This window comes from Emys orbicularis, chromosome 11 (assembly GCF_028017835.1).
Source record: "Emys orbicularis isolate rEmyOrb1 chromosome 11, rEmyOrb1.hap1, whole genome shotgun sequence".
Classification (NCBI taxonomy): Eukaryota; Metazoa; Chordata; order Testudines; family Emydidae; genus Emys; species Emys orbicularis.
This window is the reverse complement of record NC_088693.1, coordinates 67,487,109-67,631,287: the sequence shown is the minus strand read 5'-3', so window position 1 is coordinate 67,631,287 and position 144,179 is coordinate 67,487,109. Positions and strand designations below refer to the sequence as shown.

General features: G+C 46.2%; 2 protein-coding genes across 2 annotated transcripts in view; both read right to left on the bottom strand.

The window, feature by feature from the left end:
- Positions 1-37,370: 37,370 nt before the first annotated feature.
- Positions 37,371-134,819, bottom strand: VWC2L (von Willebrand factor C domain containing 2 like). Its single transcript, XM_065412871.1, has 3 exons — positions 134,409-134,819; positions 105,605-105,734; positions 37,371-37,519 (listed from the first exon to the last, which is right to left on the bottom strand). The coding sequence occupies exons 1-3, from the start codon at positions 134,817-134,819 to the stop codon at positions 37,371-37,373; spliced, it is 690 nt and encodes a 229-aa protein (XP_065268943.1).
- Positions 134,820-138,319: 3,500 nt separating this feature from the next.
- The window catches only part of SPAG16 (sperm associated antigen 16), a 771,051-nt gene continuing 765,191 nt past the window's right edge, over positions 138,320-144,179 (bottom strand). The window contains exon 16 of the mRNA XM_065413738.1: positions 138,320-138,495. Within this exon, the coding sequence (XP_065269810.1) occupies positions 138,320-138,495 (176 nt within the window). The remainder of the gene's footprint in view (positions 138,496-144,179) is intronic.

Here is a 144,179-nt window from a genome sequence, read left to right as displayed (position 1 = left end):
TGGCCAGATTTTCTAAAGAGCTCAGCACCCAATGTTCTGGGCTCTTTGGAAGATCTGGCCACTTGTTTTGGTGACTCAGTGGGACCTTGAGCTCTTTGGAAAAGTTGCCCCAGTGTTATGGGTATCAAGCACTTGAAAAGTCGGCCCTTAAGGCAAAATCCAGTGCTCAGTGAAGCAAATGGAAAGGCTCCGATTGACAGCAGCAAGTGTTGGATTGCCCCTTTGAAGGTGTTCTTCTAGAATTTTGAGTCTTCTAGTCGTAAATATTAGGAGTGATACTGCAAGGTCCTGAGCATTCTCATCTCCCATTGAAATAGATGGGAGCACCACATGAGAACAGACCCGGTATGCTGATATTTAACTGGTAATTGTTTCATTTCCCCCAACCCCCAATACATTACTCGGGTGCTGAAAGTGTTTTCCAAGTCAAACTTTGCGTTTTACATGAAAATATGGGATTGCAATCCCTGATTCTTCTTCGAGTAGATGCAGCCATGTATTCCACTTAGGTGTGTGCGTGCCCAGCACACCGGAGCAGGAGAATCTTGCATAGTAGTAGTCGTAGATGGGTGGTGGTCATGCTTTGTGGTTATCGGCCCTCCCCGGCTGTATGAGGCAGCGCCGCCCTGACCCCACTCAGTTCCTTCTTACCACCTGTGACTGGAGTCGGGGCTCTTTGTGGACTAATCTCACAATTCTCCATCTCTGTGATTTTTTTCTAGTTGTATATAGTTAGCTCCCTAGTGTTAGTTAGATTTAGGATTAGTTGTGTATTTCCCTGGAGATTCCCTCACCAGGCTGTAAGCATTGTCCTTTGTGTGTGGGGGGGAAGTGATTCCCAGCATTCCCCACATGCGGTGCTTCCTGTGCTTGGGCAAGGCTCATGTCAAAGAGCGGTGTTCGATTTGCACATCGTTCATGAAGCAGACTCAGGTGGTTAGGGACCTTCCCCTAAAGCAGCACCTGCTCCAACAGATCATGCGTCCTGCTTCAGCACCGAGGCCTACGTCAGACCAGAGGTCCCCCTCAGGTTCTGAGAGTACTGCTGTTTTGCACTCTGGACCTGGCACTTCTCCAAAGAGACAGCAGAGCCATTCCCCATCGAGTGCCCCAAGGAAAAGGTTATATAAGACCAACTGTGACCACTCCATGTCTCATGGAGACTCTTCCGCCTCCTCCAGACAGTGTATAGATTGGTGTGGTGGTAATGCTGGCGTACAGGTTGGAGCAGGTCCCTGTAACCATTCCCTGATACCGCGTAGGGAGGTTGGAAACCTCAGACCATTGACTCCGGTTCTGGTTCGCATTAGAGACTAGACAGTTGGACTTGTGGTTTCACTTCTCAGACATGGCTCCTAGACAGAGGAGCCACACCCCAAGAGCATGTCTAGAGACCCCAGCCGGGGGCAGTGCCTGGACTGCGTTCTGACTCAGGAGACTTAAAGGGCACATGGGGCCAAGTGAGGTGGGCTCCAAACCCCACAGCCTGGGGACCGGCCAGCCAGAGGCAGGAGCTCTACCAGAGCATGTGTCTGAGACACAAGTGCTTCCATGGGTCACACTTTCCATGGCACATGTGGCGATAAGGGAGGGGATTGAAAGAGGCACTACATGCTTGAGTCCTTGTCCCATAATATGATAGTGGCTTACCTTTGCATACCTCCTTTCATCCCGAAGGACCCCAAAGCGTGCTGCAAACAGTGGCCCTGGCCTTGCATTGTGCTTCACTCTTGTGCTTTCATGGGGCACCAGTGAAGTCAATGGGGAGCTGAGCGGACCTCCTGGCATGTGGGTCACATTCTGGCTGCTTTGCACCACGCTGGCAAGGCAAACCCGACGTGTAGCTGGCCTGACCAGCCAGTGAAGATGGATTTATGGCTGCCTTGCTAAGCCGTCGGAGTGTATCCGCAAACATGATGGTAGGTCAATGCACTGTATAGAACATATGTAGATCTATCCTGAGCTCTCATTTATACTACGGCTGCTTTGCACTCCTGTGGCAATAGAGGGGCTTTTAAATGGGTCTGAACTACAGTCCCACCACTTTAAGGCCCTTTTCACGTGAAGTGGCCTTAGTGAGTGTGTAATGCCACTGACCTGCATCTGGGGTGGCAGCCAACCAGTGCACAGTGGGGGTGGGGATAGAGAAATTCTGGCCAATTACACTAGCACAAACCCCTGCTCTTCTGAAATATCATCTGATCCAAGCTTTAATGCCCACACACAAGCAGAAGGGGCCTCAACTTTATGATCTCAGCTTGAAGACCCATAAGCGTTACACATGGAACTCGGTTCACGTTGAGCGCTCTAACCCCTCCTCAGCAGCCTTCGTGGGAGGTGGCGAGAGGAGAGGGAGCCGTATTTGATTGAAAGCTATTTGCATTTTGCAAATTGTATCCATTATCGTTGTAATCCACCAAATTACGTGTTTGCGAGCCCATGAAAATCCCATTATTCTTGCTTTTATTTCCTCGTCAGTTTGGCTCAGGGCACCAATTGTGTCAGCACGGAGCCTCATTAGTGCCGCTGATGTTAGAGCCATGAAGCAACTTGGTTCTCAAAGCACCTTTCTGAAAGCGCTGGTTACGGCAAGCTCTCCGTGTAACGGTATGAGCCCGCAGCCCTTCACAGAGCCATTCGTTGGTGCGCGCCTGCGGCAGGGCAGCGAAAGCTGATTTGTGCCTGTCATCCAGCCCCAGGAGCAAGTTGTGCCTGGGTTAACTGTTCTGAAAATATAGCCCAGAATCTCTGCATATAATAAATTGTCAGCTTCAAACAACTCCCAGCTTATCAGGAATCGAAGGTCATGCTACATGTCATTCACAAGGCATATTCCCTAGGATTTGCAGGTCTTCCCTCATGCTTACTCAGGTAACATACCCCTGGTACTCACCCTAAATATGGGCTTTGGGATCAGCCTCTTGGAGTGGAGCTGTAACCTTGGGGGAGCAATAATCTTTTCAGTCTCGATGGGCACCTTCGCTGATGGCGGTGAGTGAATATAAGAGTGAGGCACAAGAGAGAGCAGAAGAAGGAGAGAAGGAAAGAGGGAGCCTCCATGTTTAAATGGATGAACCTCGGGATGGCAGAAGAAGAGTCCATTTCAAATTATTATTATCGTGTTTACTAACATCTCAGTACCCAGGTGCCTGGTACCGCACAAAAGGCCCCAAGATAAAGAAGCTGCAAAGGTGGCATAAAACCTCTTACTGGTGGGCCGACCGCAGCCCCAGCAGCAAACATGTGCAAAGCTCTGTTGTATTTAGAGCCGATGGGGAATTTTTTGACTAAACCTCTTTGCATTTTCCAATGCAAAAAAAAAAAGATGTGTGGAATTCAAAGCTGTTTGCGGGAAAGGGTTTTGACAAAGTTCCTCTATGGGGGCGGGGGGGAAAGGGAAGTGAAAAGTGTCGAAATGGGTGTCTTTGGACATGTTCCCATTTTTCAGTTCCAACCCACTTTTTCCGTCCACAATGAAATGAATATATAACAAACATATTTTAAAAAAAATCAAAAGGTCAAAATGGAAGCGGTTTGAAATGATGGAAACAGAACCTTTTTTACTGATCGGAGCCAAAAAATCTGGGGGGGATTTTTGGTTCACAAAAATGTGGAGATTGCCTCCCGAGTCAGAACAGGAAATATTTTCAAAATCTCAAACATTCTTGCTGGGAATTTCTGCCCAGCTCTAACTGTGCAAAGGGTTGTACGTACACATGGTAGGAGCCCATGCCTGCCCTGAAGATTTCACTGTGTGACTAGACAAGACACAGGTAGCACTGTTCTCCTGATGTTACAGCCAAGGATCTGAGGCACAGAGAGAGTCAGCGAAATGCTCAAGGTCACACCGGCAGGCTGTGGCAGAGCTGGGAATTGAACCTGGATCGCCTGAGTCCAAGCCGAGGGCCTAACTGCACCATCTTTTCTCCCATTCAGTCCTTGGCCCCTCTTCCCCAGTCCTGTGCTCGGACTGGCAAATGCCGTCCTTGGTGTATGGTATTATGAAGAATTAGATTCACAGAGTTCATACTGCGATGTTCCAAATGGATTCCAGATGGCCAATTAAGCTATATTTTGTCCTCGTTTGCCAACAAGCTTCTTCCTAAAACTATCATTACTTATGAGGCTAAATCACAATTTCCTTTCAGTCCTGTGGGGCGATAAATCTTTTTACATTTTTTTTAAATATTTGATCTCTTAAGTGAAATGCATCTGAGCACAGTACGGAAAGCAGTGTATATAATTAGCCCGTAGGATGTGATCCATATTCACAAACTTAAAAGCCGATGATGGGCACTCTGCTTCTCTCACACATGCGCGCGCCTTAACTGATATTAAACTTAGCATGTTAAAAAACTGAATTATAAATAGATCAATGTGAAAGTGATGAAAGATAGTTGACGCAGGACCTTCATGAAGTGATTGTTCTTCACTGAAGGGAATCCTATACAATTCCTACTAGTGGGGGAAAAATACACATGTCTAACTAGTTCACTGTATGGATGAATCCTTTGCAAAGTTAAAGTATTTTAAATATGACATTAAAAAACCCTAAGTTAAATGAACATTAAAGTTGTACAGTCAAGCACTCCAATAATTAGGAAAATGCAAGAGAGGTAAACTATATGGCCATTTATGTGGACTGAACAGACATATTATTTGTGGGGCACGAAATAAGAGTGCCTCTTTTTCAAAATCCTCAGTTCTGAGGGCCTTCCATACAGTAACACTGTTCTGAACTCAACCTGTGTAGATTTTCTTTATTCCACTTTCTCCTCAAAACGCCTTTTCTTGGGGCACCACTTCTGCATCAGACTTTTGCAGGCTAATTCTCAACATTATGATACTTCATCTCCTGATTTCCAGACAATGCCGACTAATGGATTTTTGCATTAGTAGCTCGTATCAGGAAATCTACTACCAAAAGGTTAATGTACATCCATTAGTTCTTTTTTTATTTGTTAGTACAAGACAACCAATTTCTGTAAATTCATGAGGACTGAAGCTCTTGAAATCCTGTATCTGAGATGCGTTTGTGCTATTAATGTTGCTCTGATTAAATATTGTTGATGAAGCTTGATTCATTTACTACACCTTAAGTAGTGTGGTCTCTGCTTTCTGAGACACTAGTCTCAACAATAAAAACCTCTATTGTGTAGCTCTTTGAGATTTCGTGTCTCCCTGGCACAGATCCCACTGGGAATGGCTTTCTGGCTCACATAGGTCCTGGATCACATGAGAAGCAGTGATTTCACCCATTTAAGTGTACTCCAGTTACATTCCCAGTATGTTGAACAGAAGACAACCCAAGAAGAAATAATATAGCTTGTCCCACTCCATTCTATGGCCTATGTTGTACGGAAGGTCAGGCAAAATGATATAATACTGTGGCTCTCAACTTTTCTAGACTACTATGCCCCTTTAGGAGTCTGATTGGTCTTGCGTACCCCCAAGTTTCACCTAATTTAAAAACTACTTGCTTACAAAATCAGATATACCAATATAAAAGTGTCACAGCCCCACTATTACTGAAAATTTCCTTACTTTCTTATTTTTACCATATAACTGTAAAATAAATAAATTGGAATATTAATATTGTACTTACATTTCAGTATATAGAGCAGTATAAACAAATAATTGCATGAAATTTTAGGCTGTACTGACTTTGCTAGTGCTATTTATGTAGCCTGTTGTAAAACTAGGCAAGTATCTAGATGAGTTGATGTATCCCCTGGAAGAGCTCTGCATACCCCCGGGGGTATGCATATCCCTGGCTGAGAACCACTGATATAATGGACTTAAAACTTATTATGTGAATGGCCACAACCACCAAGCCTCCAAGCCAATGCACCAGAACTGTGTATTATTTGATGTGATTATTTGATGGTCTTTTATACATTTCATGAGAAGTTGTTTTCTCTCATCAGTGGCTCACTGTCTTGGGCTTTGTATTTATGATTCACCAAATCTTAGATGTGCCCTAATCCAACTCCCAGACTTCAAACCCACAGAACTGTCAAAGGTCAGGAAATTAAGGCTAGTGTAGCACTATATAGCTTTATCAGTGCTTAAGGCTTGATTCTGGAAGGTGTTGAATACAATGTCCCTGCTGCCCCAATGTTGCTTAACATTAAGCACATGCTTAAGTGCTTTGCCATATTAGGGATGGCATGTTCATGTCAAAAATTCCTTGGTACTTTAATTCTACCTTAATGATTCCTCAATCTATATTTTTCAATTGCCCGTAATCTAACGATGATCTTTAAAATAAAAATATATATATACCTATCTCATAGAACTGGAAGGGACCCCGAAAGGTCATTGAGTCCAGCCCCCTGCCCTCACTAGCAGGACCAAGTACTGATTTTGCCCCAGATCCCTAAGTGGCCCCCTCAAGGATTGAACTCACAACCCTGGGTTTAGCAGGCCAATGCTCTTTGGAGCAGTTTACCAACAAAGAAATCATTTGATAACATTCACATCCTTCCTTATGTCAGGTATCCAAAAGTCAGTAACCCGACAGTTACTGGAGAGCTAAAGTTTGATTTTTTAGCTTCTGGAACTTATTATACTGTAATGATAATTATTTTTCTGCTTGAAAGACGTGTGGCCCATGACCTGGTGAATCCCACAGCATGTTCTTGTATTTCATCCCCACAGCAGCAGATTTCAGAGAAGAAGCACAGTAGCACTTTGTACCTCTGCACAGTTGGCTGTGTAGTATCTCTTTCATCTAGTGACCTGTTCTACGTGCTGGTGATGGAGGAATAAAGTACTCCCAATTGCATGTCATCAGATGGTAATTCCCAGATTCGAGCAATACCACCTATCTGGAATGGTTTGCTCATGAAATGATTGTGTTAATTTATATGGCATTTATTTAGTTCCTGCACATTTTGTGAGTATATTATTTAATATAACATAGGGTAGATGTGGTGGATAAGATAACAAATTTGAAAAACAACCCCAGTGTCATTGAAAAATACTAAAAGACATTGAAAAAGAACTCTATGCTCTCTGCCTATCCTGTCCCTCACTCCTTCTTTTGTATGTCATATTTCTCCTTCCCTTGTCTTTTATCCTTCTCTTCTACTCCTCCGGGTCGTCTCCCATCCTGTTCATATTTCCTTCAGCCTGATAATTTTACTGTATGACCCTCAAAGTGCCTCTCCCACTATTAGGGATGGGGCAGAGAGGAGTAATCTTGCATTTTCCTTTAGAAGAAGGTCACCTTTGGTTTTGATTTCTGATCCCTGAATTAATAAGAGCTGCACACAGCATACTGAAAAGGTCAAGAGCAGTGCCGCATACCTCCATAATACACCCAATGTGCAGTAACAGTAGGAGACATTAACATTCTAACACACCATTCCTATGACCAAAAAACCCCACCGTAAATAAGAATGGAAAATGGCATAAAATGAAGCCAATCTTCATGACAAATGTTGTTCTGAAAATGGAGACATGGAACCAAAGGCGCCCATTCTCATTATAGTGTTCACAGTGCAGTGTGATGCACGCGTTATATTAACAATGCGTTCCATGAAAGAAACAAAAGGCATTTCTCTTTGTCCTCCCCCAGTCATGTAGCCTCTGGATGAGCCTCACTAATGACTAGGAGACACCCTGCAAATGACTGATTTTTTGTGAATTACACCCTGGTCTTGCACTATTACGTCAATGGGAGTTTTACTGATGACTTCAACGGGACCAGGAGCAGACTATGGGTAAAATTCTCACAGTGCAGAGGCCAGCACAAAGTGTATGCACTGCTTAAATCCCATGTAAGGCCTCAAAGTATGTCTTGAGTGGTACTTATGTGATGCAAAGCCCTAGCGCTGGTCCTCTGTCGTGGGTGGTAAATTCTGCCCTACATGATTAGCTAGGGTCTAGTGGGCAGGACATGTCACATGGCTTAAGTTGTATTCCCAACTCTGTCACTGGCCTCTTGTATGACCTTGGGCCTGTCCCTTCGCCTCTGTTTCGCCTGCTAGACTTTGTCTGTTTGTAAACTCTCCAGGGCAGGGATTGTCTCTTTCTATGTGGTCTGACGGTGCTTTTCAGGATGGGCTCCTCCATCTCGGTTAGGGTCACTGTAATTCCCGTAACAATTAAAAAAAGAGTCCAGGCTAATGGACCTCACAATGTATTCTGTTCCTTTGTTTTGACTGTTGCAGCTTAGTGTTAATGATTCATGGTAATACCGCAGGGCATCAGAAAAAAGACAAACAATATTTTATGCAGTCCTAGTCCTAGGACGTTTCACAACAGGATTCAGCTCTGAAAGCTTTAATGAGAAGAGAGGCAAGACTATCAATTCTATGAATTGTAGTAACATAGCACCTAGGAGCTTTAATAGTGGGCCAGGATCCCATTGCTTCTGGCCCCTTTCAAATGTAGAACACAAGCCAGCCCATGCCCCAAACAGCTTTTCAGTTCCACCAGTCACAGTTTGTCCTTTGCACCGTGTTGGTTAGTTACATGAGTCATCCAATCAGATAACAGACATTAAAACCAGGCAACACAGCACAACGTTCGGGGCACATTGCAGACGTTCTCAATGAAGTTTTGTCAGATGAATCCCCTAAGAGGCTTGGGCAAGTGGTATTTAAGTGGGGCATGGTCCTTGTTTTGCCTGAATTTCATCCAAATAATTGCAAAGACTGAATACATTTGATAATTTGGTGACCTGTTTTCAAATGGAAGAATAAAGGCAACATTCCCTGAATAGCTTATTTGTTGCAATTTTCTCAGGCAGCTCTTGAAACCATGGAAGAATGTGACCCTTTACAACAACCCCATGGTTGTCATCGTCTCTATCTTCAATGCACATGACCAAAGTGGGCTCCATAACTCGTTGCTTAATATTTTATATGCTTCAGAAACCTCCCAAGACTGGCACACAAAACATAGGTGAACCAAGACTCTACAGAGGCGAAGGCACTGGGAGAACTTGAATTACAAGTTAGTCACTCTCACTTCCAAATAAATCACTGTGTGAAAGCTTTATGTCTTTGGCGCTTACTGTATTAATTTTATGCATGAGTGCTTTTTTTTTCTTTTTTGCCATGTGAAATATATCACTAGCCTACTAGAGCAGAATATCCTTAGATCTGAAAAGGGATTTGGTCACTTACACATTGTCACCGAGGATCATTGCACATCGATTATGTAGGGCTGTACTGTGCAATTTTTCTTGTGTTTATTAAGTGATTATAAATGTTGAGCAGAATGCCTTAAGGGGACGTTTAACGTCTGTTACTGTAGTGACATTTCGTTTAAAAAATGACCCACCTGGGGCGGGATGTGGCTGCCAGACTTTGCTCAAGGGGATGTTTTGTGAGCAGGCGGCTATAGCCCCTTCTGGCCTGTATAAGCAGATCTACTTCGTGTTCCTGTGTTTTCTCTGTTGTTCTTATGCATGCTTACTGGAACATAACATAAGTGATCGCTCTCCTGCCATCCATCTCCACCGTCTGACAAACAGAGGCTAGGGACACCATTCCTTACCCATCCTGGCTAATAGCCATTAATGGACTTAACCTCCACGCATTTAGCCAGTTTGTTTTTAAATGCTGTTATGGTCCTAGCCTTCACAACCTCCTCAGGTAAGGAGTTCCACAAGTCGATTGTGCGCTGTGTGAAGAAGAACTTCCTTTTATTTGTTTTAACCTGCTGCCCATTAATTTCATTTGGTGGCCCCTAGTTCTTGTATTATGGGAATAAGTAAATAACTTTTCCTTATCTACTTTCTCCACATCACTCATGATTTTATATACCTCTATCATATTCCCCCTTAGTCTCCTCTTTTCCTAGCTGAAAAGTCCTAGCCTCTTTAATCTCTCCTCATATGGGACCCGTTCCAAACCTCTAATCATTTTAGTTCCCCTTCTCTGAACCTTTTCTAGTGCCAGTATATCTTTTTTGAGATGAGGAGACCACATCTGTACGCAGCATTCAAGTTGTGGGCATACCATGGATTTATATAAGGGCAATAATATATTCTCCGTCTTATTCTCTATCCCCTTTTTAATGATTCCTAACATCCTGTTTGCTTTTTTGACCGCCGCTGCACACTGTGTGGACGTCTTCAGAGAACTATCCACGATCACTCCAAGATCTTTTTCCTGATTAGTTGTAGCTAAATTAGCCCCCATCATATTGTATGTATAGTTGGGGTTATTTTTTCCAGTGTGCATTACTTTACATTTACCCACATTAAATTTCATTTGCCATTTTGTTGCCCAATCACTGTTTGGTGAGAAATCACTTAGTTTTGTGAGAAGGTGGCACAGTCTAGTTTTTAGAGACCAGAACTAGACATGAGGGCATCTGGGTGGGTCTTGGCTACTTCACAGAGTTCCTGTGTGACTTTGGCTAAGTCACTTAGGTTTTTATCAAAGGGTCCTTTGGTTTTGGGAGTCTCCCTTTTTGGATGTCCATCTAGACTTGATTTTCCGACTTGCTGAGCACCCAGAGCTTCTGTTGGTTTCAGTGGGTACCAGGGTACAAGGATGGGCCAGAAAAGTGCTATATAAATATGAAGTAATAGTATTTCCCTTGGAGTATTCACCCTAGTATATGTACTTGCACCCAAGGAGGAGGAAAAGAGTATTTACACAGTGTGTGTGCTTTTGCCTGGTGTGCAGCTATCTTCTGCCGACCATCTACTCCTCTCTCTGTGGGAGTCAGCAGGGACCTTTCGTTGGGACTCTCCCCATCCATGATACCCCCCCAGCCCAAAACAGGTGTTGCTCTCATGTAAGCTGCTTTCTCTTAAGGAAGATGGCTCCACTCCCAACAACCAGGGTTAGATTCCTGTATCAAAGAGAAGAAATGGAGGTTTCTCACAGCCCAACCCTTCCCTCCCACGCTGAAGAGGGCTGGCCTATTCCTCCCCACCTCGTGATGAGGAGAAGGAGAAGAAGGGATGGCCTCTTGTCTTCTGAACCTTTTCCTCCACAACGTTTGCAGGTGAGGACAGTGCTTTCTTCCCTGATCTTTGTGCCCCCAGCATTGGCTGCTCTAGTGCTGCCCACAAAGTGACTGGCAATAAGGTCAGGGTAACTTTCCTTGTACAATTTGCTGGTGGTTGTGAACGGAGACAGTATTGATATCCCGGACAAGATATGAGTCACAGCCATGCTCCTACTTCTGGCTGAGGAGTCTAGTAGTAGCAACGGGGGCTGGGGAGTGGGACATTTACTAAGTTCTTTGTTCCCTAAAAGTCAGCAGGAACTAGAAGTGCTCTGAAGACAGCAGCTGTCATGAAGCCCTTGTTCAGACTGAGAAGGACCAATGTCTAGACAGAAGCTTGCTGGGAAATGGGGCCTTTGACGGCCCATGAAGTTAAGTAAAAAAGGCAAAATGGAGGAATCTTAGATATCAACACCCTGCTCTCCCCTTTCCCCCCCAAAACCCCAAAACAATGAGTATCTTAACTGTTTGATTCCAACCTTCACAGTACATTCCATAGCTCACCTGAGTACACAATAGGCATCATAATACTGTGCACTTCTTTGACCTCTTCTCAGCCAAGGATCTTACAAACATTAACTAAGCTCTGTAAGTTTGGTAAGGTGGCTAGTTGACAGCAGCTGGGAGGTTACCGTAACTTGCCCATGATCACACGGTATCACTTAGTATCTGAACTTGGACGGGAACCCAGGAGTCCTGTTTCCTACTGCTCTGATCTCATACTGAATAACATTCTTTTCCCTGGGCTCGGGGAGGAAAAGCAAGGATGACTATTAGGCCTTGGCTACACTTGCGAGTTACAGCGCTGTAAAGGCTCCCGCAGCACTGTAACTCACTCCCCGTCCACACTGGCAAGGCATTTGCAGCACTGCATGTACTCCACCTCCCCGAGAGGAATAGCAAGTATTGCGCTGCCGCTGCAGCGCTGCGGCGCCAGTGTGAGTGAATGCACTGTGAATGGCCTCCAGAATTATTCGGCAGTATCCCACAATGCCTGTTCTAGCCACTCTGATCATCAGTTCAAACTCTACTGCCCTGGCCTCAGGTAACCAACCATGTGACCCCACCCTTTACATTCCCCGGGAATTTTAAAAATCCCCTTCCTGTTTGCTCAGCCCGGCGTGGCGTGGAGTGCTGTCAGCGAATCTTTCCAGGTAACCATGCCTCCACGCGCCAAGCGAGCCCCAGCATGGAGCAATGGCGAGTTGCTGGACCTCATCAGTGTTTGGGGGGAGGAAGCTGTACAGTCCCAGCTGCGCTCCAGCCGTAGGAATTACGATACCTTCGGGAAGGTATCAAAGGACATGATGGAAAGGGGCCATGACCGGGACGCCCTGCAGTGCAGGATTAAAGTGAAGGAGCTGCGGAGTGCCTACCGCAAAGCCCGCGACGCAAACGGCCGCTCGGGTGCTCCCCCCGCGACCTGCCGATTCTACAAAGAGCTGGATGCGATACTTCGGGTTAACCCCACCTCCACTCCGAGCACCACCATGGACACTTCAGAGCTGGTACGGGGGGAAGAGGAGGAGGAGGAGGAGGAGGAGGAGGAGGAGGAAAACGGGAGTGATGGTGGTGGGCCGGATGGAGACACCCCGGAATCCCTGGAGCCATGCAGCCAGGAGCTCTTCTCGAGCCAGGAGGAAGGTAGCCAGTCGCAGCGGCCGGCACTTGGTGGAGGACAAACAGAAGAGCAGGTTCCCGGTAAGCGTTTTTTTTTTTTCCCGGGAAAGAATTTTTTCGGTGCGGGCTCTTTGGGAGAGGAGGGTTAGGCATGCATGCCTAGATGCGGAATAGTGCATTGATGTGGTTTATCACATCACGGTAATCGGCCTCGGTAATCTCCTCGAATGTCTCATCCAGAACGTGTGCAATGCGCTTGCGCAGGTTTATCGGGAAAGCCACCGTGGTCCTTGTCCCAGCCAGGCTAACATGTCCGTGCCACTGTGCTGCGAGAGGCAGGGGGACCATTGCTGCACACAGGCAAGCTGCATATGGGGCAGGGCGGAAGCCGCATTGCAGTAGAAGACCCTCCCTTGCTTCCCAGGTCACCCGCAGCAGCGAGATATCGTCCAGGATGAACTCCTGTGGAAAATGTTGGGACAGTGTTCAGTGTAGGTGCCCCCTGAAGCTGTTGGCTCTCCCCAAGGCACAGAAACCCAGAGGACAGTGCAGCCCTGAAACAATCAGTCCCCCTTACTCACCATTTTGAGGCTCCCATGGGATATGTGTGCTCTGTTTCGGACGGGAAAATTATGCTATTGTGTAGACCCTGTGTGTTTTCTATTCCTTAAGTGCGGGGGGAATCATTACTCTGTCTGGTATAAACAATGCTGCCTCTGTTAAATGTTGCATTTTGCCTATACAGCTGCATCAACCTTGAGACCTCAGCCGTCCCTCTTATCGCCTGCTCAGAGACTGCAAAGACTCAGGAAGAGACCGCGAAAAAGCAAAGAAGACATGCTGCAAGAAGTGATGCGGCAATCTATTAAAGAGAACGAGAAAGCACAGAACTGGAGGGAGAGAGAAAGCAGGATCCGCCAGGAAAACGCAGCACACCGGCGGCAAAGCACTGATAGGCTCATAAGCATCCTGGAGTGCCAAGCAGACGCTATCCAGGAGCTGGTAGCCATGCAGAAAGAGGAGCAGTACCGCATACGCAAACGCCACCCCCCCTACAGCCCTTGTCCCAAAACTCTTTCCGTTGTGCCCCACTGTCACCTCCAACCCACTTTCCCCAACTTCCGTGTTCTTCACGCCACCCGCTGCCTCCAACACCAGTATCTTCACCACCCAGCCCTGAAAACCACGACCCTTACCCTCTGCACTCAACCCCCATCACCATGCAGTATAGCTGTCTTGAAGTGCAGCACTCACTGCACGGCACACCAAACAGGACATACGCGAATCTGTGATTGTACCGTTCCCCACTCCACCCCCTTGTTTCTTTTCAATAAATAATTTTTTTTTCTTTTCAATAAATGGATTCTTTGGCTTTGAAAACATTCTTTATTATTGCATAAAGTAAAAGACTCCTTAGCCCAGGAAATAAACAGGCACTGCAAGTCTGCTTGTCTGCTTAGCAGACACTGATTCCTAAAGATTGGAACTATTGCACTTCACTCCCGTGCAGGGCACCAGATATCACTGCTGGTTTTCAGCCTCAAATTGCTCCCTCAAGGCATCCCTAATCCTTGCAGCCCCGCGCTGGGCCCCTGTAATAGCCCTGCTCTCTGGCTGTGCAAATTCAGCCTCCAGGTGTTGAACCTCGGAGGTCCATGCCTGAGTGAAGCTTTCACCCTTCCCATCACAAATATTATGGAGGGCACAGCACGCGGATATAACCGCGGGGATGCTGTTTTCGGCCAAGTCCAGCTTCCCATACAGAGATTGCCAGCAGCCCTTTAAACAGCCAAAGGCACACTCCACAGTCATTCAGCACCGGCTCAGCCTGTAGTTGAACCGTTCCTTGCTGCTGTCAAGGCTCCCTGTGTAGGGTTTCATGAGCCACGGCATTAACGGGTAAGCGGGATCTCCAAGGATCACAATGGGCATTTCAACTTCCCCTACCGTGATCTTCCGCTCTGGGAAAAAAGTCCTGGCCTGCATCTTCCTGAACAGCCAAGTGTTCCGAAAGATGCGTGCGTCATGCACCTTTCCGGGCCAGCCTGTGTTAATGTCAATGAAACGCCCATGGTGATCCACAAGCGTCTGGAGAACCATAGAGAAATACCCCTTCCGATTAACATACTCGGATCCTAGGTGGGGTGGTGCCAGAATAGGAATGTGCGTCCCATCTATCGCCCCGCCACAGTTAGGGAACCCCATTTGTGCAAAGCCATCCACTATTTCCTGCACGTTACCCAGAGTCACGGTTCTTCTGAGTAGGATGTGATTAATGGCCCTGCAAACTTGCATCAACACGATTCTAACGGTTGACTTCCTCACTCCAAACTGGTTTGCGACCGACCGGTAGCTGTCTGGAGTTGCCAGCTTCCAGATTGCAATAGCCACCCGCTTCTCCACCGGCAGGGCAGCTCTCAATCTCGTGTCCTTGCGCCGCAGGGTGGGGGCGAGCTCCTCACACAGTCCCATGAAAGTGGCTTTTCTCATCCGAAAGTTCTGCAGCCAATGCTCGTCATCCCAGACTTCCATGACGATGTGATCCCACCACTCGGTGCTTGTTTCCCGAGCCCAAAAGCGGCGTTCCACGGTGCTGAGCATGTCCGTGAATGCCACAAGCAATTTCGTGTCATACGCGTTACGCGGCTCGATAGCATCGTCGGACTCCTCACCCTCACTCTCACTGTCACTTTGGATCTTAAGGAATAGTTCGACAGCCAAACGTGACGTGCTGGCGAGACTCGTCAGCATATGCCTCAGCAGTTCGGACTCCATTTCCCGCAGACAGATCGCGCTGCACAGAAACCGTTGAAAGATGGCGCCAAAGGTGGACGGAAACAAAGGGATTTCTGGGGTGCGAAGCGATGCATCACAGGGCATTGGGACAGGACCCAGAATCCCCCCGCACCCACGCCCCCTTCCCACAACCCACGGTGCCAGAATGGGAAAAGGTGATCTGTGGGATAGCTGCCCATAATGCACCGCTCCCAATAGCGCTGCAACTGCCGCAAATGTGGCCACGACAGTGCACTGGGCAGCTGTCAGTGTGGACAGATTGCAGCACTTTCCCTACTCAGCTGCACGAAGTCAGGTTTAACTCACAGCGCTGTACATCTGCAAGTGTAGCCAAGGCCTAGGATGTGTCAAAGAGAATTGCTCCTAAAAGGCACTACTCTCAGAATGGTTCGCCTTGTTGCTTCTACTCTTTGAACAAAGGAAGCTACTGTATCCTACTCTACCAGATGATGAGTCAGAAGATGTGATCTCCCCCAGCTTTGCTACAAATTGCTGTTGTGATCTTTGGCAAATCAGTTAAACTCTCTCAGCCAGATTTGCAAAAGAGCTCAGCTCCTATTTTGGTGCCCAAATCAGTAATCAGTTTTTCAGAAAAGGTCTTCAGCTCTTTTGAAAAACTGGTCATGTCTCCCTGGGAGTTGTTTGGCACTGCGCTCTTTGGAAAAGCTGGCCCCAAACTGTGCATGCTCAGCACTTGAAAATCTGGCGTTTTGTTCCTCAATATCCCCATCTGTAAAATGGAATAAAAACAGTTGTCCACATTTGTAAAATGCTTTGAGATCCAGGGATTTTAAAAAAAATACTATTTAGCAGTTCAAAAGTGATTTATTAAGCAAAAAGACTGCAGAGAAGGGAAAATATATAACGTGTTATTTGTAGAAAGTAAACAATCTGAATAAACTACCTGCCAGAAGAAACCAAGTAATATAAAGATATAATGTTGTTGTGAGATGGTTTATAATATATGCACCATGAACCATGGGAAATGAAGCACAAGTGATTTGTTACCAAGCTTGTAAAAAAAAAAAAAATTTCCCTGTATTACATGGTTGCATATTTGTTACTTTTATTAGTTTTATAATATATGGCCGGACCATTTTGCTTGCAAATCACTTGTGTTTAACACTGCATTTTCCTCCCCAAAGTGAGCTTTTCCTATCAGTTATATGAAACACAGTTTCCTGCAAATGGCTAATCCTTGAACTTTATTAATGCCTCTTGTTCTTGTAAATGATCTGCATTAGCCCAGATAATAAAGCTCTTGTTTTGCTATTATGTATCCACCTTATCTCATGGGCTTTCCATAGCAGAGGAAGGATGAAAAATCTGTTAATAAAAATAATAATAATCCAAACCATAATATGTTGCATCAATAGTAATGTGATTTTTATACCAGCTGCTGCTCTTCGGGAATTTTCAGAGGCCACATACTAATTTAATAATAATCTAACTCAGTCCATATTTTGATGTGATCTATCATATCAATATTGAATTTTCAGCCCTAATCATTTTGATATACATGATGCACCAAAATAACAATAGTCTACAGAAGAGGACTAGGTTTACATCCGCACCCTAGCATTTTGATCAGGACACAGGTTTTTTGAGGTTTGTGTCTCAGCTTGACATATGTTATTTATCACCAATGTATATAAGAAATTAAGCATTAGGATACTGTAACATTTCTGCTTGTAAGTAATTCAATTGTAGAAAATGGGCTATTAACATATGACCTGTAGAAACAGGTTCTTCATGTGAAGATTCTTAGCATTGCTTCTATTGAGTTTAAGAGTCCACGCCCGCCCCCCCTGAAATCAATGCCAGATCTGGCCCTAAAAATCTGATTTTATCCGAGGTAACTGTGAGCCTCATTAACTTTCGTGCCGTCACATCTGTTCCCCTGTTTGGGGGGGAGGGATAGCTCAGTGGTTTGAGCATTGGCCTGCTAAACCCAGGGTTGTGAGTTCAATCCTTGAGGGGGCCACTTAGGGATCTGGGGCAAAATTAGTACTTGGTCCTGCTAGTGAAGGCAGGGGGCTGGACTCGATGACCTTTCAAGGTCCCTTCCAGTTCTAGGAGATAGGATATCTCCATTTATTTAGGTCTTGTAGCCATATGAAAGAACATTTTAATACTTCCTTGTTTTCTAAAATGCTCAATTTCTTTTCTCTCCCTGAACCCAGCTCCCAAGTGTTAGCTTCTTCATAACAGAGCCTTTAGTAGCTTTTAATGATAAGAGAGAGGCTGTGACAGCTCCAGCGTCTGCTACAGCAGCGCTCCAGAATTGCTGACCATTGAGCCCACTGTATGCATTGGCTCGAGAGTGAAAGTAATTTCCTCCTTTTGATGTCCTTGGGCCTCATAGAGATGGAAAAGCTGTGCCGATGTATTATAGTCCAATGCCTGTTTTTATTCCAGCTCGGAAAACGTGACACGGAGTACTAAACAGCCCCAGTTATACGGTGAACCTGCTTAAATGAACAGGTGAGTAATAAAACATGTAACGAATGAACCTGCTGCACACATCAATTCCGATAAATCCTGTTACACAACAGAAAATGTATCAAATAACGAAAAAGGATAATCTGACCCTGATAAATGCCTGTCGTGTAATAATTGGTGCCAAGGCTATGCATGCAGTGAAACTCTTACACATTTAATTCCAGGTGAAAGAATTGAGTTCACATAGGAATGTGTTCTCTGTACCCCCAGCAATGTATTCAATCATTTTCTCTTGTATAAGGAGATTTAAACAAATCATCTTTGTTTGTTCTAGCAGGCAAGGAACCAATGTGTACTAAATAGACTGACAGTAAGCACCTGTTTAACTTTTAGAGTGTCACTCCTCCCACTGGAATGTATAAAATTAAGCAAGAGCTCGATTCTGGATGCTGAGTGTTCTGGCCTGCTCCAGTGAAGCACTTAAGTTTGTGACCAGCTATAAGCATGCAAGTAGCCCCATTAGCTTTCATGGGATTACTCATGCGTTTAAAGTTAAGTGTGTGCTTCAGTGCTTTGCTGGATAGGGCCAGAATGGCCAGCACCTCGCAGGATGCCAGCCCCAGAGTTTGCAGGATGGGTGCTGAAGTCAGTAAGGCCCAGATTTTTAAAGGTATTTAGACACCTACTTCCCTTTGATTTCTAGTGACTTAGATGGCTAAGTGCCATTTTCAAAAGTGATAGGCACTTAGGATCCTAAGTCCCATTGGCTTTCAGTGTCTGGCCCTGCCACAGCTGTGCAAGGAAATACTACCCCACCTTGGGATGCAGGCATAGTGCACATTTACAAAACAACCTAGAACAGGCTGGGTGACTCTCAGCACTGGGCACATCTGGTCATCACCGGGATATAAAGGGTCACATTTTCAATAGTGGCTACTGCCATGGGATGGCTCAGGGGTTGGAAGCTCAGTTTGTGACACTCTGGGCCTGGCTCCCAGAGTCACTCAACCCTGGAAGGTCCAGCAAGTGAGCACTCAGCAGGTGCCATTGCAACCATACTCACTCAAGTGTAACATGTCGCCCCGAAGTACTGCATCACCTCAGGAGCAACCCAACGGTGTTCCTATCTGAATGCTTCGCCAGCTCAGCCATTTTACAATGGCCAAATTTGGCTTGCTCAACGTGGCTCATGTTAGGAGACTACAGCTACTAACCTCAGACAGTGTCTATTTCCCAATAAGCCACCTTACTGCTCACTTGTCTCAACATGTTTGAGCCCTTTCCTATGCCTGTGGGAGGAACCTAGTGTGAGAGACTTCCTGTTGCTCTAGCAAGAAGAGCCATCAAAACTCAAGCCAACTGTTAAAGCCAAGATTTTCAAAAGCAACTAGGGACTTCGGGTGCCTCAATTTTGGGGTGTCCAACGTAAGATGCCATAAAGAGGCCTGATGTTCAGAAAGTTCTGAGCATACACCCTTTTTTGCCACCCCTCCGCCTACAGCCTCTACTCTAGCCTGTAGGCTGGAGCACTGGTCACAGCTGTTTGCCTGACTCGTGTGTGGTGGAAAGTTTGGGTTCCATATCAACCTGGTTACCTTGACTTGTCCCTGGTTGACCCACATTATGCCCTCTCTGATGGTCTCTATGAACCCACCCCTCATCCATGAGTGGCCATTCCACCTACAGTTCCACTAAAGTGATGCTGAGCTCCTTGCCCTTCCACTTTGCAAAACCTTGGTTTATATCTAAGATGGCGCAACGCTGATGCCATTTTTTTGTCTGAATTAGAGACTGCCATTTTTCTTGTGAACAATGCTGGCTGAACACTGGCTATAAAACCCATTTGTAAATGTTGTTACCTTCTTATCAAGGCATCCAGCCCTCCTTTAATATATTGTTGTCAACATTACCAGTATAAGTAGCGTGTTTCAGGATAGATTTGTGATGCTGTGTGGGCCGAGCTACTCTGTGGGGCTTCACACCCTGATGGTAAATGTGCTTCTTTTTCAAAGGAAAAGGGGAGGGAAGGAAATCAATCATGCACTGTGTTATTTGGCTAGCTATAAAATTAGCAAATGTCTACAGAACTTTAATAGTCCAGCACAGTAACCTTGAATCCAGTGGAAGTTAGGGGAAATTTAAAGACAAGAATTATACATCTGCAACTGAAATAGGTCCCAGTGCACCCTTTTTGCTCTCAAATTCCTCTCATGCCAATAAAATACCAGAAGATGCAAAACAATGGAAAATTGGTTCTTTGGGTATTATAGCATCTTGACTTAGAAGTGCTTTAACCTTGGCCTCATGCTTCCTGTGGGGCCTGTTGTCTTTGCTACATAAATACCGGCACTAGCAAGGAGCATGTTGAATTTCATCTCAGTAAAATTAAAAATGAAACCTTCATGATCCCATTGATTCTGGACATGTGCTATATACATTAAATTGAACTTAATGGACTGAAAAACGAGCATTTCACCACATATGGGGAAGAATTATTTGTTGCGCACATATTTATATTGGTCCCTTCCCCTCTCCTTCAAAATACATGTATACAGCTATGTGGGCAGACAAGACAGAAACCATTCTATTAGCCTGCTACAATTCTGTGCCAACTCCATTTCAGATATTTTTTTGTGCGACTGATGAGAAATTCTCCTGGGAAGTTCTTTGTCTCAAAAAGCTTCAATGGTAAAAAAAAAAATGCAGTGGCAATACAGAAACAGAGTTGACATCCAGGGACCCCAGCAGGATTGTTATTATGAAGCGAGCAGATGACGTTTGAATCCATCAAGCCATCTACACAGTAATAATAACACGTTATTAAGACCAAGTTATTAATTATTAATTAATTAATGGTCCACTCTTAAAAACATTATTATTATTTTGCTTTGGAAGGGCTATAATTTATCATGTTTCAGTCAACCTCTAACTAATAAGGTTTAGGGAGAAATTTTCCACTGTTCAGGTTATCATATACCTCCATACTACTAGGTTTCTTTCACCTTCTGAATCAGCCAGTGATGACTACAGTAGGACATGCAGTCTGGAATTTCCTACGTTCTTAACGTGAACCTCACAGTAGGTGATTATTATTATAATCCAGTTCTATCATACTACTCTAATGTCATAGCCTAGTATCTCTTAGGTGAAGCGTACCAACTTTTTAAATTCAAACTATTTAATCTTTCTATTGTACACGTTCTTTATAGGAACACTGTCAAGCCCCAGATTTGACCTACGTTGTTTCCCCCCCCCCCCCCACCCGTTTGCCAAAATCTATATAATTCTGTGACAAGGCTGCTTTTCAAAGCACACATAAGTCACTGCCAGGAAGCCCAGTCCTGGACAACCCTGAAATAATACTATGTGTCAGCACAACTAAGGAATGGATGACATCAGTATCAATCAGATACCATTCAAGCTTTCAGGGGGGGCATAAACAGAGAAGCAGTGTGTAACATTTTTTTTAAATTATGAAAAATCCCTTGATAGTGGCCTTTTAAATACCAGATTCCACATAGTTGAGGCGCTTTTAATTAACTAAACATTTTCTATTATTGAGCTACCAGGCTATATTATTGAAACAAATCTAAAGGCCAGACCCCCTCCCCACCGGCCCACAGCTCTCTTTTCAGTGCATCCCTATGAAGCAGTAAGGCGACATTTTGATGGCAGGTTGAGATATTTAAATGGCAGCTGTTTGAAGTGTCTCAGAGATCCTAGCAGAGATGGGTCAGTGAGCAGAGTGCAGGGGAAATGAGAAAAGGTGTATTATAAAAGCAATTAAGCACCTGCTTCGCATTGTAATCCTGGTGTGACAGGACACGAATGCAGCCCTCATCACCTTACAAGCATCAGGGTTAGGAGAGTTTATACTGGGTTAGGAAAGTGTGCCATGAATCCAGTGGCTAAAGTCCTCTTGCGCCCACCGCCTTTCTTTTAAGAAAAGTCACATGCAATTAAAACAAAAGATCAACGAACCAACCACCATAAATGACTAGCGCAAAAATAAATAACCCACATAGACTCATGTGAGGTGGATGTGTTGGATGGGGGGTCAGGGAAGATGACATGACTTTTTCATGGCACATAGGCGTTTTCCTGTTTTTTGTTGACCATTTATCAGTAACTATCGCTGACCCTAGATAGCTTCATGGTCACATGCAGCTCAAGCTTTGTAAACCAGTCCCATCTGCAGCGGCCTGGTCTGAAGTGGTTCCATCATCTGGAACCTGTATTTTCAGCTCCCTGGTGTTTATCATTGTCAGTCACTGGCTGGGCACATGTTACTTCAGTCAGCCCACAAGCATTGTCAGCAGCATTCTTTGTGTCCTCAAGAAACAGGCAGCCAATGTCCTCTTTGGGTTTGTTTAGATGGTTGCTGTTCCTCAGGAGTGATAATGTTGTATGACTATGTTTGGCAGAATTCAATGTTTTTTTATAATTTCGATGTAGAATATCTATTCTTTTAGGCCTTTTTTATTTTTACCAATTTAAATGTTCACATTTGTGCAATATTATGGCCATTATTTCAATTTGTATTGATTTAAATGGTCACAGCTCTGGGGTATCAGACAATAATTATTTAATGACAGGAGACACTGAAATTCCAAAAGTTAAAGCTTTATAACCATCAAAACAGAAATGGTCAACATCACATGCCAAAATATACAAAGACCATAGCCATAAATCAAACGCTCATAAGTTCTCAAGCAGTTTTCTTACTTTGCTTAGCTGTAAACTTTGATTATTAGCGATGGAAATATTTTTTCATCTGTTTGTGTGTGTACCGTGAAAGCGATGTTTACTGACATTTACCAATAAAAATCTAATCCTTCCAAGCCTAAGTATGACCTTGGTGACGCCAGCATAGCTACTATCATCACAACCACATATGTTGCTACCCCTTTTTACTTGAAATCGAAGTCTCTCTTACTTGCATTGAAGGTATAAGTGTGGCACTCATAGTATTTTTCCTGTTCTACTTTCCTACTATATAGAGTCTTTTGTAATTTTTCCAGGGTTGATTGACTTTGGGTCCAGACGCTTGTTAGAGCCTGGCACTAATTTTTGTTTTCTATCCACCCATTAGTCTGTAGACTGGTGAGCCTAATAAAGCACCATGACATGTGCTGCAATAGTCTAATCACTGCATAGAGGGGCCCAAATTGTATTGTTTCGCATACCACTTTCTTTAAAGAATTTATGTTAGAAATAACATGTGCAAATTTCTTCTTTTATGCAAATTTATTTTAGGCCTTCATAGGACAACATAAGTAATTCCAGATGCCCCTTTGTTTGTATGTCACACTGAACCCTAGACTATCTGTTGAGTCGTTGTGAAGCGATGGAAACAGCTACAAATATGGTTCAGAGCTCTTTTTGATTATCACTGGGTTCAATCATAACTGGGATTCACAATCTGCTATCTTCCAGTTTTTAAGTTCTCAGCCATTTTGACATTACGAACTACACCTGTGCCATGTAAAGCTACAGTAAGGCATATATCGATGCCAAGGCAAGAGTCCTAGACCTTTGTGATAGCAGCGAGAACTCAACCAATCAGCACCCTTAGTCTACAGGGAATTTGCATACCACAATTTCATTGGTTGTATGAGGGAGAGGGCCCAGATGGTAGTCCCATCTGCCAGACACATGCGCTAGCATGGGCTTTCAGCTACTAATAGTAAATAAATGCCTCAGGAAGGCTAAAATGTTCCACTATAACATTAAACCGCGCAGGTATTTAGACAGTGCATCAAAAAGAAACACAATGAAGCAGCCATTATTATTACTTGGCTTTCCTGAAACACAAATTACCAGGAACAATTCACTATGTCGCACAATGACATTAATACGTTTGGGTGCCTGTCGATGAACTACATTCTGCCGCTTTTAAACATGTCTAATGAAAGTGTGCAGCTCCTGCTTATTCTGAGCTGGCTCTTTGTTGAACACTGATGAGCCACAGTTCACTTAGCTTCCCTTTTATCAAATTTCAATTAAGGAAAATACGAAGTGTTTTGAGTAGCTGATGGGGAAAACAAAATGTAGAGTTAATGAGAAGGGAACACGTGTGTGACAGGGCAGGAGGGTGGGGTTCTGGTGGAGGGCTGTGTTTATATAAAAGGCAGGGGTTTAAGAACATAAGAACGGCCGTACTGGGTCAGACCAAAGATCCATCCAGCCCAGTATCCTGTCTACCAACAGGGGCCAATGCCAGGTGCCCCAGAGGGAGTGAACCTAACAGGCAATGATCAAGTGATCTCTCTCCTGCCATCCATCTCCACCCTCTGACATACAGAGGCTAGGGACACCATTCCTTACCCATCCTGGCTAATAGCCATTAATGGACTTAACCTCCATGCATTTATCCAGTTCTCTTTTAAACGCTGTTATAGTTCTAGCCTTCACAACCTCCTCACAACCTTCTGGTAGGGGATGTGCATGTATATCAGGGCAGGGGGCTTAGAGAAGGGTGGAGGTGGGAAAGACTTGGCTGGGTGTCTGGCAGCATGTTACGCCTCAGCGGCTCCCTTCCAAGCAGGGCTGTCTGCAATGCTGGGTGAACTGCTCCCTCTGCTAGGAGCAGGCTCAAATTGCATCCAGCAGCTGAAAAGTCAGGCGACTCTCCTGAGCCTAGGCTTTTTATGCACCTGAGCAAGCATCACCACCCCTCAACTTTCCTGCAGCGACAGGAGGGAATTCTTCCCCATGCGTCCCCTGCAGCAGCTTCCTGTGTGGGGACTCTCTGAGCTCAGGGCTCCATGTGGCTGCTCAGAGACAGCCCTGTTCTGGACGAGAGGAGAGCTGGGCGTGTTTTGCCCGTTCACCTCAGTAGCTCGAACTGAGTAAGGCTGGGCCTAGCAGAAAGCCACCCAGCTGCGTGCCCGAGGTGAGTACAGCATCCGTCTGTGCAGCCACTGTGCAGAGCACACCACTAAGTACCACTGCTCTGTCAGCATGGTCAGCGGCTGATATGGCTGAAAGCAATCAGGAGACTGCATTGTGGGTCATGGGCCTTTCTAGTGTGCTGCAGTGTGTGTGACAACTGGACAGGGTGTGGGTTATTTTTAAAAAGAGTTTTTAGTGTCCCACTTCCAACAAGCTCATGTACAACCGGTTGTATGCGCACCACAAATTGGGAACCTCCACATTTTCCCCTTTATTTACCTGTTTGATATTGGTTCTGTCTTGTCTGCTAACCCATCTGTGTGTAGTCAGGGATCGGCAGGCTGTGGCTGAACTGACCTATGAAAGAGCAGTGCCAAAATGAGCCTCTCGTGAACTGAGGGCCATTATGTGTTATTAACGCCTCAGGAATCCACTGGGGAGCAAGCAGAGATGGCAAGAGTGAGTATACGCTGACTCCAGCAACTACTGTGCCACTCACCGCTAGCCATAGGACACTGATAAGCAGTGGTGGCAGACGGCATGAACTGCATTATTTTTTGGTGCTGCAATTTTGGGATGCCTTTAAAGGAGCCTGATTTTTGGCAAGCACCGAACACCTACCCTCAGGGTTTTTTGAGTCCCAGACTAGACTCTTTTAGGGTTTTTGTTATCTATCTATCTATCTATCTATCTATCTATCTATCTATCTATCTATCTATCTATCTATCTATCCCCATCCACCCCCTCTATCTATCTATCTATCTATCTATCTATCTATCTATCTATCCCCATCCACCCCCTCTATCTATCTATCTATCTATCTATCTATCTATCTATCTATCCCTATCCACCCCCTCTATCTATCTATCTATCTATCTATCTATCTATCTATCCCCATCCACCCCATCTATCTATCTATCTATCTATCTATCTATCTATCTATCTATCTATCTATCCCCATCCACCCCATCTATCTATCTATCTATCTATCTATCTATCTATCTATCTATTCCCATCCACCCCCTCTATCTATCTATCTATCTATCTATCTATCTATCTATCTATCTATCTATCCCCATCCACCCCATCTATCTATCTATCTATCCCCATCCACCCCATCTATCTATCTATCTATCTATCTAATCTGATAAATGGATGAATATGCTGTAGCTTTTAAACAAGACACTATAGGCACTTAGCTTCATGACATCAGAATGGTGATATACTGTATCTCCTTGGGGGGTTTTGGGGGAGGGGGGACAGGGGAGTGCTAGCCTTCAGTGCCTTGCAAGGCAGGCTGGTTTAACTGAGTATGACTGTAGTATGTAGGATTGTTGTAGCCACGTTGGTCCCAGGATATTAGAGAGACAAGGTGGGTGAAGTAATATTTTTGATTGGACCAACGTCTGTTGGTGAGCTCAAAAGCTTGTCTCTCTCTCACCAACAGACGTTGGTCCAATAAAAGATATTATCTCCCCCACCTTGTCTCCTTGATTGTATGTATTTTTGTCTTTTCCCTTTAACGAGCAGTAAATGGAACTATAGTCTTTCATGCTATCTGGTGGATGGAAGGTACATAGTGAGACTTCGCTCTTTGTGCGCATACATGTTGCTTTATTATGTTTTTCAGACGCATCGCTGAATAGCTTTCACTGCAGTGGCTCTGGCCTCCCTGCTGATTGGGCCGACAGCTCGATCCTCAAGAAGGTCAAGTAAAATGGAACTCAAGTCATTATGTGCCATTGAAGCAATTACACGCTGCTGACTCAGGGGCATTGATAATCAGCAGTCTGGGTGCTGATAGCAGTTGGTGGTGGCTGAGGGAAGGATGGAGGGAGTTGCAACTCCAATTTGTTCCAGTCTTAGCCTGTTTCAATAAGTGCCTCTCTAATGCTGTTATACGAGGATGAAATATGCCTCATAATGCTTTGCAGGTGATACAAAGCAGAGATGGATTTCCACAGGAGTGTGGGGAAAATAATCTCAAATTCTAGATAACCACATGTTAATAAGGCTCTGAAAACAGACAATACTGTGAGGCAAAGCTCCTGGGACTGAAGGAGATGCGAGGTGTTCTCATTAAAGAGGCGACAGCAGACGTATGCACACACCAATTCGGGGGACAGGAAACCGGAGCCCGTTACAGCTAGAAAAGTTTGAATAAAGCAAACTGTATTTAAATTAAGAAAGCAATAACTGACCGGCTCCCTGTGGGGTTTCCCCATCGCTCTTCCTATCACCTAGGTCCCTGTGTGACTTTGCTGCAATTTCTCAGTGGTCATGTTTTCCCTCAGACTCATTTTCTCTACTTATCAACCTTATGAAAAAATCATTTTTTTCCTGTAAAAATCCTACTTATCTCCCACACACCCTCCCCCACCGTCTGTCTGTCTCTCTCTCTCACAACCCCCCCTCCTTTGTTAATCTCTCCTTTCTCTGTCCTCAGCTCCATTTTTACCACCTTTGTCTCTCTTTCCATTTTCCCAAGCAATGTCCTATGCTCTCCACCAACTCCCCCCACTTCCCTCTATCCCCTCAGCTCACCCTGTGCTCCCTTCTCTCTCCACTCAGCTCCTTCCTACCTCTCTCCCCTCTGCACTCCCCGTGTGTCCCCTCAACACCCCCATGCTTCCCTTCCATCCCCTCAGCCCCTGGTGTTCCCCCTCTATCCCCTCAACTGTTCCCAGAGCAGTTATGAGCCCGACGCTGTAACAGGCACTAAGAGGAGTTGATCCCTTGCTGCCTGTTCTGAACCTGGCTCGCTGCCATCTTTTAATCATGAGCCTGGCTGCTCTGCCATGCAGGGGAGGGAGATGTCTGAACCCCCTGGCCCCACTGCATGGGGCTGGTCACAGCCCTGGATCCACAGGGCCGAGAGGCGGGCTTCGCACAAGTGGAAGAGGGGTGGGCAGAGCGCTGGCTCCATTAGCCTGCACACTGGAGCCCGTTCAGAAAGGGCAGTAATCGGTGACAATAAGAGGGCAGGCAAGTGCTGCCCCCTGGAGCAAGGGGGAACCAGAGACCAGACTGAGAGTGAGACTCGAGTTCCTGCACTGGCCCTTGGGCGTGCTGTATCTTAGGGCTACAATCCAGCCTCTCCACAGCTGCTAGATGGATCTGAGCAGCATCTGCTGACTATGCCAGCTCCTAAAGGGCTGTCCAGATCCCTAGACCTCCCACTGGAACATCCCTGCATTCACATTAGAGATACCTCTCCCCCTTGGGTTTATGGACATACACAGCTCATAGCAAGGCACAAGTGCAGGTGCAGAAAACTCACTGAAAATCAGGCACTAAGAAATTGAGCCATGCGTGTCAGCTTTAGAGGAGGAGAAAGACTGGGCTGTGCTCCTGGATCTAATAACATATGTCTCAGACACCTTGCTCTTGAGATGGCAGATTCTGGGAGCCCCACATGAATCTTTCAACAAGATTGAAGAGATGCTATTAATTGCTATCGATCATGGGTCAAGAAATTAAATTGCATCTGCCACTATATCTCTGAAAGGCCTAAGAGTAGTTAATGGGTCTGCCTGGCCCAGGGCTGTGATTAATTAAAAGGGGAAGAGAACCACAAAATATTAAAATAAATAAATACATTGAGACCTGTGTGCTTATCTTGGGAAATATACAAATGGAGAGACTAGACAGCTCACTGGAAGGTAAAAATCACAGTTTAACTCTTTCTGTCCTGGAAAATTGTTAATAAAACTCACTGTGGACTACATTATTATTAGCATTTATTATGGGGGAGGACTCAATGGCGTTTGTGCTCCTAAAACCCTTAGGTGGTTCTGAAAATCTCCCCCTATTTGTATTACGCGAGCGTCTAACCCAGAGCAAGGTGCTGTACAAACACATACTGAGACAGTCCCTGCCTTAAAGAGCTTGCAATCTAGGCCCCGATTCAGGAGCGCATCCCTAGTCAAGACTGTATTTTAAACATGCGCTTAACTTTAATCATGTGCTCAAGTGTGTTCCTGAACTGGGGCCTGGGTAGCTGAGCCAGACAATGGAGGGGTGGGAACACAGAGGTATGACCCGGTGACTTGCCCAAGGTGACTCAGTAGGTCATTATGCAGTGTGGGTGTAGCCATGTCGGTCCCAGGATAGTAGAGTGACAAGGTGGGGGAAGTAATAAAGCTTGTCTCTCTCTCACAAACAGAAGTTGGTCCACTCACCTTGTCTCAGTAGTTCATTAGCAGCGCTGGGCCCAGAATCCAGGCCTTATGACTAGCCTATCCGTTAGGCTGCACTGCCTTCTCTGAAGGTACTGGAATACGCTCCTTTTCCATGGCTATTCAAACATTTAGCTGGACAGGGATGTTAACATGAGCTGGTCACGCTCTGCTTTGCTGAGATGACTGCAGGTGTATCCTTTTGTGCCGTGCCGCTATAGTATTGAAACTGCTCAGAGAAAAGAGCGGCAGATAGACTACTGTACAATACTGTGCAAAATACCTACTGACTAGTGATGAAGGATTTTGTGGCTAATCAGCTAGGGACAGCTTGTGACCAGATCCTGAGATCCTCCCCAGCGTGTATCCCCTCAAGCACTGCTCCCTGTTCACTCAAAAAGGGGGGGCAAGAGGCAGGCCCATGGCCACCTCACTATGCAGCTCCATATGGGAGCAGACACTTAGCCTGGGATTTTCGAATGAGTGTAAGGGAATTAACCACACAATGCCCACCGGCTTTCCATGGGTCCTCTTTGAATCCAAGACTTAAGGGCTGTCAGTGACTGCACCCTCTTGCTGATGAGGAAGTCTGAGGAACAATGGCACAGTTCCTTAAAGGTATTTAGGTGCCTGGAGTTAGGCACCTAAATACCTTTTGAGGCTCTGGGCCAATGTCTCACTGTGGTGGTGAGGTTCTCCACACGTGACAAGAGTTCTACATTGGTGCAAACCTACCCGCAGCTACTGTCTGTGACCTGCAGTGTGAGAACGCACGCAGTCATTCCATTCACCTGTATTTCATAATAGATAGGGCTCCCATTTACTGAGCATGACCCTGCCTTTGGACTCCCAATACCAGCCGACATGGGGGCGTTCTGAAAGGGGAGCTAGGTAAAAGCTGTTGAGCGCTAGCAGCAAGTCAATATCTTTCTTATTCGGCGTTGGAGATATCTGGGCTTTGGAGGATCCAAGCAAGAAACAATTGGATGATAATCCCTTTTCACAGAAACTCCTAAGCAATGCCAAAGTGAAGCGGTGGCAGTCCATGGTGCAAGTTAATGCCAGCCAGCAGGGCTGAATGTCTATGGCTGTTGTAACAGATGACTGCCTAAGTATGTGTCAACTAATCATTCAGCCATGTTATTGGGCATGTCCCTTAAGTGAGATGAGCCTGACCACGAGACACATTAGAAGGATTTTTAGTCTATGTGGTGATACATGCGCTGTATTGCGTGACACAGAGAATTTGTATCGCTACAGCAAATGCCCATGTCCATTGAATAACAGGAATAACGCACAACTGTGTCCACAAAGGGCTAGATGGTGCCTTTAGAGACAGCCCTGAGCAAAAGGTGTTGCCTTAGGCTGCACCAGGACTCAAAGATAACCTTATTTTTATAGGGACAATTTTATAGGGACAGTCCCGATTTTGGGTTTTTTTTTCTTATATAGGCTCCTATTACCCCCCGCCCCCTGTCCTGATTTTTTACACTTGCTGTCTGGTCACCCTAGATACCCCGCTAAGGTACAATTCCTCCCCGCGCCTGTCCTCATACCAATAGTCATTACAACAGCCCCAGGATGACTCTGCTGCGTTGGGCCGTGCATTGGATGGGCAGGGCCAAGGTTCTGCCCACCCACTCCCTGCGCATTATCCCATCTCAGAGTGGCGTAAATGAGCCCATGGCACCGGCTTACTCCTGTGCCAGTGTGTAAAGGGAGGTCGTACTAGCTTATGAAGGCCTGTAGTGCAAGACACACTCTAGTCCCAAATGAGATGGGAGGGACCAAGAAGACTATTTCTTAGAATGCACCATTTGCCTCTTGTTTGTTTTTAAACTGGAGAAACAACCCACAACTCAAAGCACCTTGTATTTTTACATATGTAAAGGCCCTGGACCATGGATCTCCCTGCTACTACAGATGGGCACAAGCCCAAAGCCTTTAGATGTAGGCACCAGCTCTTGGCGCAGCCCTTCCCACACTAACAATGGCAGAAGAACAACTGGGCACTGTAGAACAACAGGAATAATCCAGAAAGGGGAAAAAATAACCCACCAACAACATAAAATGATGGATGGATGAAAAATACCATCCTTCCGACAGAATTGGGCCTGATTGTGTTATGTCAGTGCCCATCTAGCATGGGTATAATCACTTCAGACATGTATAAGTGAAGGACTGGTTCTTATTTACACTTGTGCTCCTTTACACCATGAAAAGGGGCCGCAGTGTAAACGCGACTCAGGTTCAGCCTATGTACAAGGCTCTTTCTTGCCAGTCCATTATGTAACTTAACAATCGCGCCACAGAAATCCTTTCAATTCTGTTCTGTGGAACAAAAGCCCTAATTTCACCCAGGATATTGTCATCTGTTTTTCTGATCCCAGTATCCTAATATGAAACCAGTGTTACCTCTCTGCTGAGCAGTGACAGATGTCCAGGGCCTTGCAGGTCAGCTTCGCTCAGGAGGAGAACTCAGAGATGTGGGGTCTGGATATGTTCTAGGTGTAACTGGCTTTCTTTACACTCTCCACCAGTCCTGGAATGAGGTGGTCAAATAGCATGCAAGCAATCCCACCTTCCAAGCATCTCAGGCCAACAACAATGCCTGGTTCCCATGGAGCAACCCTGTCTCAAATATTGACTCTAATCAGAACCAAGGTATAACGCAAACTCTCCTGCTGTTCCCATACTTTCCTCTTAACCGTGTACCCCAAACTAACACATCACGCCTTCCCAAGAGGCAAAACTTGCTCTCACACTAAGAACACTAACCTGGAAGACTTGGTGTAACACCAACAACTGGTGCCACCTGTGATAACAATATCAGTGGCACTGGGCTTTAAGCTAGCTCTTTGTTTCCATGCTACCAAACCGGAACAGCGCTGGGCACGTTGGCTTTGTCCGCTGCTTCAAAGTCCATTGCTGGGTAAACCAAAGTACAATAAAGCTGTTTTGCCCACAAAGTCTACATAGTCTCAATTAGCCTACCTCAAGTGTCTCTGCTGCTTAACATGTCCTGTCTCTGCCTGGCCCTGGGTTACCTCCCCTGCTATTTCCCTGTCAGTCTCACTGGCCTTGTATTACTTTATTCTGCCTCCCAAATCCAAAACTTCCCCTTGGGCACTTTCTCAGTGCCTTCCTGGTTAATTGATGGCTTTTCCATGCAGCAGCTGGGCAGTTTTGGGTTAGGGTGGCTATTGAGCAGGCATAGAGCACACAACTGCAGCCTCTGGAGTGGGCCATGTGTTAGCAGCAATATGCTGCCCACAGCCCTGCTTTTCACAGGGGCCCATATCTTCAAAGGTATTTAGCCTTGTACATACCTATCTCCTAGAGCTGCAAGGGACCTTGAAAGGTCATCAAGTCCAGTCCCCTGTCTTCACAGCAGGACCAAGTACAGTCCCTGACAGATTTTTGCCCCAGATCCCTAAATGGCCCCCTCAAGGATTGAACTCACAACCCTGGGTTTAGCAGGCTAATGCACAAACTACTGAGCTATCCCTCCCAGGTAGCCTAGTATAGGAGAGTAGCTCACTGGCAGGTCTTGAGGGTGACTGCCTCTTGGAAGTGATCAGAAGCATGGATGGGTTTCACTGTATCTCCCTGCAGCAATATCCATTTTTTCATAACCTATGAGCACGGCTTGACTGCTAAATTCAGCAGCTTGTTAATTTCCTCCTTTTAAAGTGCAACACCATTTTTTCCCCAATACCTGGTCTCTCTGCCAAATGATTTTCCAAAAATCTAAGTTAAAAGTCCCTGTATTGTTTATCAATCCACATCTAAACTGGCTGGGGACGAGAGACAGGGTCAGTTCCTTCAGCCCTTTTTCACACCCAGAAGCTCTTTACTGTGCGAGGTGTCCCACTGAAATCAATAGCACTGCTCACGGAACAAGGGATGATTCAATGCAAGTAGTAGTATGAGAGTCTGGCCTTTAGAAAACACTTAACCAGCATAGCCTGGGATATAGATATGTCTAGTTTAATTAATAATATTTTGTATGTGTAGTGCTGTACATGTTCCAAGCACTGTACAAACATTAACTACAGTGATTAATCTGTAATTAATTAGAGTAACTACTAATTAGGGTAAATAACAGTGAATCTCCCTCTGTAGGTATCAAATTGATTTTGTGAACTGAAAGCAAATTATTACGCTGATTAGATGGCATCAAGTTTAAAGTGGTACCACAAGGGCAGTGATAGCAGTGGGGTTAAAGGAAAGGACCAGGGGTCAGGACAGTGGTGTTCACAGCACTACTGTAACTTTTCAGTGTGACCTTCGGCAGTCATGTGGCCCCCTCTGTGCCTCAGTTTCCCCATCTGTAAAATGGGGATCATGGTATTGACCTCCTTTGAAAGCACTTTAAGAGCTGGGTATTTTATTATTTTCCATTAATGTCTGATAAGGGGCTCCGAGATCCTTGGCTGGTAGTCGCTAGCGAAGTGCCAAGGACTATTACCATTTTGGGACCAGTCAAGCTCTCGCTATCACAGTACAAGACCTCTGGAGCAAAGCTAGTGTCTTGTGTAACTCGCCGTCCTATTGTTAGAGTTACTGGGCTTTCAATGCACTGATCCAGATACTAACTTTGCTGCACCTGGGGACATAAGTGTGTAGGCTAGAGTTGGGCAAAGGCACAACAGCTCATACAAGTTCAGGAGCCATCTTGTAACAAATAAATGAATGTTCAAGAAAAGGCTGCGGGAAAGTGCCGCAGCTGGTATAAATCAATGTCACTCCATTAACATCAGTGCCAGTTTACACCAGCTGAGGATCTGGTGGTTTAACCTACTCTGCCAGAATCCAGGATCTCCTCAGCTATTTACGGCCACCAGGCGAGCGCCTGCACTCTCGTCTGCACATCTTTACTCCAGCAAAAAACCCCTGGAGATCCCTGAGACTGGGCTGTCCTGTTTCATTTGGAACTGGAGGAGAGTGATGAGCTGACATGTACTTTGGGGGACGAGTGGCAGAGTAAAATACACCAAAAACATTTTTTTTGCAGGTTAACACACTTTATATTTAACAAAATAATTTTTAATAATATATTTTTTACACATCAAATATTGTTGCTAGAACCCCATATTTTTACAGTCAAGTTTGCGGGGTTTGTCCCATTCGTTTTTTCAGGCACACTGTTGTTCAGAGCTTTCTGAAATTGGCTAGTCATTGACAGCTAGCTGGTTACAAGTAAATATGATGGTCCCTTATTTAACAGTAGCAGTGTACACGGGCCACATTCTCAGCGGGTGTAAATCGTAGCTGACTTCAACAGCGCCATGCTGAATTCCGGCAGCTGCGAATCTGGCCCCAATAAAACTCAAATGGGGAGGAAATACGAATACAGAGGCAACAGGCTGGTTGCAAACAAAGGATCTGATTCTCCTACCATTGACGCCGCAGCGAGCCAGAGCCGCAGCTGGTTTACGTCAACATGGCTCCAGTGATTTCAGCGGAACTGTGCTAATTTAAAGCCGCCGAGGAGCCATCCCCAAGAGTTTGCCATGGACTCTAATAAGAGCAGCTTTGGGGTCCAAAGTCTTAACAAAAAATCATAAATAAAAAAGCAACCAATGGTTCAAAAGCCGTGACCTGGTTATAACAGAACTGTAAAGTGGTATCACTGCTTTGAGGAGGTCTGTCACAGTATTGGGTTACATCTTCAGGAAGATAAACAAACAGGTGTCAGGGCTACGAAGCCTGAAAGTAAATAGCTTGCAGTGAGACGCCAGGAAAAGACTCTCTCTGGCTGCTAACAAAGACCACGGAGCTGCCCTCCTCCAGCAGTGTTGGTAGCTGCTTTCTGAAGATGGCGTCTCAGTGTATACACCCTTTGCCCTAGTAAGTCCTTGCCAGAGCTCTTGGTGTGCTTATCCTTTGATGCAGAATTATTACATCTTGGTGTCCCAGTTGCATGTTCGCTTTTCGTTCCCCCAAGAAGGACACTGTAGCTTCTTAATAATGGATACATCATGGCTCTACTAAAGGTTTTCTTTGTGTTTCCACCCCAGCCACATCATTTATTTTTTATTCCCATGAATGTGAATTTCAAAGCTGGCACTAGGCTACCTTACTGCAAAGGAAACCATGTCTCTCCGTGCATAGAAAGCCTGGACTGCCTCTACTTTGTGTGGGCATGAATAAATCACGCAAGGATGCTCGTGAATGATTCAACAGTGCATATTATCTATGAATGGTTGCCACAGCAAAGTTCCAACCTTGGTGCAGACCGGTGCTCTGCAGAAGGGGCTCTTGCTGGTCAGCAGGATGGCAAAGCTATTTGTACTGCAAGGAAACCAGTTTACTCAAGGAGTTAAGGGGCCAACTCCTCACCACGTTCATTTTAGGAATGGCTCTTCTTGGAACTAACTGCTATTAGGAGGGAAGACTTGTAATGTCTGGGGGAGATGTTCTGAGCCTCTGTCTCATGCTGAGTAGCACCTTACTTCGTGAGTGGACCCATTGGCTTCAATTGAGCTACACCAGGAGGAAGGTATGACTCCGCATGGAGAGGAGGTTAATAGTCTGGCCTTGTATGACAAGTGCTATTGTAAATCGTGGGAACTATGTCTTTGCAGGCCTAGTTCACTGGTAGCCCACCACTGAAGTCAGTGGGAAAAGTCCCAGGATGATCTCCATGTAGGGATCAGACATTTAAACTTGATCATTTGCTCTTGGGCTGCTAGGGCTAGGAGGGTCAGAGGTGCGAGGAGCATGCTCATCTCCTGGGAGTGGGGTTTACAGATGGGTTCCTTAGCCATCATGGTCACAAGCCTTGGGGGATGGTGAGAAAGTGAGGGGCTCATTAGGAGTGTTCTCAGGAAACAAGATCTTGTCCACTGTCCATAGGACAGGAGAACACGCTCTGCCACAGCTCACACCATGTATGTTAATAAGGGCACAGGTTTAGCTTGCTCTGTGAACAACCAGTTGTCCATGTCACTATTTCTGCTGGTGCTCCAGGGCAGTTTTGTGATTTTAACAGTTTTTAATCACATCCCATATTTTAATTCATAAAAAAAATCTCCAGAAAACAGCTGCAGAAATCTTTAATTAATTAATTAATTAATGGAGATATCCTATCTCCTAGAACTGGAAGGGACCTTGAAAGGTCATCGAGTCCAGCCCCCTGCCTTCACTAGCAGGATCAAGTACTGATTTTGCCCCAGATCCCTAAGTGGCCCCCTCAAGGATTGAACTCACAACCCTGGGTTTAGCAGGCCAATGCTCAAACCACTGAACTATGACAACTCTATGCATCTGAATGCATCTCACTGGGGGCTGGTCAGAGATGCATTCAGATCTGCACTTGCAATAGCAACAGTGGGCCAAAGCTTTGGTCTCACTGAGGTCAAGTGAAATTTCGCCACTGACTTCAGTGAGACGAGGGTTTGGCGCAGAGTGGTGATGGCACAGTGATAAGGTAAATGCAGACGTAGCTCAGGGAAGCTGCATGTTGAAACCAAATCAGAGGGCTAGTGTCAGTGCTGATCATATTCACAGTGGGTCTGCGCCTGTTGACCCAACAGTTTATGCTAGCAGAAGCCACAAAGGGCCAAACTAATCGCTGGTGTAAGGCAGCACAGGTACACCAGGAATGTACGTGTATCCAAAGTGATTACAAACAGTCCAAAGCAAAGAACTTGATCGATGCTGGTGACAAAGGGGGCATATTTTCAACCTCGGCTGCAAACCTAGTGTGTGTCATTTTCCAAATTATTTTGGTTCGTGTTTCCCCATCGTGTTCATCGGTATCAAGGAAGTTGCATCCACCTACTGCTGTTATCCGGCATCATTTAGTGATTTGATTGACAGCTTTAATGTATCAGTCATGATTATTGTGTAGATTTCTTCAACTTGATTGTCCCCACTTGGTGGAGAAAGCATAACACAGACAGAGCATTCCTAGCGGGTGGCCGATCCCTCTTTATCTGTGCATCTGGTCCGACCTTTCTGCAGTTTACAGTCCAGGTTGATTTCTTCCATCTATCCATCCCTCCACCTCCCATCTCTTTTTTAGCATCATTAAACATTTAAAAAGTACTCATTCTTGTTTAACCCATAACCTTATGACCCAGAAGACCCTGGCTGTGAGAAAGTTTAGGAAGATGCTAAAAAAAAATCACAACAGCAAAAAATGCAATTCACACTGTAGGAAGTGATAGATAAGCTACAAGTATGAGTGGAGGAACCTGTGCAGGTATTTTCCCTTCCAAAACCTCAGCTACTGAGTCCCCATCAAGCAAAAGCAGATTAGATATCTAGCTACGGGATATATATTCTGTATATGGTGTGTGAGAGAACTTTCCTGTTAGCAAAATATTCACTTTTGTTAACCCTAAAAGGTTTTGCTGGTGACCCTATTGCAGCTGGCAGGAGGTTTAACATGTGCAGTGTAGAAGCCATTACATTTGTCTTTTAATAGACTTGTCATTGGTCTGGATTTTGCCTCTACAGAGTCTGCTTGCCGTGGCATTCGCGTTTTGAACACTGAGCAGGCTTCCACCAGTCCCCGTTGTGACAGTGACAGATGTTACACGCATCCACTTTCACTTCCATGCCAGCCGGAATTATGGTGGTTCCTGCAAAGCAGTTTGGACCTGGAAACACACATACAAAATAAATAAATAAATTAAAATGGGGGCTGGGTGTGTATGGAAGGAGAGCAGGGGGGCGGGACACATGGTGGATTTGAGAGTTAGACCACATGATAATCGGTTACGAGCAGGGAGTCTGATGAAGTCATCCCAAAGTACAACCCCTCCCCATCCCTTCAAATCACCAGGCAGTCCCACATCACCATAGTCTATTAGCACCAGGCAGGAAATCCTGGCCCCATTGAAATCAATGGCAAAACCCTCATTCACTTCAATGGGGCGAGGATTGTGCCCATTGTGCAGTTAAATAACATTTTTGTAGATGCCATGAGAGTGCTGAATTGGTTTCCAAGCATAAAACAAAGCTTCAAACATTTAGCTTCCTTCACGACCCTCCAAGACTTCCCCTGAGCAGCTGATTGGTAATGCAGTGTCCCCTTCCTCCTAGACCGGCTGCAAGACCGCAGAAAAACATTGGGACTAAATCTTCAGCTGGTGTAAATTGGCAGCGCTCCAGTGAAGTGAATGGAGCGCTGCCAATTTATACCCGCGGCTGCTATAACTCCCTCCAGCTCCTTAAAATCAGTCCCTGGGATCCTGAGCTGGTTCCCTGATAACAATGAATAATTCACGGCATCCATAATTGATTTGTCTCCCAAACAAGCTTGGTTATAGATTTTATTTTGTAAAGGGGATTCCTTTAATCTGCTGATCTTGGACTTAAAAAAGAAAAAATCTTTATTAGACAATTTCAAACCCAAGTTGCTTCTGAAGTCAGCAGGATTTTTGTTTTCTCATGCTCATAAAGGCCCAGCAAATAAAACATGGCCCGGCTGGTTATGTACATGCAATGCTTCTCCCCCCATACACACCCACTAGCGTTATACTGTGAAATACGGAGCCTCAGATCTCAATAAAATCAATTCTGAAAAGTCAGAGATGTGAGGGGCTGTAGAGGGTTAGCCTCTTTGAGGACTGTTGGCTGCATTATCCCAATCACCAGGTGAGCTGATTGTAGAAGTTAAATTAGCTAAACCAAACTGATCTGGGAAATGTGATTGTCACATGTATTCAGTATTGCCCAAAACTATGGTCAAGTGTAACATCAACTGTCTTCTAGTCACATTTTTTTGCATCTGTTTTCCTACTACCTGGAGTGAATTTGCAATAATATTTTAACATCAAAGCACATGAATCACAGGCTGGCTCTAGAGCAGATCTCGAAACTAAACTTAGCACTGTTTTAAGGGAAAGCAGCTCTTTCCAATATGTATTTGTTTCTCTCTCTCGTAGTGCATTTTAAATCTACATTTCAAGAAAAAAATGCATATCTGCAAACATGTGTATATAAGTGACTATGAAAGGGGGAGGCTCAATTGCATTCCAGGCTTTTAGTATTAACTAACAGTTGGAGCTGGTTAGGCATTGGCCATTGGAGTGATTTTTCTAATGGAAAATGTGGTTTCTGCCAAATTATTATTTTTAACCTGAAATACTGATTTTGCCCAAAAAAAATTGATTTTCCATCAGGGCAAGCCAAAGTGAAATATTTTATTTTGGGTTGGTTCAACCCAAATTAGAATATTTCATTGTCAGAAATGACCCCAAATGTTTCCTTTTGAATCAATTCAACCAAACATTAAACTGCATTTTCTTATTGTGGTTCTATTGCCTTACAGGAGTTACAGTTCTGGCACCGATTCAAGCTCCCAAGAGAGCAACATCTCCCGTATCAGGACAAAAACCAAATGTTTAAGTGTCAGAATTTCTCACAGGACAGAATTTCAAAACTGCACTCAAGTCTACCTACCATACCAATGTTAAGAGTCCATTGAAAGTTTATTTCATGCCATTGGCTTGGTGTATGTGGAAATGTTAATATAGTCATTGTTCTCAAGCTGTCATCACCAGTAGCTCTTTCCCATTCAACACAACTCCCAAATTGACATTGACTAGCTGCTTTTAGGGTGACCAGACAGCACGTGTGAAAGATTGGGACAGGGGGTAGGGGTGGGGGTAATAGGAGCCTATATAAGAAAAAGACCCCAAAATCAGGACTGTCCCTATAAAAATCGGGTCATCTGGTCACCCTAGCTGCTTTATTGGGGCTCCACTGTGGTAGGTGCTATTCACACACATTAGTAAGAAAAAGGCCCTGTCCAAAACAAGCGTACAGGCTAAACAGACAAGCCAGATGATGGATGGGGAGGGAAATGACTTGCCCAAGGTCACAATAAATCAGTGGCAGAGCCGGGTCCAACACCCAGGCTTCCTGACTCCTCGAACAGTATCTCATCCACTGGATCACCTGCCTTTCTCGGCCAAACCTTTGGAAACCGAAGGAAGTTTTAAGTGTACATGTACACAGACAGACCCAAGTACACACTGGAAATGCTCTTCAAGTTTCTTGCGTTTTGAAAGATTAGCCGTTTGCACGACATTCCCTAGACTTAAAAATGGGGACTATTGGTGGAACTGGTAATCTGTCCCCAAACCTAAGTGTATAAACACTGCATGTATTGCAGTGGTCAGCTACTTGAAAGGTTCCCTCCATTCTACGGACAACAGAAATATTTCCATACGTATGAATTCAATAAAATAACCTTTCAAGTGACTTCCAGTTAGGCCCTGTGCTTTAACCTCACTACATAGGCAGAAATACAGTTCAAAACTTTCTTCTCCCCCTCCCTTCACAAATCCATTTGCAGGGATAACATTTGTGGCATCGCATTAAACAAAGGGCGGGTGGTGAACTTCACACATTTATCTTAACATTTGCCCAGGAGTTTCGCCTGAAAACTGGAGCTATTATGGGCAAAGCAAGATGCCTGGGCACTCTAAATTATAGATGAGTCTAAATCAGCGGGGCAATCCATTTAATGGGAAGGAGGTGAAATGCACTATGTAGCTTGGTAGGACTTACTGGTCCGTGCCTGTCACAGGCATGACTGGGAATGGGGTGGTCTGGCGCCATACCAAAGATGTTTGCATTTTTACAGCATCAGAAAACTATTTCTTTCCTCTCATTAGCTTTATTAGTACCAGGACTTGATAGTATGCTTCTCAGGGTACGTCTTCACTACCCGCCGGATCGGCGGGTAGTAATTGACTTATCGTGTCTCGTCTAGACGCGATAAATCGATCCCCGAACGCGCTCCCCGTCGACTCCGGAACTCCACCAGAGCGAGAGGCGGAAGCGGAGTCGATGGGGGAGCCGCGGCCGTCGATCCCATGCCGTGAGGACCCGAGGTAAATCAATCTAAGATACGTCAACTTCAGCTACGCTATTCTCGTAGCTGAAGTTGCGTATCTTAGATCGATCCCCCCCCCCGCCCCCCCAGTGTAGACCAGCCCTCAGAGCTCACAGGTTTAAATACAACTGGCCACAGGTTTGACATTGCTGGTCTTAACTACCCAGAAGTAATTTAGATAGTTGTCAAGCAGAATAATTGGTGTTTCTTGGCTATTATTCACATTTAAGTCATCCTCCCTTTAATAAGTGCTGCTATAAATTTAGATCAGCTTTGTCTCCGCTTCGACTGTCCACGCTAATAGAGTCACAATAAAAGCATATAAGTGAGACACCTCTGATGACTTTCGCGCTAGCATGTACAGCCATTATATACACCCTGTATCTGCTACTTTACTACCATCCACTTTCATACGAATAGGAACCACGTCCTTGTAATCTATAGGTTAGTGCATTTGTCTCTGTTCCCCAATTGCCTGGCAGACTGTGGTGTGCTAAGGTGCTCAAAAGTAACACACCCCATGTTGGGAGAGGAAGGAAGCTCTTGTGGTTAAGGCATAGGGCTGGGACTCAGGAGATCTGCATTCAGTTTTTGGTTCTTGTAGATATACCTATCTCATAGAACTGGAAGGGACCCCAAAGGGTCATTGAGTCCAGCCCCCTGCCTTCACTAGCAGGACCAAGTACTGATTTTTGCCCCAGATCCCTAAGTGGTCCCCTCAAGGATTGAACTCCCAACCCTGGGTTTAGCAGGCCAATGCAGGGTGGTTACCCTGCTCCTGCCCTGAAGGGCTTAAAACAGCCCTGGGGGAAGATGGTGGCTGGGAGCTCTAAAAGCTGGGCTGACTGGGGAAGCGGCCGCAGCTGGGCCACACCCCAGTCAGGCCACAGCTGGCCTGTATAAGAGGCTGGGAGCCAGGAGCCTAGACAGACTTCCTCTAGCTTCTGAGAGGGATATGGACCTGAGCAGAGTACCTGAGTGGAGCAGGGCTGGGGAAAGGCAGAGGAGCTGGGGAGGCTCCAGCCTGGAAAGCCCCAGGCTGCGGCCTAGCAGAAGGCCAAGGGGTACTGGGGGTTACAGAGGGCAGCCCAGGGGTAGGCAAAGGCAGCAGGTCCAAACCCAACCTAGCCGGTGATGAGTAGGCTGATACTGCAGTCTGCCCCAGGGCGTGGGGCTAGACGATGACTGGCAGTGGCCTTATACTGAGGCGAGGTGGGGATAGTGGGTGGGGGTTCCCTGGGGAGGGGAGACCCTGAGACAAAGGGGTTACTGCCAAGGGGCACTACCCCAGATAACAGGGCACCGGGTCCGGGAGGGACACGGGGGCCAAGCGACAGCAGGACACTGGCCTGCAGAGGGCGCTCCAGATGCTGGAAGAGCAGGAGGCACTGCAGCGGTGAGTCCGCGCACTGCTACAGCTCTGTCGCTGACTCTGGGCAGGCCATTTCATCTCTGTCCCGCAGGTCTCCATCTGCAAAATGGGAATAATCATTCCTGTCCTGTGTATTTAGACTATCAGCTTCTCAGGGCAAAAGTGTCTCTTACTAGGTGTTTGTCCAGCGCCCTGCCCACTGCATTCCCAATCTTAGCTGGAACCTCTGGGTGATCATACAAATAATGGATAATAAAAATAACCATGTCGTTACCAGGTGGTGCTAACATTGTAGCAAACAACTTTGATCTTTCAATGGCCATCCAGGATCTCCTCACTAGTCCTTTTAAAGGAGTGCTGTGCCTGTACTGCAGCTTTAAAGAACAAGGCAGAGAAACGTGAGTGCAGTAGCACGAGAAGCGTATCGCCTCGGAGTAATTCCGTAAGGCGGAGTCAAGCATCGGCTGCGTGGGCCCTGGTTGACTAAAGGGTACAGCCAGGCCTCCAGAAAGACCCACGAGAGCAAGGGAGGGGCTTCATGTGATCTCAGGCGTGTTTGAAAAGAGCAGGTCTGGCCCTTCTGCAAGAAGGTGGGGCAGGGCCAAATCCATGTGATTCCGGCCAAGATGAATGCCTAGAAAAAGGAACAAGCTGAAATTGAGGCACCTGCAGTGGGACTCCAGCAGATACTAGCACAGGTTTGGGGGCCTGTGTCTTTGGAGAACACTGGTGCTTGTGGGATATATTAATGACCAAGGGCCTGATCCAAAGACCATTGAAGTCATTGGGCATCTTTCCATTGAGTTCCGGGGACTTTGGATCAGGCCCCAATAGGTTGGAGTTAAGGCTGAGAGTGCATGTCAGCAATTTACAGTAAAATATGGTACATAGATATTGAAAATATCCCCAAACCAAGTGTGACCACCCCAGGAAATTCAGAGCCAAGGTTAAACTTAAAAGAAATCCAGACATGTTAAGGTAACACGCAGTTAGGGCACCCAAACAAGCTAAACTCTGCCCCCTAGGAATGCCATGCAATACCCACAGGATTATGATTAATGCATTTTAATGTTTGTAATCCAAGATTAGAGTGTTGTTCCCCCCCCCCCCCCCGCCCCATGGTGTCACTACAGGAAAAAGAGTTAAGGTTGTTTGAATGCCTTAACTGAGCATTTCCATTACTCCAAAGGGGCCTCTTTGAAGCACACGGCATTTCTATGGCTGTGTATGTGTTTGGTCCGTATAGCTCTTTGTCCCCATCTAGTGGCTGGAACATGTAAAACATTTATGAGTCTGCTGCTGCCATCCACTAACAAACTTTAGTTCCAGACACTCATGCTTTTAAGATCCAGAGGTTCTGGGTTTAATCTGCATACCCGACCCAGGGCAGTGTTATAATTGATGTAGGTAGGTCTCTCTCTCTCTCTTTCTTCCCCTCCTTCCTGATAAACCAGAAAAGACATTAACAAAAGAAAACAACGACATCCGGATTCCCTTTTAACGACCACAATGACGCTGCACTGTCTAGACAATGCTAATTGCAATTTGCATTCTGCTGTTTTCATTCCTTTCATTTTCATTCTTTATAAAATAAGGGCTTTGCTCTCCAGAAGCAGGACCAAATGGCACACTCACTCTCTCTCTCTCTCACCCACACACACCCTTGCTTCTTGATTTTAATGGGAGTTGTACACACAGGACTTGGCTCTCTTCTCACTCTCAGTGATTATGGACTCCAGCAGTGTCACCTCTGATTTACACCACATTGAGCAGAGAATCAGGCCTGGTCTGAGAGGACAGACTTTGGCATGCAATTTTGCTTTAAAAAAAAAAATCACTCAGTATCAGCAAACCTATTGTATGTAACGTACTGCTGTAGGTTGGCTTAAACCTTGTTTAAACTGTGGAGTGTGTCCTTCACTCCTCATTGAAAACAGCTGTAAGAGACAGCTGGCACCTGAGACAAAGAGGGTGCGGGAGCCCACCCAGAAATCTGAACTGTGTATGTGAGGGAGGCAGGGAGATAGATAGCTTGAGAAGGGTCAGAAGATGCACAGCGTAGAGATGCTGGCTAAAAGAAAGTTGGGGCTGTAAGCAAAAAAAAATCTCCTCTTTTTGGTTCCTCCTGTGTTCAGGGAAATAGGACTTTGTATATTCTTTGTTGACAAACAACAGTGCACCACACTCTGTCATCACTTTCTCCACCCAACTGGAAATATCGACAAGATCTCAAATTCTGGCTAGCCGCTCATGGTAACAACAACACATATAATGAATAACAGCATGGTACATAAAAGTACAATGCAAAAGGCAAGATTGTGGCAAAAACTACCCCAATAAGTCTCCTCCCTAGTACATGAATGTCACTCATCCAACACTGAATATTGAAAACATAGTTTTGAACACTATTTTAAATGTATTTTATCAATTTCAACTCAGGTGATTTACATGCTAATAAATCTGATCCTAAATGAGTACATTTGGTGTTCATGAAAAGATCACTTTTTCATTCACCTCTGCTTGATAGAGTCTGAGAACCATTTTTGTACCGGGCCTTTTTGAAAGCTCTAGTAAATGAGTTTTGCCACAGCACAAACAGGGCAGATTATAAACCCAATGTCTATATTTCTTCCCCAGCCTGTTGAAGTAATTGTTTCTTCACACAGTAGGCTTACAGACTTCCGCGTGCGACTGAACCAAACTGCAGTCTGTGGTGTTCATAACAGATTTTAATTCTCTGCTTCATGAAATCTGAGACATGTAGTTATGTTATGAGACCGAGAACAGACTTTTCCATCAGGTAGACTCATTTGCTTCTGTTTAAAGTCCCAGGTCAAACACACTTGAAATGCCAATAATTGCAGCTAGCTGCATTTAAAGTTGAACTAAGCACCTGTGCCTCTTAAGAACAACAGTCTGTTTGCCTGCCAGACTCCTAACAACAAACAGATTCCAAAACAGTCACCAGTTCGAGGCAAGGGTTATCCGCCCCCCGGAATACAGAGAAAAGCCCTTTTCATTAAAATTTAAACAAAAAGCTTCCTCTGGAGCTGAGGGTGGCAAGGAAGGGGGAAGAACGTTTTCTCGATTGCTGCCCTAAGGCTGCCTGTTAATCATTTTATTTGAAAATTCAATACTGCCACAACTCCCACACACAGGAGAGACGGAGGGATTGCCTGGCACTTAAGGATGTAAGATTTATAGCACCAGGCTCCAATTAACTCTGCTGAATGCGTGAGGAGGAATGCAGCCAAGCTGTGCTGGGGGCGGGGGAGGGAGCTGGGATCTTTTAGCGCTAAGGGGTTTGACAGGCTGAGGGAATCCTCTACCTGTCAGCCGCTAGCACAGACTGCATCCGCTGACACTGCTTGTCTGTCTCTAGCAGAGCCCAGGTTGGGAATTCTGTGCCTTCCTGCAATGGATTTTGGCTGGGTCTGTGGCACTAACACACAGCAGGGCCAGATGACACCATCAAAGAGCTGCCAAGCTGCAGAACCACGTTGGAAGGAGAGATGCATTCAGCGCTGGAGGGGGATTCTTCAAGGCCAGAGGGAGGGCTGGATTAGGTCTCCTGCTTTGCTCCCTCCTTCCACACTGTCCTGCCTGTCTGCCCCATTCCCTGCCCCACCACTCTGCTGCTGCTGGGAGAGAGCTGCCCACCTCTGGCCAGTGCTCCTCTCTGCTTGGTAGGCAGGGCCAGAGCCAGAGCAGCGGCTCTCTGTGTTCCACACAGCAGCCCTCGTGCCAGCACTTGGCTTGGCTTCCCGCCCGGGTCCCACATTTCCGGGAGCAAAGCAGGGAGAGCTGATGGGGGCAGCGACCACCCGAGGGGAGCAGACTGGGCATGTGTAGCAGGGCCGCCCAGAGGATTCAGGGGGCCTGGGGCAAAGCAATTTCGAGGGCTCCTTCCATAAAAAAAAAAAGAGTTGCAATACTATAGAATACTATATTCTTGTGGGGGCCCCTGCGGGGCCCGGGGCCTGGGGCAAATTGGCCCACTTGCCCCCCACTCTGGGCGGCCCTGGTGTGTAGACCATCTAGGCTGCCAGCAAGCTAGGGGAGCCCCCTGGATCAGTTGTTTCTTACCCCTCTCCCTTTAGTCTGGTCTATTTTACCTCTCCCCCACCCTCCACGTACCCGCTGTTGCTTCCATGCTCCTCTCCCGCCTTCCTCTGGTGCCTCTTCCCTCATCTCCCTCCTCCCACCACTTGTTCCCTCTTCTCCCTGCCCATCTGCTCCCCTCCCACTGTGCTCTTCACAGAGCAGGACTTTGCAGTGACATTGACTAATGGTTAGTTTCATTCTGCCTGTGAGTCAGCGTTGGCTACAGCTGGGTTGTGCTTCTCTCCCCTGGGCTACGAGGGCTGGCTGGCTTCCAGGCCGTCAAGCGAACTGCTGGACCATTCCACCCCTCAGTCCCTCTGCACAGAGCCTGCAGCAGCCAGGGGGGAATGGCAGGGGAGGAGTAGCTCCTGGAGGGAAACAGATAGGAGGAAGGTGCGAGCTGGGCAGGCTCCGAATGGGAGAGGGGGAGGGGAGAGGTGGGGGAAGGGAATTGGGAGCACAGGGTCCCCACTGGGAAGGAGAGACAAGGCAGGTGGGCCATATGTCAGGTGTGCGATGTGCTTGGACCCGCCTTGCACAATAGCAGCCCCACTTGGGTAAGGCCTCGAGACACTACCGCAATAGAAATGTGAATTAAATAGTAATAACCCTACCAAGCGCTGAGATTTATTGATCCATTAAGGACCTGACAACTGCCTCTGCATCTAACAGGAACACTGCCACACTTCCAAAAGGGCAGATCTCCTCCTTTGTGCTGTAATGTGTCCAAAGGAGGGTCCAATCAGCAGCAAAGCGCACCGTTCCAATGACAACCTGCCTGGAATAAGTGGCTTTCTCCAGCACTGGAAGCCGGGTAGTCACTGGGGAGCTTTCTAGCTACCTGTGCGTTTACACATCTGACAGCTAATCCAGCCATACAAAGGCAGAATCTCGCACTAGGGAGCAGTAGGTGGATTTGTGATAGTCCCTAGAGGAATGTCAGCCTGCAAATCAATGAACGGATTACAAGGCAAAACTAAAGTATTTTGATCTGTGGCAGATCTAATCTAGCTCCAAGACTCTTCCCGTCGTGCGCCCTTTATCCTCACCCGATAAGCGCCACCAATAAGCACGAACGTATACCGCCCAGGACCAGATTTGGCCACCTCTATTAAGCTGAGGCTCTAAGGAAAACACTAAACTATCGCAAACCTAGCAATAAAAAGCACAAGCAGTGGCAAAACGGCATTTCCCACCGATACTTCTTACAGATCTTCTGTCACAAGGCAACTGAAACAGGACGCTGGACGAGGGTGCAAAGAGCCACAGACCTATGGGCCGGTGCCAGCAAACCCTTGCTACCATTCGGGCGTAATACTAAGCACTCCCCTCAGCAGCAAGGATCGGGCCCTGCATCGCTAAGGGCAAGGCAGTGGGAACTCAGAGGGACGAACCCTCCCTGGATCCTACAGGTGGCCATGGGGCTGCGAACGCTGTGCCGAGCTTCAGGAACATGGGCTGCTTGCACCAGAGGTGCTGGGCTCTTCTCTGCCTGCCCTGCTCGCTCTGGAGTGATACGTTCCCCTTCGGGGGGGATGCACTGATAGACTCAGCACTCAGAGGAGTCGAGCGACTGCACCAATTTTAGGAATTAGGATGAGACCTTCATGGATGGGGGGGGGGCAGGTTATTCCATTACTGCCTATTTCTTGAACCTTCCTCGGAAGCAGCCAGCACTGGCCACTGCCAGAGACAGGATTTTGGACTGGATGGACCTTGGGTCCAGCTGGCGATTCCTATGTGCTTATGTTGTATGCAATGGGCAGATGGTTCCTCCCCCTGTGGTCATGCGTAAGGGCCCATTGTAATCCAGCTCTTAGCGAGGCATTTAAACCCACAGAGAAGGGGGGGGGCAGGGAAGCGGGAGCAATCAAAGGTCCAAAACGTGTTGGGTCAGACCCTCAGCTGGTGTCAATTGCCAGGTTTATACCAGCTGTGGCTCTTCCCCATTAACAATAACGTAGATTAATGAATGCTAATGACATGGGGCGCTCAGGCAGACAGAGTTTTATGCTCCTGGTTTAACACTGAAATGAGTTAAAAAACAGTCATGAGTTTTTGTTTGATTGCCAAGCTAACATTTTGAATGTGCCATAATCCAAGCCTTATGCTTCTTCTTTATGATCCTGGATGAGCACCTGTGTTGAAAACAAATGCCAGAGAAGCATCCAACCCAACTGCTGTTGAGCCACTTTTAGAGTAAATTATGACTTTGTCCTACTCCCTGCTACGGCATTATTGAGATGTGGAATAAAACATTAGAATTCAATAGCATCGTGCAAGGATTGACTGAAAGCAAACAAGTAGCAGGGAGCATGTGGTTTAATTTTCTTTCAGACGCTGAGCATATGGCATCATGCCGACGTTTTGTACATCTTAGCAGTTCAGTGCCAAATGCCACAGCGATTCCTAAGCACTGGGGGCTACATTCTGCTCTCCGTCACATCTCAGGCAAGCCAATTGAAATCAATGGCTTTGCCGGGGGGCCTACATCCGTGGAGAACTGAGCCATGTACGTGTGAACAAATGCTGCAATAAATGATTAAACACTGTGAGTGAGCAGGAATTACTTAGGGCAGATGGTGACACACTGAATAGTACCCTACACTACGAGAGATCCCATTGAGTTAATAAATAATAATAATAAGGTTCCAGTAAATAAAGTACTTTTTTGGTGAGTAAAGATATCACAATATGGCCTTAAATATTTCCCAGCGAGGCTAGTCTTTTCACCCAGCTGTATTGCCCCCCCGCCCCCTCCCGAATATGGCTAATATCTCCAAAATAATTCAGATAATTGGTTAATCCAAGGGGTATATATTGTTTTAGGAAGAGGAGAACAGACACTTTCTGATCTATCTCATGTTGGTTAATTCTGGCCAATTACCTGACATACAGTAAGTACATTTAGACATATTTCCTCTGTCTCCCAAACAATGTGGCACATTCCCAAGGAGCGGAAGTTACATTGTGTAACCAGGAGAGAGTGTTGGCTTGTTTTTTGCTAGAGGTAATAATCCTCCCCTTGGCTCCATAACATTCAGAGCTGGGTAGATACTGCAAACATTCCCATGAATATTCATTCAAATGTCTTAATGAATTTGCTGTCAAGAGTTTGCGGTCCATGAATATTCTAGCAGAAATGTTTGCTGAAATTGAAAGAGTTTCTAGCAAGTATGGCAGAACCTTCTCAGAAAGCGAATGCCGATTTCCTAGCCACGAATATTCACACCAGAAACCTCGTTCTGAGTTATGACCATCCAATCAGGGAACCAAAACAATAGCATCTGGCCTGCATGTCCAGTCCAAACACCTCGTATTCCCAACACTGATTATTCACAAAATACTGACCACACACAAGCTACAGAGCAGAAATTATACATAAAAATAAATGGGGGGGGGGGAAGGAGGAATCAATCTGCTTGCAGCCAATCCACAAAGCGAGAAAGAGGTGAAATTTGTAAAATAAGTTATTCATTACAAATTATTCCCCCAGCTCTATTAATATTTATGCATTCACAGTAAGTCTGCTTAATTTCTCACGAGGGTGCCTGAAATAATGACTGTGGCTCATGTAGGAGTGTATCCAGGGGGTAAAGGGAAGAACTGGAAGTAGGACTAAGCCCGGATTCTATTCTGGATTCTGCCACTATAATCTTGTATGTATTACTTTGTTTTCGTAATGTATAAAAGAGGTTATTTATTTACCACTCCAGCCCCTTGTGTCAACATTTCATAATACCCAACTCAACCCCCCCCGCCCCCAAACCAAATGCTTGAGAAAACTGGTGGGCCTTGCAAGACAATGGACAAGTTCCAAACCCTGGGTGCCTCAGTTTATCCATTTATGGAATGATTATAACAAGGCCTCACAACACTGGGATATTTTGAAATACCTTGTGCCTGATTCCCAAGGCCTTGCACCTGGCTTAGCCATTTACATTGACACTTGTCCTAAATCACTGCACTATTCTGAGCTGGTAAAATGGCCCAGCCACGTCGCACAACTGCACAAGTCGCATGGCGCTGGAGCCCCTTTGAGGTCTCTCAATGAAAGGAGGTTAGAACAGAGCTTCCCTACCTATCCTTGAACGCATGGTGACAAGTTGCTGCAAGTGCTATAACAAGTACCAATGAACATATCCCAACACACTCTGTTACTGTCCAACCTTAATACTCGTGCATCACACAGCTTGGCTATAGAATCAATCAATGCTCTTAAATGCACCAGAATCCAGCCAAATAATGCTATACAATAAAGAGCAAAGCAATTGGGCCGGTGCATATTCTCACTGAATTTCCATTTTTTGTTCTTTTCTATTGCTATCATTGTTTTTGGAGGACACCCTCACCCACAGTTATTTTTCCCAAAGCTTTTCCCCCCTATCCATTGTCAGACAAGTCAGGAACTGTGTGTTCAACCTGTTTGGGGGGTTTTGTTGTTTCAGGAGGCGTTGTCTAATCACATGGATCAGCTATTTCACACACCTTACAGGCTGGAGACATTTCAAATTCCCTGCTCTGCCCACCTGGATGTATCATGAGACAGGTTCTGATGCCTTGACTCACACTGGATAGGATGTTATGGCACAAGCAGGTCCCTGGATGCCAAGGGCACTACTCACAGAGTGAGTTACTACTCAGTGTGACTATGGATATCCGAAGAAGAACATAAGAGCGGCCATACTGGGTCAGACCAAAGGTCCGTCTAGCCCAGTATCCTGTCTTCCGACAGTGGCCAATGCCAGGTGCCCCAGAGAGAATGAACAGAACAGGTAATCATCAAGTCATCCATCCCCTGTCGCCCATTCCCAGCTTCTGGAAAACAGAGGCTAGGGACACCATCCCTGCCCATCCTGGCTAATAGCCATTGATGGACCTATCCTCCATGAACTTCATAGAATATCAGGGTTGGAAGGGACCTCAGGAGGTCATCTAGTCCAACCCCCTGCTCAAAGCAGGACCAATTCCCAACTAAATCATCCCAGCCAGGGCTTTGTCAAGCCTGACCTTAAAAACCTCTAAGGAAGGAGATTCCACCACTTCCCTAGGTAACCCATTCCAGTGCTTCACCACCCTCCTAGTGAAAAAGTTTTTCCTAATATCCAACCTAAACCTCCTCCACTGCAACTTGAGACCATTGCTCCTTGTTCTGTCATCTGCCACCGCTGAGAACAGCCGAGCTCCATCCTCTTTGGAACCCCCTTTCAGGTAGTTGAAAGCAGCTATCAAATCCCTCCTCATTCTTCTCTTCTGCAGACCAAACAATCCCAGTTCCCTCAGCCTCTCCTCTTAAGTCATGTGCTCCAGCCCCCTAATCATTTTTGTTGCCCTCCGCTGGACTCTTTCCAATTTTTCCACATCCTTCTTGTAGTGTGGGGCCCAAAACTGGACACGAATAGAGGGAAATGATCATGTCCCTTGATCTGCTGGCAATGCCCCTACTTATACAGCCCAAAATGCCGTTAGTCTTCTTGGCAACAAGGGCACACTGCCGACTCATATCCAGCTTCTCGTCCACTGTAACCCCTAGGTCCTTTTCTGCAGAACTGCTGCCTAGCCATTCGGTCCCTAGTCTGTAGCAGTGCATGGGATTCTTCTGTCCTAAGTGAAGAACGCTGCACTTGTCCTTGTTGAACCTCATCAACCTTATCTAGTTCTTTTTTGGATCTGGTTCTTAATGCTTCTAATGGACCCCATTTCTGTATGATAATGCCATTTAGATACGCTGATCTTGCAGAAGCTTTTCAGATGTTAATTCCTTTCTCTCAACGCTATTTATACAGCACTCCAAACAACTATTTATAGGCAGTTCAGAGTGTAAGAAAAGATCTCAACTTGTGTCCTTGATTAACTTGTCAAAACAGTGAGGCAGGTTTGGCTTCCCCCCAAGATACCAAAACTTAAAGATAAACTCTTCTTTGGGGCCAAAATGAGGAATTCAGAAGTCAGCTGATTAAGATGAGGTTTGCCTGTCTACAGGGGTAGATTTTAAAATAATACTCCAGGATTCTACAGTGCTGGTCAAAAATAAAAATAAAAATAAATAAAAATAAAAAATCCACAGCAGCAACTCTTGTAATATATTGGATAGTGACAACTCTATAGTATTGCTTTTATTAGGCCAGTAACAATACCGTGTTATATGTGTAATGTTTATTAATTTTTCCAAATACAACAAATATACCAAAATACCAGATTCGTCATCATACATAAAGTAAAGAGGGGTAAGTTAAAGGGAGAAGAGGGGAAGCAACATATCTATCTTCAGGGTCTACATCAGGGGTGGGCAAACTTTTTGGCCCGAGGGCCACATCAGGGTTGCAAAACTATATGGAGGGCCAGGTAGGGAAGGCTGAGCCTCCCCAAACAGCCTGGCGCCCGCCCCCATCCCACTTCCCGCCCCTTGACTGCCCCCCTCAGAACCCCCAACCCATCCAACCCCCCCTGCTCCTTGACCCCTGACTGCCCCCTCCCGGGACCCCACCCCTAACCACTCCCCCGGGAACCCCCCCCCCCGCTACCTGTCCCCTGACCCCTGTCCACACCCTCGCCCCCTGACAGGTCCTCCGGGACTCCCACGCCTATCCAAGCCCCCTGCTCCCCATCCCCTGACCCCCCACCAGAACCTCCACCCCATCCAACCTCCCCCTGCTCCCTGTCCCCTGTCCCCTATTTACACTCCCGCCCCTAACTGCCCCCCGGGACCCCAACCCCTATCCAACACCCCCGCTCCCTGTCCCCTGACTGCCCTGACCCCTATCCACACTCCCGGCCCCCAGGACTCCCGCACCTATCCAAGCCCCCCGCTCCCTGTCCTGACCCTCCGCCAGAACCTCCACCCCATCCAACCGGCCCCTGCTCCCCCCCCCCCTTGGAACCCCTTGCTCCTTATCCAACCTCAGGGGCTGGGCAGGATGGTCTCACGGGCCGGATATGTCCTGCGGGCCATAGTTTGCCCACCTCTGGTCTACATTAATCTTAGACCTCTAAACAGTCAGCCCTAATTGCTTTGAATTGTTCAGGGATTCCCCTTCTGCAGAATGCCAGGTGTTTGTTAGCTATGAGCCAGGCATCAATGTTTGGCGAGGATGGAATTTTCCATTTTGTCAGGATTAAATTTTTAGTGACCAAAGCTGCACGTTGGACCTACGCTGCTTTGTTACCAGGTAACCTGCAGGTATCTGGAGTATCTCCAAGAAGGGAACCTAAGGGGATGGCTCTAACTTAGCATCCAGTATCATATTGCCCCACTGACCCATCTCATACCAGAAATTCTTGATCAAGGGGCACTCCAAAACACGAGCGCTAATGTAGTGCCAAGGGATTTATAAATATTGGAATGGGAGGGCCTTTATCATTAGCTAGCGAACAGGAGCAGCAAATAGAGGAGTTTTGGGAGGGACTTCTCCAGGTGAAGGAGGAGTGCCTCCGTGACCTTTGGGGTGAGTTCGTTGTCTGTGACCCTGAGTGCTTGCTTGCCTGCCATGTGCCTGCTTGATGGAAGGTTACAGTGTGGTCTGTTTGGGGTGGGGGGGCTATGAGCTGAGCTTAGCAGCCTGCTAGGCAAGGCTGAGAGCTTCCTAACGAGGCTCTAGCCTGCCATCCTTTGATCCCTAATCCCTCTTAAGATCCTGTGGCAAGGGAGCGGGGCTAACTCAGGGAGAACAGGGGTTTAAAAAGCCAGCTCCTAAGCGACCAGAGGAGCTAGTGAACAGACGAGTTTCGTGAGGGAGTGAGAGAGCCAGGTACACCTAACAAACACTCAAAATGTAGGCCAATAACCACTTCCCCTACTCCCCCCCCCCCAAAAAAAACCAACCCCACAACTACAAAACAAAAACAAAAACACCCTGCAAGATTCAAAACAATGCAGGCAGAAGTCCAGCAGCAGAGTCGGGGCTATGCAGTGTATTGCACTGGATGCACCCTGCCTTGTGGGTGGATGGCATGTGTGTGTACTCAGTGCAAGGAGCTCATGGTCCACAGAGACCAAGTATGGGCTCTGGAGAGCTGAGTGGCTGAGCTGGAGGAGCTAAGGGAGACAGAGAGGAACATAGCTGAGACTTTTGGGGACACAGTAGAATGGTCCCACACCAAATTTGACAGCCTCTGTGCTGTTGAGGAGAATCGAAGTCTCAGGGAAGGAGAACATCAAAGCAGAGCATAGGGAAACTATCTCACAGTTGGGAACCTCCTTCCGGATGATGTCATGCTATCCTCTCACACTGAGGACACCTCGGAGAGACGGGGCCAGTTATTAGGAAGAGACAGGTAATAGTAATGGGGAATTCAATTAGAAATATAGACAGCTGGGTTTGCAATGATTGGGAGAATTGCATGGTGAATTGCCTGCAGGGTGTGAAGTTTATGGATCTCTCGAGACACCTAGACTGGCTTATGTGCAGTGCTGGGGAGGAGCCGGTGGTCATGGTATATGTAGGTACCAATGACACAGGGAAAGGTACGCGAGAGTTTCTGGAGGGCAAATTTAGGCTGCTGGGTTAGAGATTAAAGCCCAGGACCTCTGTAGTAGCATTCTCTGAAATGCTTCGAATGCCACACACTGGGCTAGTTGGACAGGCAGAACTGCGGGGTCTCAATGCCTGGATGTGATGATGGTGTTTGGAGGAGGGATTTAGATTTATTAGGAACTGGGAAAGGAGGTGCCTATACAGGCAGGATGGGCTCCGTCTAAACCAAAACACCCAGATTGCTGGCATATAAAATTAAAAAGGTTGTAGAGGAGTTTTTAAACTAAGGGCTGGGGGAAAACTGCTAGGTTTGGCGGAGTACACGGGTCTGACAGAGGCATCCCGTAAGAGCGGATTTATTAAAGGGGATATTCTAGATCCTAGTAAAGAGGAGAGAATAGAACTTGACGAAGTACAGGTAGGAACAGAAGAGAAACTGTGAAATGAAAAAGAGTCTGATTCAATTACATCACACGAAGGCAGACAACTAAATATTGACAGATCTTTTAAGTGCTTGTATACAAATGCAAGATGTCTAAATACTAAGATGGGTGGCTGGTATTAACTGGTATTAACTGAGGATATTGCTACAATAGGCATCATTCCACCGAGTTTCTTTGATGCTAATCAATGGGACACAGTAATACCAGGGTACAAAACACATAGGAATGACACAGTAGCTTGCACTGGTGGGGGAGTGACACTCTATGTGAAAGAAAGCATAGAGTCAAATAAAGTAAAACTCTTAAATGAATCAAGCTGTACAACAGAATCTCTATGGATAGAAATTCCATGCTTGAACGATAAGCCCATAGCAACAGGATGGTCACTAAAAGAACAGGAGTACTTGTGGCACCTTAGAGACTAACAAATTTATTAGAGCATAAGCTTTCGTGGGCTACAACCCACTTCTTCGGATGCATATCAAATGGATGATCACTGTGATAGTAAAATGTTCAGGGAGATTAGAGGGAAACAAGAAGAGAAAACCCAATAATAATGGGAGATTTCAACTATCCCTACATTATTAAGCGTACAAGGGTAATACCTGGAGATACTAACTGAAATCAGGGCCCCATTCTGTATATACACATAGCAAGAGACAGTTGCTTCTCTAGACGCAGAAAGGGAAACAGGGACTTACCCAAGGCCAGTGACAGAGGTAGGAAGAGAACACAGGCCTCCTGCCTCCCAGGCCAATGGCCTACCTACTAGTCTCTCTCTCTCTACTCAGGTGTCCATTGCCTTCCTCTCCCTGCCACCAATAAAATAACTTCACCAGGCAGCAGAACTGTCTCTGAACTGTGACAGCTCCTCAGAGGCGAAATGTGCAACATTCTTATCAATGGTCTGTATTCGGCAGTTATTCAGGGTGGGGCGGAGGTGTAGAACGTGACTAAAATTCAGGTTTAAAAATCCACCAAACTGCATCAATCTTAATGCTTCAAATTAAACCCCTCCTCCCCCATGGCAGGGAGCAGGGTGTTGTGGTTGGTGTAAATCTCTGATGCTGTAGGCAACAGCTTTGCCAACCCATCTGCCACCACAAATGCTAGTCCTCAAAACCCCACAGTTTATAAGCCGTGTGTGCTGTGTGGAAATATTTTCAGCGTAGGCGGGTGAATCCTGCTTGCTAGCGTAAACAATAAATCCTCTGTTATAGACCCCGAGATGCAGACCTGATTGATTGCAGTCTTGCTCTTCACGTCTAGCTTCCACCAATAGAAGTCCCTGGTAGGAATGCAGACGTGCCATCTGGGATCCAAGGAAGTGAGAGCCTTTTGTGTTGAGAGTGGTATGGGTGAGAAACCTGGGAAGCGAAGCAAAGCTGAGCTGTTCTGGCAAGTGTCCCCGTGAGAAAGAGGATGCTTGCTTCTATATCTCTGACAGAATGGATTAAATCATTACAAATCCTTCCAAGTTTTTTCCTCCAGAGTGTTTGCATTAGAATATTGAGGCAAGAACACTTCCTCCTGGATGAAAACCTTCCACTTTTGTGGGAAAGTCACCAATCAGGAGACGCAGTTGTTCCTCATCCAGCCTCCATCTAAATCTTTGTTCCGTGATTAGTGGTTTTTAAAAGACAAACAGTGCTCTTGAATAGAGCTGGGTGAGATTTTTAATTCAAAAGTTATTTTTCAGCAAAAAAATGCAGATATGGGTGAACTGAACTGAACTATTTCACCAATTTGCATCAATTTCAGTAAATTGTTTCAATTCAAAAAAACCTAAAAAAAATCCTGAAAGTTTAAGCATTCTATTTTGTGATTTTTGAAATGTTTCAACTTTTTAATTCAAAATGACTTTTTGTTTCAAAGTTACTTTAATTTTATTTTATTTTAAATGGAAAAGAAGCTTGAAATATAAAAAAAATCATTTTGCTTCAAACAAAATGCTTAATTCAAACCAGAATATTGGTTTTTGTTTACTTTTCACCAAAATTTTTAATAAATTTTGTTTTTGGGTGAGCCCAAAATGATTTTTTAAAAATTTTGGGGATTTTTCAGAGAACTTGAATAACGAGCGATTGACAGCCCTACAGGCTTACACAGAGTTGGTTGAAAGTTTCTTACTGAAAGATTTTTTTCTGACAAATAATAAAATAATGACAAAATAAAAATTTTTGCAAAAAAAATTCCATTTCTGTGGCAATTTCTCAAAATTTCTCAAAAAAAAAAAAAAAAAATCCCAAAACGCCACGATTGTTTCAAGTAACTGAAATGATTGCTGTTTTGACAAGAACCCGAACAATTTTGAGGACTTTTTTTTTTTTTTTTGCAGGAAGGGAAGGGGAAAAATAAATTCCCAACCACCTCAAGTCCCAATTCTCTCTTTATTCATGGAACAGGAAGAGCACAGACAAGTTTTGGAAGCCAAGTCAACATTTCCTGACTTGCTGGAAGCCCCCTAGAAGCTCAATTTCCATGCCCGTTCGATCCTTGGCCTCTCTGCTGAAAGTGCTAATAAAAGATGCTAACTAAAGACAAACATGATGATGGTTTTTGTTCTGTGACCCCCTCTTCCCTAACAACTGAGATTTCCAACACGTGTTGAATAGGCCATCACATGGTAATGGATTTTAGCTACTCCTAATTTGGGTCACATTCATCCTAATGACCTCGAGGTGAAAGACTTAGCATCCCATTACCAATCTCCTGTCCCATCCAATCCATCATAAAGATTTAAGGCCTGCTATACCATTGCCCCACACCTTGTGTGATCAGTGCAAGTTGGGGGTCAAATGTCTGTTTTATACCGATTTTGTGCCTGTGTACATAAGCAGCAGGTGCAGAATAGTGGGCAGTCAGGCCTTCAGTTTTATCTTTGTTATGTTCCTTTCTGGACACAACAAAATAGGCCTAATCTAAAGCTCACTGAAATCAGTAGGGTTCTTTCCCCTTGACTTCAATGGGCTTTGAACTTTCCCTTGACACACAACGGGCCCAGTGTTCCAGGTAAGAAACTAATTGAGGATATTGGCATAAGTGGAACTAAATACACCTCTACCCCGATATAACGCGACCCGATATAACACGAATTCGGATATAACGCGGTAAAGCAGCGCTCCTGGGGGGCGGGGCTGCGCACTCCGGTGGTTCAAAGCAAGTTTGATATAACGCGGTTTCACCTATAACGCGGTAAGATTTTTTGGCTCCCGAGGACAGCGTTATATCGGGGTAGAGGCGTAAATCTCCACAAACTAATCTTAAATTGTTTTCCATCTTCTCTAGTAATTCTACTTCTGAGAAGATGATTTTAACCGCATTTCTGAAGCTCTCTCTATTTACTTGTGAGGTTTTCTAGCTATCATTTATTTTGCAGGGCAACTGAAGAAGCTGCTACTAAGAGTTACTATATGTAAGTAAAAGAATTATTTGCAGTTTCCTTATCTATTTGAAATCCAAGTTGTTTACTCAAATTAAGCAGTAAATCATTAAGAGGAAGCTCAATCCAATTCCCATTCAAATCTAAGGGAGTCTTTCCATTGACTTAAGTGGGAGCTGGATCATGTCCAGCAAAGCAACACCACGACCTTGTAGTTTGAGGACAGCTAACAAACGCAATGGTCCCAATTCTCATTTACTCTAAGGCCTCTTTGTACTACTCAGGCAGTGTAAAGGAGCTTTAAAGTCATGAGATAAGAGGGAAGGTTCTGTCATGGATCAATATTTGGTTAAAAGATAGGAAACAAAGGGTAGGAATAAATGGTCAGTTTTCATAGTAGGGAGGGGTAAATAGCAGGGTCCCCCGAGGATCTATACTGGGAAAAGTGCTGTTCGACATATTCATAAATGATCTGGAAAAGGGGATAAACAGTGAGATGTACATTTGTATTAAGTCCAAAGCTGACTGTGAAGAGTCTCAAAGGGATCTCATAAAATTGGGTCACTGGGCAACAAAATGGCAGATGAAATTCAGTGTTGATAAAGGTAAAGTAATGCGCTTTGAAAAGCAATCCCAACGGTATATACAAAATGATTGGGTTTATATTAGCGGTTACCATTTAAAGATCTTGGAGTCATCATGGATAGTTCTCTGAAAACATCTGCTCAATGTGCAGCAGCCACCAAAAAAAAAAAAAAAAAAAAAGCAAACAGAATGTTAGGAACCATGAGGTAAGGGATAGATAAGCCAGAAAATATCATAATGCCACTATATAAATCCATGGCACTCCCACACCTTGAATACTGGGTGCAGCTCTGGTTGTCCCATCTCAAAAAGGCATATTAGAATTGGAGAAAGTACAGAGAAAGGCAACAAAAACTATTAGGGACATGGAACAGTTTCCACATGAGGGGAGGTTAAAAATACTAGGACTGTTGATCTTGGCCTATGTCTACACTAAAGAGCTTACAGTGGCACCACTGAATATTCACACCCCTGAGCAACATAAGTGGGAGTGTAGACATAGTCTTAGAAAAGAGAGGACTAAGGGGGGGGGGGGGAAGGATATGATAGAAGTCTATAAAATCAGGAATGGTGAGATGAAAGTGAATCAGGAACACAAGAACCAGAGGTAACCCGATGAAATTAATAGGCAGCAGATTTAAAACAAACAAAAGGAAGTACTTCTTCATATAATGCACAGTCAACCTGTGGAATTCATTGCCAGGGGATGTTGTGAAGGCCAAAAGTATAACTGGGTTCAAAAAAAGAATTAGTTAAGTTCATGGAGGACAGGTATGTCAATGGCTATTAGCCAAGATTGTCAGGGACGCAACCCCATGGCTGCAGGTGTCCCTAAACCTATGAGTGCCAGAAGCTAGGACTGGATGATGGGATGAATCATTTGATAAATGCCCTTCTCTGTTCATTTCTTCTGAAGCATCTGGCACTGGCCACTGTTGGAAGACAGGATACTGGGCTAGATGGACCATTGGCCTGACCCAGTATGGCCATTCTTATGAGAATCAGGCTCAATAAGCCAAATTCTGCTCTCAGTTACACCAAAGCAACCCACAATGGAACCAATGATCTGGTGCCTGTATGGCTAGTATAAGAACAGCAAATTAATTAGAAGGCTCTGAGGTCATAGATTCTATGCAGGGTGATGAGTCAGAAGCAGATGTCTATTAACCAAGCTTTCATTTAGCTGGAACACTGTTATTATCTCAAATCCCATCTTCCCTATCTTTGTAATTACTAACACACACATGTATGAAGCCCAGCCCTGAATGGCATCAGTTTTAATAGGCTATTCCTCTGCTACATGGCTTTCACAGAGATATTCTGATGAAGAAAAGTTTATGAAACAGACGCTAGACCAAGGCACGTCAATGGTGATTTGCCCAGGCAGCCTCAACAGTCCACTGCATTTCAGTCTAATAAATATAGGGGATAAGCTTGCATTTCCTAAGTGATGATCTGCCTTCCACTGACACAGATTGATTTAATCTTAGCTGCTTTGCATCAAACTTAGATTACCAATAGCTTGTTATCATTCTTAATCAAGTGCAATAGTCCCCAAACAAATCAGGGACGGGAAGGCATCCTAAGGGAATACACTGCATTACTCCTTTTTATTGATGGCACAGTTACTTAATTTGATGAGGAGACATAAATGCAGGCAGCACTAGATACCGAACCAGAAATGTTTTGGTACAAAGAAGATCTATAGATGCAATTTGAAAGCACTCTGCTTAGGAAGGATGGCTTCTACCAGTGGAAATTTTGAGATGAGATGTGCACACAGAATACAGATTACGACTCTAACAGGAAGTTAAATACAGACTGCTGCTTTTAGCATTTAAAACAGATCAGCTGAAAGTTGCATCTCCAAGTTCCTTTCCCCAGGCAATTCCTGAGCATCTTGTCTGAGGTAACATGGCAAAGGCATGTCACCCATCCGAGCCCAAACGAAGCTGCTCGTGTATTCGGATGTTTCCCACAGGTGTATTACTGTATGATCATCCCAGTATAGCTGTCCCTCCAGATTGCTCAGTTCTAATTAGTGACCCTTATTATGTTCCTGATTGGTAGTAAATGCACTATACTTGGAAACCATGCATTGGGGTTTCCATTTTTGGAAAATATATATTTGGTGAAGTCATAGAATCTAGAACTGGAAGGGACCTTGAAAGGTCATAGAGTCCAATCCCCTGCCTTACCAGGAGGACCAAATACCATCCCTGACAGATTTTTGCCCCAGTTCCCTAAAAGGCCCCTCTAAGGATTGAACTCACAACCCTGGGTTTAGCAGGCCAATGCTCGAAGCACTGAGCTATCCCTCCCCCCTGTGTGTATATGTATATGTATATGTATGTATATATATATATATATATATATGTGAGTGTATGCAAAATAGAGTTGTGTGAACTCTGGAAACCTTCCTCTTCATTGCAGGGTAGCCTTTCACGCTGGCAGAATCCTTTCCCTACCAAGTAATGGCACAGACACAAGCTGCTCCATGGCTCCCGAGCAGCACATATAACTCAAAGAGGGATGTATTTGCCACTGTTTGCTAGCAAGTGTTGTGGAGTTATCCACCACTGCTGTAGAGAAAGGCAGGAAGAAAGTTGCCTATACATGCGAGCTATTAATTAGGGCCACAATTCAGGAAAGCACTAAACCATGTGCTTGAATCCATCTCTGTGCAAGACAGTATTTAAGCACATGCTTAATTTAAATCATGTGCTTATGTTCAATCTTGAATAGGACTACTTTCCTGACTAGGAGTCTAAGGCTGTGCAAATTTGCAAAAAGAGCTCAACAAAAACGCCAGAGAAATTTCCTTCAAATTCATTTGCCCACGTTCACTCCCCCAAATGTCTGCATTTTCCTAAAATTTCACAAAAATGGTAATTCAGTCACAAAAACACGCAAAACCGTGACATTTGGCTGTGGAAACAACCCCATTCAAAGCTGATGTGGATCTTTAAAGGAAGTGCCAGCAATTCTGACTTTATTTGCGTTCTGTTTCATTCTCACATTTTGAATTTCACTGCAAATATTTTGCCCACCTTCACAACCAGCATTCCTTCTCTGTTATGAGCAGTAATGGGGCTTGATTCAGAGAGCTAACGGTGGCAGCATGACCCTCTGAAGTAGATTTGCTGGATCTCACAGATGAGTTTAAGGCCCAGCTTGGAGTTGTGTGATTTCCTTTGTTTTGTTCTGAGCACGAAGGAGGAATTCATGTTTGGGTCCTAAGAGCCAATCCTCCAAGAAGCTGAGTACTCTCACTCATCAGCTTGTCGGAGATACTCAACTCCTTGTTAGCTCAGGCCTTACATTCATATTATCCTCTTGACTGGTTATTGAGATTTAATTGATGTAAATGCACACATCCCTGCTTTACCCTGGTGTGAGATCAGAATCATCCACCCTGTTTGGCTCTGACAATTCCCACAATAGGGTAGACAATGTTCAGCTTTAAACCAAGAAAAAACTTCTGATTTTGTTTAATTAGAGCAACACCACATCTTGACCACAGACGTCCCATGGGCCACATATGTGGATCCAACACCAGTTTTGGCCCTTAGTATTAGATATGGCTTGGCATGTCAGGCCCGAGCTCAGGCAACTCCCACCAACGTCCAGGGGAACTGTATGGGCAAGGTTGGCCTTTTAATCCAACGGGTCCTGTAGATCTCAACAAGCAACTGGTTCGTGGCATTAATTTAAAGAGAGCCTTTCACAACGAGGCAAACCGGAGAAAAATAGAGTAATGGGACGTCATTCCTCATTAGCTAGACGGCAGGGGTGCGCAGTTTGAGAAAAAGGCTGGGAGAATAGAAACGGACCCGAAGGATATGTCTACACTGCAGCTGAGAGCGTGTTTCCCAGTACTGGTAGCCAGACGTGCGCTGACACTGCTTGAGCTAGTGCACTAAAAATAGCAGTCTAGCCATGGGCAAGTCGGCTGAGTACAAACCCACCCAGACCCCAGGGCATGTACCTGGACTACTAGCCCAAGCCACTATCCGTGTTACCCTGCTATTTTTAGCATGCTAGGTCAAGCAGACCTAGTGCATCTTCTACTCAGGCTGGGAAGCACCCTTCCAAATGCAGTGTCGGCTACCCAAACTGCTCTTGGGCTGGGTAGTGCAGCCTGTCACCAGCTCTAGAAGAGGCAGGCGTGGCTACGTTAGGGCTAAAGTTGGTTGGATTTTAGACAGTGTGGTCCCACCTCATTCCTTTGTATACCCTGATGCTACAAATATATGTATCCCAAATGCAATACTCTGTGACGATAGTTTTCTGCTTTCCCTTTAGGCCTGACCCAGCTCCCAATGGAGAGATTCTCATCCACTTCCGTGGGAGCCAATCAGGCTCATGGTTATTCAATGGAAACTTTATCTGGGGGAAAAAAACGATGTTTCCTCTCCCAAATTCAGTTCCTAATTGAGTTTGATTCCACAGTGAAGTCACCTTGGTGTTATCAATGCAATACAATTGTACTGATAACATTACACCATGCTGTCATGGTAATGATTGTGCTGTCAGCAATACTGCATCATGACTTCATGGTAGGATGGGTGGCAAAACGCACCGCCAAAATCATCACTGGAAAAAAAACCCCCAACATTTACTGTGCCATGGGAATAAAATTTATCATGGCATCTCTGGAGTTCCCTCTCCTCAGAGCAGGAAACACTGCAGTGCAGTAAAGCCTCTCTAAGAAGCTACTGCGATTGTTCTGATTTTCACATTTTCTCCTGCTTCTCCAGCTAGAGCTGGAAGAAACTGCAGAGGCAGGACGTTCAGAAGGGCTGTGATGTTGGACCCCACAGGACCCAACTGATTCTGCTGAGTTGCTGTTGCTTTGTTATAACTCCACTCCGGAGACTCTTGCTGTCTCATTATGGGGAGGAAGAGGAAATATGATGATAAACTATCAAAAAAACAGAACACTGGGAATGAATCTTTTTAACCATCAAAGACCACTGCAGATTATGCCATAAAATTAAACTGATCTGGCCATATCAAAGAAGACATAGCTACACCTACCAGTGCATTCCCCGCGCTCTGGTTAAGGGCAGATGCCTGAAATAACAATGTTACCTGAGTCTGGGAGCACTTGGAGCTGAAGTGAATATTTGCACTAGATGAAATTTTCAGTGATTTTAGCTTCTTTTTCTTCTGGGGCCTGATCCAAAGTCCATTGAAAGCAATGAAAAGATTCATGCTTGCTTAAGTGGGTTTTGGATGAGGCAAAGTATTTGCAAACAAACTGATTGCAATGAGTTTCTAACGCAGAGGTGACGGCTGCCCTACGTCCGTACACTGTGTATAACCAAGGTGCAGAGTGTCTGACACAGGGACGACATGAGGGGGCGGGTCTGGCTTTATGAAAGTAATAACTGCAGGTGCTTCTTTCTCAAGGGTTAAACAACAGATTTCTTCCTCCTTCCCCAAGCTGGCAAAGGATGTGCACAAAACATTCCAAACACAAAAACCTGGGGCTAGATCCCCAATGGGATGTAGGCCCCTAGCTCCCACTTTAGGTGCCCAATCCAAAGTTTAGATCCTCAAAACCCCTTCTCTGCTGCTGCCTAAATTCCCTAGGCACCTAAGTACCTAAATGTCTTCCAGTGGGCATATGCAAATCCCCCTAAGCTGCTTGGTGCCTCAGGTCTGGTGGGATCCACAAAAAAGGCACCCCTCCACCTGTCTTGTTTGCGGGACCCAATCTGGTAAACTCCCAGAGACTGACTGCCTCACACAAAACCCAGCTGAGGAGGAGAGTGGGGATTTGAACCCACACCCTGGCTGAGGGCTCTAACCACTGAGATATAGTGGGGGGAAGACCACAAAAATCACCAGCACGGGTTCTTTTGGCAAGAAAGAGCTGATCTGGTTTAGGCATTTAACTCCTGGAGAGGATTCACAGCTGGGAGTCCCAAGCAGAGGGAAGCATCTCCCCCCATCTCAGGGTTAGGTACCTAAGTCCTTTTGAGGGGCAGGGGGCCTTAAGCCACATCCCTCTCCTCAGCTTTTCCTATGGCTAGTTTAGGCAGCTCCAGCTCAGGATGCTGGCTTCCGTGAATCCCATTTTTAGGCACCTAACTTTTCTGAGCACCTAACTCTGGGCTGTGGATTCCACTAGGCACTGCACCACTGAGTAAGCCCCCTTTGTGGATCTAGCCCCCCAAAATCAAAATTCAGGTTTACCAGCCAGGGGTTTCAGCCTGCAGTCCTCCAATGACCAGCCCCAGCATTCAGGTTCAGACTACCTGCAGCTTCCAGCCTTTAAACTGCCACATTTAAACTCAGGAGAGCTGTTTTTATCTGGTTCTTCTCCTGTCTGGATTGGCCCCAGACTCTGCCTTCCTTAACAAGCCTCACTTGGCCTTTTAGGATTAAACCTGAGCTAGGGTTACCATATTTCAGCAAGCAAAAAAGAGGACGGGAGGAGCCCTGCCCTAGCCCCGCCCCCATCCTGCCCTAGCCCCGCCCTGCCCCTCCCACTTCCCGCCCCCCTCAGAACCCCCAACCCTCCCCCTGCTCCTTGTCCCCTGACTGCCCCCTCCTGGCACCCCTGCCCCTAACTGCCCCCCAGGACTCCACCCCCTACCTAAGCCTCCCTGCCTCTTGTCTCCTGACTGCCCCCTCCTGAGACCCTCCCCCCATCCTAACTGGCCCCCTAGGACCCTACCCCATACCTGTACCCTGACTGCCCCAACCCTTATCCACACCCCCACCCCCAGACAGACCCCTGGGACTCCCACGCCCCATTCAACCACTCCCCACCCCCTAACAGCCCCCCCACCCAGAACTCCCAACCCATCTAAACCCCTCTGCTCCCTGTCCCCTGACTGCTCCGATCCCTCTCCCCACTCCTGCCCCCTGACAGCCCCACCCCCAGAACTCCCAACCCCCCCCCGCTCCTTGTCCCCTGACTGCCCCCTCCTGGGACCCCCCCCAGGACCCTACCCCCTACCTGTACCCTGACTGCCCAAAACCTTATCCACCCCTCCCCGAACTCCCGACCCCCCCGTCTCTTGACTGCCCCCTCCAAAACCTCCCTGCCCCTTCTCCGACCCCCTGACCCCCTTGTTGTTGGCCTTCGCCTAATGTCTCTGTGAACTTGCTCAGGAACGGCTGGAGCCGTTCGTCCCGGCACGCTCGTCCCCGCACGCTGGGCAGCAGGGGAGGAGGAGCGGGGGAGGAGCTCCAGACTGCCGGAGGCGATCTGCGAATGCAGGGAGGGAGGGAGTGATCTCTGCTGCAGGGGAAGCGGAGGAGGGGCTCTCTCTGGCTGTCAGAGCCCCATCCGGCCGGCTGCCCTGTTAGCCGCGCGCGCTCTGCGGGGGGGGAAGTCCGGACATTTACAAATTCCCCCCGGACGCTATTTTTAGCTCAAAAAGCCGGACATGTCCGGGGGAATCCGGACGACTGGTAACCCTAACCTGAGCTATTAGTCCCTGTGTTTTCTCACTAATAGTTCCAGCAATCCAACTGATTCCCAGGTGCCAGCACTATCTGGGCTCATTTGACTCCCAAAAGAAAGCGGGACAGGAGCTAGAGCAGAAAAATAGACACAAAACCAAGGGGCAGGGGAGATAAGACAATCTTTCATAGTCATGCATCTGCACTCATGCAACATAAGAATTTTGGGGCTAGATTCACAATGGGATTTAGGTGCCTATCTGCATGAGTGCAGATGCATGACTATGAAAGATTGTCTTATCTCCCCTGCCCCTTGGTTTTGTGTCTATTTTTTGTGTCTAAGTCCAAAAAATTTGATCCTCAAAACTCCTGATCAGCTTCTGCTTAACCCTGTAGGTGCAAAAATCCCCTAGGTACCCAAGTTTCCTCTGGTAAAGTCCCCTCCCTGCCTAACTTTCTGCTGCTGGCCATGTGCAAAGCTGCCAAAATCCTGACATGGGGAAGCTGCTCAGTGCCTATTCCCTCACTGGATCCTCACCCACCTTCCTCATCTGTGGGGCCTAATCTGGTAGGCTCTTAGAGGCTGCTTTAGAGCACCCCTGCTGGATTGGGGCCTGCAAAACATACCTGAGGAGGAGCCCCCCACCCCTTATAGCTCAGTGCTTAGAATACTTACCTGGGATGCAGGAGATTTGCACCACGGCTTGAATTTGGGAATCTCCCACTTCCCCGGTGAGTGCTCTAACCCAACTGACCTATAGGGGAGGCAGCACCACTCTGCCTTCCCCTCCTGATTGTTTTTTTTTCAACAAAGGGCTGACCTGGTTTAGGTCAGTTCCCAGCTGTGAATTCTGAGTGTAGACAGGCACCGTCCTCCGGCCCAGAGTTAGATGCTTAACTTCCTTTGGGGGGGTGGAGCCTAATTCCCACCCCTCTCCTCAGCATATTCTATTGGCTAGCTCAGGCAGCTCCCTGCTCAGCATGTTGGCTACTGCAAAGTCACTGTGCTCTCTCCAGGCCTTGTAAAGGGAGCCTGGGGCCTACCTCAGGGCTGAGGGTTCCACTGGGCAGCAGGGTACCTAAGTGGGGCCATTGTAATGCAGCCCTGAGTTCCTTTCGGGGATCTGGCCCTTGTGAACTACAGAGACATCTCTGAAAAGGAGGAAGAACCCTCCCCTGGTGTACATAACCCCCCAAAGCACCAGACCATCCTCTCACGCTTTCTCACCTCTCAATAGGGTTGTGAGGGTTAATCCGGGTTTGCACACTCAGATCCTCAGGTGAAAGGGGCTACATAAGTAAAGAGCAGTATTAATAGAATAGCAACACTACGCAGACTGTAAAATCTTCAGGGCAGGGACTGTCTTTTTGTTCTCTTTGTACAGCGCCTAGCACAATGGGTCCTGGTCCATGTCTGCAGCTCCTAAGCATTACTTCAATACGACTAAATAATGACATATTAATATTCCCTTACTTAAGCTACATACTTCTGGTGGCTGAGCAATGTACTTCACTTAATCATGGCATTCCAGTGCTGAGCTCTAACAACTCACATCAAAACTGTGGGAGATCAAGGCCTATCTGCGCAACGGTACAGAGGCACCTAACTCCCACTGGTTAAAATGGGATTTAGACAATTCATTGCCTTTGAAGATCTGGGCGATGGGAGTTAGGCACCTAAATACCTTTGAAGATCTGGGCCCAAGGGCCCAGCACTTCTCAGGATCAGGCCCCAAATGGTAGATGAATCAATCTATTGTTTTTATATAAAATGCAGGCTGACATTTCCAAAGTCCCCTAGGGGATTTGCATACCAACTTCCTATTCATTCTAATGGGAATAGGGTGCTCAAATACTTTAGACAGCTTTAAAATGTTAATCTTTATTAAGAAATATACAAGTAGCCAAGATACTTCCGTTTGAAAAGCAGCTAGTTTGCATGTAGGGCAGCAGCGTTACTTTTTAATTCAGACGGTTACTATGCACACTTAAAAAGATATATTTACACGGCAAACTATCACTATTCCAAGGCAGTAACATACCATATAGCAATCTATTGGTTAAACAACGTGTATTTCAAAATGCACCTGGACACATAAGTAAGAGTATGTAATAAGATCCCTTTGCAGATGGCACGACATTTTAGGTGAATAATATTCATTTTAAGACTTATTGGCAGATTTTAGCAGCAGGCTATAACAGCTACTTCTGGGCCATTATAACCTTGAAGGTAAATAATATGCTTTAAAAAACTTGTCTACATAGCTCTAGCCCCAAATGAACTCTAATAACACGGACGGTGCTGATCAAATAGGGCAGAGATTTTCTTTTCTTTTTGACTTCATGTGAAGTAAAATAATTAGAAATAAACGAATAAAGTTAACAGTAACAATACAAAGTGAGGCAAAATGAACAACATTAAGAGTAACATGTATAGCCAAGGAAAGGAAATATAAATAAAAAAGATTAAACTCTTGGTCCTACTCCTTCAAACATATACATGTATGGAATCCTGATTTAGGCTAGTATTCCCATTGGCATCAATGGAATTACACACGTGAGTAAGGATTACTTGTCTGAGTAATATTATGCCAGATAAGGCCATATATCCTTAATATACAGCACTGTGTCAATCTATTAGTATTCATTATGGGCCAGATTCTGCTACCCTTTGTCATTCGGGATAGACTCATAGACCTGAAGGGCTGGAAGGAACCTCAAGCGGTCTTCTAGTCCAGTCCCCTGCACTCAAGGCAAGACTAAGTATTATCTAGAGTCTAGACCATCCCTGACAGGTGTTTATCTAACCTGTTTGTGAAAAGCTACACAACCTCCCTAGGCAATTTGTTTGAGTGCTTAACTACCCTCATAGGAAGTTTTTCCTGAAGTCTAACTAACCTAAACCTCCTTTGCTGCAATTTAAGCCTATTGCTTCTTGTTCTGTTCTCAGAGGCTAACGAGAATATTTTTTCTCCCTCCTCTTCGTAACAACCTTTTATGTACTTGAAAACGGCTATCATGTCCCCTCTCAGTTGTCTCTTCTCCAGACTAAACAAACTCATTTTTCCCTCCAATTTTTCCTCATAGGTCATGTTTTCTAGAGCTTTAATCATTTTTCTTGCTCTCCTGGGGACTTTCTCCATTTTGTCCACATCTTTCCTGAGATGTGGCACCCAGAACTGGACACAATATTCCAGCTGATGCCTTATCAGTGCAGAGTAGAGTAGAAGAATGACTACTCGTGTCTTGCTTACAACAGTCCTACTAATCCATCCCAGAATGATGTTTGCTTTTTTTGCAACAGTGTTACACTGTTGACTCATATTTAGCTTTCAGTGGCATTCCTTGCACAGCAAGGTACTACTCAGAATGAATAAAGGGAACAGAATCTGGCCCTGTTTTATAATGCCTCATATCAGTGTGGCTGTCCCATTGGTGGCTATATACCAGATCCACAGCTGTGGTCACATCCTCAGCTTGTATAAATTGTCAGCTCAGGAGAAAGCTAAAAAAGTGATGTCTTAAACAGAGAACTCTGGGCTCATTTATTCCATCAAAGTCAAAACACCACCAGCTGAGGATCTGTCCCTTGGTTTCTAATATTGCTGTTTTAAATGAAGTCCAGAAAGACAATAGTTCACATGTACAATAGCTGATCCACCTAGCTGTCTGCTGGGGTTTTTATACCATGCTCATTATTGTGGTGTCCGTTCACCCTAATATTGCAGCACGATGGCTCTTGGAAACCATCCATTGCTATTACAAGGCAGGGCCTGCCACTCTTATACAAATGTAGCTCTGACTGAAGTCAATAGCAGTTCCATGTCTGTAAAAATACAAGGTGAAAACCTCACCCATTGAGGTCAATGGCAAATTCCCACTGATTTCAAGAGGGGGCGGGATTTTGCTCGCAAGATCAATATTACACATAAAGGAGCAGGTTAATAACAGAGTTAAAGCATTAACTGCGAATTTTCTGGTTCTTTCCAGTTTTAGCCAACTCCTTAGCATCATAGTAATGCATTACTTGAAAATTTAATGATTTTAATGTCTGTTTTAACACTTTTATATCTTTTAACAAAATAATTATAAATTCAGTAGAAGAATTAAAGCTGTGTTTCCTCCTTTAAAGGCAATCATAGATGATGTATGTAAGAGTATTGGCTGCAAGTCAAGTCAGCAGAAAGCCAAAATTGAATCGAACTCCACCGCTACAGCTGTGTACAATGGTTTATGCATTTTTTTTATATTGGTTATAAATGAGGCGGAAACTGTGATTGTGCCAATTTTGGAACACCACAGTTCTTCTAAACCACCAAAAATAAATAAATTAATTTAAAAAATAGTGCCACTAGCAGAATTCAAACATATTTATGTGAGTGACTTCTACATTCCAGCGTGTATACCAAAGGAAACCGTGCAAACCTTACTTGCTAATGGAACTACAGCTAGTTAACATATTTTTGCTATATGAAGCTGCCCTAGTACAAAAGTCAGCGCAGTGATTGATTATTGGTATAATGTGAACCTTAAGTAATTGCCCATAAAGCGTGTAGATCTATGCGAAGGAATGAAAGATCCCTCTTTCCATTTGGAACCTAAACACAACAGCGATAAGTAGAGCTGGGTGAAAATTTTCTAAACAAAACATTTTTCCATTGGAACATGCCAATTCGTTGAAATCAAAATGTGTCAGTTGTGAGAAAATATTGTTAAAGAAAAGAAAAGAAACTAACCACTTGGATCAGTTGAATGGAGCATACCATTTAAGCCTTATGGGACCATTTCAATTTTTCCTTTCAAAATGACTTTTCATTTCAAAATGTATTTTAGCTTACATTATAAATTACACCATAATATAGCATTAAAAATTTGGAACTGAAACAAAATGTTTCAATTGACCCCAAACTCATTTTTTTTCAAAATGTTTGTTTCATGGGAAATTTTAGAAATTCTCTGGTTTCATTTCAGTTTGGAATGAAAACACATTTTTCGGAAATGTGGCAATTCCCACATAGCTCTAATGATAAGTGTTGCTGTGCCCCAAACCCACAGTCTAGGAAAGACTGGCCACAAACCTAGATGGGGCAAGATGTGAGTGATACGTAAATTTAATTGGCAACTGCAATTTAACTCTTTTCTCCACAATCTTTCAATGCATGCATTTGCAGCCCTGCTCCCCCAGAGAGCCCTGTTGGAGTCAATGCAGCTCACGTGCAGAGGTCTGCTCACACACATCACTTCTCAGACTCGGGGCCTTAGCGTCTGAATCAAAGCCCATTGAAGTTACTGGAAAGACGCCCACTGATGGGCTTTGGATGGGGTCTTAATAAAGCAAACCCCCCTCTACCTCTGCAGGTCTCCCAGGATAGTAGACTTTCACTGATTTGCACTAATGACTGGGGCTCAGATCCTCAAAGATGTTTAGATGCCAAACGCTCATTGATTTTAGTAAAATCAATGGGATTTAGGTGCCTAAGGCCTGGGCTACACTAGCGGGGGGGTGTGTGTGGGGGGGTTCGAACTAAGATACGCAACTTCAGCTACGCAATATCTTAGTTCTACTTACCTGGCCATCCTCACAGCGGCGAGTCGACTGCCACGGCTCCCCCGTCGACTCCTCTTGCTCCTCCTGCCGAGGTGGAGTACGGGCGTCGATTAGTGGATCGATTTATCACGTCCAGACGAGACGCGATAAATCAATCCTCGATACATCGAACACTACCCGCAGATCCGGGGGGTAGTATAGATGTACCCTAAGTGTGTTTGAGGAGACCCGTTATAAATGACTGATTCTGGAGAAGTAGCGAGGAAGTGAATAAACACAACGAAAGAAATGTACTTTCTTAATTTATGTTGGGACTCTCAATTTCTGACAGTGATGCCCTAGGAGGGAAAACAAATTCAGGGAAATGAATACATAATAACCCTTCTACTATGAGAAGTACATGGATTTCCTCAATATTTACATTCTTCAGAATATGCATCACTGTGTTAGTTAAAATGTTAGACAGTCCAGAATTCTAGGGTAATTCTTAGAGATGACCAGCTCCAGATCCAAACGTCTACCGAACTCTGGAAAAAGTTCTGTTCCGCCTCTGAAACCATCTGCAACATTTCGCAGCTGGGGCGCTTCTCTCGTCAGTACGGATAGCGGGAGCTTGGGGATCACACAGTAACATGTACTGCATGGGAATGCAAAAGAGCACAATGTGTGCTGATTAACACGTCTTCTGGCGTGCAGGCCACTTCAGAGAAACACACGCTAGCTTGAAATGAATGAGTGCCTCTCTTCAGGCTGCCTTCCTATCACCTGTCATTCAGCTGGCTCCCTGAGCTCTGACCACTCTAGAATTGACTCATTTCCACTGTGGAATGAGAGGGAGGCAGGATGCTGTGAACCAATGCAGAAGTCTGCCCTCTTGTGCAATTTGGAGAGACAGAAGGGTCAGGCCAGGAATGATGGCTACCCAGTTCCAGTGGCCAAACATGTCATGGAGGGGTGCACCTGGGCTGATGATACTAACGCAGTATCTACTGCAGGGCTGATACAGAGGCCTGGACGTGGCACTTTGTGGTCTGAGGGTGGAAGAACCCATGCGCCACAATCACAACAGGACTCCCCCGCCCCCCCCCCCCACGTGCCAAGTCCTTTTAGTCAGGCTGGTGGTGGGTTTGGCTCCAAGGTCCTGAGCCAAAGCCCTTTGAGATCAGTGGAAAGATGCCTATTGACGTCAATGAGACGCAAATAGTTAGGTACCCCAAGTGAATAGGTTCAGGGTCCATTTTGCCTCAGGCTGGAGAATGTAGCTAACAGACATCAGTAAGGCTGCAAATCAATTTTTTCCCCAGTTTTTCCACCACAAGGCCTTGTCATTTAAATGCAATTAATGAGATTTATGACCTTCGTATATTGCTGGATTGCAATGCCGTGCAGCGAGTCAGGTTGCTGATCAAATAAAATGAGCATATGCCACTTTTGGGGGGAAGTAGTTGCATTTAATTAAATCACCAACTGGAAACTGGGCATACCTCTGTGTGCCAGTCATTTTGGGCACCACTACAGTGCAAAAGGGCTGATTCTTCAATGTGTAGGCATCTGTACCTGGGCAGAATGGGTGACCAGTGATCCCATTCTGAGCTGGTGGGCTTTATACCCAGTTTGCACTGTAATGAATGATTACCCAAGTTGCAATGCAGTGGAGAATCAGGCTCCCCCTATGAAGTTTCTTTTATAGATTTCAGATTATTATTAGAATCCTTCAAGATCTTTTTCTTGCTTGAGAAATTATTCTTGGATCAACCACATTAACCAATTCAAATCTTTCTGTGGCATTCATACAGCCTCCATTACCACAGTAATTTCTTTATCCTCACCGCACTCCTGTGAGGTAGGGCAGTGCTATTATCCCCATTGTACAGATGGGGAACTGAGGCACAGAGAGACCCAGATCCTCAAAGTTATTTAGGCACCTAACGTCCATTTAACTCAAAGGTGTCTAAATACCTTTGAGGATCTGGGCCTATGTGACTTGTCCAAGGAAACCTTTTGCAGAGCAGGGAATTGAAACCAATTCTTCTGCGTCTAAGGGCAGCACCCCAGTCACTGGACCAGCTTGATTTTTAGCCAAACTTTTGATGCTTTGTCAGTGGTGAGGAATGAAGGGCCATGAAGCCAGATTGTGGCTGTGCAGGGAAGTAAGAGGGTAAACATGTCCCCTTGTTTCTTTGGGGTTCCTACCCAAACCATGGGTAGTGGTGCAAAAGCCCCTGGTGGGTGAAAGGTGTAATTGCAGCGCCTCCGCAGAAGACGCTATTATTTTGCAGGGGGAAAAATCTGTGGGGGACATGAATTCTGCTCTTGTGTTTCTTTTGTTAAAAAAATGGGGGGGGCATGACCCTGTGGCCCCCATGGTTCTGGCACCAGTGTGTAGTGGGCCCTCCATGGGCCCACTACATTGCCCACCCTACATAGGTGGGGGGGAGACACCAAAAATGGCCTTGGCTCCATCCCCTCGATGTGCAAGCCAGTACAGATGCACCAGCATGTATACTGCACTAGGTACTGGCCCAGGGGATGAGGCGGGAACAATCTGCATCTTGGGCTGCTCCTGCAACATCAAGATACCCCTTGCACAGGGCTTGTGGTAAAGTCCCGAGTGACCCCATCGATACTCTGAAATGACCGTGCCATTGCAAACAACAAAATCCACCCAAGCTGTGAGGAGTGTCACTCTCCTTATTACAAATTATCTTGTTTTTCTTAGATACTAAGTTAATGCTCTAACAAAATGGTTAAAAATGTGTCACTTTAAAAGACTGATGTTTCCTATTGTATTTTTTCAATGCCAATTAATTACTTAATTTGTTAGCAGTGGAACACAAGAATAGGCATTGAAAAGCCTGTGCTTTGTGTAGATGCCTTTAATTATGGCTAATTAAATACTGTGGAAGGACCTGATTATACCTCTGAGCATTTCCTAAGCTGGAGAAAGAAACAGGGTCTTGTAGTCTTGCATGCATGTAACAAAAGCAGAACTCAACAACTACATGGCTGTAAAAAGAAAGAAGGGTACAAATTATCAAGAAACACTGGAGGAAGCATTCCGTCCTCAGGACGCGGCTGCCTCCTCCATGGAGAATTATAGACGTTACCACTGTTTGTTTTGGCTATTAGCAGAATCTGGAGTAAACTAGAGTAGGAAGCAGCGCATGCAGCCACTGAAAAGAAACAGCAGTGCCAGTGAGTAAACACAGTCTCAAGGCAAATTGATGTAATGCTCACTAAAGTGAGGAGCAGATTTCCAGATGGCCATTCTACATATGGTTAGGGCTACTGCTCTAGCCAAAACTGCAAAAGAGAGCAGAACACTTTCCAAATGAAATCAGCAGTGACCTTGGAAGATGAAAACTTGCCAGCTCCAGACGTTGCTCTGGTTGTTCGGTTTCTTTCTTTTTTTTCTTCTCCTCTTTATTCCTCGCCAGTGATTGCACCAAAGAACAGAATCCAAAGAGTTGTAACCCAAAACATCTCCCGTCTAAAGAAGGATCGCCACTGTCTGAACCGGTGAAACGTTTCTTTTGAAAGACGTGTCATGCTACCACTTTAAGGAAAGCCTTCCTTGAGATCTTGCAGTTGGCCATGCTGGCAAGCAGATTTATTTTTGGAACCCAACGTGCTGATTGAAGCAGCTTGGTGGTGGTGGTGGTGGTGATGGTCGTGGTGGGGGAATAACAATTAAACACAGTCTATCCATACTGGGACACCACAGCCATGGTGTCTCCTCTATATATTTCATTTTCAGTTCTTATTTATATCAAGGGTGATTCTTCTCTGCATTCATGTCACTCTTTTGCTGGTAACAAGCCCTTTTGAAAGCTATTTTGTTCTGCCTTAATTAAAAGGAGCTGACTAGAGCTGGGTGATGAAACTATGCCATGGGCTTTTGTTTGCTATTGGCCACTCTTGCCTAGCCATTTGGAAGCTGACTTTTGCTGCTGGGCAGCCTGATTGAACTTCTTAATAAATGGCAGGTTCTCAAAGTGTCAGTTACATATATTACAGAACGGGATTGTTAACCCCTGTATCACAAGTGAGCAATCAGGCAGCGAGACTAAATACTTCCGTGGAGTGTTGTCTATCCCTGCCGGGCTGTGCAATTCATTCTAATGATCTTGGGGGCTATACTGGGCTAGCTTCAATGTCAAGCTTTCTAATCTAGAATCTCATTTTGCCATCTTCCTCCTTGTGACATGCAACTGTAAAACATGGTCCACAATACAAGACACACTTGACTACGTTTAAAAGCTAAAGTATCAATGGCACGGTCACTTCTGTTGATGCTGCAGATGTTTTTTGTTTTGCTTTGTTTTTTCTGTCCCAAAAGACTCTCCGGCAGAATGTGCGACATAAATCCTCAATTGCTCCTGCAGTTTTAATCTGGGGAAAGTATGAAAACCAGGGACTTCTGGGTGAAATGCACAACTGCAAAATATGACATGTTGGACAAGTGATTGAGATGGCTTCGGAACATGAAGCATAGCGTCATTCATCAAGTCCAAGTAGCTCATGTTGCAAGAAGCTGTCTACAAAGGATAAGGGGCCAGATTCATTGTAGCCTTACCCCTTATGGATCCGTTTATATATGTGCAAAATGGTACCTTTCTGATTTGGTAACATTCTCCACCCACTCTGCATGGTCTCCGTGGCCAGTGTAAGTGACCGGACAAGGTGCAGACCCTAAGTGAATTGTGCCCCTGATGGAACTCAATGCAGACAGACCTTCTTGGGTTTAGTCAGCTGTTCGCTACCATTGTATTGGAAGGAAATGGCATGGAGATCTTTTTAGCCCTAAGGTGTCATCAAGCTCCAATAGATCAATGTTTCCCAACATTTGCAGGTTGGTGACCCTCAAAGTTGAACATTTCATGGCCCCCGGCGCCCCCGCCATTCACTATAAGAGTAAAGAATATCTCAATGACAATGACAATACTGTATAATTTCTCTCTCTGTGGGTATGTCACCACTGCGATAGAAATTCCTTGGCACCGAGCCTCAGAGCCCAGATCAGCTGACTCGGGCTTGCAGGGTTTTGGCTGCAGGGCTAAACATTGCAGTGTAGACGTTTGGGTTCAGGCTTGAGCCTGGACTCTGAGACCGCGCCCCCTTCACAGGATCTCAGCCCATGGGCTCCAGCCTGAGCCAGGCGAGCCTGAGTCAGCTGACCCAGGACAATCACAGCCCTGCCACGGGTCTTTTATTGCAGTGTAGATGTACACTAAGTGTTTCAAGAGGTTGACACAGAATACTTGACCGTGATGGGTAAGGATGTGCAGGGAGTCATGGAGCGAGCTGGTCGGAAACAATTGCCTCCATACACATGAAAGGGGCGGAGTTACTCAGTTACTAAGAGTTGACCTCACAAACTTTGAAGGCTTTGGCCATCCCCAAAGAGGTTCTGGATATTTTCTTTGCTTTGCTTTAGAAATTGAATATTAGAATATCGTGATTTTTCCCCAATAGCCTTTCATGACCCCTTTGTGGGTTGAAACCCATCAGTTGAGAAACACTGCAGTAGATCAGTATGGTGCTATTCTAACTTTGCAATGTATTCCCCAGTGTCACCCGCACCGCTTCCCCAATTAAAAATATTGTTGGCAAAAAAATACAAAGCTGCAGTCAAATCAGCACGTACAACTGCCGGTTTGCTATAAACTCTCCTGTGTAACTATACCGTTCAGTAAGTATGTCCCAGGGCAATCCACATAGCCTTAAACAGTGCAAGCCAGTGTGCCAATGGAGACACACTGATTTACACCACCTGAGGATTTGGCCCATGGTTATACAGGAACACATTTAGCCAGGGCTCTATCATTAACAAACCTAAGAAGTTGTCCTTGAAAATATACAGTGGCCCTGATTCTCATTTATGCTAAGTCGCCTTTATACTGCCAGAGCAGTATAAAGCGACCATGAATGTAAATGAGAATTAGGCTGCAGTGCCTCACTATTACTCTACACTTCAGTATCCTCCATGCAAAAGGTGTGATGCCTTCAAGCACTATTGCTTTAAATAAGGCACATTTGAGGTTGAGAGACGACTGCCTGTTTGCTGAGTGCAGTGTCTGATCCAGTCTGCTGTTGCATATCTGGAAGTCGAATAGCATCACACTTGGACCTGCCAAGCCTGGTTACTGTTAGTGCTTCCAATTACCAGCCGTCTACTCCAATCTCATTTTTGGCTTCACAATCAGACTGATGATTTATTTAACCTGAATTTAGAAGCGGCGCTTTTGTTTGATCCAACGTGAGCTTGGTGCTGGGGTAGAATGCCAGGAGCAGGCAACCTTTCCTAGATCACACTAAGTGCAAATAACAGTGCCTACACGCATTCAGAAAACTGCTGCTGTGCGTAACGGAGAACGGCTGGGTTGGGAAAGCACCATCTGTCATTGGGAACTTCAGGGATTTTGTTAATATTCAGTGTGCAGAGTCCTAACGAGGCACTGCACATTTTTCAAAGGTCACTGCTCTGTTGTGAAGACTCTGTTGCACTAGAGCAGTGGGACTCAACCTTTTCCATGCCGTGACACCAGGTCACGGCAGAGAAATGGTGCGAGACTCCTTGCCCATAATTTCAGGCGGCCCCCTCTTAGCTAGCCTTAAAGAACCTGGGAGGTTAGATTGCAACCCTTCTGGAGTTGTTTGCAGGGCCGATGATACCATTAAGGCAAACTAGGCGGTTGCCTAGGGCGCCAAGATTTGGGGGCGCCAAAAAGCGGTGCCCCCCATTTTTTTATAGCGTTCCTGGGCTGGGCTGCCAGCGGCCCGCTGACACGTGTGGCTCAGACTCCCTCTCCCAGCGCAGCGGCCGCTCCATGCAATTATTGTCATTGCTGGCGGGGGCGGCGTGCTTGGGGAGGGGGTGTAGCAGAGGTGAGCTGGGGTGGGGAGCCCTGCGGCACCCCTCCTCCCGTGGCAGCTCCCCACCCCCCCGGCCCGGGGAGCCATGCGGCAGCTCCCCACCCCAGCTCATCTCTGCTACGCCCCCTCCCCGAGCACGCGGTCGCCGCTCCACTTCTCCCGCCTCCCAGGCTTGTGGCACCAAACAGCTGATTGGCGCCGCAAGCCTGGGAGGGGAGGAGAATTAGAGCGGGGGCGGCATGCTCGGGGAGGAGGCCAGGGCCGGCTCTAGGAATTTGGCCGCCGCAAGCAGCCAAACAAAAACAAACAAACAAACAAAAAAGCCGCGATCGCGATCTGCGGTGGCAATTCGGCGGAAGGTCCTTCGCTCCGAGCAGGAGTGAGGGACCGTCCGCCGAATTACCGCCGAACAGCTGGACGTGCCGCCCCTCTCCGGAGTGGCCGCCCCAAGCACCTGCTTGGTAAGCTGGTGCCTGGAGCCGGCCCTGGAGGAGGCGGAGCAGAGGTGAGCTGGGGTGGGGAGCCGCATGGCTCCCCGGGGGGGGGAGCTGCCGCGGGGGGGGGGGAGCTGCCACAGGGCTGGGGGGGGGGGCGCAAGGTGGAAGTTTCGCCTAGGGCGCGAAACTTCCTTGCACCAGCCCTGGTTGTTTGGGACCCGCAGGTTGAGAAACCAGGCCCTACAGCAAGTACCTGGATGTACCACCGCCCTCTACTGGATGGAATTAGAGCTGCTTCTCTGTTTGCAGCAGGTCTTAGTAGTCTAAGCAGCATCCCTTTTCACTCAAATAGGAACGTCCTGGGCTTTCAAAACAGGATGCTCTGACTTGTATCCCTGCTGCCACTGTGAAGTTCTGAGTGGCATTTAGGGTGATTTAGATGCCCATTATTTGGTAGCATCTAGAGGTTCCAGTCAGGGATCAAGCCCCACTGTGCTAGGGACTGTACATGTACATACAAAAAAGAGACAGTCCCAGCCCCAAAGAGCTGGTTTGTTACTCTGTTAAGTAGGTATAGACTGCTTTAACTAACATAAAGAAAAAGCCAGGGGTGAGGACTGATGCTGTAGTCACTTATTTCTAGAAATCCAGTGCACCTCAAGGCAAACCAAGGTATAGTGGAAATACTGGTGAAGCAGAGAATACATAGGTCCCTGCTAAATAGCCATTGCACTTTACACCAAAATAAAGAAATTGAGGTTTGCTGTTATAAGGTTGCATTTCCAGACTCCTGTGAATTCCCTCTCCAGAATGGGTTGCAAAACCAAGAGCTTTTGACATTAAAATGCAATTTCTGCCGACGCCATCGGGTGCTGCATTATGTAGGTCATGAAATGGTAGGGTATTCCCATTTTCCCACCTGTCTTATCCTTTCTTATCTCCACCACGCAGGGCTACTGCTTCACCTCCCCCTGCTATTCGCTGGTGGTATTAGGACTGGACGTATCCTACAGCTCCAGCAGGAAAAAAAGAACAGCTTATTTTTTCCCCTGCAGTGGATCTGGCTTCTCCAGAGCATAAAGAGAAAAGCCTTTGGGTGTCGTGCTGAAATTCTGTCTTGCAGCCTTTAGGTGTATTAATCAACACAGCGTTCCTCTGGTCTGAGGAGGCAGCCCCTTGGTCCCAGCTATCCTGAATGGTAGGGGAGCTAAACACTAGGGGCCCACCCTGCAGCTGGTATAAATTGGCTGACTCTGCTGATTTCCCCCAGCTGAGGACCTGGCCCTGGAAATTCAGCTTTTCCTCTTTAATTTCAAAGCTATTATAAAATCAGACACAGGGCTGGGTCCTCAGGTGGTGTAAACTGGTGTATTTGCACTGGAGTTAATAGAACTATGCTAGTGTACACCAGCTCAGACAAAATACAGTTGAAAAAGGTGGTTTCTGTGCTGCATGTAGTGACTAAAAGTAATTGCCGGTATAACAGAAAGGTTTCTGTTTTTAATCACAGTTTTTTCCTAGTCCTTTATAATTACTGCTCCTCATTTCCTGTAACGCATTTCTTGTTTGTGTGACACTGCTTGAAAAGTAACCAAAAATTATCTCTCGAACCTTCGCTTGCAGCATTATCAGGGCATGAGAGCCCTATGCAAATCAACGGCGGGGTGTCAAAGAAAGGCAAACTAAATCCTTTCATTAATTTTTGGCATCTGATGACCTGATCTGTAACCCAATGAGTATATCTGCAATTACTATGCTGTACTGAAATTGGTATTTTGACCCCACTGCCAGCATGCATTCTACTTCTCACTTACTGGGGATTAACAATGAGGCATCAGATCCTGCAGCCCTTACTCCTGCCAGCAATCCTTACTCCTGGGAGGATCCCACTGACTTCAAAGAGTCTGCTCCAATGTGGAACAGCTACCTGTGAGAGTATGATGTTGCAGGATTGGGCCCTCTAAGAACTAGCAGCCAGGGCTTACAGGGGAAGAATCTGTATAATCAAACCCATTGATTTAAAAGATTCATTGTGCTCCTCCTGCACTTGAAAGACTGCAAATTGACTGCAGTAGATTTGCTCCACTCTACTCCGCTACAGAATGAGGACTCAATCAGGGGGATTGCTTGCTCCCAGTTTCTGAGGCTAAGAGATGAGAGGGGGAAGGAGGGTCATTGCTTTATTCTGCATCACAAGTGAGAAACTAGAAACCTGGTAAATGCCGTGACTTTGGCTATTAAGATTCAGAAATACAGAGGCAATATTAAACCGGGATTCTGAAACCTACATCTCCTGTCATTTTTCATGTGTTTTAATTGGGCAAGATGTAATTAAAGGCACAGTTGCCGTGGCACATAATAAAAACTCTTTTCCTACATACATTCTGAGGGTCCAATCCAGTAAAATGCCCAATTCTGCAAGTACCCTCAGCTCCCACCAGCTGTAATGGAAAGGGAGGAGGCCTGGCATCTGGCAGGATGGGGCTAGTTAGATAGAAAGTATCAGAGGGGTAGCCGTGTTAGTCTTTGTTGCTTTTTGGATAGAAAGGATATTTTTGCTCCTGCTGAGCCTAGCTGAGTTATGAGGTGCAAAACTATCTAGGTAAAACTGAGAGCTGAGTGGGAAAAGATTTTCCCATCTTGGAAGGATTTTTAAGACTTTGAACAAATTTTCTGCCCTGAATCAGGAAGAAAAGTTGAAATCTCGTCAGTTGTTCTGACTTGAAAATCCATAACAAACAAACAAAAATCAGAACATGTTGTTTTGATTTCAATCTTTATTATTCTTTACACCTTTACTGTAATTTAACATCCAGTTTGAAATGAAAAGTCATCCCACCCCCCCAAAACTCAACTTTTTCATTTACAAAATGTCTAAACGTGACGTTTTGACAATTTCAAAACTTATTTCCCAAAATGTTGCAAAACGGGAAATTTGTCAAAACCGATCCGTCAAAGAATCGGCATGTTCTGACCAAAACAAAGAAACAAACAAATGAAAACCTTTCCTTGAAAAATTCCCAACTGCTGCTAGTACATACACCTGATTTTCAACATTTCCAGACAACTTTTTGTGTTTGCATTCATGTCCCTTTACTGATTTGCACACAGTAAATTCCCTCCTATAGATGCCTTTATCTTCACTATGTAAATAGATCTACAGAACCTCTTCCCCTTATTCAAACAAACAACAGGTCCTCTACCAAAACAAAACTAATGAGCAATAAAACTTTTTTAATTGATGCTGACCTGGGACAAAAATGTTGCTTATTTTGAATATAATGATGAGCTAGATCCTCAGGTGGTGTAAATCAGAGTTATGCCAATCTACACCAGTTGAGGATCGGGCCCATATATACATATTTTCCAAATCTTCATTGCATTCCTCATAGATAATTACAATTTAAGAAATATATACCTCTGTGCACAATATATAGGATCAAAACATGACAGCATTGTGATTTGTGTAGGCAGATTTGACAGTCTTTCCATATTTACTTGGATGGTGAGATGACATATAATTTACATTCAGGGCCTTCTTGGTAAGAGTGAGAATGAGTTATTTGTTTGCTGAACGCATATCTGTTGGTGGATTGGCCATGGATAAGCTGTATTTATTATGACTATATTTGTTAGGCAGGGGCGGCTCTAGGCACCAGCAAAGCAAGCAGGTGCTTGGGGCAGCCCATTTGCAGGGGCGGCAGGGATCCAGCCTGGGAGCTGAGAACCAACAGAGGGCCCTGGGAGCTGTAGTTCCTTGGTTAGCTCCCTGCCTATACAGCCAGCCCTGGAGCAGGGAAAGAACTACCTTTCCCAGCATTCCCTTGGCCATTACCAACAGGAAAGGGAGGTGGAGGGAGTGAGGTAGCTGAAACCTCATGCTGCAGCTTGCTGTGAATGGAGAGCTCACTGCTAGAGCGGGGTGGCACTGTGAACGGGGAACAAGTGTGCCCAAGGAGTAGAAGGCTTTGGCCCAGATACCCCCTTCAGAAGACATCCCCAGACTGGATTAGGGATACTGGTGTGGCCTCACCTTGCAGCCCCCAAAGAAAGAATTGGGTGGACTAAATGGACAGTGCCCCTCTCTATCTGAAGCCTAAGCAAGGGAGGTACGTGGATCCCACTAGAATTTAAAATGAAAAGTAAGGGAGGGGAGGCTCTACTGGACCTGGGCAGCTTTAGATACAGAACCAGGCACATAGGAGGATTTCCACGTCTGAGCCATGGAAGCATAAAATGATTTTTCCTTTCCAGATTTAGCTAATATTCAGAAAGGGAATCTAGCACCTGCCTTCCAGATTTGAACACCTCAACATTCAGGAGTGCTCAAGCTCAGTTTGGGCCCCTTTGTGTGTGTGGGGGGGTAGAGCCCAGGGCTGGGGCGGCAGGGGGTGCGGGTGGGGAGAGCCCAGGGCTGGGGCGGCAGGGGGGTGGGGGGAGGCCCAGAGCTGGGGTGGCAGGGGGATGCGGGGGGTAGCCCAGGACTGGGGTGGAGGGCAGCCAAACATTATAAGAAGCAGTCTTATAATATGCTTCCAGATATCCTCCAATCACACAAGCTGAAAATTGTTCCACTTTACTAGAGTTCTGTAACCATATGGGAACCAATCCTGTCTGTGTTCTGTGCACATCTAAAATTCCTGCTCAATGACCTGCCCTGGGAGCGAGTTACCAGTGACCCAGGGCTGCGGCGGAAGGAGGGTACAGTTGACAGGGGAGAGCCCAGAGCTGGGGCGGCAGGGGGTGCAGGTGGAAGGGGGAGAGCCCAGGGCTGGCGCAGCAGGAGGTGTGTGGGTGGGGGGCACTGGTGGGGGGAAAGGGGGGAGCCCAGAGCTGGGGCAGCAGGAGGTGCGGGTGGGGGGAGAGTCTAGGGCTGGGGCGGCAGGAGGTTTGTGGGGGGGGGCACTGGTGGGGGGGAAGGGAGAAGCCCAGAGCTGGGGCGGCAGGGGGTGTGTGTGGGGGGGGTAGAGCCCAGGGCTGGGGCGGCAGGGGGTGCGGGTGAGGAGAGCCCAGGGCTGGGGCGGCAGGGGGGTGGGGGGAGGCCCAGAGCTGGGGCGGCAGGGGGATGCGGGGGGTACCCCAGGACTGGGGTGGGGGGCAGCCAAACATTTTTTTGCTTCGGGCGGCAAAAAACCTAGAGCCGGTCCTGCTGTTAGGTATGATGTGCATTGCTTAATATTATCTCTTGCTGCTTCGGTGTTCCAGTCTTTGTGTGTCTGTTTTGTGTGGGTTCTGAATTTTAGGGCCATCTTTTTAACTTTCTAAAACTTGAATGCAAAATTAAATGACAAGAATATAAAGAGAAAATTTTTTAAATGATTTTAAAAATCCATTAGGTCCTTTGGTAATTTATGTTGGAGCCTATGTTGAAGGTAGGGGCTATACCAGAGGTGGGCAAACTACGGCCCGCGGGACACATCCGGCCCGCGGGACCATCTTGCCCAGCCCTTGAGCTCCCAGCCAGGGAGGCTAGCCCCTGGCCCCGCCGGCCCCCCTCCCTGCAGCCTCACGTCGGGGGGGTGGAGGTTGGATAAGGGGCAGGAGGTCCCGGGGGACAGTCAGGGGACAGGGGGCGGTTGGATGGGGCAGAGGTTCGGGGGGGGGGGCGGTCAGGGGACAGGGAGCGGGGGGGTTGGATAGGGGGTGGGGACCTGGGGGGCAGTTAGGGGCAGGGGTGTGGATAGGGGTTGGGGCAGTCAGGGGACAGGGAGCAGGGTGGGTTGGATAGGGGGTGGAGTCCCAGGGGGTGGTTGGGGCGGGGGTCCCGGGAGGGGGCGGTCAGGGGACAGGGAGCAGGGGGGGTTGGATAGGGGGTGGGGACCTGGGGGGCAGTTAGGGGCAGGGGTGTGGATAGGGGTTGGGGCAGTCAGGGGACAGGGAGCAGGGGGGTTGGATAGGGGGTGGAGTCCCAGGGGGTGGTTGGGGCGGGGGTCCCGGGAGGGGGCGGTCAGGGGACAAGGAGCAGGGGGGGTTGGATGGGGCAGAGGTTCGGGGGGGGCGGTCAGGGGACAGGGAGCAGGGGGGGTTGGATAGGGGGTGGGGACCTGGGGGGCAGTTAGGGGCAGGGGTGTGGATAGGGGTTGGGGCAGTCAGGGGACAGGGAGCAGGGTGGGTTGGATAGGGGGTGGAGTCCCAGGGGGTGGTTGGGGCGGGGGTCCCGGGAGGGGGCGGTCAGGGGACAAGGAGCAGGGGGGGTTGGATGGGTTGAGGGTTCTGAGGGGGGCAGTCGGGGTGAGAAGTGGGAGGGAGCGGATAGGGTGCGGGGGCCAGGCTGTTTGGGGAGGCACAGCCTTCCCTACCCGGCCCTCCATACAGTTTTGCAACCCAGCTGTGGCCCTCGGGCCAAAAAGTTTGCCCACCCTTGGGTTATACTGAGAAATGCTCATGCAATATTGCTATGATTAACCTTGTTCTGTTATGAGGTTCATCAGCTACCCACACCTACATAGGGCCAAATCCTGAAGTCCTGGCTCAGTCTTTTCTCCCGTAGAGAAGCAGCTTGTTCCAGTAGATAGACTACACTGGGTTCTATTCCTATCTCTGCCACTGACCTACTCTGTAACCACGGGCAAGTCATTTCTCATCTCTGCATCTGTTTCTTCTGCCTATCTTTGCCCATTTAAACTGTAAGCTCTTCAGGGCCGGGAATGTCTCTCACTCTGTGCATGCACAGCACCAAGGACAAAGGGAGCTTTATCTCAGTTGGGGTCTCTGGATGCTATCTGTTATGTTTCATGGCATATACAGAAGTTAGATAAGAACCTAAATTGCTCTTGCTGGAAGGTTCAGAATGATAAAACAGGCAGTATGCCTCTGCTGCAGCTGGGAACGTGCTTCCCGGCTCGAGTAGACAGATTGGCCCTAGCTCTGCTCAAACTCGTGCTAAAAATAGCAGTGTAGCAGTAGTGGCCTGGACAGCAGCTGGTACTAGCACCCGAGTACAAACCTGCCCAGACCCCCTAGATAGGTACTCAGGTGGTTAGCCTGAGCTATTGCACGTACTTCCTTGGAGTGCACTGAGCTAGTGCGTCTGGCTACTTGAACTGGGAAGCACACTCCCAGCTCCAGTGGAGACATACCCAGAGAGAACCAAAGCAGGCTGCATCCTAAAACAGAGAGGTAAAACTCACCCTGCCTTACTCTCCGTTGGCCAGCTGCTGGCTGACTGCTGAGACCGAGAATTGCTGGCTTCCCTACAGAGCCCCCTAGCCTGCAAACAGGACCAGGAATCCCCCCTGCCCCGCCACACACACTCACACTCTGAAAGTGATAGCTTGCAATTCCAACACAGTCCTCAATCCACCAGCCTCCCGTGGTCACATCATCATAAAAGTTACCACTCCCTATGACATCAGTGAGAGCTTTTCCCATGCAAGGACTTGGGGAGGCCTGCGGGAAGACTCTGCAGGCTCCTGGGGAACTGTACATTCCTCCAAGGGAAGCCCAAATGAAAACAACATTCCCTCTTCTTTACCCCATGTTTTTATACGCACATTAGGATGACCAAGCCCAGGCATCTGAATCTTGCCCAGCTTTGCTTGGCATAAGCCTGGAGGAATTCAATTCAGTGAAACAGAGGCCCCTCAGCATTCCATTCCACCAATGACACCTTGACATCAACCAATTATTGCAGCACGGAGCGGATGAAAACCCCCACAGGGAGCGGAGGAGGATGTGAGCTAACCCAAAGGGCGAGGGGTTGGGCCAACGCGCTGGAGTGAAATCGATGACGATGATTCATTGCAACTGGCATGCCTTTGAGCAGCAAGGGAGTGGCGTTCCCCATGTTGCCATGCTGCAACTGTCTCTGTTTCCCACCCCAATGTCTTTGTGTGCTTTATTTTCATGTTTTCAGCCTCTCAGCGCTTCAATAACTGGCCGGTGTCCAGGTGTCGGTTTTGGAACGGAATGCTGAGGGGCCTCTCTTTCACTTAATTAATTTCCTGCAGCAAAAAGTGCAACTCGCTTGGCACGTTACGAGCTGATGAAAAGAAAAAAATTAAGAGGAAAATTGTCACTTGCATATACTTGCACATATATGTAGTACAAAGTTAACCACATTCATTCACCTGCAGCAAAGGAGCATCCCCTCCATAACTTACTTGCCAAGCTTTTCCCTGGGCAGGAAGAAGTGCTGTTACAAATTGCGAGTCCCTCTGGAAAACCAGTTCCACAAAGCTCACAAGCTTTCTGCTCTACTTGGGAGATGTCCTGTCTGGGAGACTATGCTCTTCCTCTGTGAGCACGTCAGGGTTTGGGATGAAAGACGCACCTTAAAAACATGTTTAAACTCCCACTAACCAAGCCAGTGGGAGTTCTGCAAGGTTAAGAACCAAGGAAGCTGCTTAAACGTATGATAATGTCCAGAACAAGATTACTGGAATGATCTCATTCTAAATGGTGTGTGGGCGGACGAGTGAGAATAAGACAGAAGCCCAGGTCTGAAATTAGTGACTGTACCAGGGACTCAGAGAGGATGGAGAGAAAACTTCTAAGTGCGTTTTTCATTCTAATTTCTCCCAAACTCACTTAGCTCTAATCTTTAATTCATATTTTTATTCTATTCTCTTTGTGCCAGAAACTCCCTATTTCATGTAAAGGGAGCACCTCAGACATCAATTATTCGACATCTCAATCCCTTTTACGTTCTCTGTTCTACATATAAGTAGGCACCAATAAGAGGCATTAAACATTCATTAAATTAGAAATACATGAAACCCGCCTCTGCAGCTCTTTTCATACAGCTATGACTAATAATCCAAACCCGGTGGAGGAGCCAAGTAAACCCTTCTGTAATTCTTTCAGAAAGCTTGACCACTAGAGCATCTTTCATAGTTTGTCTCTCAGTCATAGACATTAGATTCAATGGCCAGATCCGTAGCTATTGTAAATCAGTGTAGGTCTATTAGCTTCAATGGGGCTGCACTGATTTTCACCAGCTGAGGATCTGGCCCTAGGTCTCTAAGGCAGCCAAATGGTTTGCAGTAGCATAATTGGATACAAACATCGTTCATACTCTTCTAAATTACACTGATGATTTGATTGCCCTGGGAATAATAATGACACGCCTGCTTTCATTTTAGTCCCTTCTGAACTGCTCCTGTTCTGTCAGTGTACCTGTGCTCCCAACCTGAGCTTGATGTACATGGTTCAGAAGTACTGCCCTGGAGATCGGGAGATGGTGGAATCTGAAGACTCTTCTCAGTGTGAAGGATTAACAGTGATTCCCAAGTTTTTACACAAAGTTTCAACAAAGTTGTCCCATGGGCTTTTTTCAACCTGTATTTCTTACCACAGCAAGGAATCCTAGCATATACTGCATATTTCCCAGATCCTCAGCCTCTCTTTTCTGGATCAGTTCTTTGCCTACCACACTAATCCACACACTTTTGGTTAAAGCAGTTCAATAGGCCAAATCCTTAGCTGTTGTAAATTAAAGTGGCTCCATTGACTGCAATTCACACCAGATGAGGATCTGGCCCAGTTTTTCTTTGGGGGTTTACCTGTTCATTGCTAACAACAATTATGACTTGCATACATATAAATGGTTGTTTTCTTCTATGGCTTTAAGTGTATGCAAATATGCTTCCAGAGTGACTGAAGATTCTACCATCCCAGCTAGCACCTTGGATTCAAACACCATAGGAGAGACAGGGGATACCAATAAGTAAAGGACATTCTCTATCTGTTCCTTTTAGTCTTGCCACAGCCCTAGTGAAAAATTAATTGGCCACCAACTACCTAGCCTTTTAAATGGCATTGCCTTGCTATCTACAGCAGGGAAAATTCTTGCGCGTATCCTCTTAAACCAATTATTTCCCCTTGCTGAGGAAATATTGCCGGAATCTCAGTGTGGTTTTAGACCATACCGGGGGATAACTGACATGATCTTCGTTGCACGCCAAATCCAGGAAAAATCTCGGGAGCAAAATCAGGACCTGTATCTGGCTTTCATCGATTTAACAAAGGTCTTTGACTCTGTCAATCCCGAAGCCCTGTGGAAGGTGCTGGCCAGATTTGGCTGCCCTCCACAATTTATTAAGGTCCTAAGGCTTCTCCATGATCAGATGACTGCCACAGTTCTCTGTAATGGCCTTGAGATGGAACCTTTGGTCATCAAAACTGGGGTTAAGTAAGGATGCATTGTTGCCCCAACCCTGTCTTCCATCTCTTTAGCAGTCATTTTGGTCCTCGTTAAAGATCACCTCCCCAATGGAGTTGACATTCAATATAGAATGGATGGGCAGCTCTTTAATCTTTGACATCTCCGCTCAAAGTCTAAAGTCTTCAGGGCGTCCATTACTGATCTTCAGTACGCTGATGATTGTGTCATCTTCGCGCACACTGAAAATGATCTTCAGTCCATACTGGATTTTCTTGCAAAAGCTTACTGAAGCCTAGGACTCTCACTCAATATTGAGAAGACTAAAGTGCTCTATCAACCCGCTTCAGGCCTTGCACATGACCCACCACAAATCACCATCGAGGGTCAGACTTTGGACACAGTTGAGCACTTTTGCTACTTCGGTAGCCAACTTTCTCAAAATGCAAAAATCAACTGGTCTACACTACGAGTTTAGGTCGACTTTAGCAGCGTTAAATCGAATTAAGCCTGGACACGTTCACACGACGAAGCCCTTTCTTTCGACTTAAAGGGCCCTTTAAACCGGTTTCTTTACTCCACCTCCGACGAGGGGATTAGCGATAAAATCGGCCTTAGCGGGTCGGAACTGGGGTAGTGTGGACGGAATTCGACGTTATTGGCCTCCGGGAGCTATCCCACAGTGCTTCATTGTGACCGCTCTGGACAGCACTCTCAACTCAGATGCACTGACCAGGTAGACAGGAAAAGGCCCGCGAACGTTTGAATTTCATTTCCTGTTTGCTCAGCATGGAGAGCACAGGTGACCATGCAGAGCTCATCAGCACAGGTAACCGTGATGGAGTCCCAGGATCGCAAAAGAGCTCCAGCATGGACAGAACGGGAGGTACGGGATCTGCTCGCCATATGGGGAGATGAATCAGTGCTAGCTGAACTCCGAAGCAGTAAACGAAATGGCAAAATATTAGAAAAGGTCTCCAAGGCCATGAAGGACAGAGGCCATAACAGGGACGCACAGCAGTGCCGCGTGAAAATTAAGGAGCTACGGCAAGCCTACCACAAAGCCAGAGAAGCAAACGGAAGGTCCGGGGCAGAGCCGCAAACATGCCGCTTCTACGCGGAGCTGCATGCCATTCTAGGGGGTGCAGCCACCACTACCCCAACCGTGTGCTATGACTCCCTCATTGGACAAACACACAGGGAAGCGGGTTCGGGGTACGAGGAAGATGAGGATGGAGATAATGTAGATAGCTCACAGCAGCAAGGTAGCGGAGAAACCGGTTTCCCCAACAGCCAGGATATGTTTATCACCCTGGACCTGGAACCAGTAACCCCCGAACTCACCCAAGGCGTGCTCCCAGACCCTGAGGGCACACAGGGGACCTCTGGTGAGTGTACCTTTGTAAATATTACACATGGTTTAAAAGCAAGCGTGTTTAATGATTTATGATTAATTTGTCCTGGCAATCGCGGCCAGTACAGCTACTGGAAAAGTCTGTTAACGTGCATGGGGATGGAGCGGAAATCCTCCAGGGACATCTCCAGAAAGCTCTCCTTCATGTACTCCCAAAGCCTTTGCAAAAGGTTTCTGGGGAGGGCTGCCTTATCCCGTCCGCCATGGTAGGACACTTTACCATGCCAGGCCAGTAGCACGTAGTCTGGAATCATTGCATAACAAAGCATGGCAGCGTATGGTCCCGGTGTTTGCTGGCATGCAGACAACATCCATTCCTTATCGCTCTTTGTTATCCTCAGGAGAGTGATATCATTCACGGTCACCTGGTTGAAATGGGGCGATTTTATTAAGGGGACATTCAGAGGTGCCCGTTCCTGCTCTGCTGAACAGAAATGTTCCCCGCTGTTAGCCACGCGGTGGGGGGGAGGGGTGAAGTGATCATCCCAGAGAATTGGGTGTGGGGGGGGGGGTTAGTTGGGTTTGTGCTGCATGTTAACCCGGAAACCGCAGCCCCTCCTTTTACATTGCAAACCCATTTTAAATGGCCAATCCAATGGGTGCTTGATATGGGAAATGAGGGCGCTGCTGTTTGAAACCATTCCCACATGTTAAGAAGGTTAAAAAAGCCAAAAGACTGTGGCTTACCATGGCTGCCTGCAAGCCGAAATCTGTTGCCTGGCACTGCGTGAGTGATCTCTCACACCAAACCGGCAGGCCCTCAATATAAGAGGAAAAATGTGACCTTGTAACGAAAGCACATGTGCTGTGTAATGTGAACAGCAAAATTTAACGTGAAAGAGTGTACCCATTGTTCTCTAAAATGTGTCTTTTTTAACCACCTCTCCCTTCTCCTCCACCAGCTGCAAATGTTTCTCCTTCACAGAGGCTAGTGAAGATTAGAAAGAGAAAACGGAGGACGCAGGACGATATGTTCATGAAGCTCCAGATGTCCTCCCACGCTGAAAGAGCACAGCAGAATGCGTGGAGGCAGTCAATGTCAGACTACAGAAAAGCACAATATGAACGAGAGGAGAGGTGGCGGGCTGAATCGCGGGATGAACAGAGCAAGTTGCGGGCTGAAGATGATAGGTGGCGTCAGCTTGCAGACAGAAGGCAAGAGTCGATGCTCCGGCTGCTGGAGCATCAAACTGATATGCTCCAGCGTATGGTTGAGCTGCAGGAAAGGCAGCAGGAGCAGAGACCACCGCTACAGCCCCTGTGTAACCAACAGCCCTCCTCCCCAAGTTCCATAGCCTCCTCACCCAGACGCCCAAGAACACGGTTGGGGGGCCTCCGGCCACCCAGTCACTCCACCCCAGATGATTGCCCGAGCATCAGAAGGCTGGCCTTCAATAAGAGTTAAAGTTTTAAACTGCAGTGTGTCCTTTTCCTTCCCTCCTCCCCCACCCATCCCGGGCTACCTTGGCAATTATCCCCCTAGTTGTGTGATGAATTAATAAAGAATGCATGAATGTGAAGTAACAATGACTTTATTGCCTCTGCAAGCGGTGCTCGAAGGGGGGAGGGGAGGGTGGGGTGGTTGGTTTACAGGGAAGTAGAGTGAACCGGGTGGGGGGGGGCGGAGGGTTCATCAAGGAGAAACAAACAGAAGTTTCACACCGTAGCCTGGCCAGTCACAAAACTCGTTTTCAAAGCTTCTCTGATGCGCACCGCGCCCTGCTGTGCTCCTCTAACCGCCCTGGTGTCTGGCTGCGCGTAATCAGCGGCCAGGCGATTTGCCTCAACCTCCCACCCCGCCATAAATGTCTCCCCCTTACTCTCACAGATATTGTGGAGTGCACAGCAAGCAGCAATAACAATGGGGATATTCTTTTCGCTGAGGTCTGAGCGAGTCAGTAAGCTGCGCCAGCGCGCTTTTAAACGTCCAAATGCACATTCCACCACCATTCGGCACTTGCTCAGCCTGTAGTTGAACAGGTCCTGACTCCTGTCCAGGCTGCCTGTGTACGGCTTCATGAGCCATGGCATTAAGGGGTAGGCTGGGTCCCCAAGGATCACGATAGGCATTTCAACATCCCCAACGGTTACTTTCTGGTCCGGGAAGAAAGTACCTTCCTCCAGCTTTCGAAACAGAGCAGAGTGCCTGAAGACGCGAGCATCATGTACCTTTCCCGGCCATCCCACGTTGATGTTGGTGAAACGTCTCTTGTGATCCACCAGGGCTTGCAGCAGCATTGAAAAGTACCCCTTGCGGTTTATGTACTCGGTGGCTTGGTGCTCCGGTGCCAAGATAGGGATATGGGTTCTGTCTATGGCCCCACCACAGTTTGGGAATCCCATTGCAGCAAAGCCATCCACTATGGCCTGCACGTTTCCCAGAGTCACTACCCTTGATATCACCAGGTCTTTCATTGCCCTGGCAACTTGGATCACAGCAGCCCCCACAGTAGATTTGCCCATTCCAAATTGATTCCCGACTGACCGGTAGCTGTCTGGCGTTGCAAGCTTCCACAGGGCTATCGCCACTCGCTTCTCAACTGTGAGGGCTGCTCTCATCCTGGTATTCTGGCGCTTCAGGGCAGGGGAAAGCAAGTCACAAAGTTCCATGAAAGTGCCCTTACACATGCGAAAGTTTCACAGCCACTGGGAATCGTCCCACACCTGCAACACGATGCGGTCCCACCAGTCTGTGCTTGTTTCCCGGGCCCAGAATCGGCGTTCCACGGCATGAACCTGCCCCAGTAACACCATGATTTCCACATTGCTGGGGCCTGTGCCTTGTGAGAGGTCTATGTCCATGTCAATTTCCTCATCACTCTCGTCGCCGCGCTGCAATCGCCTCCTCGGCTGGTCCTGGTTTTGCTTTGGCATGTCCTGGCTCTGCATATACTCCAGGACAATGCGCGTGGTGTTCATAGTGCTCATAACTGCCGCGGTGATCTGAGCGGGCTCCATGATCCCAGTGCTAGCTATGGCGCCTGGTCTGAAAAAAGGCGGGAAACTAGTATCTGACGGACCAGGGGAAGGAGGGAGGGAGGGAGGGGCGAGTGACGACATGGCGTACAGGTACAGGGAATTAAAATCAACAAAGGTGGCTGTGCATCAGGGAGAAACACAAACAACTGTCACACAGAATGGCCCCCCCCAAAGATTGAACTCAAAACCCTGGGTTTAGCAGGCCGTTGATTTCACGGAGGGAGGGGGAAGCTAATGAATACAGAACAAATCTATTTTTTACATCTTAAGCTGGCAGCCGACGGTGCAGCATGACTGATAGCCACTGCAGTACGATGACGACGGATACCAGTCGTAATATACCATCTTCTACCAAAAGGTAAGGGGCTGCTGCTGTGTAGCAATGCAGCCCCACGTCTGCCAGCCCCATGTCTGCCAGCACCCAGATCGCCCTCGGCCTTTTCTGGGTGCTTAGCAGAAAATACTGGGCGCTTGGCAGAAAATAGCATACTACGACTGATAGCCATCATCGTCAAGACAGTTCAATAGGACTGAGCATGTCTGCCCAGGTGCCTCTGATCGAACCGCAATATGACGACGATGGATACCAGTCGTAATATACCATCTACTGCCAAAAGGCAAAAGGCAAGGGGCTGGTGCAATGCAGCCCTACGGCTGCCAGCCCCACAGCTACCAGTCATGCTGCACCGTCTACCGCCAAAAGGCAGTTAGCTGCTGCTGCTGTGTAGCAATGCAGTACCACATCTGCCGGCACCCAGATGACATATGGTGACGGTGAGCTGAGCTGAGCGGGCTCCATGCTTCCCATGGTATGTTGTCTGCACAGGTAACCCAGGTAAAAAGGCGCGAATCTATTGTCTGCCGTTGCTCTGACGGAGGGGGAGGGGCCTGACGACATGTACCCAGAACCCCCCGCTACACTGTTTTGCATCATTCAGGCATTGGGATCTCAACCCAGAATTCCAATGGGTGGCAGAGACTGCGGGAACTGTGGGATAGCTACCCATAGTGCAATGCTCCGGAAGTCGACGCTAGCCTCGGTACTGTGGACGCGGTCCGCCGACTAGAGCACTTAGAGCATTTTATGTGGGGACACACACAATCGGCTGTATACAATTAGGGTGACCAAAGAGCAAATGTGAAAAATCGGGATGGAGGTGGGCGGTAATAGGCGCCTATATAAATTTTCTCAATTCTTTCTTGGTTTTCAACTGCTATCAATGTCAGGAGCAGTGACATTTCTCATTAAACAATGGTACGAGTCAACGATCCAAACATTGGGAACTCCCTGACAGATCCCCTTACTCAAGAGAGCTGAGCACCTGCGGTTCCCCCGATGTCTGTGGGAACTCCAGGGTTCTCAGTACTTCTGAAACTCAGGTCAATTTATTTTGAATGCTGGGCCAGGACTGAGCCTGCAAAGGCAGGTCCATATACACTCCTCAATCCACAGCCGATCTCCCATCAATAACAATACAAGCAACCAGGAGAATGATGAGTGGCAGTTGGCCCAATGCTGGGAGTGGGGAGGATATGGCCCTAACGTGGTCACTAAACTTCTACCTAGTAAAGTTACTGGTGCATCTGCTGTCATTCAGTGGGAGAACAAAAATCTCTTGGGTGCTGCAGCCTGCCCAGGGTTCAGCTGCACTTAACCTGAGTTGCTCGCACACTTGCAGTGGTTGTGCACCACGCAACTGGTCACCCATGTTACATGAAAATCTGGCTCTGAAGGTGTCGTAATTAGACTTAACAGTTACTGCCACATTTCCTAGAGCTGTTGTCCCAGGCTGGCTGCAGACTCAGGCAGACAGAACTGTGTCGGCTAGACGCCCATCACCTTTGGAAGATTTTCCTTGTAGCCATAAGGGCTCGAGACAGCCGTGTTTCTTCACTGAAAACTTGCAGTGAGCTGCCCCTGAATCCCAGATTAATACCTTGTGTGGCAGGTGCAGAGCTCAGGGCTTGAAGGCCTCTGGTCTAATGGTCTGAGCCAGGGCAGAACTAGGAGCCTCGATCTCCTGTGTTCAAAGCAGGACTCCGACAATGACTCCCCGGGTGATCTTGGGCAAGTCACATCTCTGTTCTCTGCCTCAGTTTCCCCTCAAATGGGGCTCTATTTACCTGCCCCACAGGACTGCAGGGATGGATGGGGATGAAGCCTTGGAAGGTGGCACGTGCTGAGGACGGTTATACTTTTGCAGCTCTTTAACCCTGTATCCTCTGGCAGGGCCATGATCCACCCCCGCAGGTGGACCGGTGGCCACGGTCTCCTCTTCCTTTCCCCCATCCCCGCCCCCCCTCCTGCCACTGCATTGCTGTCAATAGGGCCAGCTGCAGGCGGGCTGATGTCACCCGCTCCGATCTGTAGCCGGCAGCCCTTGGGCAGCAGCCGCTGCTGCGGCAGGGGGTCCGGGACAGTCACAGCCAGAGGGAGCGGCCTAGGGAGCGATGCAGCAGCCCGGGGGCTCAGGGAGGAGGCGGCTCCGGGCTGGCACTGGGGGCGTGGGCGGGCAGTGATGTGGGGCGCGGCGGAGGGAGGTGGCGGGGCCCGCGGTTGCAGAGGACGCCCGCAGAGGTAGGTGCTAACGCGGCTGCGAGCGGTCCGTCCCCCTGCCAGGAGCAACAGTGTAAAAAAAAAAAATTGGGGCATCACTTTTTGGAACCCCCAAATCTTGGCGCCCTAGGCGGCCGCCTAGTTCGCCTAGTGGTTACACCGAACCTGAGTCTAGGAGGATCTGTCAGGGAGTTCCCAATGTTCATGGAAGGTGAGCACTTCGAAGTAGTGTAAATGGGGTCCCCACTTCTGTCTTTTGCTTGGTGGCCCTTCCAAACAATGTCCCACCCACTCCTGGTTGGGAGAGGTATTGGTATGGCAGTCTGGCCCTGGCTGCACCCTGTGACGTTATCTACTCACATTTAGAAGTGTGAACACTTATAAAAACCGAAGGGGGAGCTTTTCAAAGGTGCAAAGGGCAGCTAGGCATCACCAGGAGTTGGGCTCTTCTCTGTACTTGAGGCCTTTGAAAAACTTCCCTTCAGAAAAGAAGTTTAATGTAAATAAACTACTGCAAAATGTTTACTAGAAAAAGACTGTCCCGGAAGAGCAAAAATCCCTCCCCTGTTCTTTTAATGTAGCTGAATGTAGAATTCACTTAGGGCCGGGACCAAAGCTTATTGCTGTCAAAGGAAAGATTCCTATTAATTTAAATGGGCTTTGGATCAGGTCCGTGGGGATGTTCTGTACAAAATACACTATGTCACAAAGAAACTGATTGGCTCACAGAACGTTATTTGCTTGATGTCTAGTTGGCAGCCGGTATCAAGCAGAGTGCCCCAGGGGTCAGTCCTGGGCTAAGTTCCCTCTAAGCTGCGCAGCCGCGCACCTGCCTATTAAGCGCCACACAGGGGCTCAGGCCTGCGGCGGGGAGCGATGCCCCTCCCTGCTGGCCCCAGCACGGACTTGCCCCAGACTTGCCGCGGCCGGGGGAGAAGAGCCCCTTCCTCAGCCCGGCCCAACCCCGCTGGAGCTGCTGCAGCCAGGGAGAGGCACCTCTCCCCCGGCCCCGAGCTGCTGCAGCGAGAGAGGGCTGGGGGGAGTCCTCTTTCCCCACCGCAATCCCAGGGCAGCCTGCACCTCAAACCCCTCATCCCCGGACCCACCCCTTAGCCCGCACCCCCCCCTGCACCCCAACCCTCTGCCCCAGCCCTGAGTCCCCTCCTCAACCCCAAACCCCTTATCCCCAGCCCCACCCCAGAGCCCACAGCCCCCCCACACCCCAACCCTCTGCCCCAGCCCTGAGTCCCCTCCTCAACCCCAAACCCCTTATCCCCGGCCCCACACACACCCCAACCCTCTGCCCCAACCCTGAGCCCCCTCCCACACCCAATCCCCTCATCCCAGGCCCCACCCCAGAGCTCACCCCCCAGCACCCCAAACCTTTGCCCCAACCCTGAGCCGCCTCCTGCACCCTGAACCCCTCATCCTCAGCCCCACCCTAGAGCCCGCACCCCCACCCAGAGCCCTCATCCCCCCACATCCCAACCCTCTGCACCAGTCCTGAGCCCCCTCCCACACTCCGAACCCCTTGGCCCCACCCCACCACATGAATTTTGTTATGTGCACCAATATGAAGGTGATGTGTCACACATTACCTCCATATTGGTGCACATAACAAAATTCATTCCGCACATGGACGTAAAAGATTAGAGAGAACCCTGGTCCTGCGGCCGGTTTAGTTCAACATCTTCATTAATGATGTGGATGATGCCATGGATTGCACCCTCAGCAAGTTCGCAGATGACACTAAGCTGGGGGGAGAGGTAGATATGCTGGAGGGTAGGGATAGGATACAGAGTGACCTAAACAAGTTGGAGGATTGGCCAAAAGAAATCTGATGAGGTTCAACAAGGACATGTGCAGAGTCCTGCACTTAGGACGAAGAATCCCATGCACTGCTACAGGCTGGGGACCGACTGGCTAAGCAGCACTTCTGCAGAAAAAGACCTGGGATTACAGTGGACGAGAAGCTGGATATGAGTCAGCAGTTTGCCCTTGTTGCCAAGAAGGCTAACGGCATATTGGGCTGTGTTAGTAGGAGCATTGCCAGCAGATGGAAGGAAGTGATTATTCCCCTCTATTTGGCACTGGTGAGGCCACATCTGGAGTATTGCATCCAGTTTTGGGCCCCCCACTACAGAAGAGAGAGTCCAGTGGAGGGCAACGAAAATGATTAGGAGCTGGGGCACATGACTTATGAGCAGAGGCTGAGGGAACTGGGCTTATTTAGTCTGCAGAAGAGAAGAGTGAGGGGGAATTTGATAGCAGCCTTCAACTACCTAAAGGGGGTTCCAAAGAGGATGGAGCTCGGCTGTTCTCAGTGGTGGCAGACGACAGAACGAGGAGCAATGGTCTCAAGTTGCAGTGGGGGAGGTTTAGGTTGGATATTAGGAAAAACTATTTCACTAGGAGGGTGTTGAAGCACTGGAATGAGTTACCTAGGGAGGTGGTGAAATCTCCATCCGTAGAGGTTTTTAAGGCCCGCCTTCACAAAGCCCTGGCTGGGATGATTTAGCTGGTGTTGGTCCTGCTTTGAGCAGGGGGTTGGACTAGATGACCTCCTGAGGGCTCTTCCAACCCTAATCTTCTATGATTCTATGATAAATTAACTCAAACTCCAAAATAATCAGTAGTGAGTTTATATTCTAAGTAAATTAAGAAAGCTTAGGTGAAATGTGGATTTCTATGCAAGGAAATAAATTGTTATTTACATTAATTTGTGCCCAGGCCCTCAAAGATGAGGATATTTGTAGGGAATTATTAATATTTATAGCCTATTAAAATAAATGTACATAATAACTGTGCCCGATCCTGGCCTCTTTACCCAGGTAAAACTCCAGCTGAATCAATGGGACTCTTCCCCGAATACAGAGGAAAGGATCAGACTTTGTATTTTAAAATCTGTAACAACCGTGATAATTTAAAACTTTAATTACAGACGCGGTGACAGATTATCTATGGAACATCTTTCTCCTATCCAGTATTTCATCATGAACCTCGCCAGTAGTCTATGCAGCTAGTGAATAAGTACAGTTGCCAGAAAGTATTTCATTGTCTATGTGTTAGGTTTCATCTGTTTTATTGTGTGTAACTAATTACCTTCTTGAGGGTTAGTGGCAACAAAAATTAAATTCAAGTGAAAGCCAGAGCCCAAATCAGAAACGTATAAGGCTTATCTTGCTCATCCCTCCTGAAAATGAAAGTGCCAGGGCACAGTCTAATATTTTAGCAACTGCATTAATGTGCATGTAAGTGGATGAGAAAGCTTTTGCTCTGAAAAGAATTTCACACTTTAGTGGAGAAAAATGTTAACTAATCTAGGGCTGCATTTATTGGATTTTTAAATTAATTTCTGTGACATAGGCATGCCACAAAAGCCCCAATGATGAATTCTTGCTAATGTCAACATTATTTTGGGAAAGAATTTTAAAATAGTGCCTATAATTCATGAGAATAGAGACCTCTGGGAATTTACCGCATCATCTTATTTTGCCCTTTCCTTGTTTTCACTCACAACTGCACTTCCCAAACCAGTCTAGTTTCTTTTAATTTTAAAATGCATCTGGATTTTTCTTCAGCAGAGCAGTGAATGGGAAGTGGGATGCAAACCTGACATGGAACTGTATCAAACAGAGCCAATTTAGAGCAGTGGGTAAAGATCAGACTGTAACTAACTCAAAACAGACATGCATCCGACGAAGTGGGCATTCACCCACGAAAGCTTATGCTCCAATACATCTGTTAGTCTTAAAGGTGCCACAGGACTCTCTGTTGCTTTTAACTCAAAACAGCATAGGAAAAAAACAACCTATCTTGTCTTCCCAGAGGACTATGGTCTATAGCCGAGCTGTTCTCCTTGTTTAACATTAAAACGTAAGAGCCAAATCCTCAAGTCCTAATGCAGAACTTGGTCCTAGGCAAACAATCCTGTGCATGGGGAAGTTTCTCTCACCTTGTGCATTTTTTTCCCATGATCCAAAGACGATAACTGTTAAGGGCCAGAGACAAAAGCGAGAAGAACCCATTTAACTTGGACAGCAGCTTAAATCAGATTAAAAGAACTGGAAGATCATAAACTTAAAAAAAAAACAGGCTGTACTAGAGTGTATTCAAGAGGATTCAAGGCATCATAAAGAGCAACCTCCCAATTATCCTTAGGAAAGAGCTTTAAAGTATGTCCAACCACTGATCCTGAGCTCTGGCTCTGAGACTGGGTCCCTCACTCACAAATCCAAGCACCACTCGCCAACTTCAAGAAAGGCCTTTGGTGAGAGTAAAAATGGATGTTGTGTTAGGTGATAAGAAGCAAACAAGGGGACAGACCAATCTGACAGTATGACCTGGCTGATTGGGAGACAATCGGTTGGATGCTCAGTGGTATCCAAGGGTGTGGCTCCACCGATTTCAGCTGAATGACACTAGCTGCAATTCTGACCCTTAATTAGCAACAAGAAGTGGTGAAAAAGGTGGATAGAGTCTCATGCTGGACGTTGGAGACGGAAGGGTCCAACAGCGCGTGACAAAATACAAGATGAGAAATAACAATGCACTCGCATGTTCAAAAGACCTAGGCGAAAAAGCTCAGGGGACATCTTAGTGGGAATTTACTTACATAGGCTGCTGCTCTTGCTTCAGTGTGAAATGAGTGGATAGTTTTCTTGTTGAAATAAAGTAAAGCCCATGGGGCAGGAGGGACATCACAGACCATGGCGGTCATGAGCTTGATTTAAATAATAACAGGCAAGTTTAAGATCATGTAGAGACGAAAGTTAACAATAGTTGACAGACTTTTATCTGGAAAAGTCAAAATGACCATAAAGAACAACTTGGGGCAATAATTTTGTATTCTGTCACTCCTGGAGAACTTGAAATCCAGTAACCTTTCATCTTAAGTCAAAAACCCTGTACAGTACCTGGAGCCATCACCCTCAAAATTTACTGTGACAATTTGGACGATGGGACGTGAACGAAGAAATGTTTCCTCCCAAATTTTAGCCTTGCAGTGAACTCTACCTACTGTATGTGCAACTTGATTAAGCTGCCTGATACAACAAGCTTTGCAGTCACTTCACTGAATTTTTCAAAGCACAGGAGAACGGTTCCATTTCTTTTGACAATTAGGAGTAAATCTCCAGACCCGCTTGTTCAGGATGCAGGGGAAAGGAATTGATATTGGCTGCTTATGAATCTTCAGCTCAGGTATGGTCGAGTCAACACATTTCTGCATTAACCTTACTTCTGCACAGCGCGTCTGGCCTTGGCAACACATAATTAAGACAGGCATGAAAATCATTCTCAATGTATCAAAAGGAAATTATTCTCCAGTTAATGACAGCAACAGTTACCCATACAAGCAAGCTACACTGCTTACAAAAGGAAGGACATGGGGCTCTATCTTAACCAACAATAATGGCTTTTCCAGCTAAATTCATAAGGAATAACTTTTCAAATGAGAATCTGCATTGCACACTGCTCTGCAGATATAATCATATCCACAAATCTCCTTCATTTGCCTTTATAAGACAATAACCAGACAAGCAGTAAGACTGAGCTGAAATCTTTTGATCACAACATATCTTTCCACTGAAATATTTTTTTTAAATGGAAAACAAAAGCCGTAGAGTGGGGGGAAAAAATTGTATCACTCTGTTAAGTGAGACTGTCAAACAGAATTATCCATGAGCGCATTTGTGAAACTTATCTTTAATTGACTGTGTGCAGTGGAGTTTTCAGAAATAAAAGCTTGGGCTGAACATGGCTAGCTGGCTTCTTCCTGAAAGTGATGCAAAACCTCATTTTAGCATATGTCAGAGGGATTCGGAGGGTGAGGTGACATATTTGATATCTTTCCACGCTTTTGCGATCAAGGTACCAAGGATTTCATAGATTCCAAGGTCAGAAGGGATCATTGTGATCATCTAACCTGATCTCCTCTAGATCACAGACCATAGAAGTTCCCCAAAATTATTCCTAGAGCAGATCTCTTAGAAAAACATCCAGTCTTGATTTTAAAATGGTCAGCGATGGAGAATCCACCTTGATCCTTGGTAAACTGTTCCCATGGTTAATTACATGTTACACCTTTCTCTGCTAGATTTACTTATGGACTGGAATCAGGTCACCCCTGAACATTTCTGTTAAGCTAAATAGACTGAGCTCCTTGAGTCAGTCACTGTAAGGCAGGTTTTCTAATCCTTTAATCAATCTCATGGCTTTTCTCCGAACCCTCCCCAATTTATCAACATCCTTCTTGAATGGTGGGCACCAGAACTGGACACAGGATTCCAGCAGCCATCACTCCAGTGCCAAATACAGAAGTAAAATAAGTTCTCTGCTCACACTTGAGAGTCCCCTGTTTATGCACCCAAGGATTACATTAGCCCTTTCGGCACAACATTGCACGGGGAGCTCATGTTCAGCTGATTATCCGTCCCAACCACCAAACCTTTTCAGAGTCCCTGGTTCCCAGGATACAGTTCCCCAAGATGAGAGGTCATCTATCGAGATGGCCAAGAGAAACAACAATGCCAAAGAGGAATGACTGAGTCTGCTCATCATGTTTCCTATAATAACAAAGAGGTGACATGGACAGACAGATAACCAGTGAGCCTTAATCTCCCATATTTCTTCCCCACCATCCTCCCTTGCCTCAGAAACCCACCGTCCTTAATAGACCTGGGCTCTTGATCTTAAATGGCTTGGGGTGAGTATAATAATTGGACTTAGCTCTAACAAAGCACTTTTCACCAGTAGATCTCAAAGCGCTTTGCAAAGGAGGTCAGGATCATTATCCCCATTCCACACAGGGGGAAGCTGAAGCATAGGGAGATGAAGTGATTTGCCCAAGGTCACCCAGCAGACCAGTAGCAGAGATGGCTCTTCAGGGTACAGCCTGCAGGCTGACTCCTCTAACTTGTTTCTTGAAGATCCCTCTGCTGGGGAGGGATGATCAGCCTGCAGCCTGCATTCTGAGGGCAACCGATGAGCAGGAAGTGGAAGGTCACTGGGCTTCCACAGTAGACCAGGTGCAGAGACGAACTTGGGCCTGCTGCGGGGACAGAGTCGCTCTGGGGAGGGATCGGGTGGGGAAGCTGACTGGTCTCATTTTGATGCTGATCTCTTTCACTGGGTTTGTTTGAAGATCACTTGAACTTTCATTTCTGGGAAGCTTAAACCTGGAAGCGAACACCCATCTGGAGTAAACCACAGAAAGGAACCTGAGTGCTGAAACCAATAGATGAGGTACAGGTCTAGTCAGAGCTTATTGGAGTACAAGGATTCATCCTTGGACAGTAAACGCTTCAGGGACTCCACAGGCCAAATATAGAGGTGATGTATACGATGAGGCAAACTACATTGTGATCGCGTGTGTAAGTGATTCTCACTGGACCTAAGGGAGCCTAAATTACACTCACACACACATTGAGAACTCAGAAGGTTAAAGTTACATTTTCCACGTAGCTTTGTTTTCTGCTACAGCCTTCTCTTAGACTCCTTGGTACGTGAGCTATGAGCACAAAACACAGACTTCACAGACTTAGTGGGTCACATTCAGAGATGCTGTCTCAAACTGATTAAAAACATAGTAATTATTTTTCTGGGAAATATAAACAAATGTTATCTTTGTCAAAATTTCCCCTAAAAATTCTTTTTTTTTTTTTTTTTTTTTTACGAAAAACGGAAACTACCGGTAATTTTTTTTGTTTTTCAACAACAATTTTGGTTAAAAAAAAGGGGGGGGGGTTGGTAAAAAGTTTTGCGTTTCCAAATTCCATTTTTGGTAAACATTTTCAGGTTTTGGTGAAAAAAATCTACCAAAACCTTTTACCAAAAATATATATATATATATTTTTTTTAGTTTCGGAGGCGGGGTTTGGAGGGGGAGGTGTCAAAAGACGAGAACTTTTTATTGACAGTGACGTTTTTGTGCAAACATTTTCATTTTTGACCAAAAGCCACAATGAAAACATTTCAGACAACTCGAAAGGGAGTGGAAGTTACACATTGATAAGAAGATATGGACACGAGCAGCAGGGAGTCTGATAGTATTACTGGGTCTATGATCTTACTGACTATAAGCTGGTGTAACTCCAAGGTGAAGTGAGCTGGAAGACAGTGTAAGTTACACCTGCTTAGACTCACCTCTGAATTTCTCTCAATGTGTGACTAAAGAGAATGTCTCAAGGGGTGAGATATGGCCAGGATAGACTGAGTGCCACTGGAAATGCTACTTAGGTAAGTACTAGCAGAAACAAATGGAGACAAATAATACTACAGAAAGGACCTGAATTACACTTAGCCGAAGGTTAAGGCTCCGTTCCCTTCCATTCTCCAGTGAACGCATACAGCTACAAAGTGGGCTTTACAAAATGAGGATCTGATTGGCTGATTCTGACTCTATGGTGTAATGCCACCCTAAAAATGCCCATAGGCAGAACTCACTGAATGAAGTCATAATGACGGTCATGTTACCGCAGTGGTTAAAGATGTTTTGTATCCTGACACAGGCTCCCCGCTTTGTGTGCTATTGTTATTGCAGTGGTGATATTATGGCACAAGTGGTGCACTGGGCATCTGTCAATGGAAAATAAATGCTTGCACTACAAAAGCTGACCAGTGGCAAATAATAACTTACATCACCCAGGGCCCAACCCTGCTTTCACCAAAACCAATGGGAGTTCTGCTACTGACTTCAATGAGAGCAAGAGCAGCCTATTGACCTTAGACAAACATTGACCCCTGTCATCTCAATCTAGAGCCAAATGCTGCTCCCCTTACTCATGCAAATAGTGCAACTGACTTCAAGTGGGACTAAGTGTGGGAGCAAGGTAAGCAGGAATTAGCCCTTGGAGAGCTGGAATTCTCACCTTGACTGATCCTCACTAGTTTTAGGGCCCATCCTACAAACCCTTGCTCGGGTGAACAGTCCCATTGACTTCAATGAGATGACTCATGTGAGTAAGAGTGTCCTTGAGTTGCATTGATGGAAGTTGCTAACTAAAGCACACACACAATGAGAAGGAACAAACATCGACCTTTGCCAGGCACGGTAGTTTCTGGGCTGCGTGTAGGTAATAAAAAAATCTTTACAGTATTTTGCTGTTATCCCTTCTTTAAAGCTAATACAGCGCATTCTTACCATTTTTGCAGACAGGACAACACTGTTCTGGTTCATAGACTGGGTTGACACATTCAGGAACTGCGCAGTCTGCTACAACACAGTGAACTTCATTGCTGGGCTCACAGCGACACCATTCACATGGAGAGGGCTAGGAACAAATCTAAAATTAGCCCATTTCCTCTTGCAGCTCAAACGTTTGTAACATTTATATGTTGCCATAAGACAAAACATCTGCGTTTAATACGACTTCAGTGCATTCATTCATCATGTGCAACACAAATTAGCCTGTAGGACAAAATTGTAAAGTCTGAAATATTTGTAAAAATGCTAAAGAGAATGCTCAGATATATATCTGTTTTAAGGACCATGCTTGTACTTTGTCCATTGTCACACTTACCTCTGTATTATAAAAGGACCCAGAGCAGGCCAGTAGTACTAAAACAAGTCATAGAATCATAGACTTTAAGGTCAGAAGGGACCATTATGATCATCTAGTCTGACCTCCTGCACAACGCAGGCCACAGAATCTCACCCACGCACTCCTGTATCAAACCTGTGTCTGAGCCATTGAAGTCCTCAAATCATGGTTTAAAGACTTCAAGGTGCAGAGAATCTTCTAGCAAGTGACCCATGCCCTACGCTGCAGAGGAAGGCGAAACCCCCCCACGGCTTCTGCCAATCTGCCCTGGAGGAAAATTCCTTCCTGACTAAATATGGCGATCAGCTAAACCCTGAGCATGTGAGCAAGACTCACCAGCCAGACATCCAGGAAAGAATTCTCTGTCACCAGTCTGGCTTTGGTTTGAAGGCACATGAGTGCATGTCACAGATCGTGTTCCTTTGCTCATCTGTTGTCTTCTTGTGAGCATGTCTGGTGTTAAGAGTTATAAGAGCAGGGTTCTAGTAAACCTCAGCCTCGTGGCTGCTCTCGGGAAGGGGGCAGAGGGACTGCATGATGTTCAAATGCACATTCATGTCATGTGCAAACTCATGGCTGCAAGCCAGCCCAATGCCCTGCGTGTGTTGCTGCCGGATCAGCTGGCTCAGAAGCTGGACTCTTCACAGTGTTGCAGCCTCAGGTTAGAGCAGATACGTTTTTTAGAATCAACAAGAATTTCTGTTGCTTTTCTTGTGGGTCAGGGATTGTATTTTTGTTCTGTGTTTGCCCAGTGCCTAGCACAAGAGGGCCCTGATTGGGCCCCCCAAAGCACCACCACAATATAAATAATAAATAATAATAAATAATTAATTTTCTAGCCCCACCCTCAAGAAGGTATTTAAGCATATGCCCAAGAAGAAGCTCTGAGTAATCCCACTGAAGTCAGTGAGTTATGTAGGAACCAACTGAACTGGTTACATTTTAAGACTGTCAGTCTAAAGGGTGTGCCTTGAACATGGAAGAGAGAGTTGTCTTCATCTCACTTGTCTTCCCTTTTAATGGGGAGCTGAAACATTTAAAAAAAAAATAGAAAAGTCACTGTTTTGGGTCTCTAAAACAACAAGTGTGTGCACGCCTGTGAGACAGACACAAACACACATACAGAAAAGGAGGACAATTGGAGAATTAGTGTGTGGCAGGCTGGTGTGTGAAATCTCCAGCAATCTAGCGGTGCTGCGCACCAAGTGTACGTGTGGAGCATTCTGCTGCACACTCAGAAATCCATAATGCACTTTGATCTACTCTAGTTTGAAACTTCCAGTGTGCGGGAGCAGGGGCCACACAACCAGTTCGTGTGCCGCACACTTGAGTGCTGTTGTTACACCCCAGCATGCCACGCACTATGTGCTCCATCCAGCTATGCCCTTAGATAGACTGGAGAGAGGGAGTGGGACGAACGGTGGGGAAGAGAAATAAAAGTGACTGATCAGCGCATGTGAAAACCAAATCACTAGGAAATCATTTTATCCGGTTACCTGTCAGACACTGAATTCAGGCCTCTTCTGAAACAGCTGATCCCCTCACTAGCAGCTAAACTAATGGGTGGAGGGTACTGGCGCAAACTCTTCCTTCCATCACATAAGGAGAAAGCTGCAATAATGCCATTGAATTCAATGGAATTCCTCCAAATTAAATGAGAGCAGAATGCGGATGAAATGTTTCAGATCGTGGTGATGTCTCTCGCTCATTCGTACAAGACATACAGAACACCCTGAGTTCTGGTCTTGGCAGGTAAAAAGCTTTTCTGTTCACCTCTAAGGGGCTCCATATGTCTTGAATCAAATCATTTAGGCCCAGGGAATTCATTTCCACCCTAAAATGGACTAATTAAAGCATCCCTCGCTTTGTCTGAACGTCTGCAGCCTGTAATCCCCATCAACTCTCATTACTAGTGGCTCTGGCAAATTAGATCAAATCAGCACATCCTGAGTTAGGGAAGCAGTCTGTGGAGGTGGAAATCCTCTGTCTAATTATCTTCCCTCATTCCATTCTGCTTTGATTTCTATCTGCAGTACCAGGAAGCTAAATTCCTTTTACCGGCTTTTCTTATTCAAGTCTATTTAATAACAATAAAAACAACACAGAAGAAACCCGAACTACTTGCCCAGGGATCAATAAGAAAATTACTGTCTTGTTTTTCCCCAATTTAACCAATAGTTATATGGAATAGTCCAGCTAGATCTTATGCTATATTGAGACCTTCATTAACACATCCTTGAGAATTTCTCCCTGTCACAAAGTTACATTGGTTTCTGTGATGCTGAGCTGCTAGCATTGCAAGCTATTCTACTGCATATGCCTGAGATTGAAGCGCATCAGCAGATGTAGAAGATGCCGCTAAATGACTCTACACTGAGTAAATGAGACATGACATGTATATCTTTTGCTTCTGTGTTGTTAGTGTTACCTGAAAATGACACTGTAATAAAATGTGATGTTATTTGACACTGGAAGCAGCTGTTGGGATGGGAGAACTTTACACAGTTATAAGATGGAAAGAACTCTTCAACTTTTCAGAGAATGAACCTTCTGCAGAAGAAAAGAGGATATTCGATGTATGTCACCCCCTCTTTGAATCTCTCTACCAGCTTCCTATTCCCTACCATATCAAGTTCAACCTACTTGTTCTTGCCTTCACACCCATCCTTAACCTTGCCCCTTTATACTCATTAGGCTCTTATTGCAGCACTCACACATCCCCTCCCTCCACCAGTGATGCCAAGCTTGCTGACCCACTTCTACAAATGCCTCAGAGCTTTCTTCCACATCTTCCCTTATACACGGAACACCCTTCCGGAGCTGATCTGCAAAGCCTCTCCCGTCTTGTGTAGGATCTGATCCAAAGCATAGTGAAATCAATAGGATTCTTTTTAATGACACCAATGGGCTTTGGCTCAGAGCCTAAGGGTACGTCTTCACTACCCGCCGGATCGGCGGGTAGCAATCGATCTATCGGGGATCGATTTATCGCGTCTTGTCTAGACGCGATAAATCAATCCCCGAACGCGCTCCCTGTCGACTCTGGAACTCCACCAGAACGAGAGGCAGAAGCGGAGTCGAGGGGGGAGCCGCAGCCATCGATCCCGGGCCGCAAGGACGGGAGGTAAGTCGATCTAAGATACGTTGACTTCAGCTACGCTATTCTCGTAGCTGAAGTTGCGTATTTTAGATCGATTTCCCCCCCACCCCCAGTGTAGACCAGCCCTTAAATTCCTCCTGGAGACACACTTCTTCTGGGATGACTACAGGAAACTAGCTGACTGAGTAGTCTGTTATTTATCTCATGAATGAACTGCTCTTCTATACAGAGAGATGAGTCAAGTGTTGGGAGGAAAGGCACTGAAACTGAAGCTGGGAATTAGTGCAGGAATTGGGATTCACATGAGGCACCTCCAGGTCTTTTTCTGACTTCTCTATCCAGCCCATCTGTCCTTATTTTCCTCCAGGCATCAGCTGCTCTTCTATTGACCCTACTGAAGTTCTCTTCCAGATGCTGCTGCTTTGTTTGCTTTTTATTCCTATGCAAATATCATACATGGTGAGCGCTCTCTATAGTGTGCAGTGCGTAACTTGGCCAGTTTTCAGCAGCACCAGGGTTGGGATTTAAAGGTGTGTCACTTTGGCACCTTGGTAAACAGTTTGTAAATTGATATTCTCCTGTCCTTATTGAAAACCAGTGATGGGACTGTTTGCTAACGCCTGACATACAAAAAGAGCATTCAGTCATGACACTTGCTTTTAGACAGTGCAAATAGCCTAACTAGAATCTTTTAGAGCTGATACTTTACAAAAAACTCTGAGGAGATCAATGAATTCAGACTAGTAAAGGGTTATGGATGGTACAAGATTTTGGGCAAGATTTTTGACACGATCCTTCTGAACAAGAACAATGTCTTATAAGAGGGAAGCTGAGAAGGGTATCTAGAGTAAAGCAGTGCTGGGGAAGGGCAGAGGGGGCTGGGGAGCTCCAGCCCAGCAAAGCCCCAGGCTGCAGGCCGAGTTAAGGGCCCACAAAAGGGTACTAGGGCTGCAGAGGGGCAGCCCAGGAATAGGCAGAGGCAACTGGTCCAACCTCCCTGGCCGATGATGAGTGGTTTACAGACTGCCATCTGCCCCAGTGAGCGGGGGTTAAATGGAGACTGGCAGTAGCCACTGAGGTAAGGTGGGGATAGAGGGTTGGGGGCTCCCCTGGGAGGGGAGACCCAGAATGAGGGGGTGCTGCGATGGGCAGAATCCCTGGGCAAAGGGCACTGGGGTCCGGGAGGGACACGGGCAGGTGAGACACCAGCCTGCAGAGGGCGCTCTGGGCTGGAAAGAGCTAATTCCCTGGACGACCAGCAGGAGGCGCCGCGCCGGTGAGTCGTCGCCCTGCCACAAGGCCATACACAGAAAAATCATAGTTCAACTGTCACCTTCTTCCTAGATCCCTCCAGCACAGGCTAGAAGATGTCAGTCTCTTGTCTCAGCAAGTGGGGGACATCTACAGCCAGTAAAGTTCACTTTTTAGAAAAGAAAATTAAAAATGGGGATAGAGAATACATTTTATAGGCAAGGGAGGACATAAGGATAAATCTGACAGATGTTATAAACCATACCAAGAAGACAACAAAGAGAAAGAAGAGATAATGATTCAACAAGAAAAAATAATGATCCTTCCCCAACATGATGATGATGATGATTATATTTATTTCGTTTGCGGGGGAATGTGGAAAACTGTTGGGATTCATATTCCAATATCCCAGTTCAACTCTCTAGATTTGGATGTGGGTTGGGCATGTTCCCCAGATCTCGTCTGGATGCAGTCAAAGATGGTGGCAAAACTGTGAGAATAATTGATCTCAAAAGACTTTGGACATTTCTGTCTAAACCATGCCAGAAGCATTTGCAAGAGCTCGGCATTGCTGAATCTGAACCCAAACTCTAGCCTTAGACTGGCCTGGTCCCTGAACACTAGACTAAATCTAATCTAGATATCACCATCACTTCTTTGGTCACTGACTAGCCGCTTAAGCTCTCTGCCTGTTCCCCAAAACTATGTTGAATACTTGTCTTTACCATGTAGGTTTGCTCTTCAATTGTCTATCACTGGGTATTAAAAATTCTTGCTAAAGCATGGAGCAAGTATCTGTACAATAAATATTACATAGTGGCCTCCCTTAAAAGTTTTTCAGTTGCCTTAGATGAGTAGCTTTCTGTCTCTGTCTATTTGTCAATCAATCTTAGGTACTTCTAAGCAAACATGGTTAGAGTGGTAGACAGGCAGTTATCTAAGACCACTGAAGAACTTTCAAGGTGACAAATGAATGATATTTTTTCTTTACTTGTTCTGTCCATCAGAGAGAATTTTCTCTATTTTTTGCCCCTGTTAAGACTGTCACAGTTAACTGGGAGGCTAGCTGCACCTCTGGGCCTGCCTGGTCTCTCTGAGAGCAGCCCCTCTCAAGTCTCGGGCCTCTACCCATGACCCGTCTGTCAGTGTGGAATCATATGATTCTCCCAGTCTCAGACCAGGCCGAGGGCTGCAGTCCCCTGGGATCAACTGTGGTTACCTCAGCAGGCTTGAGCTGGGGTCAGTACCTGCAGTTCATTTCCCCGCAGGGCAATGACAATGGTAACTGGTAACCCAACAGCCCTCTTAAAGCCACATATAATTGATTTAGCACAAAAGCATTTCAGAGACTACAGATCTCAAAAAGAATAAGTCAGTCTATATGCAGGCTTGCCTCTCCCTAAGGCTTACATTTCCCTGGACATGGAGAAACACCAGCTCTTTCGGAGTCAGACTCCTCTCCAGAGCCTTCCTCTTTGTCAGCTGTCCCCAGATAATCCCTATTCACCTCCGCCCCTCCCCCCCACTCCTTTCCTGAGAAAGGGTTTTTAACTGTTTGTCATAATTTTGATCTCTGGGCTGCCACCCTGGCAAAACAAGGCTTCCATCTTCATTGGAGACAAGATACAAGATCCTCAAAGCTAAGAGCTTCTCCCATTGTCCTGTAATGGTCCCCTAAGGGTTTGTTTACAGATTGCTAATCTGGTTCACTGTTTTGCTTCCTTGCTTGTTTCTCCCACAGGTCCTGATTAAATTAGATCAAAACATTCATAGAGGGAAAGTCTTACAACCCAATATACAATAACTTCCCCTCACTGACCAGAGGTTTCCACTGTAAAAATAAAGTCCGGTTGAAGTTGTTAGTACCTTGCCTGGTTGATACAACACTTGTCCACCACAAATACTTAATAGTAAACGATTGGAGAGCAATGCAAACTTTACAAAAGTTAGTTCACAAATATTTTCAAGGGGGCTGGTAGGAAGGTTGCATACCAGGTTGTTTCATCCTCTAATTCAAGTTATAGTTGTCATGTATTTGGTCCTGCCATGCGGGCAGGGGACTGGACTCGATGACCTCTCGAGGTCCCTTCCAGTCCTAGAATCTATGAATCTATGAATCTATGTAGTGAAACCATCTACGGTTTCTTCCAGCTCTGTTGAAGGCAATGTGAGTCTTCCCACTGACACCAATGGATCTAAGGTCAGGCCCACAATGCATCTCACAGTGAAATACATGCATGCAAGTTTATGGAAAGGGCTGGATAAAAGCAGGAATCTGATTGGTTGATGAAAATTCCACATGGTTTGGAACAAATAGAGAAATGAGCACAGTGAGGCCTATGTTGAAGACACAATTCCCCCAAGGATACATCCACACCTGTCGCAACTGCAGAGTTAATTCCACTATTTTTAGGACAACAACTTTAGTCAGGACAAATTACCTCCCCTACCCTTCTTTATCCATAAAAAGAATGCAAAAATATATGTATGTTTTAAGTCTAGATTGGAAAAATAAACATATTCTTAATAATGTCTCTGAAAATTGAGTTGCTATATATTTTTTCCTTTAAAAACTTAATTGAAAAATGGAAAATGTATTTTGTATTGTATTTTGTAAGGGGTTTGTGTGTGTGTGTGTGTGTGGGGGGGGGGGGTTGGTCTTCTTCTTCTTCTGAAACATCAGAGATGGCCCTGGCTGGAGATGGGGCACTGGATGGGGTGGGTCAGGGCTCTGAGGTGGCATGGAGCGTTCCTTCTGTTATGTGCTTGGCCAGAGGTGCTGGAACAATGTTTATAGTGGGGGTGCTGAGAGCCATTGAACTAAAGTGTAAACCCTGGATATAATGGAGGCCACTTCAATCCAGGCGGTGCGACAGTACCCCTAGTTCCAGCACCTATGTGCTTGGCTGGCTGGTTCTTGCTCACTTACTCAGGGTCTAACTGATCACCATATGTGGGATCGGGGAGGAGTTTTCCCCCATGTCAGATTGGCAGTGACCTTGGGTATTTTTGCCTTCCTCTGCAGCGTTGGGTGCAGTTCTCTTACCAGGATTCATAGGCGCTGACGCTGTGGGCACCCACCGGCAGTCAGCTCCCCTTCCTCCCCACAGCGGCCCGGCTGATCAACTCCTCCCCAACCCTTCCCAGCGCCTCCTGCACGCCGCAGAACAGCTGTTCCAGGGCATGCAGGAGGCACTGGTAGGGAGGGGGAGGAGCGGGGATGGGGCATGCTTGGGGGAGGGGGTGGGAGCGGAGGGGGGTGTGGGACAAGGCAGGGCAGGGGGGGGGGTCGAGCACCCCCCGGGTAGAGAGGAAGTCAGTGCCTATGCCAGGGCACATCTCACTTAATCAATTCCCTGCCACTGAGTGGCCTCAGGCACTCAGTGCCTCCTGTTCTCTGCCTTTGGCACACAATAATTTAGTCTCCTGTGGGCTGTCATGCTTGGGTCTCATTTCTGTTGTTGGGTTTAATGTGCGGGTGCTGGATGGTCTGTGATATACGGGAGGTCAGACTAGATGATCTGGTGGTCCCCTCTACCCAGAAAATCTATGACTCTAACTCTATGAAATTCCTCTAACATATAGTTTGTGTGATTATATCAGTTTCTACCGGAGCCTTGTCAGTTTCAAATGCCATGGGCAGCTTGGGAGAGAGTCAGATCTCAAAATGGACGCAAGCTGTAACTTCTGGACCAATGTTACCAAAGTTTGGGTGCATGTGGTTCAATGGCTTAGGTTTGGACTCATTTTGACTTGGTTTCAAAAGACCTGCTCTCTACCAGAATCATAGAATCATAGAATTATAAAATATCAGGGTTGGAAGGGACCTCAGGAGGTCATCTAGTCCAACCCCCTGCTCAAAGCAGGACCAATCCCCAACTAAATCATCCCAGCCAGGGCTTTGTCAAGCCTGACCTTAAAAACCTCTAAGGTAGGAGATTCCACCACCTCCCTAGGTAACGCATTCCAGTGCTTCACCACCCTCCTAGTGAAATAGTGTTTCCTAATATCCAACCTAAACCTCCCCCACTGCAACTTGAGACCATTGCTCCTTGTTCTGTCATCTGGTACCACTGAGAACAGTCTAGATCTATCCTCTTTGGTACCCCTTTTCAGGTAGCTGAAAGCAGCTATCAAATCCCCCCTCATTCTTCTCTTCTGCAGACTAAACAATCCCAGTTCCCTCAGCCTCTCCTCATAAGTCATGTGCTCCAGCTCCCCTAATTATTTTTGTTGCTCTCCGCTGGACTCTTTCCAATTTTTCCACATCCTTCTTGTAGTGTGGGGCCCAAAACTGGACATAGTACTCCAGGTGAGGCCTCACCAATGTTGAATAGAGGGGAATGATCACGTCCCTCGATCTGCTGGCAATGCCCCTACTTATACAGTCCAAAATGCCGTTAGCCTTCTTGGCAACAAGGGCACACTGTCGACTCATATCCAACTTCTCGTCCACTGTAACTCCTAGGTCCTTTTCTGCAGAACTGCTGCCTAGCCATTCAGTCCCTAGTCTGTAGCAGTGCATGGGAGTCTTCCGTCTTAAGTGCAGAACTCTGCACTTGTCCTTGTTGAACCTCATCAGGTTTCTTTTGGCCCAATCCTCTAATTTGTCTAGATCCCTCTGTATCCTATCCCTACCCTCCAGCGTATCTACCACTCCTGCCACCCTGGAGGTTCCCACTAAGCAGAGGCAAGATCTGGCACATCACCAAAGCTTTCATGGCTGCCAATAATTCCATTTCACTGCTCTCTTATTGTCTGTGAGTCATTGGTACCAGCTCTCGTATAGATGATTGCCATCAACCCTCCTCTGTGCAGAATCTACTGATGGAATCATGCTTTATGCAGAGGTAGCAACAGGCAGTGCAGAAAAAGGTAAAGTGAAGTCTGTCAAATTGTGCGCTGATACCTGGAGCACTGATGTAAATGTTAATGATGCTAAGGACAATGGCAGTTCTGATGGAGATCATTTTTGTAGCTACCGTTTCAGGTGGTGAATTTATAGGGCGGAAGATGAATAAGATCTGAGCCACAACAGCTTCCATGTTACAGCTAAGATAGTAGGTTACAAATGGGAAGAGATGACTATAAAAAGAGACCCTCGACACAGGATGGCATTCATCAGAGCCGACTGCAGGAGTTGAAATTGGAATAATTTTCATTGCTATTTAAATTGCCTCTGATCTCCGGCAGAATAGCAGCGGATTGCAAGAAAGCTGAAGTAGTGCCTGCTCCTAAGAAACTTAGCAGGTGTTAAACTATTGAGGACAGACAGATTAGCTTGACATCCACCCTAGGCAAGATAGCAGAATCAATCAGAAAGGCTGGAATAGTAGGTTATTTATTTATAATTAGAGGTGGCTGAATACTGCAAGATTCTGAGCAGCAACTTATTACAATACATAATTAGCCCCATTGACGTCAATAGGTAGAAGATATTCAGTGTGAATAAAGGTATTAGAATGATCCCATTCATTGAAAACACCCATTTGAATTCTGACTAACTTCAGTTTGGCCATGCTGGTGCCCTTTTATATTGGTTATTCAAAGCCAATGGTTTTTTTTGGTCACCTTAATGATTGGGGAATGGCTGTTCTTCATACAAATAAGTGTATTTGGATGTGAGTATTCATTAGTCACTATTCATTACTTGTCATCGGTTATTTTCGTTTTAAAAGTTTCAAACATCCAATCAGAGCAGCTACAATATTGTGTGACTTACATGGCCATTCACACAACAGGAATCACCCCCATAGGCTGAAGGGTGTTCAAAGCAACTAGCTGGTGAATATTTACACATAGTAAATATAACCACAGAAAAGAGGACTGGTTCCCAAATGAGAAAATGGTGCTAAAATGGTTAGATCATTTATTTGCAATGAATAATTTAACCAGTTTGTTATTTAATTATATATAAATATCGACTGACCCTCTGTAGTGTCATGCGTCACAATATTCAGAAGCACTCAATCCACTTTAGAGACAGACGCAAATAGTAGACAGATTTCAAAAACACTGAGCACCCATAAGTCCAAGTCAACAGGGTGCTTAGCATCTCTGAAAACCAGGCGATATATACACGGGTTATCACGGTAACCACTGAAATGCAGCAACCAGTGAGGAATTATTTATCCAACCGAAAGAACAAGGGAATAAACATTCAACTCCTTTAAAGTAAGTAAAATACTCTCTAGAAATGATAGTCCTGGCTCTCAAATCCAGCTGAGCTGTACTCAGTGCAGCAACTGACTAGGAAGCAAAGATGACCTGATTCCACCTTTGTTGCTTCCAGATGCAGGAGCTCTAAACAAAAGTTAGAGCAGCCTAAAGGCTGCTCTAATTTATGTCCAGCTGCCTGCAGTCACAAGGGTCTGTTCTAGCAGCTGGGAACAGCCATAACACAGAAGCATTTTGGCCACACACCCTTGCACTGAGTGCTATCGTTAAGGAGAGACATAGAGCTCCTACGGCAGCTCCCTGCCACTCAAGGATTGCCCCCCTGTGGGCGACAGGCCTTCCCCTCCCCTAACTATGCCCCTCCTATACTGGGGTAGGCTCTGTATAAACAGCGGACTGCATCCCCACCACTGGGGATTCTCCATATGCTGCAAGAACTCCAGGCTAGCAGGTAAAGCTTGCTTAATGGCTGGGGGAGCAGCACACAGGGGTTGTACCATAAGAGCTAACCAGGTCCTTTATTTGATGTAAAGGGAGACTCCTATAATGATTAGCTTTGCTAGGTTTGCTGTATTTTCCATGTGTCGGGCCAGCTGACGTATTTCTAACGCTACAGCTTATGTTATGTTGCTCCAGGGTGTGAATAAGCCACCCCCTCCCCCGCGTGATGTAAGTTACACCGACCTAAGTGCCGGTGTAGATACCGCTGTCGGTGGGAGAGCTTCTCCCGCCGACATAGCTGCTGCCGCTCGCAGGGGCTGGAGTAGTTACGTCGACGGGAGAGCTCTCTCCCACCAGCGTAGAACATCTGCACTAGCATCAGTGCAGCTGCGCCACTGTAAGCTCTGTAGTGTAGCCATAGCCTAAGACTCCTGGAATTGGTTTTTGGTCGGGGTAGTCTTCCTTCAATTAGCTGATAAAAAGGAACCAAATTCATGAGAGGATCCAACCTTGGCCTCTCCCAAAGGGCCTGCATATGCTGAGTCCGTTATTTGGAAGCAGTGGAGCGTCCCATATCAACATGACTCCGCACTTCTCTTCTAAGAGCAAAACTTTATATAGACACATGTGTCTATATCATTTGATTCCTGACAACAGCTGTACTTACAGAGCCCTGTGGCTGGAGGGACTAGAGGGTTGTATTACTTTGGTTTGTAATTTTTATGCTTCTATTCCGATAGCTTTTTTCGTTTTGGACATGCCCACTGCACGTGGAATAAGTCTCCTTTCTAAAGGTTACCGCTGGGACTAACACAGGGATCAGGATATGGATGGACTGTGTGATGTACCATGGGTTTAGGACACCAAGAAAATGCGTAATTTATCCCATGTATCTGCTTCCCGATCCACATTGCGTTCTGCAACCCCCACCCTCTACTGTTGCATGTGGTCCTTCTGGTGAAACATCCTTAGAGGGGAGCCTTCTTTGGAAGTCTGGGTGAATCCAATGCCTGTCTGGAATTTTGATTCTTGTTTTTCGTGTTTTCGCTGGGTCTGATTCTGCTGCTCTCATTGCGTTACCCTGATTAGGGGCTAATTGTGCAGTAAAACACTTCTGACTGTGGGTAAAGGTGGCAGGATCAGGCTCTCGATGTTGCTAGGCTAAAGAGACTATATCATGGACTTGACAGTAGCATAACACAAATATGCTGGTTGGTGGGGAGGGTCACAATTCCACCCTCAGCCACCCCTTATACGGTAGCTGTCTGCTGTCAAAACCCCAGGAGACCTCAGGGTCTGCACTTCCTCGAACATACTGCGAGTCAGATCCTCAGCGAGTGTAAATCTATTGCAATCAGAGCCGCTGATTTACACCAGCTGAGGACCTGAACTTACGGCTGATCCCTATGCAGGGGCACAAAAGGGAGATAATCCTTGCACCTTCACGCTCCCTCCTGTGTGCACTTGCATGGGAGGAGCTGTCCAGAACGCAGCCCTTCAGCTGAGTTGAAGTAGGCATTTGGAGTCAAGCATGGTCCAAGGCCTCCTGTCCCTGTATTTTCAGCACTTTGAAAATAACATTCCGGGGATGCTTCTCAGTGGGGGCGGAGATGGCAGTGGAAATTCTGTGGGCTCACTGTGGTGTGGGTGCCGTGCTTTGAGACTGTGCAGAAAACAGCATCTCCACCAGATCGTTAGCTCTTCTTTTAGGCTTAGCCCTGCTGCCTCTTGAGGAAGGCCAACCACACACACATTCCTGTGGGGTGAATGGCTCTCCGGGTCTTCTGGTTCACAGTGGCAAAACAAAAGTCCATCTCTCGGTTTTGTTTTTTTCTTGGCACCTGCCAGAAGTTTGGTCCCGTCTTAGCTGTGACTAGTTTGAGACCTCTCCTCTGAAATTCTAGGGCCAAGAATTCTGGGAATTTGGACCTGAGACTCCTTTGTGCCATTCTGGCTGCACAAAGGGACCAGGAAGCTCCTGGATCTGGGCAGCTGAAGATTCCAGTGTTGTGGGGGCATCCCTGGCTGGAATGTAGCCACCCCCAGACCATCACACTGCTCCCTTTTGGCTTATACGGGTGGGAAAGGTGAGCCCAGACAGCTGGTGTACTCCAGTGATCCCCCATGTGGTATAATGGCCCCATGGGGACTGCTACCAGTGGGACGAATTTAGAGCAACTCAGCCTAGGGCAGACAGATTTTTGTCCATTCTTTCTCTGTGGTCCTCACTGCCTTGTGTATTGGCTTTAAATAAGTTTGCTGTTGATGGGACGCATTTTTCCTGAATACCGTCCCCTTGTTCACTCACATTCGACTCAGGATTCCCCTGTGATTAAGAATCGTGGGATACATTGGTGGCAATAGTTCATTGCTGATCTTGGTCAGTGTGTGCTGGCTTAGCTTGGCTGTTTCCTCCCCTTTATCTCCTTCAAAGTAAAGAGCTGTTGGCGGAGCCAGGGTGGAGGGCTGAGGGGAGGCTGGGAGCTGCTGGCTTGCCTTTTCCTTGGTGCTGCCTGACAGTGCACCAGGGTGCAGGGGGTGTGAATCCTTCTTCACAGCTCGATACACACACACCTTTCAGGGCCTGATCCCAAGCCCACCGAAGTGAACAGAAAGACTGTTGCTGGAGAGAGCAAGAGAGAGCGAGAAAGGGATGAAAACTAGCCCCCTGCTGCTGATGGCAGAGAGTGGGCTGGGAAGACTGACCTACTTACCCCTTCTCAATGTCATGGTCCCTCAGTCCAGTGCACATTGTGTGGCTAAACTGCCCTGATGCCACTTCTGTGCTTGCTAGTCCGGTGAAAGAGGAGGCAGGTTGGATCCTCCACCACTCGGTCTTGCTGCTGCTATGTTACCGGTAGAGGGGGTGAGGGAGGGTGAGTTGGGGTCTCCCTTCTGCTGATGCTCCATCAGTGGAGATGGGGTAGATGCTGTTGTTTGGCTCACCGGTGGGGTGGGATGAGGTGTCCTTTCCTGCTGCTGTTCCTGGGAAGGTTGTTTTTCCTCTTCCTTCCATCAGTTTTACTCCCAAAAGTTTTTCCTTTGCCTTAGTGTTGGTTTTCTGTCAGACTGGTATGTGAATTTTGAAGCAGAGAGAGTCGGGTGCATGAGACCTCCCTCAGGCAATCCTTGTCCCAGCTCATCATCACGCGGTCTCCACAGGGGCAGCTCGCACTTAACACCAGATTTTAACCAGCATAACTTCATTGGGCTAACTGAAGTCAATGCAGATGCACCAGTTTACATCAGCAGAGAATCTGGCTCCCAGGCTACAGTGGAATTAATTCCTATTAACTCTGGTGAGGGTGGGAGAAGAAAACAGGCCTGGGGTCTTTTAAATGGAAGTCAGTGTTCTCGGAATGACGTAGTGAGAAAGATCCCACCAAGGCTCCAGGTTGAGATTTCTCTTATTTAACTTGCCAGCAAGCGGTTTGGATGAAGGACTAAGTAGCAGGAGATGCAAATGATATGAAGGCAGGAGAGGCTGATGACACTTAAAAGGATGGCAGCATTATACAAGAGTATTTGAAGAGCCCAGGGCAATGGGGAAAAGGCTGGCGTGATGGAACTTGGTGTCAGAGAATGTAAAATCAGGCACCCAGGAAGAACCACTGAGATGGCAAATACAAATTCTGAATGTTTCCTTAATCAAGGAAACACAGGAAGAAAAGGACCCAGGGCAAGAGTAATAACCAGAAATTCAGGGCACAGGGCCAGACCGTTACACCAGTGTAAATCCAGAATAACTCCACTGACGTCCTGATTTACAGCAGTGTAACTGAGAGCAGAATTTGGCCCTCGTGTTAGTCGGTGTCAAAAACAAAACAAAACAAAAACAGAGAGAGTTTTAGGATGAATAAGTAGGGGATTTAATTCCAAACCACAGAAGACAATGGTCCCTCTGTACAGGGTATCTTTTAGGCCAAAATAATATGGGTCCAACCCTGCAAGGTGCTCAGTGCCCTCAGCTGTTACTGATTTCATAGGAGCAGGATCCATCCCTGTGTTGTAATAGGCAGGAACACTCAAGTTAGGGAAGCAACGGGTTAGCGGTTTGCGCTCAAGACTAGGAGCAAGCAGCCATGACACGGACTGACTCTGTGACCTTGTGCAAGTCACTTAACCTCTATGCCTTAGTTTCTCCTTTGCTAAATTGCTGGTTAATGCTGGCGACAAGACATGCAGGGAGGTAGAGAGGATTAGTTAGTGTTTGTACACGTTCTATAAAATGCCAACAAATACATTTAGGAAAAGGTAGAGAGCAGGGTGGCGAGGCTCAATTTTATACTGGAATAACATTCTTATGGGGGAAATCTCCTTGAATTTAACATAGATTATTTTAGGAATAGGTAACTACCTATGTTCCCTGTAAGCTGCATGGCCACACAGCAGCCTATTAAGTGTTGCGCAGGCACTCAGGGAACCCTCCTGGCCAGGACCTGCTGCGGCCGGGGGAGGGGTACCCCTGCCCTGCCCAGACCTGCTGTGGCTGGGGTGCCCCTCCCCCGGCCCAGATCTGCAGCCGGAGGAGGGGTAGGGGGGCCTATCCTGTGGCCCCAACCCAGCCCCGGCCCGGACCCTTCCCCAGCCCCAATCCAGCCCTGGACTTGCCGCGGCAGGGAGAGGCACCTCTCCCCCATACCCAGCACATACCCCATACTGCAGCCGGAGGAGGGGGAGGGGTGCCTATCCTGCACACCAAACCCCTCATCCCCAGCCCTACCCTCGAGCCCACACCCCCAGTCGGAGCCTTCACCCCCCACCCCAACCTTCTGCCTCAGCCCTGAGTCCCTCATCACCGGCCCCACTCCGCAGCCCGCACCCCAACCCTTTTCCCCAGCCCTGAGCCTGCACCCCCAGCTGGAGCCCTCACACCCTTGCACCCCAACCCTCTGCCCCAGCCCTGAGCCCCCTCCCACAGGCCGAACCCCTCGGCCCCACCCCCACCACATGAATTTTGGTACGTGCACCAATATGGAGGTGATGTGTCACACATTACCTCCATATTGGTGCACATAACAAAATTCATCCCGCACATGCGTGGGAAAAATTAGAGGGAATACTGGTAACTACTCCCTGTGCTCATTCAAATCCCTCCTAAAAACTAACTCCAGCCAACTCACCTATGAGCAGTGAGGTGAGGGGGAGGGGAAAAGCAATACAGCCATGGAGGAGGAGGGCATATGCCTCCCTGCCCTGCATGATCATGTGAGGTTTCCCCCTCTGTCTGTGATCCTCACTTTTTGGGTCATGGTGAATTTAGGATCGGGACCCCATTGCAGTAGGTACTGTACCAACTCAGACTAAAAGTCAGCCCGTATCCAAAGATTTTACAATCTAAACAACATTCATCACCCTTGTAAGGCGCCATCTCTCTGTTCTGCGAAGGGCTGTCAGGGGGGAAAGCTCCGTGAGGACCCTCTAGCATAGTTTCTCTCTGATCGTTCTGGCTGTGACAAGCTGGAGTCTCCCCAGCCTCCCTGCAGACACCCGAGGTGAAGGGAGCCCGGTGCCATGAAGGCAGGAGAGCCACATGAAGTTCTTGGGGGCAATCTGGCTCAGCGATAACAGTAATTAATAACGGGCTGGGAGGGAAGGGAGGGATCTAATTCCAACCGCTATTGTGTGAAATCCCTTAGGGAGTCACATAAGGATGTCAGAGAAGGTCTTTTCCGCTCTCAGGGGATGATATTACCTCTGAACACGACAGGAAGGTAAGGAAGGACATGATACCCGAAAAGGTCTTTTTCTCTGAAAGGATTTTGGAATTGTTTGCCTGTGATTTAAGGAACGGACTGGTATTTACCGAACATCCAGCAATAGCCCTGGGTTAACTCACTGTTAGCAAGGTTCACCTGCTAAAATAGAGGACAGAGATCCTGGCTCTGTGGTTCTTGCCTTCATTATAATTCTATGCAGCTGTTTTGGGGCCCGATTCTCCTCTCACTTGCACGGATTTTACACTGGCGTAACTCCCTGGGCTCCCACAGGGTTATCCCTGACTTATGAAATCAGAATCACAGCTTGACACCGTCTCTATTTTAACCAACCGTACTGAAAGCTGTCATTGAATGATTTATTCAATTTTTGGTTTATAAACAATCACTAGGCTAATTATCTACTCGGGCATTACTTTTTAATTAATGTAATTCTGTGTAAAGCACTTTCAGCTATCAACACTCCATCAACCCACACGCCTACACTTTTCAGATCACTCTATTACAGTACCGAAAACCTTCCATGAATTTTTTGCGCTAAATTTTCATATACTTCAGTAGGAGCTGTGCTCACAGGCTGATGGCAGGATCAGTCCCTCTGACGTTATCTCCCGATCGAGACTTTGTTGTATTTTCAGACTAGTATATTTCAAAAGCACTCAGCTCTGGCCTCACTCTGCTTCCCCTGGGGCGCTGTACCATTGATTTCAGTGAGAGCAGAGATATGCCCACTGCTAAGTGTTTTTGAAATACCCCACCCATAGTATTTAAAATGACTAAATTACTAATCATGTATTTACAGTAGGTAAAGCTGTATATTTACAACTCTCTTTATGAATAATGAGATTTCAGCCTTATGGTCAAAGGAACTGAAACATTTTTATAAGACTCATAAAAAAATGATTAAAAATAAAGAGCCAGATCTAGGCACAGAAGGGGAACCTCCGCTCCTGGAGAGGGGATCAGCTCTTTGTGCCATGGACTCCCCCACTTCAAGGCCTTCATGGAAGGCACTTAGTGGGTGAGAGGTGAGGGAGGCTGAGCAGGCCAGGGGACACATGGACGATACCCTATCTGATCCTACACAGTTTAATCAGGAATGAAAATACAGCCTATGGCTAGGTTAGCTTTTCCATGTAGCCTTCTCTCTGGAGTGCCTGGGAACATCTGCATGCTAGGTGTTCTTCCCTGGATATATCCCTAGCAGCATGGTTCCTGTGGAGATGAGGGTGTTGCTAGGGCCAGAGCAAGTGCATGCGTAACGCCGACAGACCATCGGCGGGTGGGATCGAACAGGGGGATTCTGGAGCTTAGTGCATGAGCCTCTACCATATGAGCTAAAAGCCAACTGGCTGTTAGTTAAGGCTGTAGAGCAGACTCATTTTATCTCTCTCTGTAAGTGGTCGCGGTGCCACTAAATGGGACAGAACACCACACCCAGAAGGTGTGTGGGTTACCCAGGGGCACAAGGCTTCTCTGAGCAGATACTTTGTCATCCAGCAGTCCCCCGGGGCTCCCCCAGCTTTGGAAGCAGACCCAGCGGCTTACTGAATGGAGTGGATGTCTCGAGTTGGGCACCCACAGGTCGAGGCATACAAAATGAATGAACACTTCTGAAAATGCGGCCACGGCTTTTAGTGATACTAGTGATGGCCACATGTTCATTCCTGGGTCTTATTTAGTGGGGAAAACCCAAACTCATGGGCATAAGATTACAGACCAATATTCTCCTATCTTCTGCCACAAGGAGGAAGGATGGGCTTTTGGTTAAGGCACTGGACTGGAACTCAGGGGATATGGGTTTGATTCCTAGTGCTGCCACAGACTGTCTCTGTAACCTCGGGCAAGTCAGCTGGGGAGACTGACATAGGCCAAGTAGGCCCAACTCCCATTTAAAACCCATGGGACTTGGCTACCTAACTCCCATCTGCACATTCCTTTAAAAACGTCCCCCTATGGGTATCTGCACCTCAGCTCCCCATCTGTCAATAGGGATGATAATGTTGCTTTTTTCAGTCATATCTATTTATATGGTGAGCTCTTTGGGGCAGGAGCTGTCTTTTATGTGTATATAAAGTGCCTGGCACAACGGGGCCCTGAACTCAGCTGGGGCCTGTAGATGCTATTGTAATACAAATAAATAACAGCAACATGAAGTCACTGGAATTATTCCACATTTACACCCATCTAACTGAGAGCAGCACACACCCCGTTTACTGTTAGATTTGGTAACAGAATTATATTACAATACTGTACTAGTGCATAATGTAATATACATTATATATGTATATACATTATGCACTAGTACAGTATTGCACTATGCACTAGTACAGTATAATGCATTATATATATAATGTATATTACATTATGCACTAGTACAGTATTGTAATATAATTCGGTTACCAAATCTAACAGTAAACGGGGTGTATGCTGCTCTCAGTTAGTGTGTGTATATATATATATATATATATATATATATATATATATATACACACACACACACACACCATCGGTACCTAAAAACACAGCACACTTTTAAAGTAGGTATTATTATAGTTCAGAATATGACATGCCATTCTACTTTATGTATTTTTTGTATAAACTATGACAGAAATACAGTAAGTCAGTAATTTCAGATACCTTTGCATAGACATTGTCACTGTAATTTTGCCAGGAGAGAGATAATAAATCATACTTTTCCATTTGACTGACGTTCTGTTTCCTCTATCTGATTTCAATGGCGGTGTGCTATCTTGCAAGCTAGCATTGTTCACGGCTCCTTTTATTAAAGGATAGGCACGTTATTGAAATGTCTTTTGTACTATGATTTTCTAGCAGCACGTGAAATTGCTGAACATATAAGAAAAAGGTCTCATTTGTTCAAGTTGTAATGCAAAATCACTGCTGAATGCATCTCAGAAGGAAAAAAATTATTAAGATTGAGGCCCTGTGCTGACCTTGTTAGTAATCAGTTTCTTGCAATTTACAAACAGGTATCTGAAAATTACTAGTGACTTGGATCACTGGTCAGCACACTGCCAAAAGGTTTTAATAATGTTTGCTCTTGCTATTATTAGCCTCCCTTGATTTGAGTGCTTTCCAAGGCTCACCATGAAACTGAACATTCATCCTATTAAAGAAGGAGGCAAACTCTGTATGGAAAATTCATTGCCAGCCTAATGAAGCTTCTTGAATTTAAGATGTCATATTTCTGTTCTTTTGTGACGCTTTAAAATAGAGAACCCTCGTCAAAGCGGCAACTGGACTATTAGATTTACTTGGGAAAGGCTGAGTTTGAGGAGGAATGATGATTGCTTTTCAAATTAAACATGCCGTGAATATTTTCCTCTCTCATCCACGCTACACATCTCTATCACACAGCCGGCACGTGAAAGGAGTGCAGAAATCCAGGGCCGCCCAGAGGGCGGGGCAAGTGGGGCAATTTGTCCCAGGTCCCGCAGGGGCCCCCACGAGAATATAGTATTCTATAGTATTGCAACTTTTTTTTATGGAAGGGGCCCCCGAAATTGCTTTTGCCCCAGGCCCCCTGAATCCTCTGGGCAGCCCTGCAGAAATCCCCTTGAAATCAATGGGAATTTTGTGCAGTGAAGGAGCTTGGAATGTGCAATAGAAATCCCCACTGCAGTTAACAGATCTGAGAAGTCTGACCTAAGAATTTTAAATACAATGCAGACATTGATTAAACAAACTATAGTACTAGTGACAGGTGGTTTGTATATCAGTTTTGGGATTCAGGTTGGTATAACAATATCATACAATTGGTAACAGTCTGCTAAAGTTCCAAAATGTGCATTTAATTAACATTTAATAAGGCTGTACTTATTGTATTTTGTAATGGTTAGAGAAGGGATCGTGGTGTCACTACATCTGAATTCTGTTTCTGGCAGTCACTGTGGGGAAAAAAAATCACTTAACTCTCTGTGCCTCATCTTACCCCAAGATAGAATGGACATTATTAATTATTATCATCATCACAGAGCATAGTACATAATTATAGACCAGGATCCCATGGTGCTAGGCACTGTACAAACACAGAACAAAAAGACCTTAATACTTGTCAAGTCCCCCGGGGTGTCATGAGGATACCTGAATAACGTGTGCTGTGCACTGACACACTTTGATAAAAGGTACTACCTATCTTCCAAAATACTATGAGTACATTTGCATTAACAAAACATTTTTAAAAAGAATGAACAATGGAACAGATGTTACTATTCCCAAGTAAATGTTCCCCAAATAAATGAATAATTAGTGTTTTATAAAGCTATACTTAATACAGTTACTACTACTAATTATCTGGATTACCACCCAAAAGGTCCCAATCAGGATTTTGACTCCACTGGACAAGGGACTGCACCGGAAAACATGAATTCTGGCCTGCTATGTTGAACCCAAGCCAACAGAGCACAGCGGTGTACCCATGCATAGTCAACTAGAGGATCAGGGACAAATTTCAGACATGTCACAAGTGAATTTAAGAAGAGATGGGGGAAGTTGAGGTGGGAGGATGAGGCTGATAGTAAAACACCATGTGTGAAATCCTGGTTCCATTAACATTAGTGGGAGTTTGGCCATTGATTTCAGTGATGCCAGGTTTTCACATCCTGTGTTAATTCAGTCATGTGCATATCCTGATGGTATGGAAGATCCCACAGTGGTAATGGATTATTTTCACTCTCTTTTTTTCACCCCTTGGTCATGCTTAGTCTAGATAATATTTAGTCCTGCTTTGAGTGCAGGGGACTGGACTAGATGACCTCTCGAGGTCCCTTCCAGACCTACAATCCTATGATTCTAGGCTCAGTACAAATTATGAATGTTTACTGGCTACTTAGGGATTCTTTTGGGGGATGGGTTTGAGACAATGAGACTGAAGGAAGTGGTGAGGGATATGAGAGTGGGTGAAGTTATACGGGGTGGCAGAGAACATAGGAGAGGAACAAGGAGATAAGAAATGCTGGGCTGTGGACAGGTATCAGAAGAAGATGGATAGATAAGGATCAGGAGGATGAGTGGAGGTGATATGGCAAGGAAGGGAAAGGGTATCAGTAAGAACATGTTAAACAAAGCAGGTAGCTGTAAGAGTCAGTCAGTGGCTGGTAGAGTCTGAGATCCTGTGGTTGGTGGAGAATGGCTGAGTTGGAACAAGAGACTGAGGTAGCTCACCCTGCAGCACACAAGGAGTGTCTGTACTGAGGAGTGGGGAGAGCTGCCCCAAATCCCTGGAGTTCTGGTCCTAATGAGTCTGGAGAAGCAAGCCACTGTGCTGGGTAGGAAGGCTTGCCAACCCTCTGAGCAGCTCCTAGGCTCAGAGCATTGGTGGTGAGCTGGTGCCGTAGGAGACATGAATACAAGGTGGGAAGACCCTGCCATTGGAGTCTGTGTGGGTAATATCTGTGTGGGAAGGTGGGGGATCACATAGTAGGACAGTAGGTCTCTGGGCCCCAGTGTTCCTGGAGCAGATCCTCCATTGATATGGAGATGGAAGGAAGGAACCAAGACCTACTCACTTCTCTTCCTCCTGGTTGCCTCGCCTTAGTATTAACTGATTATTGCACCATATTGGCTGACAGTATATTGTGGATGGATCATTTATCCCCCAGCAATGAATGCTCCTTAACAGTATTTTTATGTGTTGATATATACACACAGAGAAGAGCGCTCTGGTGATCAGTCTGTGTCTTCCTATCCTGAGTGATGAAAGAATCATGGGTTGCACAAAAGCTGTTATGGACACACAATGGACTCTTCAAAGTAAAAACCTAATAACCTCAAGAATGCTCCTACCTATGGTTATCATAAGTCATGCTATAAACAAGTATTTTAAATGGGGGGGAGGAGTTATGACTTCTTTTATTCTGTAAATTATGTATTAGAATAAAAAATCACCAAGCACATAGAAAAGCTGCTGTCTGATTTTCTCATGACTCCTTCATATTTGCCTAATTAACACTAAGAGTCATCTGACACATCGTCTCATTAAATCTACAGAAGTGCATATGTGGGAATGCTAATTTAAAACACTAAGTGCATTTATGACAACCTGAGGCTGTTTCCCTGTTGTGGTTGGGTTCCCCCCTGCACCCCATCAAGTGAGAAATGGGAGAGCTCCTGGTCTGTTAGAAGAGTTTTCTAGGTTAGCACTGAATGGCACGGGTCTTGGATATTTGTAATTGAAACCGAAGCCACTGCTGACGTGTGGAGAAGAAAGAAGGCTATCTGATCACATGGGTGTGGGGGAACAGAAGGCCACCACATGACCACACAAGAGGAAAGAGGGTGAACTCTGTATTATCTGTTCCCATGAAGAACGTCTCCACCCTTTTGTTACTGCCACCTCCTGACTGCATGGGTGGAGGGAGAGAAAGGAAAAACCAACCTCAGCCTGTCATTCTAACATTTGACCTTGGGGAGCAGGGGAAAGAGTGGAAGAAGGCTGTAGAGGCAGCAGCTGTCAGAAAGCGGCTAAGCAGATGGGAAGAGAATGAAAAATGAAGGAAGGAGAAAGAAAGAAGGGATAGAGCTCTGCCCTCTTCCCTGAACCCCACTAGAGGTGGTGGGAATTCTGCCTTTTGGGACTAATGCAGAAGGCCAAGGAAGGCATTTTGGGATCTCAGACTGGGAGAGGAGGGTTTGTTCCTGCAGTAGTGAGGTAAGCTGAGCTAAGACTGGCTCCTCTCAAAAGCCATGGCCTGGTCCTGCCTCCCTTTTCCCCTGCACATTGTTCCCTCAAAGCCAGCTCAAACCCCTGGAAACTGGTCAGTTTTGTGGCTATTAAGGCCCAGATTTTCAAGGTATTTTGGCATTGTTGTATTCACTGTTGTAATGCCCCACTGATTTAGCAGCCTAAATCCCACTGACAGTCGATATAGACTTCTATGTACCTAAATCACTTTTGAAAATGAGATTCAGGCTCCTAAACCAGTCAGGTATTACGATACTGAGTGCAGCAACACCTAAATACCTTTACAACTCTGCGCCTAAATGCCTGGCAAGAAGATCCTGGGTACTGCCACCATCTTCAGAGCACTCACTGCCTCCCGACCACTCCTTCCGGATGGAATCCCCAACCCTTGCCTGAAGTTCAATGAAAATTGTGTAAGGTTCACATCAGGGCCAGGAGGTCTTCATGGTTTTCTTAAAAGTGATTTGGCCTTTCTATAACATTGTGACCCTAGGCACCCTGTATTCACACCCTACACACTACTGCAATGGTATCAGTGCAAAATATGCCTTGTGAGGTACCATATGAAAGATAATAACATGCTGGTTATCAATATAACTGTAAAACACATGTGTTAACTTTATATGTGAAACTATGAATTCTCTCTGTATGATGTTTAAGACAAGATAGCCTAGCCTAGATAAAGGTGACAAAGGGCTGGTCTACACTAGGGGGAGGGATCGATCTAAGATACGCAACTTCAGCTACGTGAATAGCGTAGCTGAAGTCGAAGTATCTTAGATCGATTTACCTCGGGTCCTCACGGCACGGACGGCCTCCCCTGTCGACTCCGCTACCGCCTCTCGCTCTGGTGGAGTTCCGGAGTCGACAGGGAGCGCGTTCGGGGATCGATTTATCGTGTCTAGACGAGACGTGATAAATCGATCCCCAATAGATCGATTACTACCTGCCGATCCGGCAGGTAGTGAAGACATACCCAAACTGCTCTTTCCTAGACACAGCAATATGGGCTTACCTCAATTTACATGTTAGCTGTAAACACAGCTATTGAGTTAAACCAGCCAGGGTTATCCTGTTCCTGAACCTGAGAGACAGAGAATTAACATGGTTCCTGTACTGGACATGGGAGTCTGAGTTTTCCAGGATGCCTTCCTTGTGAAACAAAGACATCCCTTTGGGAAATATAAGGAACATAGAGAGTCTCTATCTTTATTCTTCACTTTAAGAGACAAAGAAACCAAGTGCTTTGATCTTTGCGATGGGTCCTGGACGGGTCAGCCAGGAAAAGGCTGGAAAGGAGACTGTGGGTGAGAGGCACCATCTTGAACGAAGACTGTATCTTGCTAGACTAAGTTTGAGACTTTTAGATGAGTGTTTTTGCTTTTAATTGCTTGTAACCATCTCTACCTTTATCTCTCTTACTTGGTATCCTTTAATCCTTTCTCCTTTGTCAATAAACTTGTTTTGCTTTTACTCAGAAAGGGAAGGGTGTATTTACCCCAGTTACATTACTAAGCAGTGATGTACTGACTCTTTAAAAGAGCAGTGAACTTAATATCTTCTGTAAATGCACAGTGGCAGGGGCTGTGCATTGCAGAGAAACATCTCAGAGGAACTCCAGGGCTGGAGTTCATTGATTGTTTCCTGCTAGGTGAGGTTTGGGCCAGGAGAGCCTTGATGAGTTTGCTGGTGAGGAAGACAGACTGATGTGGCAGGGAGCTGACACCAAGTCTAATCATCAGCAAAACTCTCTCTTGCTGAGGCTGAGAGGTAACACAGTGGCCCACAGCTCTTCTTCTCCCCAGAGTGTGTGTCGAACACATAAGGGGCTTTATAAAGTATACAAACTACTTTTGAAGCTAGATTTGCATCTGAATTTCAGCTTAGCCTTCCGTTTAGGCCTGCAAATATCAACATTTGAACAGCTAGTGAGTAGCTGGTACAAATTAGGTGGCTGGCTGTCCAAATGCTTATATTTGTGCATAGTTTATTATGGGTGCACAAAAATTATAGGCACTACTTGTGCCCACAACATGGAAGTCAGATTTTGGAAAATGTGAGTCTTAGTAACTAAGCAATTCGCACCAGGTACCCCTTTTTGCCCCCAAAACTAGTCAAATGCCTCTGTACTCACTAAAAGCAACAGATTAAGAAAAAAATGGATTTTCTATGGCAAGCCAAGGAGGAGCTACAGTGAGCTAAAAATAAGTTAGGAAAATGACCCAAAACTGAAGCCTTTCAAGTGTTGACCCATTGCACTGTCCAAAATGTCTTCTTCAACTTGCCCCAAACTTTCCAGACAAAAAAATCTGTGAGTGTTTGTGTGCACACGCAGATGCAAAAAATCAATCTAATATCAACCTTAACTATGTATTGACCAGCATATCTCTACAAAATAAGATGTTGGAACCTAGATATTGACAAATATAAACAGTAATCAAACAGTTATTCTGACAGGTGAAAGGGTTAAACTGTATGAGTCTATTCCAATGACAAGCAGTCTGTTTCTAAACAGACTTAAGAAAGTCTCTCATCTCTGGCACAGCTTGACTTCACTATAAGTGGAAGTGCGCTGGGAAAGGCTGGAGACCTTCTACATGCCACAAGACAAAGAAGAGCAAGGCTTGGAGCCGGCAGAACATAGGAACTCCTCAGAATTTCTACTATGGAGATAATGGAGGAAATCCTGCCTCCAATGGGAAAACTGCATTTCACTTCAGTGCAGTCAGGATGTCACTCAATAATACCAGCAGATTCCTGGCCCCAGGGGTTCTCTCTCTGATGGAATTTACAAGATCTTAGTTATTGGCCATGGGACTATCTTTCAGCTCCCCAAGTTTTTCTGTATCTATGGGATTGTGCTGCACTGTAAACAGAGTTTAATTCCATAGAAATACCTTGAGGAAGAACGTAACTTTGCTATTTCAATATAGTTGGAGTTTCACCATAAGCAAGCTTCTTGTAAGGGCCAGTATATCCCCGCTCACTTTCTCGGGAGCAGAGATGAGTGAATAATTGATTTTTCAGTTCAGTGGCTCAAATTGTGAAGTTTCAGTGCCCCTGAAAATGTATCTTTTTATGAATTTGTTATTTGCAGAAAAAAAATCACTCTGCTCTACTCAGGAGCCCAGCTTTGAGGAAGAGAAGGCTTGATTGTGATTTAAATTGATTCAGGAGTATCTCCACTGAAGTCCTGCGTTGAGGATTATTTGATGCGGGGCATTCCACAATCGGATATGCTTTCCCTTAGTCATTAGGTGGTTATTATGATCGTGGAACTCCTCTGTCTACTGATCAGTCTCCAGCTAAAAAATTAGCATTAAGTTCAGGTGGGGGTTAAGTTTAAGCACAATAAATAGGGAATCAAATACATCTTATTCATTATAACGGAAGTTTTGCGGCTCAATCTCAGTGCATAACAGTGAAAACATACTCCTAGTTTATCAGTGGTAACGTTCTCATTCATTGTTTCTCTGAGTATAAAGGTAAAATGTGACCATTAGTTCCATGACAACTTTTTTTTTTCTTGCTCTAGGACCTCTCCTGAAAAGGTCTTACATTATTTTAGCATGTGTACTCAACCTTGATCCAGGAATTACACCAGGCCACTTATTTTTGAAGGAGTCACCCAAAGATGGTAACGTTCCATCTTCAAGGATCAGAGAATGATGCCTGGTATAGTAAATTGGACTAATTTTTCTTAGGCTACCAACATTCCAATATGTCTTTACAGGTCACACCATCAACAGCCTCATGTCATATTCTTCTGCAAAGCAAAGGACACACTGTTCATGAGTCTGTCAAGGATATGTGTCTAATGCACTATGGCAGCTTATGCAGCTACTAGGCTGCTTCTAGCGGCTGGACTTCACTATGGGGAGATCAACGCAATCAATGCAGCAGGGATCAATTTAATGGATCTAATGAAGACCCACTAAATCAACGGCAGAGTGTTCTCCGGTCGACCCCAATACTCCAGCTCTCCGAGAGGAGTAAGGGAAGTTGACCAGAAAATGTCTCCCGTCGACACAGCACAGTGAAGACACCGGGGTAAGCTGACCTAAGTTACGTAGCTGGAGTAGCGTAACTTAGGTCGACTTACCCCGATAGTGAAGACAAGCCCTATTCTGACTAATGCAAGTTATGGGTGGATGGGAAATCCCCCATGAAAGAAAAACTAAACAATATACTATTTACTACAGGAAACAACAGCAAGAGAAGATACTATCTGGATATAAAGAAGTTCTATCTTGTGTTACTGAAATGCTGGAAAATACAAAGACTGAGGTGAAAGTATTTTCACTGCCAGAGAAGAAAAGAAACTGCCAAGTATATAGAGGGATAAGGCTTATACCCATGAAGAGTTAAAGGTTGCGCTTCAAAGCAAGTCTTCATTATTGAGCTATGAATCTGGAGGCCACATGTTCTAAATTCATATGTTGGGTATAGATGCTACTGCAACAGAAATATGCATTTTCCTTAGCTTAATGGAAAACCTGTAATCTAATTTATTAAAATCACAAACATATGTTGTGTTAATGGTAAAGATTTTTAGAAAATATGTTTTGGTCTTACATTTAAGGTTTCTTTCAAAAGGACTTTCACCCCAACATTCCCAATGGGAACTTGATAGTTACGATAAATTATTTAGCCATATACTTCCCTTTATTTTAAAGTCACCTGCATGGAAATTTAGCTACTAGTGAGCTTGATTATCACTATTTAACCAGACATAGCAAGTCCAAATGCTAACAACAGTTACATATTTTGATGTACTTGTGAATATTAATTCTCCGAGCACGATACCGGCATTTTTTGTTGTACACATTTGGGTTGGGATTTTTGAAAAGTGCTCAGCATTGGCTTACCTCTGCTCCCACTGGAATCAATGGGAGTTTTATCATTAACTTCAGTGGGAGCAGAGATAGGCCAATACCGAGTGCCTTTGAAAGTCCGACCACTAAAGTTCATATAACATGTTAGTATTGAATAAATACTAAGATAGCTCATACCTTAAATTCCTCCAAGATTTTGTAATTTTTCCCATGATATTCACAAAAGTTTTTCACTTCTTTGCACTCTGGGCAGCATCCATTGTGTTCCACTTTAGTACACTTTGGGTGGATTTTAGGGCATTCTGGTTGATCACAAACAGGTCCATCCTCAGTACAGACACAAGGACAGTTGGAATGCCCTGGGAAAAAACGTTCTCCCAGTTTGTATACAAAGCCACTGTCATCCACACAGCCTTTCCCTCGATAGTCATCAAAGATCAGATTGTCATTACTTGAAGTCTGGTCGCCTTCATCAGCAGGGTAGTCTTCATGATTGATGGCAGCTGGGGTGACCAACCCAAGTATTAGCAACAGAAGTATGCAGGCTTCATGAATAGGACAAGCCATCCCCCTCCTCAACTTCTGCATACGGTCCTAATCTCAGATAGAAACAGCTGCTTCCATAGGGACACCAGAGGGGTGGTCTGAAAACAAATATTTAAAATGAGAATAACCTGAAATATTAACAAAAACAGACGTCTGAAGACCATGCTTTCAACCTGTATCTGGAGATACAGTGCTTTCAAAACAAAACAAGCCTCCTATCCTCAATTATTCCTAAGGAGAACAAAGCATACTAAATATGTACATTAAAACTAGCAATTGCATATATATAGAGCTATATATACACACGTACATGTGCATGCATACACCGTCCCATATGAAATCTCCACTCAAATGCTGACTTACATTGATGATTAATGTTTGCTTTTACCTATTTGTACAATTGGGTCATCTGACACACAAAGAAGTGGAATGATTGCCTGCAATCGCATAGTGAGTGGGTAATTCACTGGGACTGAACGCAGGATCGGAACTGTTCCTTTCCTTTTGCTGTAACCAATACCCCTTCTCAGCTACAATACACAGCTCAGTTTCTTAAAATCAAGAGAATAGAGAATCAGGAGACGCCTTAGCAGAAAAAACAAAAGGTAAAACAATAATAGTATGAGCTCTGGTCAGATTTGAGCTTCAAAAACAAAAGACAATCCTGTATTTTATTTAGACTTAGAGAGATGGAATGTAACAGTGTTTTACAAGTGGCATTTTTGCAGAGAAAGGTAAAGAGGTTGGGCTGAGAACATCTGTCAAGTCTGTAGTTTTTTTTCCTATAGTCCAATGTCCTTATTCAGTATTTCTAGACACTGACTTTTTTCCGGGAAGCAGTATTCAGATTTGTATTAATTTCCAGGTAGGAGTTTATATATCAGTATTTTAAAATGTCTGGCAAGCGCACAGAATTATCGTAATATATTTGTCTCATTAGGTTAGTGACAGTCTTCATTCTAAAACTTAATATGCCATCGCAGCTACGTACAACACCCAGTCCATTTGGCAATGGAGAGTAATACTTAAATGGCCAAGGTGATGATTGACTGATCTGAAAAGGGAGGAAAGCCTGGCCCTGGCCCAGGAAGAATTAGGCAAAAAAGAAAGACTCAGCACATATTTTCCTGTTACATTATTGTCTGTGTTGTGTGTCACATCCCTGTCACCAATGCACACTTTCTCAATCCTTTTCTAAATGCCATTCGGATGCCAGTGTAATGCCAGCAGAAAAATAGTCTCTCAACTGTTTTCGGATAACTGGGCAGGGAATGGCTGTCCTATAGTGAAAAGTATTTGTAGGAAACTTTTTATGAACTGAAAAATATTAGCTTTATGTATATTAATAGTGAGGTATGCAGTTTCTGCTAATAGCATACACACAAATAAATTAATATAGGTATGTGTATTTACACACACACACACACACATCTGTAGAAATGCCCACATACTCATATGGATACCTATTTCCTCTTCCCTCAAAAGAAACATTTCCTGTATATTCAGATTTTTCATGATTATTGATGTTAAATGATTATATTAATAAAATCCGTCAAAAAGAATGAATCAGGAGAAAGCTATAACCTCACAAGAGAGGCTAAAGGATCCTGCTAAAAAAGGCAGTTTTTCTAAAGCTACTATAGAGGGAGACACCGGATATTACACAAGCTTTGTCAAAATCATAAGATATCCTCTTAATTGAAGTTCTCGATATGTTTTTATCACAAGGGCAAGGTACTGTAGTACTGCCAGCAATAGCTGTTATAACATGCTGGGTTTTTTTTTTAAAGTGTGATGCGCACAGATAAGTCTGCATCATAGAACTGGGGAGTAAAGAGTTTTGCCCACCTAGAAGCCACAGGTAGGTATCAATTTTCAAAGCTCAGGTAAGTGGAGATTTAAGGGGGGGGGGAACAGCCATCAGGAAAGTAATTGATATATGAGGTAATGTGAAACGATCCAACCAGCCCACTAAACCCATCCACGTTTGATGGCCAGGCACTAAAAAGGAAAGGATTACATATAAATCAATGCTGGTTGGGTACAGCCTGGGCTCATCTTAGATCCTTCACAGCAATTTCAAAGCCCCAGTCTAAGGAATGGGAGGGAAACGGACCCGACTGCAGCTCCTTTCTGGGGAAGGGTTTCGCCGAGTAAACAAACCCGGCTCCGCTACGAATTAGTTGAACAGTTCAACTTTTTCATCCTTTCTCGTGACCGGCTAACTCCGGGAGCAAGTGCAGCTCTCCCCCCGGGAATCACGTCTACTCACCTGGCAGGCTCGGGGTGTACCGCTGCCGGGGGTCACAGCCCAACCTGGACTAACAGGTCAGCGCTGTGTTAGTGAACGCGGCTCCTCTGCCGAGTCCCGGGCAATCCCTTCCCATCTCGCAGCGGCGGCGGCGGCAGCCCCCGCGGCAGGGCAGGGGAAGGACGCTTCCGCCCGGTGTTCAGCATTCAAAGCAAGCAGCAGCTCCGGAGGCGAGGCTGCCTCGTCTCCAGCATCGCGTCCCACTTGCTCCGGATCTCCGCGGGTCTCCGGCTGCTCCGTTCCCCTCCCCGCGCACTCCGCAGCGGGGCTGACTTACGCGGAGCAGCCCGGGCGCAGCAGCCGCCGCCGGCTGGGGGAGCTCAGAGCCAGCCCCGGCTGAAAGGCAGCCGGCACCATCCCCCCGACGCTGCTTCCAGCGGGAGCAACTTTCCCCGGGCTTCAGCCCCGCAGCCGCGTGGCCGGGCGCATGGTGCCCGCCGCCGGGGTCCCTGCAGCGCTCCGCATCGTGCGCCGGGCGGGCTAAGAGCCCTGCCTGGGACGGGCCATTCCGCGGGGGCCAGGCGAAGCGGCAGAGCCGTGACTACACCCACACGTCAGGAGCTCGCACCGGCAGCGGGCAGCCACCCCCCGCCCCTTCCCCGACCCCGATCTGCTCACTCCGGAGCCGCTCCCCCGATCACACCGCAGGGCTGAGGGCCAGCGCTGGGCTGTCAGCTCCCTGCAGCCACTGGAAGAGGAGGAGGCAGAGCTGAGCGGCCAGGCGCCTCTCGCCAACTCCCCTCCTCGCCCCGCCGGCATTCAACCCGGTCGCTGCAGGAAAGAGAGAGAAACAGCCCCACGTTGCTGCATTATTCAAACTTCGGAGCGGATCGCAGGCTAGGATGGGGGGGTGGGGGAGGTGTGTGTGTGTGTGTGTGTGTGTCGGGGGAGGGGGGGGGGTAGCTGAGCTCTTGTGGCTCTCGCTGTGTTACAGTCAAAACCGGCCTCCTTGCAATTCGTCTGGGCTGGCATTAGGCGTCATTGTAAAGCTACTTCTCCAGCAGCCCCCAAAGGCGAGGTTCAGAAAGACACGCTTCCGCACAAAGAGAAATGCGGGACTTTATTTGGATCAAAGGCAGAGTTCGAGTCATTTCACCGTTTCACTCAATGACCGCTCCCTGCAAACAATAAGGGCGAAGACATTGCGCCGGTGAATGGCTGCTGGCCTGGTGGCCAATCGGTGCCCCCAGGCGCTGAGCCTGCCCTGACCCGGACACCCAGCGGGGCTCACTCAGCTCCAGAGTCGAACGGTTCCATCCGAGCCGCCCGAAAGCAGGTGCTCTGCCTTGTGATCAAAGACAACGCTCTGCACCTCGTCCTCGTGGCCCACCAAGCTGGACAGCTGCCCCGAGTTGAGTTCCAGGGTCTTCACCGTGCCGTCGTTGCTTGCCAGGGCCACGACGTGACCTGCAATTCAGAGCAAAGTCGTCAGAGTGCTAGAAGGCGACCGGAGGGCGCAAAGGCTGCAGTTGGGAAGGCTGAGGCTGTGGACTCTTGCTTGAAATGCACCCAGATTGAGCGGAAAGCGACATCCATCAATAACAACAGAGGAGCTGTCAGCGTGAGGACCTGGACTTGCGGCTCATTGGGAAGGCATCTATTCTATTTTTATTTTGGTTCAATGATTTAGGGTCAGATTCTGATACTCTCGCTGAGAAGCCCTTTAGCCCACAGGTAATTTCACTCAAATCAGTCAGCACTCCTGGATTAAAATGCCATATCTCGCCTAAATGAACCAGAATCCGGCCCTCTGACATTAATGTTGATATTCCCAGCATAATAAATTAAGGTGCCTAGGTGAGTTTAGGCATCTAAATTCCATTGAACTTTAGCAGGAGTTGAGCACATAACTCCCTTAGGTTCCAATGAAAACTCCCAGCCCAATTAAACAGTTAATATAGAAGTGGATACAGCAGTTAAAGGGGGTGGCGGGAAGGTTTTAAGAAGTCCAAAGCTTCCTTGCACTTATTTATAGAACAAGCGGCCTCTATATCTTATCAGTCTAAACAAGCCCAGTATGTATTTATAAGTTTATTATTTTGCAGTTTAAATAAAAAGCATAACTAACAGCTGGTAAGTGATACATTTGAATCACCCCTTATTTTCTCAGCCATCAAATGAGAGAATCTCTCTGCTTCGAAATTAACTGCAATAATCAGGATCTTCACATATGTCCGTACACACACAACAATAACAATACCCAACAAAAAAAATCAATACATTCATTTCAAGGCAGATATGGTCTGCTCAACAAAGCCATCATTGTATTTCAAGTCATGATTTTGGTCAAACACCTTTAGCTATTAGAGGCAGGTTCAATATACCCTCAGAATGATTATAGCCCTTTTTTATGTATCGGTACTTTTTTTCCCCTGAAAGCAAAGACATATCACCCATAGAAGCTGAATTAATGCTGACATTGACAAAGTCAATGCGGTATTGAAGCAAAAGTTTTTGAGGAAGAGTAGGGAAAACAGGGCCAAGTGTGGCCACAGCTACTCCATGAATAGCTGATCAGGACTTATGACCAAACAAGTGCATGGGAAGAATCTGGCCCAAAAGAAAATGTAATTTTAATGATGCTGAAGCCACAAGGTCTTGTGTATCAGAATCTGATGTACATTTTATCCTGGAAATATATTGTCCATCCTTTCAGAATAATTCACGACAATGATGTCTCTTGTTATGCTCACCACAATACGATGGCTTCATTTGACAGCGTGTGAGATAAACAAATGCCATTTTCTCCATTTATCAAGTGAAACATTTTGGCAAAATAATCTCAAAAATGCATCGAGAACATTAAATCACAGGTTATGCCTGGAGTGGTCATGGCTATTTGTACAAGAGGTGGAACTATGGAAGTAGAGCTAACCATGATAAATATGCTTTATTTGCAAACCTTTATAACTACCGGGCTTCTTCATCTAAAACAAAGCCTGACACAGCAAAGATCTGTAGGATGGATTAGGGTGTCCAAAGCACCAGATGCGAATATTTATTATAAACTCTCTTTTAGCAAGTCTTTGCTGACAGAAGCATTACATATGGATTTCACTTGCAACCAGACTATGGGCAATTGCTGGGAGGTTTTCCCTAAGAGGCAAAAAAAAAGAAAAGAAAAGAAAAAAAAAAAAAAAAGACTTTTAGCTCAGAATCTTAACGCTGAAACAGCTGGGTAGGGAGTTACTGTCACATTTCATCTTTTAAAAACAGTAACAAATGCATGTATTCAAAAGAGGGAGGATTTGGACAGTCCCAGTTAACATTAGGAAAGTAAAATCAATCCAAATTGATATTTGAAACAATAAACTTATTTGTTTAGTTAAAATTCTCACTGACTACTGTACAAGGGGAATAGGACAGGCCCTAACGGTGCATCTGTATAACCTTTGCCAGCTAAATCATATGCTTGAAAGAAACAGATATTTATGTTATTTGGTTGGGGCATATGAATATCTGAAAATGATAGTAAAATATAGTAACAACTAGCTAGATGGTGTAGTAGTGATCAAAGAAGTATGTGTCTGATAGCTAGTACTCTCTGGGAAAGATGTTTGTGGGGGATGTAAGTGTTGGTGGAGAATGGTCTTTTCACACACATTCAATGCTAGCCAATTTATGGTGCATTGCTATTGTGAACTATGAATAAAGCAACTTATTTGCTCTGTAGCAGAAGGGTGTGTGAGTGAATGTGTGAGTGAATGAAACAGCAAATGGGGAAGAGAGGGCACATAATGGGAATGTCTCATTTCCGTTACCCTTTATCTCAACACTGATCTACTTGCTCATGATGATTTGCTGATTATAAAGTAAATTTACTCCCTCCTTCCTGCCAACATGAGTTTTTCTTGTTTCGAAGAGAAAACAAATTGCATTTTATTGCTGATCAAAATGTTCTCCAATCAGCAAACCACACAAAAACGATTACATGATTATCATGTAAAAATCTACTTACAATTGGTGTTTTTACGAAGCACACTTATCTGTACATTAACAAAGGCACTTTGATGCAGCACGCATGGGAGGAGAAAAATATGGCATACAATGTAGTTCTACAGAGTCTATGGGCCAAATCCTCAACTAGTGTAAATCTCCACTGCTGTATTGAAGTCTATAGAACTATACTGATTGGCATCAGCCGAGTATCTGGCCCACTGTGTAGAAGCTGCAAAGCATCAAGATTGAGATCAACATGTAATGCCAGGGAAGACCCTATTGAGTTCAAACCATTTGCAAGGCCTTTGTTGGCGCCACACTGCTACGGGCTCACCCACAGCACTGGGCACACAGCTAGCAAAGGTGCCCCACTGCCTCTGGCTGCCCCATGACCAGTCCTGAACCCTCACCTCCTTCTCAGTCTGTGAGGCAGGAGGAATGACTAAGCAGGTCTTCATGGGGCCCTATCTACAGTATCAGCTTAGCACTGATGCAGCTAAATTGGCCATTGTTGGAATGTAGACCCGCCGACTCACCTGAGGTGGCATGTTACTCTCTGAGAGCAGTGTAAGCTACAAGGTAATTTGCCTCACAAAGTACTCTGGAAATGGCTATGTAAACATGGCATCTTCCTACTCAGCAGATCTGATCCCTCTGCATACTCAGAACCATTTCTGCTGACATTAATGACAAAATAAGACTGTACTGTTTTACTCCGGCTAGCCTTGCTGAGCCAACACCGTTAAGAGAATGAGCTGGATTCTATTCCTGCTTATGCATCATCAGCGGGAATTGTTAATTAATTCCAGGCTGTTACACCTGTGCAACCCCATTGCCAATAATGGGTGACAGGGGTGTCATCATTTGTTCCTCTGGATCCTTATTACAGGCGATGATGCATAAGAAGGAAAGGACCCAGCTTGATTTTGAGATCCCAATGTCAGGAAGCATGGCTGGCAAAGAGGAACAGAAAGCAACTGAGCACGTTAGCTCAGGAGTCACAGAGACAACAAGCATGGAAACTCAGGCTGCCATTTTTACAGTCATTGCTCAAAGCAGGACTGTGCACACTTATTTTTGCCTTCATCAGCTGTAATACTCCTGAACAGATGGAGGGTACGGGATTGGCAGCAAGACCAGGGGTGGCTCCAGGCACCAGCGCAGCAAGCACGTGCCTGGGGTGGCAAGCAGCAGGGGGCGGCCTGCCGGTCATTGTGAGGGCGGCAGACGGGCAGTTTTCGGCGGCATGCCTGTGGGAGGTCCACAAGTCCTGTGGCTTCGGCGGCAATTCGGCGGTGGGTACACCGAAGCTGCAGGATCGGCAGATCACCTGCAGAAACGCCGTCGAATCCATGTGACCAGCGGACCGCCCGCAGGCGTGCCGCCGAAGGCTGCCTGACTGCCGTGCTTGGGGCGGCAAAAAACATAAAGCCGCCCCTGAGCAAGACAGTCAATGGCAGTAGAGTACTGGCACTGGGGACGTGCTAGGAGTAATATGGTTCCAAAAGGGGCACTGCAAAATACTTTGAAACCTATGGGGTCTTTATGGGTATTACCACTAGGCAGGTTTTCATGACATGGTGGCAAAAATGCCTGAACTCCATCTACTCTAGCACTCACTCCACTGTTACCGCTAATGCAGCTACACTGTTCCTGCCTGTGACTGGAATATGGGTAATTTTTCTGGTTCAGCTGCATGGTGTTAGCACCAATGTGAATCACTGTGCAGACAGAAAGCCACAGGAGATGGCCCTGTTTTTATGACATTGTTAGTTATACTTGCTTCTTGCTTTACAGTGGAAAAAATGCCAGAAGCCATCAGAGGTCATAATGGTGGGATATATTCATAAAATTCCCTATTGCATGTGTCTTTGGTATCTGTTGTGTCTGTTCCTTCCCTCTCTACTGGTCAGCAGCATAGAGCTTAATTCCCTTGTACAGGCCATACAAGGGGGAGAGGCAGATATATAATGTGTGGGAGGCTATGACTGTATGGTCACATTTCCTCTCTGTTCTTCCTGGGCTTTTTCTGAGTGATTAGGGCCTTCTGATCCTTTCCCTCCAAATGCAGAGTAAGGGAACGGAGCATATGCCCTCCGCAGCTGAATTAGCTATCTCCACACTGTTCCCAAATTCCAGTGTCCTACAAGCAAAGAGCTGTTCTTGGACTCCAGTTCTAAGCTCCTGCATGGTAGCTTGTCATGCTGCCATTTACAGATTAGCCAAGATCTTTATTTTAGACACTGATTAATTACAAGGATAATCCTGAAGTTTTGGCCAGATATATACCTGAACAATGATAAAATCCTGAAGATCATTGCAATTCTCCCCTTGCCCTCTTATCAACATTGCCCTTTTAGAAAGACTGCACATACAAAACATACCCTGGTGTTCTCTCAAGAATAGAGGTGCAATATCAAAAGATGCTATAACTTTATTTTATGGGCCAGACCTCATCTGGTGTAAGTCAGTGTAGGTCTATGGCCATTGATGGAGTTATGCTGATTCATACCAGCTGAGGATCTGGCCTTATAACTTTAGGAATATGTGTAAGATTTTGGAGCTAGAGACATTTTGTAGACATCTGATACTAAGGGACCAAATTCTGATCTCTCTTACACTGATGCAAATGAAGAGTCACTCCAGTGAAGTTTATGCCCTGGGATAAAGCCAATATGAGTCCAAAGTCATGGCCATTATATGTTTAACTACATTTGATTTTAAGTTCTACGGAAGCAGGGATCTGTATTTTTATTTCCTTGACTATCAAGAGCCATAAACACTCCTGGTGCTAAGTAAATAATAATAACAATAATGAAACCACTTTATGTAAATATAGTATGAAATCCATCTCATGATATGAATTGTTGGCTACATCTAAAATAGTGCTGGTATGTTGAAGCAGTTTAATTTAATTTGTTACTGCATGATAGATTTCTTCAGAACACAAAACTAGACAAGATTAATTTGCTGGGCTGATAAAGCCAAATTACCTAGGGTAGAGGGAACAAGACCTGTACTTGTCAAAGGACAAAAAAATTGACAATTCATATTCCAGGAGATCCTAATAGAAATCACAGCAATGATTACCAGCTGTCTTTTTAAAATGAATTCGGAGCGAAGCTCTGCCAAGGCAACATTAGGCAATGCTT

What these genes read in the sequence shown, in the direction of transcription:
- VWC2L (XM_065412871.1), bottom strand. Translation starts at nt 134,819, where the DNA reads ATGCAGAAGTTGAGGAGGGGGATGGCTTGTCCTATTCATGAAGCCTGC. An exon ending in AAATCTTGGAGGAATTTAAG is followed by an intron (nt 105,735 to 134,408) that starts GTATGAGCTATC and finishes ATTTGTTCCTAG; the next exon opens with CCCTCTCCATGTGAATGGTG. An exon ending in TTGTCCTGTCTGCAAAAATG is followed by an intron (nt 37,520 to 105,604) that starts GTAAGAATGCGC and finishes GTGTGTTTCCAG; the next exon opens with GTCCAAACTGCTTTGCAGGA.